We start from the raw sequence: 129,764 nt of genomic DNA on the forward strand, positions 1-129,764 counted from the left end.
AACAATCTCCTATATCTATTCTCTATATATGACAAGAACGATAATAATTTCAATGCTGGACAGAAAACAGTGTCACAGTGTCTCCACCTGGATTCAATAGTCTGTTATGTGGAAGACAAATTGATACAAGTGTTTTCGCCCAATGATTTGGATACAGTTTCAGTTGAATAGATAAATCAGCTGTATAATGGTAGAGAATGAGTCTCTAATACTTGTATCAAAGTCCATATATATGAACGAAATCCCACTCTTTGTTTCTACTCCTTTTCTTGGTGTTATAATATATAGCACTAATAGTCCGTGCAAAATGCTTTGAAACACAGTGAGTATAGACGAATCGACCGCTATAGGCCAATGCTGCACCGTATGCGCCTGCTGAGTGATGCACTATATTTGTAAGGATTATCGCTGTACAGATAATTTCAGTCTTCACAGGCAATGTATTTGATCGGTGTTAATTGGATGTTATACCCACTGGGATAGTGGGCTTACCTTAGTTGAAGCCGTCGGATGGAGGTAAGGGCTTGAATGCGAGACCCTGCTTAGCTGGATCAGCCGGCGTCCCGGCTGCAGGGCTGCTCGCGTCCCACGTGTTCTCCGCGGGAAATTTGAACCGGATATGCAAAGTCCTTCTCTATCAGCGCTGGTGAATGACGTGTTGCGATGATTTCAACAATGGATCCAAGAGTTTCTTTTTCTTTATAGTGCACTTGGTAGAAGATGGGGTATTCGTCCAAAGGTGTGACGCTAGACGCGTTTCGGGGAAACACTGTCCCCTTCCTCAGTAGCATACTCCCATCTTGTAAAACCTCGTAATTTATACTAGTGTTGGTTGTCACCAAGGTCCGGACTGGACTCCGGAGTGTTTCATTCAGATATTATTTTAATGCATTGTTTTCATGTCTCAATCTAAGTCATTGTCATATTTGTACCTAACATTTTGGTCTACAGATATAGGGTATCATATCAGGTATTGATATTTCATTTCTTAGTTTTAAACATATAATAAAAATACACTTTAAAAGTATGTAAAAATATAAATAAATAATACCAAACATACTCAAGTCTGTTATTCCAAAGCTTTTTTAGAGGATTTATTCATCCTTCATTTAAATCTTCTTTTCGTTGAAAAAACACACTTCACTTCCAAAAAACGCACCTTATTACAAAAAACGCAGATGCGGTTTTGCTGCGTTTTTTACAAATTTGATGCGCCCTTTCTCTTCTTTCTCTTCCCAAGTGTCCAAAATTATTCAGAGGTGTTATATATATGCTATCTCCTATTGTGCGGTGTGTGTAGCAGTAGATACAATGGCAGTAGAAGAGATGATAATAGAAGAGATGATAAAGGGGTGGCACGTGTGGGGTAGAGAGAGAGTCGTGGTGCTGGGAAAAAACAGCCTGACAACGACTCTACATCGACACCCACACGGACCACCCATATTCTACATGAACCCGAAAATTTCTAACTCCGCATTTAGGCCTCTAGGTAAGAGACTACCAAATTCATAGATTTTTCTAGATTCCGCCCTTGATAGTCTCTCAATTTGGTTGCCTCCTCGCCAATGTTTCTCCACCCTTTCCAGTGCCATGAAAGACAGACCTTTAGGGTTTTGTTGATGTACGTCCTTGAAGTGCTTGGACAGCGAGTGTTTTTCATACCCTTTAGAGATATTATTAAGGTGTTCCGCTATCCTAACCTTCAAGGTACGTTTGGTCCGCCCAATGTATTGTCTCTGACATGGACACTGGATTAGGTAGATAACATTGGTGGAGTTACATGTGAGAAAGTGCTTGATGGTCATAGTATGTGAGTTTTGTGTGGAGGTGACTGTGGTTGTTTTCCTTGGGAATTTGGTCTTCCTACATCCCAAACAACTACCACATCTATAAAAGCCCTTCTGTTGGAGCCAGTTGGTTACTTGGCCTTTTTTCTTTTTTTCTTTTACTGAAGGAGCTATTTGGATTCCCAAATTAGGGGCTCTTGAATATATGATTTTGGGGATTGGTGGTAGGAGCGTCCCTATGGTTTTGTCCCTATGTAGATGATGCCAATGGGATTTTATGATGGATTCTATTTGTTTGGCCTGAGTGTTGTATGGTAAAATGATTCTAAACTCAGAATTATTTTCTTTTTTACATTTTTGTGTTGGTTCAAAGAAGGTTTTTCTATCCAACTCTTTTACTTTGACAAGGGCCTCATTAATAATTGTATCTGGGTAGTTCTTTTCCTTGAATTGTTTGCTCATACCTATGGCTTCCTCCTCAAACTTGTCCTCTTCCGTGCAGTTGCGCTTAAGGCGGCGGAACTGCCCGAATGGGACGTTGGTTAGCCACCTTGGTAGGTGGCAGCTTGAGAAAGGAATGTAGCCATTCTTGGCCGTGGGTTTATGGAAAGTATTACATACATATTTGTTGTTTTTTCGTATGATCTCGATATCCAAAAATTCCACTCTCCCACTCCCAATGTTGGAGGTGAACTTTAAGTTGTTTTCATTATCATTGATCTCCTCAACGAATCTGTTCAAATTTTCTTGTGTTCCACCCCAAATAAAGATGACATCGTCTATATATCGCCGCCACAGGACCAGGTCTGCCCCCAGGATCGGGTCGATGTTATTTACCTCCCACTGAGCCAAAAATAAATTGGCATAGCTGGGGGCAAACCTGGTCCCCATGGCGGTTCCCCTCCTCTGCAGATAAAATTGATCAGAGAAGAGGAAATAATTATGATGTAGGATGTGGTTAACACCCTCCAACATATATTCTATTTGGTTTTCTTCCCATGTCGTACCCTTGGATAATTGTTCCCTCAAGGCTGAGATACCCTGATTGTGATCAATGATGGTATAGAGGGACTGGACGTCCAGGGTACCCATTATCCAATGGTCCTGGGCGTCCAGGCCCTCCAAGAGACCTACAATCTCAGTGGTGTCACGTATATAAGATCTAATCTTTCTCACCTCAGGCTGGAGTAGGGTATCTATATACTGAGATAGATTCACTGTGAGGGATCCAATTCCCGAGATAATCGGGCGGCCCGGTGGGTCCACAATACTTTTGTGGACCTTTGGTAGGCAATAGAAAATTGGTAACCTACCCGGCATGTCTAAAATAAAATTATATTCTGATTGTGTTAGAATCCTCTGTTCTAAACCTTTTTTACAATATTCTGAAAGTACCCGTCTGAAATCCTCAGTCGGGTCCTTTTTCAGAGGGATATAGGTTGTTTGATCTGCCAACTGTCTCAAGCATTCCTTATTGTATTGCTCCTCTCCCCAAATCACAATTGCCCCTCCCTTATCGGCTGGGCGGACAACTATTTTTTCATTTTTCTGTAATTCCCTTATTGCTTTGATCTCCCCATTTGTGAGGTTGTTTTTGTGTACATTTCTTATTTTTAGTTTTTCCAAATCTGCCTCCACATTTTTCTGAAATGTGGCCATTTCTGGTCCAATCTCGGATCTCGGGAATTTTTTTGACCTATTCCTTAATTGTGTGTGGATATAGGGATCTTGTGTTTGATATTCCATCATAGGTGGATTTTTAATAAAGTATTTTTTTAAGCAAATTTTCCGAATGAATTTTTGAATGCCTATATACGTGTTAAATTTATCCAAGGAGAGTGATGGTGCAAATTTTAAACCTTTATTTAAAAGTGTGACCTGGGTGGTAGTGAGATTTATTCCACTTAAATTGATAATATTATTGTCAATAGTGTTTAATAGTGATCCCTGTGTTCCCCTCTTTCTCTTTGATCGCCGTGTCTTCCTCTTTTTTGATAATAATTTTCCCTGTGATGTGTTTCTCGTATGCTCTCCGGATTGTAATTGTCCGGGGAGTCCAGTGTCCATAATCCGTGTCTCCCTGAATCCGTTTTCGACTGTGTTTGATTTCTCTGTACCTCTTGAGCCCTGTGTCTCAGATTGTAAGGTGCTCTGTGTATATAAGGGGTTATCCTCCCTTGATCTGTTGGTTGAGATTGTTTTGGTTTTAACCGAGGGGAATGGTGGGGGGGGGGGGGGTTTGATCTAAAAAAGAATGATCAGCCAGGGTCTCAAACCTATTTTGTGTTGGTATATCATACCGTCTTGACTCTCTAATTTCATTGTGTTTAGGCTGATGATTCTCTCTTACTTGTTCTTCCCTATTGGGTCTCCTCTCATCAGATTTGGCAGTATATTTATGTTTTTTAGTTTTTTTGGATATAATTTCTTGTTCTATTTTGTCTAGGCTCTTATGTAATCTTTCCTGCCACATCTCATATATCTGATCTTTTGGGAATTTGTCTATCTTTGATTTCAATGTTGTTATTTTATCTGTCAAATTACCCAATCTTGGGTAATTTGACAGATAAAATAACAACATTGAAATCAAAGATAGACAAATTCCCAAAAGATCAGATATATGAGATGTGGCAGGAAAGATTACATAAGAGCCTAGACAAAATAGAACAAGAAATTATATCCAAAAAAACTAAAAAACATAAATATACTGCCAAATCTGATGAGAGGAGACCCAATAGGGAAGAACAAGTAAGAGAGAATCATCAGCCTAAACACAATGAAATTAGAGAGTCAAGACGGTATGATATACCAACACAAAATAGGTTTGAGACCCTGGCTGATCATTCTTTTTTAGATCAAACCCCCCCCCCCCACCATTCCCCTCGGTTAAAACCAAAACAATCTCAACCAACAGATCAAGGGAGGATAACCCCTTATATACACAGAGCACCTTACAATCTGAGACACAGGGCTCAAGAGGTACAGAGAAATCAAACACGGTCGAAAACGGATTCAGGGAGACACGGATTATGGACACTGGACTCCCCGGACAATTACAATCCGGAGAGCATACGAGAAACACATCACAGGGAAAATTATTATCAAAAAAGAGGAAGACACGGCGATCAAAGAGAAAGAGGGGAACACAGGGATCACTATTAAACACTATTGACAATAATATTATCAATTTAAGTGGAATAAATCTCACTACCACCCAGGTCACACTTTTAAATAAAGGTTTAAAATTTGCACCATCACTCTCCTTGGATAAATTTAACACGTATATAGGCATTCAAAAATTCATTCGGAAAATTTGCTTAAAAAAATACTTTATTAAAAATCCACCTATGATGGAATATCAAACACAAGATCCCTATATCCACACACAATTAAGGAATAGGTCAAAAAAATTCCCGAGATCCGAGATTGGACCAGAAATGGCCACATTTCAGAAAAATGTGGAGGCAGATTTGGAAAAACTAAAAATAAGAAATGTACACAAAAACAACCTCACAAATGGGGAGATCAAAGCAATAAGGGAATTACAGAAAAATGAAAAAATAGTTGTCCGCCCAGCCGATAAGGGAGGGGCAATTGTGATTTGGGGAGAGGAGCAATACAATAAGGAATGCTTGAGACAGTTGGCAGATCAAACAACCTATATCCCTCTGAAAAAGGACCCGACTGAGGATTTCAGACGGGTACTTTCAGAATATTGTAAAAAAGGTTTAGAACAGAGGATTCTAACACAATCAGAATATAATTTTATTTTAGACATGCCGGGTAGGTTACCAATTTTCTATTGCCTACCAAAGGTCCACAAAAGTATTGTGGACCCACCGGGCCGCCCGATTATCTCGGGAATTGGATCCCTCACAGTGAATCTATCTCAGTATATAGATACCCTACTCCAGCCTGAGGTGAGAAAGATTAGATCTTATATACGTGACACCACTGAGATTGTAGGGCTCTTGGAGGGCCTGGACGCCCAGGACCATTGGATAATGGGTACCCTGGACGTCCAGTCCCTCTATACCATCATTGATCACAATCAGGGTATCTCAGCCTTGAGGGAACAATTATCCAAGGGTACGACATGGGAAGAAAACCAAATAGAATATATGTTGGAGGGTGTTAACCACATCCTACATCATAATTATTTCCTCTTCTCTGATCAATTTTATCTGCAGAGGAGGGGAACCGCCATGGGGACCAGGTTGGCCCCCAGCTATGCCAATTTATTTTTGGCTCAGTGGGAGGTAAATAACATCGACCCGATCCTGGGGGCAGACCTGGTCCTGTGGCGGCGATATATAGACGATGTCATCTTTATTTGGGGTGGAACACAAGAAATTTGAACAGATTCGTTGAGGAGATCAATGATAATGAAAACAACTTAAAGTTCACCTCCAACATTGGGAGTGGGAGAGTGGAATTTTTGGATATCGAGATCATACGAAAAAACAACAAATATGTATGTAATACTTTCCATAAACCCACGGCCAAGAATGGCTACATTCCTTTCTCAAGCTGCCACCTACCAAGGTGGCTAACCAACGTCCCATTCGGGCAGTTCCGCCGCCTTAAGCGCAACTGCACGGAAGAGGACAAGTTTGAGGAGGAAGCCATAGGTATGAGCAAACAATTCAAGGAAAAGAACTACCCAGATACAATTATTAATGAGGCCCTTGTCAAAGTAAAAGAGTTGGATAGAAAAACCTTCTTTGAACCAACACAAAAATGTAAAAAAGAAAATAATTCTGAGTTTAGAATCATTTAACCATACAACACTCAGGCCAAACAAATAGAATCCATCATAAAATCCCATTGGCATCATCTACATAGGGACAAAACCATAGGGACGCTCCTACCACCAATCCCCAAAATCATATATTCAAGAGCCCCTAATTTGGGAATCCAAATAGCTCCTTCAGTAAAAGAAAAAAAGAAAAAAGGCCAAGTAACCAACTGGCTCCAACAGAAGGGCTTTTATAGATGTGGTAGTTGTTTGGGATGTAGGAAGACCAAATTCCCAAGGAAAACAACCACAGTCACCTCCACACAAAACTCACATACTATGACCATCAAGCACTTTCTCACATGTAACTCCACCAATGTTATCTACCTAATCCAGTGTCCATGTCAGAGACAATACATTGGGTGGACCAAACGTACCTTGAAGGTTAGGATAGCGGAACACCTTAATAATATCTCTAAAGGGTATGAAAAACACTCGCTGTCCAAGCACTTCAAGGACGTACATCAACAAAACCCTAAAGGTCTGTCTTTCATGGCACTGGAAAGGGTGGAGAAACATTGGCGAGGAGGCAACCAAATTGAGAGACTATCAAGGGCGGAATCTAGAAAAATCTATGAATTTGGTAGTCTCTTACCTAGAGGCCTAAATGCGGAGTTAGAAATTTTCGGGTTCATGTAGAATATGGGTGGTCCGTGTGGGTGTCGATGTAGAGTCGTTGTCAGGCTGTTTTTTCCCAGCACCACGACTCTCCCTCTACCCCACACGTGCCACCCCTTTATCATCTCTTCTATTATCATCTCTTCTACTGCCATTGTATCTACTGCTACACACACCGCACAATAGGAGATAGCATATATATAACACCTCTGAATAATTTTGGACACTTGGGAAGAGAAAAAAGAGAAAGGGCGCATCAAATTTGTAAAAAACGCAGCAAAACCGCATCTGCGTTTTTTTTGTAATAAGGTGCGTTTTTTGGAAGTGAAGTGTGTTTTTTCAACGAAAAGAAGATTTAAATGAAGGATGAATAAATCCTCTAAAAAAGCTTTGGAATAACAGACTTGAGTATGTTTGGTATTATTTATTTATATTTTTACATACTTTTAAAGTGTATTTTTATTATATGTTTAAAACTAAGAAATGAAATATCAATACCTGATATGATACCCTATATCTGTAGACCAAAATGTTAGGTACAAATATGACAATGACTCAGATTGAGACATGAAAACAATGCATTAAAATAATATCTAAAAATGCTACACCGACCCTGAATGAAACACTCCAGAGTCCAGTCCGGACCTTGGTGATAACCAACACTAGTATAAATTACGAGGTTTTACAAGATGGGAGTATGCTACTGAGGAAGGGGACAGTGTTTCCCCGAAACGCGTCTAGCGTCACACCTTTGGACGAATACCCCATCTTCTACCAAGTGCACTATAAAGAAAAAGAAACCCTTGGATCCATTGTTGAAATCATCGCAACACGTCATTCATCAGCGCTGATAGAGAAGGACTTTGCATATCCGGTTCAAATTTCCCGCGGAGAACACGTGGGACGCGAGCAGCCCTGCAGCCGGGACGCCGGCTGATCCAGCTAAGCAGGGTCTCGCATTCAAGCCCTTACCTCCATCCGACGGCTTCAACTAAGGTAAGCCCACTATCCCAGTGGGTATAACATTCAGCTAACACCGATCAAATACATTGCCTGTGAAGACTGACACTATCTATACAGCGATTTTTCTTACAAAAATAGCGCATCAGTCAGCAGGCGCATACGGTGCAGCATTGGCCTATAGCGGTCGATTCGTCTACACTCACTGTGTTTCAAAGCATTTTGCACGGACTATTAGTGCTATATATTATAATACCAAGAAAAGGAGTAGAAACAAAGAGTGGGATTTCGTTCATATATATGGACTTTGATACAAGTATTAGAGACTCATTCTCCACCATTATACAGCTGATTTATCTATTCAACTGAAACTGTATCCAAATCATTGGGCGAAAACACTTGTATCAATTTGTCTTCCACATAACAGACTATTGAATCCAGGTGGAGACACTGTGACACTGTTTTCTGTCCAGCATTGAAATTATTATCGTTCTTGTCATATATAGAGAATAGATATAGGAGATTGTTTTATTTTATGCATTTTATATTATTGTTTTTGTATTTTAACTTATATTAGTAATATTAATAAAACAAACACCCTATATTTCCATGTAAGAGTGACCAATCCTTCCTTTTTACATATTTACTTACCATTTTGAGGGGTGACTCATTTTTGGATTGGAGCACCTGTCCTGAGGGAAACAGAAGTGAGCGGATCCCTTTGTCTTTTGCCAAATATTGAGTTTTGTTTGGCTCTTAACCCTCGACGTCTTAAAGAAAAAAATGGATTAAAATGGAAAATCTGCCCAAAAACTGAAATTTAGAAATTTAATCTCCATTTTCCTCCAATTCTTGTGGAATGCCTAAAGGGTTAACAAAGTTTGTAAAATCAGTTTTGAGTAATTTGAGGGGTGTAGTTTCTAAAATGGGGTCATTTATCAGGGTTTCTACTATGTAAGCCCCACAAAGTGACTTCAGACAATTGTCTTTAAAATGTTCAGAATTGCTTGTAAAATTCTAAGCCTTCTAATGTCCTAAAAAAAAAAAATGACATATACAAAATGATGCCAACATAAAGTAGACATATGGGGAATGTTAAGTAATAAATATTTTATGAGGCATAACTTTCTGTTTTAAAATAAGAGAAATTAAAATTTTGAAAATAAAGGTGAAATATATTGACTCAAATGTATGACTCTCAAGAAGTACAATGTGTTACGAGAATCTTAGAATGGCTTGGATAAGTTTATTACTACATAAAATGACACATCAGATTACCAAAAAATGGCCTGGGCAAAAGGGTGAAAACTGGCCGGGGTAGAAGTGGTTAATCACACTTTAAATATTTATATTACTTACCCTGTTAACGCCTTAAGGACCCAGGATGAGAATGCTCATCCTAAATGGCAAGTACTTTGCGCCTTTGGTCCTTCTTCCCCCCTTGTGCGAAGCTGCGATCAGCAGCACGTATCCGGCTGTTACTGACAGCCGGATCCCTGCTGCATCCACCAGCATCGATGATAATGCTGATAGAGTAACCCCTCATATGCCGTGGTCAGCACTTTTTTTTATTTATGTTAGTTTAACACAATAAAAGCATTTTTGAAACAAAAAAAAATCATGTTTTAGTGTCTCCATAGTCTGAGAGACCCGATCATTATTTTTTCCCCTTATAACATGGTTATAAGGGAAAATAATAGCATTCTGAATACAGAATGCTAAGTAAAATAGCGCTGGAGAGGTTAAAAAAAAAAAAATTTGTTTTAACTCACCTTAGTCCACTTGCTCGCATAGCCGGCATCTCCTTCTGTCTTCATCTTAGCTCTATGTAGCAACAAGGACCTTTGGTGACATCACAGTCATCACATGATCCATCACATGATCTTTTACCATGGTGATGGATCCTGTGATGACCGGAGTGACGTCACCACAGGTCCTGTTGCTGCACAGAGCTAAGATGAAGACAGAAGGAGATGCCGGCTATGCGAGCAAGTGGACTAAGGTGAGTTAAATTATTATTTTTTAACCCCTCCAGCGCTATTTTACTTAGCATTCTGTATTCAGAATGCTATAATTTTCCCTTATAACCATGTTATAAGGGAAAATAATAATGATCGGGTCTCCATCCCGATCGTCTCCTAGCAACCGTGCGTGAAAATCGCACCACATCTGCACTTGCTTGCGGATGCTTGCGATTTTCACGCAACCCTATTCATTTCTATGGGGCCTGCATTACGGGAAAAAAGCAGAATATAGAGCATGCTGCGATTTTCACGCAACGCACAAGTGATGCGTGAAAATCACCGCTCATGTGAACATCCCCATAGAAATGAATGGGTCGGTATTCAGTGCGGGTGCAATGCGTTCAACTTACGCATCGCATCCGCACGGAATACTCTCCCGTGTGAAAGGGGCCTAATAAGTTAGGATCTTTCATATAGCTGATAAGATATCAGCTGTGTGTTGTAATGGACCAAAGTGAAAGTAGAGAGAGGAGGACGGACGGGTGGGGGATGTGGCTAATAAGTAGCAGCTGTCTGCTACATTACCACAGCCCCACAACAATCTGCCCTCCTCTCCTTACTTTCACTTTGGTCTATTACCACACACAGCTGATATCTTATCAGCTGTATGTAAGATCCTAACTTATTACAGCCAGACAGTGAAAGTAGGGAGACATATCGTACTTTTATTCCAGCCGCCTCTCGGCATGTTTGCCGTGCTGCTGCCGGAACTCCGCCCCACCCCCCTTATAGTCAAAGGAGCCGGAGCGGTAGTCCGGGGGCAAGCGTGCACTTGCGGCAGCACAGATCTGACAGACTGTTCACCTGCCGGAACAGCCTGCCGGAGTTCCTTGCCACTAGTGTGAAAGTACCCTTATTACAACCAGACTGGTCAGGAAGGCTGAGAGAGCGCTTTAGCTAACTGCACTGAACCTCTGATGTATTCCGTCCCAGCCGTGTTATGAGGACGGACTTTGCCTGTGCTACCAGCAGAGCCGCCATTTTATTTCTCCTGATCCTTGTCCCCTAGAGAAAACAAGATATTATAAATAATGAAAGCTATTTAGGAAAGTGTTTATAATGAAGTCATATTTATGTATTTTCAGTAATTGTATTTTCTTAATTTCCGGAGAACCCCCTTTAGGGATGGGTCACTACACATGGGCCAGTGCAGTGTGCTTGCCCCCCAGGATAAAATTTTCCAGCCAGCCCCTGCACTCATTTGATATTGATGAGCTATTCTAAGGATAGCTCATCAATAGAGATGAGTGAATTTCTTAAAATTTATATTCAGCTGATTCGCAGAATTTCACAAAAGTTAATTTTTTTGTAAGTAGTGGGTGCAATGACAAGGAGCTGCGATAGCGCCGCCCCTGTCAGTGTACCACTCAGATGCCGCGTTCATACATGATCGCGACATCTGAGTGCAAAATTAACAATAATAAAAAAAAAATTTTATCAAACTTACCGACTCCATTCGCTCACGACGGGCCGTCCACCACCATCTTGATTGAAGATCTTGGCCGAAATCCTGTGCGGCGCGAGCCGGCATGATGATGTAATCTCGCACTGCACGGGATTTCGGCCGAGATCTTCAAGCAAGTTGGAGACTGGCGGCCTGTCACGAGCAAATGGAGGAAGTAAGTTGGAATGTTTTTGTATTCTATACTATTTCAGGTTAAATCAATTCTCTGACACGAAGCACGAGGAAATTCGGCTTCTAGGCGAATCGAATTTACCCTGAAATTCAGATCGAATTTCACTTCTCTACTCATCAATATAAAAATCCCAGTGAACCCCTTTTAAAGGGGTTGTTCCACTGCAAATATTCAACAGTTTTCCAACCAGTACCTGGATCTGAATACATTAGCAATTGCATGTAAATAAAAATTTTGTATACCCACTTTTATGTTATGCATTAAAACATTTATTTGTATAGCGCCACCTGCTCTTTGTTCTTTCTCTTATTTCTTTGTCCTGTTCACTGAGATGGCCAGACATGCTCAGTTTCATCCTTCAACTGCCTCCTGAGCTGTGATAGGGAGAGCATGGACACGCCTCCTGAGCTGTGATAGGGAGAGCATGGACACACCCCCATAGCTACAGCAGAAGAGACATACCCCCTGAGCTACAGCAGAAGAGACATACCCCCTGAGCTACAGCAGAAAAGACACTCCGCTTGAGCTGTCAGCTTGAGATAAATCTAGTAGAGGAATGAATGGGGATATCTTTGGATCCATATAAGGTACAGGGCTGGTTCTAGCTTTGTTAGAACAAGATTAACATGTACTATATGATGCCTGACTTTCATTTTACGATAATCAAAGAATATAATAATGAGAAAATGAAAACGAATTTTAAAAATGATTGGCTGTTAGCAGACTAATTGCAGCGGAGAGCGTCACAGCCAGGGAGAAAAAAAAACTTGCCTTCTACTTTGCTGTAACACTCTCCACTGCGATTGGCCAGCTCATAGCCAGGAAAAAGGACACGCCCTTTTAGAAACATGGCCGTCTCTTTCTTCCTGTACTGATGGTATGGATTTACATACCAGGCAGGAAACCAGAACGGGGGGCACAGCGGGGGGACAGAGCAGTGCATAGGAAAAATAGTAAGCAATCTCACCTGCCATCAGTATGCCCTACACAGCCAGTCTCACAGAAGTAATAGGGGAGAACACCAAAAGACAACAAGAAGGAAGGGTAAAGACACTAGGCCTCACCGCTAGGGAAGGAAAAGGGTCACCACCTATAAAACCCTGCTTCTGGCCCTAACTCCTATCCGTATGGGCACCTCTCAATGGTAGAGATGCCCATACACCGGAACCTAGAAAACCCTGGTGACCCTCAGATGCCCTAAAGGTAATGACAGGGCAGAGATAACCCGTTCCTTCCCTGGTGAAGGAACTAGCGTCTCGCTGAGGCCTAGTAAACAACGAGAGGGGGGGGGAATACAAAACACAACAAGCGGGACACTTAACTTCTGAGGATAATGGATGAACAGGACTTCAGCACGACCCACACTCCAGCTCTTCCAAAACCAAATGAAGCTATCCAGAGCAAGGAGTGATGGGTAAAGTCAGACTTAATAGGGATGGGTAAAAGGTCACATGATCCACCCCTGAACAGGAGGTGTGGACATACCAGCAACACACAGACAAAGTGAAACCAAAAGAGGCTGTCAGATCACTAATGTGCAGATAATCTTTCAGACCTTCTAAGACCTGTCACAGGAGTGACAGCCAGCTATTTACTGTACATGATAATGTCAGAACCGGTGAAAGGTCATCTTTAAAGGGCTTCTGTCATCAGGAACATCCTTATCAAACTGCCTGACTTTAGGCCTCTTTCACACTTGCGTTGTCCGGATCCGGCGTGTACTCCACTTACCGGAATTACACGCCGGATCCGGAAAAACGCAAGTGTACTGAAAGCATTTGAAGACGGATCCGTCTTCAAAATGCTTTCAGTGTTACTATGGCACCCAGGACGCTATTAAAGTCCTGGTTGTCATAGTAGGAGCGGGGAGCGGGGGAGCGGTATACTTACAGTCCGCGCGGCTCCCGGGCGCTCCAGAGTGACGTCAGAGCGCCCCATGCGCATGGATCATGTGCCATGCGATCAAGTCATCTATGTGCGTGGGGCGCCCTGACGTCACTCTGGAGCGCCCCGGGAGCCGCACGGACGGTAAGTATGCTGCTCCACCGCTCCCCGCTACACTTTACCATGGCTGCCAGGACTTTAGCGTCTTGGCAGCCATGGTAACCATTCAGAAAAAGCTAAACGTCGGATCTGGCAATGCGCCAAAACAACGTTTAGCTTAAGGCCGGATCCGGATCAATGCCTTTCAATGGGCACTAATTCCGGATCCGGCCTTGCGGCAAGTCTTCAGGATTTTTGGCCGGAGCAAAAAGCGCAGCATGCTGCGGTATTTTCTCCGGCCAAAAAACGTTCCGTTCCGGAACTGAAGACATCCTGATGCATCCTGAACGGATTTCTCTCCATTCAGAATGCATTGGGATAATCCTGATCAGGATTCTTCCGGCATAGAGCCCCGACGACGGAACTCTATGCCGGAAGAAAAGAACGCAGGTGTGAAAGAGCCCTTAGACCTGTGCTAATGTCAGCTGAAGATAACAGTCTTTGGCCGAATCCACACGGCCGTGGAACCGCGGCCTGGATCCCTGCCGAGAGCAGGAGCGCACGGCGTCATTGGTTGCTATGACGCCGTGCGCTCCCTGCTGCCGCCGCAATACAGTAATACACTGGTATGATCTATACCAGTGTATTACTGTACTGTGGCGGCAGCAGGGAGCGCACGGCGTCATAGCAACCCATGACGCCTTGCGCTCCTGCTCTCGGCAGGGATCCAGGCCGCGGTTCCACGGCCGTGAAATACGGCCGTGTGCATTCGGCCTTAATTGCTTCTTTCTGTGTGCCTCCGTTTTTGTGACGGGGCCAGGCAGGATGATGTGAACACTGCCTGGTTCTGTCAATCAACATGATGAAGGCATGGCCAAGGGAGGGAGAACAGAGCCTCTAGAAGTAGGGGCAACAACCCATTGCTCCAAGAGTCTCATTTGCATAAAATAAAAGTTCATTTTTCACAAAACAGAGGCACATACAAAGTAGAGACAAAGACTGTTAGGCCTAGTTCACACAAAGTTTTTTTTGCGAGTGTACGGGCCGTTTTTTTGTTTTCCGTATACGGTCCGTATAGGGAACCATTCATTTCAATGGTTCCACATTAAAAACGGAATGTGTTCCATAAGCATTCCGTTTCCTTATTTCCGTTTTTCCTTTCCGTTGAAAGAAAGAACATGTCCTATTATTGCCCGCAAATCATGTTCTGTGGCTCCATTCAAGTTAATGGGTCCGCAAAAAAAACTGAACACATACAGAAATGCATCCGTATGTCTTCCATATCCGTTCCGTTTTTGCTGAACCATCTATTGAAAATGTTATGCCCAGCCCAATGTTTTCTATGTAATTACTGTATACTGTACATGGCATACGGAAACACAACGGAACTCAAAAACGGAACAAAGGACCCGTGAAAAACGGTCCGCAAAAAACTATAAAAGCCATATGTTCGTGTGAACTAGGCCTTAGCTTCAGCTGACATTTGAACATATTTAAAGTCAGCCGGTTTAATAAGGATATTTCTGATGACAGAAGCCCATTATTGAAAACCTGACCCAGAGTGCTCTGCACCTCAGACTGGGCCAAAGATTTACTTTAAAAAAGATAATGGCCCTTAATACACAGCCAAGGCAACAGAGGAGTGGCTTAGGGACAACTCTGTGAATGTTCCTAAATAGCCTAGCCAGATTCCTAACTTCAACCTAAGCATGAATATGGCTGTCCACTGACAGTTTCAAACCAACATGACGGAGCTTAAGAGGATCTCCAGAGAAGAATGCCAGAAAGTCTCCAAATCCAGGTGTGAAAACCATATGGCATCATACCCAAGAAGACTGGAGGTTTTAATCACTGCCAAAGGTGCTTCAACTAAGTACTGAGTAAAGGGTCTGAATACTTATGTCAATGCAAGATTTAAGTTTTTCCTTTTCAATAAATTAGCAAACATTTCAAACATTCTGTTTTCACTTTCTCATTATGAGGTACTGAGAGCAGAATGATAGGGGAAAACTTGTTTTTCCTTTTGATTTTAGCACAAGACCACAACATAACAAAATGTGGGAAAAGATGAAAGGGTATGAAGATTTACTGAACAAACTGTTACACATAAATATGTATCTTAAAAGTGATTAAAGTTACAAATTGTGTCTCTGTTTACTGTAACATAGAAACATAGAATGTGTCGGCAGATAAGAACCATTTGGCCCATCTAGTCTGCCCAATATACTGAATACTTTGGATAGCCCCTGGCCCTATCTTATATGAAGGACGGCCTTATGCCTATCCCATGCATGCTTAAACTCCTCCACTGTATTTGCAGCTACCACTTCTGCAGGAAGGCTATTCCATGCATCCACTACTCTCTCAGTAAAGTAATACTTCCTGATATTACTTTTAAACCTTTGCCCCTCTAATTTAAAACTGTGTCCTCTTGTGGTAGTTTTTCTTCTTTTAAATATTCTCTCCTCCTTTACCGAGTTGATTCCCTTTATGTATTTAAAAGTTTCTATCATATCCTCTCTGTCTCGTCTTTCTTCCAAGCTATACATGTTAAGGTCCTTTAATCTTTCCTGGTAAGTTTTATCCTGCAATCCATGTACCAGTTTAGTAGCTCTTCTCTGAACTCTCTCTAGAGTATCTATATCCTTCTGGAGATATGGCCTCCAGTACTGTAATATGTCATCTGTGCAGGTTTTCTAACATTAAGATTAAAATGCTGCAGATTTTCCTATTACACATCTTTATTACATTATAATGTTCTGTGACCTGAAATGAATGGTTTCAGTAACAGAATACCGTAGTTTAAGAGCTTTGTAAGGGCTCTTTCACACCTGCGTTCTTTTCTTCCGGCATAGAGTTCCGTCGTCGGGGCTCTATGCCGGAAGAATCCTGATCAGTTTTATCCTAATGCATTCTGAATGGAGAGAAATCCGTTCAGGATGCATCAGGATGTCTTCAGTTCAGGACCGGAACATTTTTGGGCCGGAGAAAATACTGCAGCATGCTGCGCTTTTTGCTCCGGACAAAAATCCTGAACACTTGCCGCAAGGTCGGATCCGGAATTAATGCCCATTGAAAGACATTGATCCGGATCCGGCCTTAAGCTAAACGTTGTTTCGGCGCATTGCCGGATCCGACGTTTAGCTTTTTTCTGAATGGCTACCATGGCTGCCGGGACGCTAAAGTCCTGGCAGCCATGGTAAAGTGTAGTGGGGAGTGGGGAAGCAGTATACTTACCATCCGTGCGGCTCCCGGGGCGCTCCAGAGTGACGTCAGGGCGCCCCAGGGCACGTCATCCATGCGCATGGGGCGCTCTGACGTCATTCTGGAGCGCCCCGGGAGCCGCACGGACTGTAAGTATACTGCTCCCCCGCTCCCCACTACTACTATGGCAACCAGGACTTTAATAGCGTCCTGGCTGCCATAGTAACACTGAACGCATTTTAACCACCTCCCGACCGCCTAACGCGCCGATGCGTCCGGGAGGTGGTTGATTTGTTCCTCCTGGACGCATCGGCGCGTCATCTCGCGATACCCGAGATTTCCTGCTCACAGGAACAGAAGGTAAGCGAGTGGATCTCCAGCCTGCCAGCGGCGATCGCTCGCTGGCAGGCTGGAGATGTGATTTTTTTTAACCCCTAAAGGTATATTAGACGCTGTTTTGATAACAGCGTCTAATATACCTACTACCTGGTCCTCTGGTGGTCCCTTTTGTTAGGATCGACCACCAGAGGACACAGGTAGGTCAGTAAAGTCGCACCAAACACTACACTACACCCCCCCGTCACTTATTAACCCCTTATAAACCCCTGATCACCCCATATAAACTCCCTGATCACCCCCCCTGTCATTGATCACCCCCCTGTCATTGATCACCCCCCTGTCAGGCTCCGTTCAGACGTCCGTATGATTTTTACGGATCCACAGATACATGGATCGGATCCGCAAAACACATACGGACGTCTGAATGGAGCCTTACAGGGGGGTGATCAATGACAGGCGGGTGATCACCCATATAGATTCCCTGATCACCCCCTGTCATTGATCACCCCCCTGCAAGGCTCCATTCAGACGTCCGTATGATTTTTACGGATCCATGGACACATGGATCGGATCCGCAAAACACATGCGGACGTCTGAATGGAGCCTTACAGGGGGGTGATCATCCCATATACACTCCCTGATCACCCCCTGTCATTGATCACCCCCCTGTAAGGCTCCATTCAGACGTCCGCATGTGTTTTGCGGATACGATCCATGTATCCATGGATCCGTAAAAATCATACGGACGTCTGAATGGAGCCTTACCAGGGGGGTGATCAATGACAGGGGGCGATCACCCATATACACTCCCTGATCACCCCCTGTCATTGATCACCCCCCTGTAAGGCTCCATTCAGACGTCCGCATGTGTTTTGCGGATCCGATCCATGTATCCATGGATCCGTAAAAATCATGCGGACGTCTGAATGGAGCCTTACAGGGGGTGATCAATGACAGGGGGTGATCACCCATATACACTCCCTGATCACCCCCTGTCATTGATCACCCCCCTGTAAGGCTCCATTCAGACGTCCGCATGTGTTTTGCGGATCCGATCCATGTATCCATGGATCCGTAAAAATCATACGGACGTCTGAATGGAGCCTTACCAGGGGGGTGATCAATGATGGAGGTGATCAGGGAGTCTATATGGGTGATCACCTCCCTGTCATTGATCACCCCCCTGTCATTGATCACCTCCCCTGTAAGGCTCCATTCAGACATTTTTTTGGCTCAAGTTAGCGGAAATATATATATTTTTTGTTTGTTTTTTCTTACAAAGTCTCATATTCCACTAACTTGTGTCAAAAAATAAAATCTCACATGAACTCACCATACCCCTCACGGAATCCAAATGCGTAAACATTTTTAGACATTTATATTCCAGACTTCTTCTCACGCTTTAGGGCCCCTAAAAAGCCAGGGCAGTATAAATACCCCACATGTGACCCCATTTTGGAAAGAAGACACCCCAAGGTATTCGCTGAGGGGCATATTGAGTCCATGAAAGATTGAAATTTTTGTCCTAAGTTAGCGGAAAGTGAGACTTTGTGAGAAAAAAACAAAAAAAAAATCAATTTCCGCTAACTTATGCAAAAAAATAAAAATTCTATGAACTCGCCAGGCCCCTCATTGAATACCTTGGGGTGTCTTCTTTCCAAAGGTCACATGTGGGGTATTTATACTGCCCTGGCTTTTTAGGGGCCCTAAAGCATGAGAAGAAGTCTGGGATCCAAATGTCTAAAAATGCCCTCCTAAAAGGAATTTGGGCACCTTTGCGCATCTAGGCTGCAAAAAAGTGTCACACATGTGGTATCGCCGTACTCAGGAGAAGTTGGGGAATGTGTTTTGGGGTGTCATTTTACATATACCCATACTGGGTGAGAGAAATATCTTGGTCAAATGCCAACTTTGTATAAAAAAATGGGAAAAGTTGTCTTTTGCCAAGATATTTCTCTCACCCAGCATGGGTATATGTAAAATGACTCCCCAAAACACATTCCCCAACTTCTCCCGAGTACGGAGATACCAGATGTGTGACACTTTTTGCAGCCAAGGTGGGCAAAGGGGCACACTATTCCAAAGTGCACCTTTCGGATTTCGCAGGCCATTTTTTACACATTTTGATTGCAAGGTACTTCTCACACATTTGGGCCCCTAAATTGCCAGGGCAGTATAACTACGCCACAAGTGACCCCATTTTGGAAAGAAGACACCCCAAGGTATTCCGTGAGGGGCACGGCGAGTTCCTAGAATTTTTTATTTTTTGTCACAAGTTAGCGGAAAATGATGATTTTTCTTTTTTTTCCTTTTTTCCTTACAAAGTCTCATATTCCACTAACTTGCGACAAAAAATAAAAAATTCTAGGAACTCGCCATGCCCCTCACGGAATACCTTGGGTGTCTTCTTTCCAAAATGGGGTCACTTGTGGCGTAGTTATACTGCCCTGGCAATTTAGGGGCCCAAATGTGTGAGAAGTACCTTGCAATCAAAATGTGTAAAAAATGGCCTGCGAAATCCGAAAGGTGCACTTTGGAATATGTGCCCCTTTGCCCACCTTGGCATCAAAAAAGTGTCACACATCTGGTATCGCCGTACTCAGGAGAAGTTGGGGAATGTGTTTTGGGGTGTCATTTTACATATACCCATGCTGGGTGAGATAAATATCTTGGTCAAATGCCAACTTTGTATAAAAAAATGGGAAAAGTTGTCTTTTGCCAAGATATTTCTCTCACCCAGCATGGGTATATGTAAAATGACACCCCAAAACACATTCCCCAACTTCTCCTGAGTACGGCGATACCAGATGTGTGACACTTTTTTGATGCCAAGGTGGGCAAAGGGGCACATATTCCAAAGTGCACCTTTCGGATTTCACCGGTCATTTTTTACACATTTTGATTGCAAAGTTCTTCTCACACATATGGGCCCCTAAATTGCCAGGGCAGTATAACTACGCCACAAGTGACCCCATTTTGGAAAGAAGACACCCCAAGGTATTCCGTGAGGGGCATGGCGAGTTCCTAGAATTTTTTATTTTTTGTCGCAAGTTAGTGGAATATGAGACTTTGTAAGAAAACAAAAAAAAAATCATCATCATTTTCCGCTAACTTGTGACAAAAAATAAAAAGTTCTATGAACTCACTATGCCCATCAGCGAATACCTTAGGGTGTCTACTTTCCGAAATGGGGTCATTTGTGGGGTTTTTCTACTGTTTGGGCATTGTAGAACCTCAGGAATCATGACAGGTGCTCAGAAAATCAGAGCTGTTTCAAAAAGCGGAAATTCACATTTTTGTACCATAGTTTGTAAACGCTATAACTTTTACCCAAACCATTTTTTTTTTTTGCCCAAACATTTTTTTTTATCAAAGACATGTAGAACAATAAATTTGGCAAAAATTTATATATGGATGTAGTTTTTTTTGCAAAATTTTACAGCTGAAAGTGAAAAATGTCTTTTTTTTGCAAAAAAAATCGTTACATTTTGATTAATAACAAAAAAAGTAAAAATGTCAGCAGCAATAAAATACCACCAAATGAAAGCTCCATTAGTGAGAAGAAAAGGAGGTAAAATTCATTTGGGTGGTAAGTTGCATGACCGAGCGATAAACGGTGAAAGGAGTGTAGTGCCGAAGTGTAAAAAGTGCTCTGGTCATGAAGGGGGTTTCAGCTAGCGGGGCTGAAGTGGTTAAAGACGGATGCGTCTTCAAATGCTTTCAGTTCACTTGCGTTTTTCCGGATCCGGCGTGTAATTCCAGCAAGTGGAGTACACGCCGGATCCGGACAACGCAAGTGTGAAGAGGCCTAAAAATTTCAAGTTTAAAAGATGCCATACTGGGAAAGTCAAGGACAGGTAACTGAGAGAAAATACAACAATCTAGCTGAAAAACGATTACAATAAAATCCCAAGGTGACAGGTAGCTCTAATCACAGATCACCTCACCAAAATGAGATCTACATAGGGTCACATGTTACTCACATCGAACTGTAGAGGACAGATCTGTCAGTAGTGCAGCTTGTATGTATTCAGTTAAAAGACATAGAGGTTCAAGACCCCTTATTGACACTTTTTATAGGCCCGCGCAACAAAATTTTGTCGCACAGGTGTTTCTACGCTGTCCTCACCAAATGGGGATGGTCAGTTTTGGACTGGGGTACCTAGGGCCCACCAGTAAATTAATTTGGGGGCCCACTGTACAGCTACATGCAGATACTACCTGCTAACAAAGCGACAGGCAGCAAGAAGACCCTCAAGATGAATGATCATGGGGGTCTCTGCAACAACTTCGAGAAGGCGAGTCCGTGGGGAAAGAAATAAGCATGGACTGCTGGTGATGTGCTGCTGGTGTCACTTGAATGGGTCCGCGATCCCTCCGTTCCGCAAAAAGATAGAGCATGTTCTATCTTTTTGCGGTGCGGAGGCACGGAACGGAACACCAGGAAGCACTCCGTAATGCTTCTGTAGTGTTCCGTGCTCCCATTCCGCATCTCCTGATTTGCGGACCCATTGAAGTGAATGGGTCCGCATCAGTGATGAGGAATGCACATGGAACAGTGCCCATGTATTGCGGATCCGCAAATGCGGTCCGCAATACGGCAACGGGCAGCAAACGTTCGTGTGAACGAGCCCTTAATCAAATGTATAGGAAACACTTCTTGGCTAATTTGGCCAATATATGGTAGTGCACTTTTTTAGCTGTTGAAAAGCGTTTTCAATACATGGTGTTGCCACAAAATTAATTTTTTTTTACAATGGGACTCAATGGCTTAGTATAGAACTGTATTGTTTCCTTTTCAAAGGATCGCAAAGAACATAAACCCAGAATGTGGTGTGAACCAAGAATTGGTAGTCTGTAATTTGGAAAACTGGATGCAGAAAAATGAATAGGGCAATATTCACAAACAGGGGCTTTGTGGCAGCAGTCTAATGTTGCACTGCTGTGAATGGGATCTGACATGGGGCGGGTGGTTTTTAGGGTATGCTACAGTTTCCCTTAAAGGCACCTTTACATGCGACTATTTACCGGCTGATTATCGGGTACAAATGCTCGTTCCCGAAAATCCGCCCATGAGAATGTGCAGCAGATCAACTGAAGGACGAGAAAACGCTTGTTCATCGGGTGAATACATGGTTTATGGAGGCACGTAATGTAATTTTCACTCTATAAGGCCTCATGCATACGAATGTATTTTCTTTCAGAGTCCGTTCCGTTTTTTTTGCGGACTGTATACGGAACCATTCATTTTAATGGGTCCGCAAAAAAAAAAAAAAGTTACTCCATGTGCATTCCGTTTCCGTATGTCCGTTCCGCAAAAAAATAGAACATTTCCAATTATTGGAGGATGAGAGTGTTCTATTAGAGGCCAGCTGTTACGTTCCGCAAAATACATACGGCCGTGTGCATGAGGCCTAAGATGCATTGGGCCATTAGATGCACCTAGGGTTTAGAGGAGGAAAAAAATATTTTTCATCAGACCTGAATTCTCTGTGATTCTAAGATCGACAATCTCCTCTACCTGGGACCACAAATAATGGCTTTTACCAGCTGTCACTCAACTTTCCCAGTCTTTCATCAGATCTCAGATTAGGCCCACAATGTTAGGCCTCTTGCACATGACCATATGGCTTTTTCAGTATTTTGCGGTCCGCACAAAATACGGATGACGTCCGTGTGCATTCCGTTTTTTGTGGAATGGAACAGCTGGCCCCTGATAGAACAGTACTGTCCTTGTTCGTTATGCGGACAATAATAGGACATGCTCTATCTTTGAACGGAACGGATAAACTGAAATACGGAAACGGAAGGCATACGGAGTACCTTCAGTTTTTTTGCAGATCCATTGAAATGAATGGTTCCGTATACGGTCTGTATATGGAACGCAAAAAAAAAAAACTGAACATAAATGGAAAAAAAATGTTTGTGTGCAAGAAGCCTTAGGCCTCTTGCACACGAACATATGGCTTTTTCAGTATTTTGCGGTCTGCAAAAAATACAGATGATGTCCGTGTGCATTCCATTTTTTGCAGAATGGAACAGCTGGCCCCAGATAGAACAGTACTATCCTTGTATGTTATGTGGACAATAATAGGACATGTTCTATCTTTGAATGGAATGGAAAAACGGAAATACGTAAACGGAAGGCATGCGGAGTACCTTCCTTTTTTTGTGGATCCATTGAAATGAATGGTTCCGTATACGGTCCGTATATGGATAGCAAAAAATAGAACGGAAATGGAAAAAAATAAATGTTCGTGTGCAAGAGGCACTGTGGAATCGCTGTAATTGTACTGAGCTGGCAAATAAACCTAACATGTTTTTAAGTTACCTCACAGGGAACGCAATAAAAATGAGACCTATAACACTGGCTAAATTGCTCCCCTTCCCCCCCCCCCAATTCCACCACATTTGGAATCCTCCAGCAGGCTCCAGCCTATCAACCAACAACGAACAGCATGGGGAAGCTGCCTCTGATGTTGTGGTCATAACTGATCACGGCATCTGAGGTGTTAAATGCCTACAATTAGTGTTATTGCCGACTGCAGACATTAGCCCCTTGTGTCTGCTGTGTTAAGCCTCATTTACACGTCAGTGTTTGACAGACGCGGGCTGTATGTGTTCACCATGGACAGCACACGTCTCCATTCATTTTAATGTGTGTATTCACACATCAGTGTTTTAGCACGGATGCATGCTCTATTTTGTCTGTGTTCATGGATCCATCACGTCCACTATAGTCTATTGGTCATGGCCATTTGTGTTGCATCCGTGTTTCACGGATCATTAAGAAGTGATTCTTTGAAATAATTTTTCAGCTGTTCAGTGTCAGTGAAACAGACAGCAAAAAACAGACACACAGACCCAACATGGATCCTTCACGGACAGCTTCACCGATGCATCACTGACCACCTGCTCACGGATTTGACCACGGACGTGTGAATGAGGCTTTACACAATCAAAACTTGGCAGCTATGGCGTCCGCTCTGTAGTAGATCTTTAACCCCTTAAAGACCGGGCCTATGTCCATTTGTACATTTTTCCTCTCCATGTTCCAATAACCATAACTTATTTTTTTTCCCATTCACATAGTTATATGAGGGCTTACTTTTTGCGGGACAAAATGCATTTTTTAATGCCACCGTTTAATTTACCATGTCTTGTATTAGAAAACGGGAAAAAAATTATTTGTGTGGCAAAAATCGAAAAGAAAACAGAATTCCAGCAAGGTTTTGACATCACAGCGTTCACAATGTACTAAAAATGACCTGATGTCCTTATTCTGTGGCTAAATACAAATGCGCCATTACCAAACTTGAATAGTTTTTCTTTTGATTTACAACTTAAAAAAAAATAAAAATTTGGAAAAATCAAAATGTTATTTGCATCACCATATTTCGGTCTACAGAGCTGTATGAGGGCTTGTTTTTTGCACAACAAACTGTAGTTTTTATTGGTACTGTTTTTGTAATATGTAAGACTTTTTGATCACCGTTTTTTTCCGTTACAGCATTCAACACACACCATTTTTAAAAAATATTTTTATAGTTCACACTTTTTCGGATTGTGGTGATATCCAATGTTTATTTTTTTATTGTTTATATATTTTTTATATGTAAAACTGGGAAAGGGGAGTGATTTAAACTTTAAATATATTGGGTTTTTTTTTAAACATTTTTTTAAAATAACTATTAGCCCCCTTAAGGGCCTAGTACAAGGGATCTTTTAATCCCCTCTCCTATTCACCCTAAGGCATCATACTCACGAATGTGTGACATCCAATTGTCCGCACCTCAAAAAAGTAGTGCATTCACTACTTTTTTTGTGGTGCGGAGGCACGAACAGAAAACATATGGAAGCACTCCGTAGTGCTTCCGATCTGTGTCTCTAATCCACACCCCAATACGGACGGGCAACGGCCGTGTGCATGAGCCCTAATAGAGATCTATGAGGATGAATAGGATTTTTACACTCTCCATTCTGAGCTATGCCTTGTGCATAGCTCAGCATGGAGAATGCCATGACAGGCCTGGATCGGAAGGAAGAGGGAGCCTTCACTCACAGGTGCCGCGATTAGCAATGATTGCGGCACCTGAGGGGTTAAATGACTGGGGCGGCGAGATCGTCGCTTCCTGTCAGTGGCGGGTGCCAGCTGTATGATATAGCCAGCACCCGCCATGTATGGAGCAGGCCAGCTCTATACACACGCAGATGCATAACGCCATATATATACGGTGCTACGGGTTAAGGGGTTGAAGTGCAGACATCCACCATACATGTACAGTGGAAAGGGTTAAAATGTGGCAGTCCGGCACAAAAACTACTTCTGACCCTGAATGGAGTTGTTTTTCACCAACAATTACGCCTGTTTTCAGGTGTAATATTTTATTTTTTAAACTTAAAAAGTCACTTGTCCGTTGTTAATTACTCTCTCTACCTAATTAACAAAAACGCCTGTAGCAACAAAAAAAAAAAACAACAAAAAAAACTTGTGTGTCCTTTGTTTCATATTTCATACAGACTTTCGATTAACATCTGGTGCTGGTGTTTTTGCTGAAAAAGACACGGCAAAAACTACAACAAAAGAGAAAAAAATGGTAAAAAAAAACACGTGTGAAAGGACCTCAGGGGCCCATGATGCTGCTGGAATTTTTGCACTGACAGCACTCACATACACAGAACGACCGCCTCACAAACCCAGGCAGAAACTGTTGCCATGGGTGACGGAGCACTTCTCGCCACGTGACCGGAAGCAGGTGGTTGCCGGGAATTGAACATGGCGACGCCCATGTTTCTTCAGATATAGTTCAGGCGAAGCTGTGAGAAGGTATTACTTTTACGTTTCGGCGCTGGGATTTGTTGTATTGTGCAGCCTGGATCGGGAAGCTGTACGTGTCAGATGGGCACACCATAGACAGGTGACACGGGTATTCTGAGTGCACACCGGCATTGAATACTTGTACACGTCTATTTTCTTGTTGGTCCTTCGCAGTGCCCCATGGCTGGTGTGCTTGTTATAGGACTATTATATGGTTGAGCTCATTGGATGTCTTCTTTCCTGTGGCATGGTGTCCCATTCAATCAGACAGTGCTGATCATGGGCACACTGAGAACTAAAAGTGGCCCCATGTTGCAGGTGGGTCCAAATTGACATAATGCGGAGCAACATAATTAGGCACCCAACAGCTGTAGACAGGGACAACAGAAGTAGGCATTAGTGCAGACCAATATACTGCCCCAGCTGAACCAGCTACCACAGTGCAGCACAAAATACTGCCACAGCACAGTATTCAGCTGTATTGCTGTCCTGAGGACGTCGATACAGCTGAATTCAGGAGTAGTGTTGAGCGAACTTGTGTTTTAAGTTCAGCGTCTAAAGTTTGGGTTCGGGTTATCAAAGAATCGCATTATGGATTTCGCTACCACGGACCATAACGGAATTTAGAATCCATAACGCGATTCTTCGATAACCCAAACTTTAGACGCCGAACTTAAAACACAAGTTCGCTCAACTCTATTCAGGAGGGCACCTGTGTAAGAGGGAATCATCACTATGAACCCGACTGGTTGCCATGAGGAGAGCTTGGGTGGCCCTCCTAGGCATCGGCCCACCGGGAAATTTCCCTGTAGTGTATATGGCCAATCCGCTCCGGGTGCTGATACATTTGGCTCTTTGAAGCTTGCCCATCAGACCTGCTGAGGATAAAAGGGAAGGCATTGTCTATAACAACCAACCAGAGCCCAGCTTTATTTTTGTAATCTACACTGGAGAAATGTAAAGTGCACTGTGATTGGCTGTTATTGGCAACAAGTTCCCTGAGAGTATAACTGATTGCACATCCACTAGCTACTTTCACACTAGCGTTTTTGCTGGATCCGTCATGGATCAGCAGAAACGCATCTGTTCTGATAATACAACCGTCTGCATCCGTTATGAACTGATCCGGTTTTATTATCGTTAACATAGCCAAGACGGATTCGTCATGGACACCATTGAAAGTCAATGGGGGACGGATCCGTTTTCTCTTATCAGCGAAAACGGATCCGTCCCCAAGTGACATTGTGAGTCGTGACGGACCATTCTTGCTCCGCACACTACATCGCAGGACAGAAAAACGCTGCTTGGAGCGTTATTCTGTCCGCGATGGGAATGCAACCAAACTGAACAGAATGCATTCTGATGCACACAGTTTGTTCAGTTTTGTCCTCGTTGACAATGAATAGGGACAAATCGGAAGCGTTTTCCTCCGCTATTGAGATCCTATGATGAATCTCAATAGTGGAAAGGGAAAGCGCAGATGTGAAAGTAGCCTAAATACACATTAGGGTATGGCCAGATGGCAAATGTCTGAAATACCTCCACCTGCGGCAGCGATAACTGCACGATTTTGCTGTAAAATTATGCATCCAGGCCTGCCTTGTCCTCATGTGGCCATCTGCATTTTCTGGTAGAACCTTAAGGAGGACCTTTCACCGCTCCTGACATGCCTGTTTTAATAGCTTCCTGCACTCCCCATGTAATAACAACAGTTCTGGAGCATCTATTCTGATGACTCTATGTTCTGCCATTCCTTTATTATTTCTACCAGAAGTTATGAATGAATTGCTGTTAGTCTGCAGTAAGGGTACAGAGGGGAGGTAACCAGTTGGGGGGGGGGGGGGTGTACCTGCACAGTCTGACTCTATCCAGTCAGTGCTGCCATTGTCAGACTGTGCAAGTACACACCCCCCAAATGGTAACACCCCTCTGTACCCGTACTGCAGACAGCTAGCCAGTCTTTAAAGATCATTTTATTGCAGTTATCTGCTTATCTATCTTTCATTCTAATCCTGAGTGTAATGATATCAGCTCTGTGTACAGATAACACAGGATCCACCACTAACAATAGGTGATTGTCAGAGCTTATCTCTTCTTCTGACCTCTGCACAGATCACAAAACATGTCTAGATAAGGCTCCATTCACACATCCACAATTCCATTCCGCATTTTGCGTAACGGAATTGAGGACCCACACATTTCTATGGGGCTGCACTTTGTGCGGCCCTGATTCAGAATTGTGGACCTGCACTTCCGGGACTGCAATTCCGATCCTGAAAAAAATAGAACATGTCCTATTCTTGTCTGCAATAGCGGACAAGAATAGGCATATTCTCTTAGTGCCGGCAAGATGCAGAACACACATTGCCGCTGTCCGTTTTTTGCGGATCTGCAAAACACACATGGATGTGTGAATGGAGCCTAACTCTCCCATAGAAGTCAATGAAGTCTCCTCCTGACCATATGTGTCTATGGCCCTTGGGGCCGCCGTAAAGCAATTTTTTTTAATGCTTTGTAAATGCTGTTAAGAACAGCTCAGACAAGATGGCCGCCCCCCAAAATCATGCTCAGGAAATAGAAGAAATAAATCTGCAATCAGAAAATAAAATCAGATTAACAAGCAGATTATAAAAAAGGAGATGTGTTACTATCTGGTTTTAACTGGCAGATAAAAAATTATTTTTTCATATGTTTCCTTTAAAGGGGTTTTCTGAGATTTCTTTTAACCGGTGACCCTCTGGATAGGTCATCAGGATTGGGGGTCTGACACCTGGGACCTAGGCCGATCAGCTGTTTGGGAAGGCACTGGCGCTTGCAGTAGTGTTTCGGCTCTCGTGGTATAGCAGCTCAGTCCCATTCACTTCATATGTGCCTAGGCCATGTGACCAATGAATGTGACGTCACATGGCCGAGGCTAAGCTGCAAGAAGGCTGTGGCGCTACTAGGAGCACCGCAGCCTTTTCAAATAGCTGATCAGTGGGGGTCCCAGGTGTCTGGCCCTCACCAGTCAGAAACTAATGAACAATCCATAGGACATGTCATCAATAAATAAAAAAATCTCAGAAAATCCATTTAAGGCCACAGCACGGATTTCGGTGTGTTTCTGCACCAAATCCGCATGTGTTACTTTGGAATTTGATGCAGATTTCACCCTTCCAATGAAAAAGGTGAAACTCCTACAAAAGAACCACACAAACAAGTGACATGCTGCAGATTTCAAAATCCGCATGACAGGTCAGTTTTTTCACATGGAAGAAAAAAAGCTAAGTGTAGATGAGATTTGTCTAATCTCATAGACTTTGCTGGTACTGTATTCCACTGTGAGACTCCACACAGAAAACCTGCACCAAAGGGGCATAAAAACACATAAATCCGCACTTTATTGTGATTTTATGCGTTTTTTGTTGCAGATTTTGTTTGATTTCTGTAGGCTTTCCTCTTTGTATGTCACTACTGGTTTTGGCTCACAATAACTGATCGAAATAACTGACCAAGTAACTGAAGTGTCAACTCAGCCTAGGGGCTCATGCACACCACCGTATGTATTTTGCGCTCCGCAAAAACCGGAATTAGACTTGCCAGTAATTCAGTTTCAATGAAATCACCATGACGGCCACACAGGAGATTGACCCATGACCTCTGTGGGGCAGGAAACAGAGAAGAGGTTAAAATGCCCCCTCCCACCACCACACCTCAGTGTTTCAAAGATATCAAGTGCCAGAACAAAAATTATTAGTATTTCCCAGTATTCCTTCATACCAGGAGAAATAAAGGTAAAACTTCATAAAAAAGGGAGAGGGAATATACGGGCCGTCATGGTGATTTCATGGAAACTGAATTACCGGTAAGTCTTAATTCCGGTTTTCCCATATCACCATGACGGCCACACAGGAGAGTTATACAATTACTTCTTATACGGGGGGCAACTGCCTGAAGAACCTTCTGACCAAAGTAGAGGCCAGAAGTTCCAGATAAATCCAAGCGGTAATGTCTCACAAATGTGTGAATGCTAGACCAGGAGGCCGCCCTGCATATATCGTCCAGGGAAGCCCCTGCTCTTTCAGCAAAAGTAGTGGAGACAGCTCTGGTAGAAAGATAGCCTAGGCTATTGAACTAAGTACTTTTGAATAACCCAGGGTCACTTTTAGGGTCTAAGTTTTTTTTGGATTGAATTCCGTATTTAGCAGAATGGAACAGCTGGCCCCTAATAGAACAGTCCTATCCTTGTCTGTAATAATAGGACATGTTCTATTTTTTTGCATAACAGATACAGAGTAACTTCCGCATTTTTTTTTTTTTTTTGGGGGACCCATTGAAATGAATGGTTCTGCATATGGTCCGCAAAAAAAACGGAACAGACACGGAAAGAAAATACGGTCGTGTGCATGAGCCCTAAGCCTGTAAGCTCTGCACACAAAAAAAACGACACTGAGCCGTTCACTGGAGACATTAACAAAAAGTATGTTCAGGTTTGAGATAGATGATTTGTACACCTCGGCTGTACGGCCTAAACATGATGTACATAGAACCTGACTGTTGGCCATCTTCTGTGCTCTGATAGCTTGATGTGTTTATTCCAGCAGGCTGGTTCCAACAATGCCACTTGTTGTGATGTGCGGATTCCCTTGCAGCGGAAAGAGTCGTAGAGCATTAGAGCTGAAGGAACACTTGGAGCAGAAGGGAAGAAAAGTTTACATTGTTGGAGACCGTGGTCTAGGAGTAGATAATAATTCTGTGTATGCAGGTGAGCAGGCTTCTTAAATACTAGAAGTTATGTTGTTCCAGGATGATTGGCATGTTAAAGGGTTTGTCCAGGTTCAGGGCCGAACCCAGATATAAACTATTCTTTAACTACATAAAGCCTCATGCACACAACAGTGTTTTTTCACTGTCAGTGATTTGGCTTCAGTGGTCCGTGTCTGATTTTTGCTTCAGTTGTTTCCTTGTGGCTTCCTTTTTTTTGTCTGACAGGGGAAATGAAAAGTGTAATTTTATTGCACCAAGGTCTTGTAGGAAAAAACGGAAACCGACACGGATGACATACCAGTTGTGCATCAGTTTTTTTTTTTTTACGGACCCATTGACTTGAATGGGTTCGTCCTCCATTTTCCACTGACAAGAATAGCACAGGTTTATTTTTTTGACTGACTGGAATCACGGACGCGGAGAAAAAACTGAGGACTATCAGTTTTTTTTCACAGCTCCATAGAAATGAATGGGACCTCCACTAAACTGTGAAAAATGACGGAATGGACGCGGATGCACACAATGGTCGTGTGCATGAGGCCTAAAAGTGGAGCATCGGAGCATTTACTTGCTCTGATGGTCCCCCTTGCCTTGCACTGTATCACGCAGCACAAGGTCTGTTTACTGTTGGTGACTTACCAGGCTTCTCTTCAATATGCTAGGTGGAGACTTATTTAAATAATTTTTCCTTTTTCCTAATTTTTCAATAATACATGGGGCTTTTTATGCCATTTTTAATATTATTATTTTTTTTTTATCTGAGAAAAGGTAAAAAAAAAAAGCCTTCTGACATGCACTAGAGAGTTAATCTGGGTTTTCTAAGACCCAGAGACTCGTGCAGTCCCAAGAGACTAATTGCTAGGACTGCAGATGGAAGCAGCATTGCCGCTGACTGGTCAGTATACAAGCACTTACTGAGAGCTGTATATACAGCATTGTGAAAGGCAGAGACTGTAAATAACGGTCTCTGCCTTCTCAATATGGATCCCAGCTGTCACTCCCAGTAAGAGCATTCAGAACCATCCTTGCAGAGTTAAATATGGAAGGCCCTCACTCTGGAGAAACAAGAAACACTCTGGGTTTTTTATTTTTATTTAGCATATATTACTAACTGACCAGCAGTATTCTAGCAGTGTACTTTGTTTCACCCTAAGGGCTCATGCACACGACCGTATGTATTTTGCGGTCCGCAAAAAATACGGATGGCGTCCATGTGCATTCCATATTTTGCGGAACAGAACAGCTGGCCCCTGATAGAACAGTACTATCCTTGTCCGTAATGTGGACAATAATAGGACATGTTCTATATTTCTGCAGAATGGAAATACGGAAATGGAATGCACACGGAGTAACTTCTGTATTTTTTTGCGGACCCATTGAAATGAATGGTTCCGTATACAGTCCGCAAAAAAACAAAACGAAATGGACACGGTAGGAATATACGTGCATGAGCCCTAACTCAGTTACATCCATACGTTTTGAACTTTTTCATCATGGGAACCTGGTCATGTGATCTCAAGTCTGACCAGCAGCCCAGAGCTTGCCCTAATGTGTAAACAGGGACTCAGTCTTTCTAATTACTTCCTGTGAACGCCCTGAAATCCCTCCTGGCAGCATTCAGGCCTCTTCCCCCCACACTCCTCTATATATCTCTGTATTCTGTAGAAGATATAATGTCTCCCCTATCTAAAGAATCAGGAGTGCAGATATATAATAGGTGAGTGTATACAGTGATTAGTTGCAGTTATATAGTATACTCCTAACTTACTCGTCCTGTCTATGCCATCTGTATGTGCTGACTATCCAGTGTAGTTCTATGATATGTAGCTTCACACTAGTCTCCCTGCCTTCTGCATGTAAGAGTTGACAGGGCGTTGTTCAGTTTTTTTTCCGAGCGAGTGCTAAGCGTTTTAATGTGTTTTGCACGCGAGTGATAACAAACTGAATGTTGGTACCCAGACCCGAACCCCACTGAAGTTCGGGTTTGGGTTCGGTGTTCTATAGATTTTATTATTTTCCATTATAACATGACCATTGAGGGTTAAAAAATAATTTAAAAAAATTATTCACCTCATCCACTTGATCGCGTAGCTGTTATCGTCTTCTTTCTTCTTCTTCTTGCAGAACCTGCAAAAGTATCTTCACTGACGTCATTGCGCTCACCTATAGAGTTTATGAGAGCAGCCATGTGGTGAGCGCAGTGACGTCATCGCAGGTCCTGCTGAATGAACATAGAAGAACCTTCTATCTTCATTCAGCAGGACCTGCGCTGAAGTTACCGCCCTCACCACGTCAAATGGACTTTAAAGGGGTCCCGGGGCTCATCCCTATTTATTCACATCATCTCCTTAGCAACCATCCGTGAAAATCTTGCTAGCGTATGCAATGCGATTTTCACGCAGCCCCATTTACTACTATAGAACATGCTGCGATTTTCACGCAACGCACAAGTGATGCGTGAGAAACATTGCTCATGTACACAACCCCATTGAAATGAATGGGTCAGGTTTCAGTGCGGGTGCAATGGGTTCACCTCACGCATTGCACCCGCTCAAACAACTCGCCCGTCTGAAAGGGGCCTAACCCTGGTTTCACACCTAAGCATTTCGCAAACGCGCGTTTTTATGCGCGATTTTGTCGCGCGTTTTTATGCGCAACGCACAAGTGATGATTGTGAGAAACATGCTCATGTAAACAAACCCCATTGAAAGAATGGGTCAGGATTCGGTGAGGCGTGCAATGCGTTCACCTCACGCACATTGCACCGATCAAAAAACTCACCGTTGAAGGGGCCCTAAGAGTGTTTTACATTGGGACAAGTTTCATGGTAAGACCTGCTTACTGTATGAGGCTCTGGATGTTTTGTGGTAGTGGTACTATAAAGTTTTTAAAGGGGTAATCTTATTAAACGTTATGTTTTAAGAGTCTAATCCTTGCTGTTTTCTTGTATGAAAGTGTGGGACATTCGTAAAGCTTATCTCTTTGGGGGACTTGGCATATCTAGGCATAACATATACAGTCTATTGATGTCGGTGAGAACTCCATAATGCTTTATTTTCCCCTGTGGAGGTGCTATATGAAAATGTAACAATTGGGCCTCTATCACACAAGAGACACAGATTGTGTCAGAATCTGTTCAGTGATGGTTTTGCACGTAAGTGCAGTCACTTTTTTCTGAAGAATAACCATCTACATCTCCTAGCAGCCATCAGTAAAAAATGCATTACATCCAGATGCCTTCAATTTTTTTTTCGGAAGCCCCATTAACTTCTATGGAGATACAGCTGCGTGAAAAACATATAGAACATGCAGCGATTATTATTTTTATTTTTTTTCCCCATGACGGCACCCATGCGACTAGGACCTCCAATCTAGGACAGGAAACCTGAAGAGATAAAATGGTTCACACCCCCACCACACCTCAGTTCAGGTTTCCTGTCCTCCGGATAGGAGGTACCTGAGGAGCTCTTGCTCCTTTCTTACTTGGTTCTCACCTCTGGGGAAGGTCTGAGTCTACAATATCGTAATGGGACCTATCCCTGGCGGCGTAAGTCTCTTTGGGAGCCATTGCCTAAGTCTGCCCTGCTTCCTGCCTCTTCCCAAGCCTCATTAGGGAGCCGCTGTGGCTGTGTTCAGGCAGCTCCCAGTCCATAGTGGTGCGGTGGCAGTCGTCCCGCTTCCAAAATGGCGGCGCGCGCTTCTGATGCGCTCTACACATGCGGTCATTCCTGGCGGCGCTGGCAGGAAGGGGGAGGGCACCTTCTTACATGGATTAGGCGTATTTGGGCCTAGAGTTAAAAATAGCCGAGGCGCGTTACAAGTTGGCAACAGGAGGTCTGCACACAGTGCTGCGCAGAATCTGGAGTTTTCCAGTTATCAGAGTCCATGTAAGACGCTACTATAGTGGTGATCCTGAAGCCAGCTAAAGACCCTTTGGAGTGTGGGTCATATAGAACAATCTCGCTTCTGAACTTAGATTATAAAATACTTACGAGGCTACTGGCTACCAGATTAAACAAGGTAATTGCCACTATAGTACATAAAGATCAGTCAGGATTTATACCGGGTAGATCGACATCTGATTACATTAGGAGAGCGCAGGCCATTGCGCAGATAGGTAGGGCTAGAGATAAGCACTGGGCCCTGGCATCGCTGGATACAGCCAAGGCTTTCGATTCAGTGGAGTGGACGTATTTAATAGAAGTGTCACAGAGCTTTGGCTTCGGCCCCAAGTTTATCAAATGGATAGCGATACTATATCTACTTCCTAAAGCAAACATATTAGTGAATGGGTCTCAGTCAGAGTCTTTTGAGCTTCACAGAGGCACTAGGCAAGGGTGCCCCCTGTCGCCGCTATTATTCGCTGTAGCGATAGAACATCTCGCCCTTAGAATTAGGCAGGATCAGGCCTTTATAGGTGTTGGCATAGGGCAGTTATAGGCAAACTGCGGCTCTCCAGCTGTTGCAGAACTACAACTCCCAACATGCAAAGACTGCCTACAGCTTTCAGCCTACAGCAGGGCATGGCGGGAGTTGTTTTTTTGCAACAGCTGGAGAGCCGCAGTTTGCCTATCACTGGCATAGGGGATAGAATAGATAAAGTGGGATTATATGCCCTTTGTCTTTGGTGAAAAAAAATTATGGAACCTTCAAAGTTATTTTAATCTGAAGAATTAAACAAATCCCTAGTCTACAAGAAATTTCGCATGGAGATGAATAAATTCTACTGTGAGTCTCCTCTTCCAGGATTGCTGGATGGCAAGCCTGGATCTGGAAGATGCTTATTATCATGTTTCAATCCATTCTTCCTCCCAAAAGTTTTTAAAAACAGCAGTCTGGGTTCAGGGGAAGTTGATGCATCTCCAATACAGGGCACTTCCCTTCGGGCTATCTCAGGCTCCAAGAGTCTTCACCAAAGTGGTAGTAGAATTAGCAGCTATTGTGTGTCAGGAATTACTCTGGTGCCCTATCTGGATGATTTCTTAATAGTCTCTCAGTCAAAAGAGGGGCTAGAAAAAGATACAGAGTTAGTCTGCTCCACTTTATAGAACTTGGATGGATAATAAATTGGAAAAAATCTAATTTGATTCCTTCTCAAGTTTGCGTTTTTTGGGGGAATTCAGTTAGACTCCTGTCTGCAAAGGAGTTTTTTTTACCATTCCAAGAAGAGAGTCGATCAGGGAACAAGTATGGTCAGTCTTCCTTTCTTATCAGTGTTCTTTCAGGGAGGCGATAGCGGTGCTCCGGCAGATGACATCAGCGATTCCAGCAGTACCTTATGCATAGATCTACTCCAGAGATCTTCAAGCGGACATCATAAGATCGTGGGATGGCTCCCCTTGTTCCTTGGATCAAAATTTCTACTTTTCTTCAAAGACAAGACTCTCCCTGTTGTGGTGGACTGTGCCAGAAAATCTATCAGTAGGAGCTCCATGGACATTTGCAGACCAGACTATAATTACCACAGATGCCAACCCTTGGGGTTGGGGAGCCCACTCCCAGCACCGGTACTGGCTAGAGAGGTGGGATTTGAGTGCGAGGAAAGCATCCTCCAACTTCAAAGAATTAAAAACAGTAGAGATGGCACTGAAGTTGGCTCTTCCGGAAATAAAAAAACAGGAAATTTAACAGCGGTGGCCTACATAAACCATCAAGGAGGAACGAGGGTCTCTTCCCATTTACATCTAAGCCAGGAGATATTTTATATAGCAGAAGAAAGCACCCGTTGAAATGGATGGGTCAGGATTGAGTCTGGATGAGGATTGAGTCTGGATGCTATGCATTCGTTAAACGCATCACATACGAATGTAAAACTCGCTCTTGTGAAAGAGGCCAGGTTCCTGTATAATGTACGAATAATTATTAGGAGTCACAGCAGTGTTGGGGATCAAGACTGTACTAGAAGGTTATAGTATGCCTTGTGCTTTTTAATATAAACCTTTTTAGAGCCCGTTATCTGCCGATAACATTGTGCTTTCATGGCGATTCTAGAACATTTCTTTGTTGTATTTGTGCTCTTGTTACTGGAGGTGGGATCCTGTGCTAGGTCCACTCCCTAATGGCAGATAGAGATATATTTTAGGAATAAAGCTGTCAAGTCTATTCAGGTTCACTGCTCTGCTCATTGGTTCATGGTGCTGGCTATGATGTCACCAGGGGCTCAGATCTGACAGATGACTCGGGGTCTTAAAAACATTGTGAACTAAGTATCCTGACCTATACAGCGGCGCCCAGGGATCTCACTGCACTTACTATTATCCCTGGGCGCCGCTTTGTTCTCCCGTTATGTCCTCCGGTATCTTCGCTCAGTAGGTTATCGAAGGCGGAGTCTGCCCTTGTTCTGCTGGGCGTCTCCTCCTCCTAGGCTGTAGCGCTGGCCAATCGCAGCGCACAGCTCACAGCCTGGGAGTTTTTTTTTCTCCCAGGCTGTGAGCTGTGCGCTGCGATTGGCCAGCACTACAGCCTAGGAGGAGGAGACGCCCAGCAGAACAAGGGCAGACTCCGCCTACTATAACCTACTGAGCGAAGATACCGGAGGACATAACGGGAGACCGGAGTGGCGCCCAGGGATAATAGTAAGTGCAGTGAGATCCCTGGGCACCGCTGTATATGTCAGGAAATCACCAAATAAGACCACCTCCTTGACTTCAAGCATAGAATAAGAACAGATTTAAATGTATAAGGGTACTTTCACACTAGTGTTTTTTCTTTTCCGGCATTGAGTTCCGTCCTAGGGGCTCAATACGGAAAAAACTGATCAGTTTTATCCTAATGCATTGTGAATGGAGAGCAATCTGTTCAGTATGCATCAGGATGTCTTCAGTTCAGTCACTGTACGGTTTTTGGACAGAGAAAATACTGCAGCATGCCAGTGTTCTGGAAAAACGGATCTGGCATGCACAGACCATTTTAAAAATGTGAAAAAGATAAATACCAGATGCGTTTTTCCGGATGACAACCGGTATCCGTTTGCATACAGATTGCTGCCAGGCAGTTCCGGCGACGCTAGTGTGAACCATTTCCCATAAACTGTATATTAATCTGCTATAAAATATAAAAATATAGTTATATACTAATCATTCTAAAGAGTATCGGGGGATGAGTTCAGTAAAGCAATGTGTCTTTGCTGCAAAGCTATCTTGAATAGTCAACACGGGGAGATCCAATGTAACAGGAAAGCAGTCCTTTTTATCAGACAGGCACTAACTACACTGTAGATCAAGTTATGCGAGTTATCACATGAAACTTGCAGGTTACAATATGTAGGCAGAACCTGTCAAGCCCTCAGAACCCGTCAGAGTAAAGGCCCCTTTATACTGAACAATTTAGCAGGCGATTGTCTGGAAAGAAGCATTACTTCCTGGCAAGTATTGGGGAGGAGCAACTACTAATATCCCATTGGTCATTGTTTGTCAACAGCAAAGCGTGTATAGATTTTGTTGACTGCACAATTATATTACCCAATGAACGAGCGTTTCGAACCATAAACGCTTGTTAGCGATTATCTTGCTAATGTACGCACAGTGTAAATGGGTCTTTTAAGTATCATTACTATCAGATATCTCAAGGCACTTAGCATATAATACCCAAATCAAATTAATAACATTTCAACTGCACAAATCTCTGAAGATATTTTAGGTATATTTACAACTCTAATGAAAAGGGAATCATATTAGATCTTTACATTTCAATCCCTCCACCCAAAGAGTCTATACAAAACCATCTGTATATCATGGCCTGTATATCAATGTAACACTGTGTGAATCATAATACATATATATATATATATATACACACACAGTAGAAAGCAGGCAGCACTAAACGTCTTGCCATACGGGTGAATAAAGTTCCACATTTTTTTTCACAAGTCTGCAGTGCTGCCCTCTTTCTATTCCGTACATATTGGGTGATTCCGGTGCTGCCATTTTTTCTAAAATATGTGTGTGTGTGTGTGTGTGTGTGTGTGGCAGCACCAGTACAAAAGAGATAGAACGGGTGCTATGTCCAGGGTTATCACTGCCTACCCAAAGTATGTAGATGAAAACGGACAGCACATCCAATAGAAAAATACAAAAAAATTATTCAGCCACAGTGAGGCGACGTTTAGGCTCAAAACACAGAGCCTTTCTCAAGCATCAAACATAAGTGTGAACATAGCATATAAATAGATATACATGATTAGGGGTGGATCAATCAATTAATATAATCAATATAATAAAATGATGTGTAAACATGATTACAGATAGATAAAATAAGTGTACATAATGTGAATAGTGTTACAACACTGGATATAAAATATACCGTATTTATCGGCGTATAACACGCACTTTTTCCCCCTGAAAATAGGGGGCAAATGATGTATGCGTGTTATACGCCGATTAGGAGGCCAGAGAGGCAGGACTGAGCCGGCCGGCACAGCGGAGGGAGGAGGAAGGAGGAAGGAGGAGGGAGTCCCTCCCTCCCCACTGTGCGCGGCTGCCGCTGAACACCAATGAGGACAGAGTAGGAAGGGAGGGACTGTGGCCACTGCGCCACCAATGAATGGCACATGTTCCTTCTCAGGGCGGCCACGGCTTTAAGCTACGGCCCCACAATCAAAATTAGTGGGAAGGAGAAAGGACGCAGCCGCTGGTGAGTTTTCGGCAAAATTTCAACTTCGCTCCGAAATTCTGAGGGAAAACCTGCCATGTGAACTGCTCCGATCGGTTACCATGGCAGCCAGGAGTCACGCTACTGAAGTCCTGGCTGCCATGGTATGTTAGTGAGCAGAGAGCAGCGCATTATACTCACTTGCGCTGTGGCCGCCGGTCGCTCTTTCTTCTGTCTGTGCGGCGGATTGCTAATGCTTACAGCATTAGCAATGCGCCGCACAGACCTATGAGAAGGAGCGACCGGCGGCCACAGCGCACGTGAGTATAATGCGCTGCTCTCTGCTCACTAACATACCATGGCAGCCAGGACTTCAGTAGCGTGACTCTTGGCTGCCATGGTAACCGATCGGAGCCCCAGCATTACACTGCTGGGGCTCCGATCAGAACTGCAAACTGCCACCAATGATGGGAGGGGGACCCTGTGGCCACTGCCACCAATGATTAATACTGGGGGGGGGGGTTTGCGTTACCAGAGGGGGCAGAGCAGAGGCTTTATTTGAAAAATAAAAATTTCCTGAAATTTCCCTCTTAAAATGAAGGTGCGTGTTATACGCCTGTGCGTGTTATACGCCGATAAATACGGTAATCACAAGATCTATACAGTAATGCAGCATAGATGACATATGAATATTGATAATGCCAATTGCCATCAACTGTTATGAATCATCATAATTACATCAATTTAAAAACAGGAGGAGCAAGCGATGGGAACACATGACATACCACACGTGGACAGCGTATTACCCTATGTCCGCCATAGCCAACATTGGCGTCTACCTTTAGACAGTGCGCAGGCGTTGGGATGCGTCTCAGCAGAATGACCTCACGCTGCGTATAAGACAGGCTTGCCGCCCAAGTCGAACGCAGCGCGACCATACACCATCAGTACTCCAATGCGCATGCCCACATGAGGGCTAAAGCGCCATATTGGAAGCTGGTAAAGTGACCCAAAGATGTAAACTATATATCGTACATGGCTTGTGTGAGGCAAATAGAGGGGAATTGCACACCTCTGTCAAGGGGGTACAATCTCCTCATATGGGCGTGCAAGATGTGTGTGATCGGCATTGCAATGTTGATCACCTATACAAATGCCGCCTCAAATATACCTCCCACCACTGCCATATCAGGGATTCTCCTAACCATCATGGGGTCAACAACTATATTTTGATTATCATATTTTAATTAATGCACTATTATATCTGGCGAGACACAGCCTGATCCAAATCGCTGTATACATAAAGCAAGAATCGGCTGTTATAAAGCGGGCATTGGGGTACGAAGTCTTCCAGTGCGGCAAATCAGTGTCGCATCCACTTTACACCCCTTCTTTTATACTGTCAAATCATCTGCAATAGATGAAAAAAAAATCCTTTTTACACACGCGCGCGTACACGTGAAACTAGAAAAAAATTCGAATATTGTGCAAAAGTTCATTTATTTAAGTAATGCAACTTAAAGGGTGAAACTAATATGAGAGAGACTCATTACATGCATAGTGAGATATTTCAAACCTTTATTTGTTATAATTTGGATGATTATGGTTTACAGTTTATGAAAATCCCAAATTCACAATCTCAGAAAATTAGAATATTACATAAAATCAATAAAAAAAGGATTTTAAATAGAAAAATGTAGGACCTCTGAAAAGTATAATCATGCATATGTACTCAGTACTTGGTTTTGGCCCATTTTGTATCAATTACTGCCTCAATGCGGCGTGGCATGGATGCTATCAGCCTATGGCACTGCTGAGGTGTTATGGAAGACCAGGATGATTCAATAGCACCCTTCAGCTCTTCTGCATTGTTCGGTCTCATGTCTCTCATCTTTCTCTTGGCAATGCCCCATAGATTCTCTATGGGGTTCAGGTCAGGCGAGTCTGCTGGCCAATCAAGCACAGTAATCCCATGGTCATTGAACCAGGTTTTGGTACTTCTGGCAGTGTGGGCAGGTGCCAGGTCCTGCTGGAAAATGAAGTCACCATCTCAATAAAGCTAGTCTGCGGAAGGAAGCATGAAGTGCTCCAAAATCTCCTGGTAGACAGCTGCATAGACTCTGGACTTAATGAAGCACAGTGGACCAACATCAGCAGATGACATGGCTCCCCAAATCAACACAGACTGTGGAAACTTCACACTGGACTTCAAGCATCTTGCATTTCTCCTCCAGACTCTGGGTCTGTGGTTTCCAAATGAGATGCAAAAGTTGCTCTCATCAGAAAAGAGGACTTTAGACCACTGAGCAACAGACCAGTTCTTTTTTCTTTAGCCCAGGTAAGACGCTTCTGACGTTTGTTGTTCAGGAGAGGCTTGACAAGAGGAATACTACATTTGAAGCCAATGTCCAGGATCCGTCTGTATGTGGTGGCTCTTGATGCACTAACTCCAGCCTCAGTCCACTCCTTGTGAAAGTCCCCAACACTTTTGAATGGCCTTTTCCTGACAATCCTCTCCAGGCTGCGGTCATCCCTGCTGCTTGTGCACCTTTTTCTTACACACTTGTTCCTTCCACATAACTTTCTATTAATGTGCTTTGATACAGCACTTTGGGAACATCCAACTTCTTTTGCAATTACCTTTTTGAGGCTTTCCCTCCTTATGGAGGGTGTCAATGATGGTTTTCTGTACAACTGTCAGGTCAGCAGTCTTTCCCATGATTGTGATTCCTACTGAACCAGACTGAGAGACAATGTAAAGGCACAGGAACCCTTTGCAGGTGTTATGGATTCATTAGCTGACTAGAGTGTGACACTTTGAGCCTAGAATATTGAACCTTTTCACAATATTCTAATTTTCTGAGATTGTGAATTTGGGGTTTCCATAAGCTGTAAGCCATAATCATCCAAATTATAACAAATAAAGGCTTAAAATATCTCGCTTTGCATGTAATGGGTCTATCTCATATATTAGTTTCACCTTTTAAGTTGCATTACTGAAATAAATTAACTTTGTACAATATTCTAATTTTTCGAGTTGTGTGTGTGTGTGTGTGTGTGTATATAATCAGTTATAAAGGCTGTAGTAACTATAAATACACACAAGCTATTCTTCCCCAGTCTGTTACTGTAACAATGTGTGAATTGTAATTATTGTAATTGTAATTATTGTTCCTGAACACTTCTGTAACCATAATGAAAAATCACCTTGGAGATCCATTAAAACAGATTAAAGTAGTATTCCACATTCTTGCAGGAAACCTGAACAATCATTTGTCATGGGTAATGGGGAGGGGATAACGCCAAATAACACACAGAAGGAATAGACTCAAAACTAAGGCAGAGGGATGGTGACCTCCTAGGAATCCCTAGATCTCTCCCCGACTCCTGCCAGTATGAGTAGACCCTAAAGATGTAAATACTCATACACCGGAACCTTAGCCCTGGAAGGCCCTAGAAGTGGTGGCAGGGAATGAGACTACTGGTTCCTCCCCAGATGAAGGAACCAGCATCTCCCTGAGGCCTAGAAAACAACAAACACAAACGAACAACAAAATGCACTTAGCTTCAAGAGGAATGGAGGACCAGGAGATCCAAAGGAACAACACACCAGCTCAACCAACTCCAGCAGGAAATATCAACCGCATGGTCAGCAGTGTGAGTTAGGACTAAATAGAGCATCAGTAATGAATACAAGCTGCACCTGCCAAGAGGTGTGTTCATTACCGAACAACAACACTGCAAGGAGAGAACAGAGAGACTCGGATACCCTCAAGTGCCGCCAGTCTCTCCGATCTTCTCACCTCTGTCATGGGAGGGACAGTGACATCATTATACTATTATACTCGGAGCCAGGGGTTGCACTAAATTATTTCTGGAAGAGTAAAAATATTCCTCTTACCGCAGTAATACAAATAAATAATACGTAGGCCTTCACAATGTTAAGGGCTTGTTTACATCTGCTTGGAGGCTCCAGTCTGTCAAATAGACAGAACAAAAAAGCCTTGCATACAGGACTTTTTTGTTGGTAAAAAGACCGGAAACTGAACAGACTCCATCGTAGTCAATAGAGTCTGCTCAACTCTGTTCTTGTCAGTTATGTGTCCGATTCCACACTTTCGTTATCTTTGTTATCGTTATCTCATCTAACGGAGCAGAAAAACAGAAATAAGTAGCGGTGGTGAGTATTTATGCAGATGAACCATTAGTAGTCTGAATAACAGCTTTATCACTTGCATTTGAGGACAGGTCAGTCAGCTCCCCTGACAGAAAGGAGTAGGCGCAACAGCCTTCTAATTACAGGTGGCATACAAATACACAGAGATCCATGGGAGCTACAGGCATCTTTGGGTGCACTGAAACTCCATTAGCACTGGGACCCGCTACTTGTCCACACCAGTGGATTCTAGGAGTATGACATGCCATACAAACATATGACCTGTAACATGGGTGATAACCAGCACTATGGAGAGTGACTAGCTCCAGACTGTGCTTTCACTTCCAATATAAATATTGCAGACAGGCCTGGGAAGCACAGCAGGGTGCAGGCCTTCCTGCCACTGGCTGCCCCTCACAAATCCCACTGCGCTCTACATTTATAGGGCCACTTCAGAACAGCAGTGCCAGGGGCATGCCCCCTCCTCCTTCTCAGAGTATATACACACTGGAGGCTGCAGTGCCATGGCTCGTTATTTGCCCATATACCACACAAAGGATGAAAACACATACTGTAGAGATAATACCCAGTGACGACCCCCCCCCCACCCACCCACCTACTACTGCGCCCCTCACCACATGAGAATGGGAGCTAACTTACTGAGCTCATCCTGAGTTGCCATGTTCACTGGTAGTGGGGCAGGAGGGTGGGCACTGCTCTAGTTCCTGTGCATGGTGCTGAAGAATGTGGGCAGCACCTGCTTCTAGAGCTTCCCCGTGCAGAGGATGTGTGCATGTAGTTAGCTGGCATGCTGCTGTTTCACAGCGGTGCACTGAATGGTCCGGCAGTCCGCCAATACCGACCAGTAACATCAATGTGCTGCCTGTGCCGTTCACAGTGCACTCTGCGCTCATAAATGGCAGGGAAAAGTCTGACACGTATTGATTCATGTCAGACTTTTTTCAGGGAGTAAAATGGTTGCAACAACAGTACAAAACTAATAATACGTAGATCCTAAACATGTAGAATTATCTTTTTCCTCACACTGTTGCTCTCTATGTTCTCCTACTTGGTGCAGCAAGAGTTGGTGTGCAGTGATGGCCAGTTCGCTGTGTTCGCCCGTGAACACATGCGAGCTGCCATCTGAACTGACAAGTACGGCGATGCACAGGTAAGTCCTTACCTGTGCCTGTGCGTGAGACGGTCTGAAATGAAATGCGGTCACCAGGAGCAGGCAGTTCCGAGAACAGCCACCGGGGGCCCTCATCGGGCTGTTCTCGGAACTGCCTGCACCCGGAGACCGCATTTCATTTCAGACCGGCTCGCGCACAGGTAAGGACTTGCCTGTGCATCGCCGGACTTGTCAGTTAAGATGGCAGCTCGCATGTGTTCGCGGGCGAACTGGCCATCACTGTTGGTGTGTCCTTCGTAGCATGCTGATGTATGTTCCATTCTGTTCTCCTACCCTAGTATGCCCCCCTTTTTTTTTTCTCTCTCTGTGGTCACTAAAGGGCCTTAGGCTAGGTGCCATGACCTATTCTAAGCGCTGCACAGGCTCGACTCTCAGTGGCCTTGATTGGCAGAATGGTTAATCCAGGCCGTTTACCCCTTAGATGCCTCAGTCAATAGCGACAGGTAGCATCTAAGTGATTTACAGAGAGGGAGCCCCCATTGGCACCCCTTGAATGAGATTGCGGGGTTGCTGATAGATAGATAGATAGATAGATATATATTATATTTTTTTTTTTTTTTACTCATCACTGCCTAGGGCCAAGTGAAGGTCCCAGGCCTACTTGCATTGTATCCCTATCAGGCTGCACCTCTCTGATGCAGCCTGCTTGTAACTGTCACTATAGCACTAACAGTATAATACACAGTACTGCATAAGCAGTACAGTGTATTATAGAAGCAATCAAAAGATCACCTGTTAAGGTCCCCTTGAGGGACTACCAAACGGTTTAAAAAAGGTTAAAGTTTTATTAAGTAAAAATTTTTTTTTAAATGCACCTTTTCCTTAGAAAAAAAGCTTTTCAATAGGAAAAAATAGCAAAAAGAAAATCCCCACCACATATTTGGTATCGCTATATGCGTATAGACCTGCTTTATACGATTATCATGTAATTTATCTTGTATGGTGAACACCCAAAAAAAAAACCCACCAGAATTGCTGTTTTTTGCTTACTCTCCGCCAAAGAAATGAATAAAAAGTTTTCAAAAAGCATGTACCTCAGAATGATACCAATGAAAATGACAAGTTGTCCCGCAAAATCATGTCCTCACTCTGCTTCCTAGAGGAAAAATAAAAAAAGTTAAAATGGGTCTTCAGATGCAGCATTTTATTGTGAAAGAGTAGTAAAATGAAAAAAAAATAAAAAATGTTGAAAAATGAATGCCACAAAGCATATAATGCAAAAACTCACTGGTGTAATTACACACCATTAAGTCTCTGCAATCAAATAAAAGTATAATAAGTAAAAAAAAAAGTTCACCACTGTGTTTGTTTTGTTTTTTCTCTTTTGGCGTCGCAGACCACCGTGTGAAGCGGGCTTATTCACATTCAACCCAGTCAATTCAAAGAAGGAGTCGCGCTGCCTCACTTTGGCTATATTTCACGAGTCTTGATCAGGATAGGATACGGCAAAAAAATAATATAATTGCTTGGTCACTAAGCCCCCAAACAGGCTGGTCACTAAAGGGTTAATAACTGGTGTGTTCTGATGTCCGACAGACAAACGGTCTATTGATATTCATTATAGATGCATACACACCTACTGTACGCCCTCCAGTTTTTGTATGCTTTGTGTTCACAGCTTTTTGGGCTGTTTATTTTAGCTGTTAGATGAGTAACAAATTTTGAAGTGTAGAAAATGAATGAAAGCAGCATTAAAACAAGAGACTAGTGCTTCAGTCAGTTTTTTGGATACAGTATACCCTGCGCAGTGAGCCCTTGCTGACTGTATAGGTGGCAGAGCAGACATTGGGTGGCCATAGTTGCTAAGAGACCGGGCGAGCGTGAAATGTTGTTAATGCAGGTGAAAAGCTTGGCATGAAAACTGTCCGTCTGTACAAATACTAATTGCTGCTTCCAGCTCTTATTCATTGTGTAAGTGGCATGAAAATGTACTTTCTATAATAAATAGGAAAGCTTCTGTGGGACTTGCAGTCTCACACGTTCAGATATTACATCTATTAGGCTGTGTTCACACCTATGTTGTGGTTTCCGTTCCAAACAGTGTCCAGTCCATCACACAACGGACAGCATCGGCACCTTATAATGGTGTCCATTGTGGTTCCGTAGTGGTGGCTATTGTTTTGACTGCATGCTGCGCTATATGCCCATGAAATACGGTGGGATCTGTAGCTGAGGCTTTTGATGGAGATGTGCATGTAGCCACAGACAAATGACCGTGCACTGATAAAAAAAAATGATATGCGCACGACAGTGGAAAAAAAACGTTGGTTAAAAACGGACACTGTCAGTTTTTCATGGCCATTTTGCATCAGTTTTTCATGTTCGTTAAAAACGGACATGAAAAATGGATGAATTTGATTGGTAGTTATTTCTAGACCCACCCTTCTGAGAACACCCACAGGATGGTAGGCCCCCATCTTAAATAATGTCCCATGGCATAGTGTAGGAATTTTTTATTAAATTTTTTTGCTGCCCCCAGCTTTAATAATGTCCCCAATGTAGGCCCCCTGTTAAAATAATGTCCCCCATAGTGTGTGTGTGGATGAGGTGAATTTTTTTTTTTTTTAACCCCTAAATGTCCATATAGATAAAGTGTACCCGTTTGTAACGGCCGTTAGATGGGTGCGCTCCTGTCAATCTGCCGTGGAAACGGCCAAAAATAGGACATGTCCTTTTTTTGGATGGACGCTATTCACTGGCCCTTAATAGAACAGCCATATGAATAGCCCCATAGAATTTTATTGGTGCTAAAACTGGCCCTGTGATTCACGTCACACGGCCATTAATCACTGTCATGTGCATGAGGCCTAAGTGTACGGACACAAATTCCCAATTGAAGATTGTTTATATTTACATAGCCTGATAAATGTGCTGAAATATGAAATGATAAAATTATGCAATCTTTCTATTACAGACTCCCGAAAAGAGAAGGAAGTACGTGGAGCTTTAAGGGCCGAAGTTGAAAGGTTATAAAATCTCTAATTTGTGCATTATGTTAGTGAATGTAACCATTTATTGGTCTCCTTTATTATGGTTTTGAAAGCTGACACACTGTCAAAACCTCTACACACGGCACCCTATTGCCGAGCAGCTGATCGGCAGGGGTGTGGGGTGCCTGATCAGCTAGTGATAGCCTATCCTGCAGATAGGTGGACAGCCCCTTCAATGTTGAGGTAAACCCAGTCATTTTTGTATGTTTTTTTAACCTTGCACAGTACAAAGAAATACACAAGCGTTAAGTTTACCTGGTAGGAAATGTTGTTTTCGTCTTGGCTGCTTCTTAATGCTGCAAATCATTCAATATAGTTTTTAATGTCTTAAGTGTCCCTTAATGAGAGGACAAAGTACTACTGATCAAATCTAATTTGTAGGTGGTTTTGTGTCCGGGGATTGGGGTGGATTAGATTGTGCAGAATTTTAAACTCCTGTACTGAAATAAATATTCTACTTTTCTGCTGTTTTAGGAAATTAAATAAAGATGATGTTGTCATTCTGGATTCCCTCAACTATATTAAAGGTGACTGTTTATCTTCTTCCAATGGCTTCTGCTTAAGAAGCAATAAGAAAATGAATTAAACCGTGTGTGGTATCACTGACCCTTTAACCCACTATCCATGTGAACCTCGTCTGACCCTTCAACCCTTTAGTCTCATCATGTCAAGTAACGATCTGTTCATCAAGAATGATGAAAACTGTATGTGTGAGATGTCTAATGCATAAGCCAATTATCTGGAGGTTCTGGCAAAGAGAGAACTAAAATAAATGATTATTGTATGTGCAGGCGAACTATAGCTACTGCTGGTGACGCAATTGCTTGCATTGTGAGGAACCTCATGAGAACAGACCTCCAGTATAAGGAGAGATTGTTGTCCTCTAGAGATTCTCTATTAATACGGATGTATCCACACTTGCACACATTAGTTGTGTAATACATAGCAACAACAAAAAGTCAAAGGGGTCATCAAATAATGGTACCTGCATAATAATCTAGTTGAAAAGTCCCTAGAACTGCTTCTGTGATAAACTGCCTCCACACTCTCCAGTGATTGCTGTATAATATAACATTTCCTTTCTGCAGGAATCAGGTTGAATTATATGTATATTATCGATTAAAAGGGTTCCCCTTCCCCCACAAATAATGCATAGAACGCTGGCCCCGAGCCCTCTATGCAGCTGTCTTTGCCAATAGCATGATGTTGAATATAGTGGAGACGTGCATGCTTGACTGCAGCTCCATTTATAGGGCGTTTCTGGGAGTAAAATATTGATGACCGATCTTCAGGATAGGTCTTCGGTATATGATGAATGGGGGGGGTCTGAATCCCGAAAACCCCAACCGAACAGCTTTTTGAAGAGGCCGCTCTATCAAGCACTGCGGCCACTTCTCGGGCCACTGACATTGCAATCATCAGTCTCGTGGCCTATGTGCAACTCAGTCCCATTCAAGCAAATGGACCTAGGCTGCAGTACCAGGCACAGTCACTATACAATGTACAGAGCTGGCCTTGGTATACTGTGAGAAGGCCTTAGCCTTCACCGGAGCATCACAGCCTTCTAAAAACAGCTGAACGGCGGGAGTTTGGGAGTCAGACCCCTACCGATCAGATGATGATTTTGTCCTCATGAAAAAGCCCTTTAAACTTAGGACTAGGGTTGCACTGGGTATCGAATTATCACTACCCAATTGATACTTTTGTACCGGTATCGATTCGATTTGGGATTTGCCTTTTACTGATACTAGGCTGTGCAACTGTACACCCTAGTATCACAGAACATGGCACGCGCTGCTCTCAGAGTGCGCCATGTTCCCTCAACAGCACAGTCGAGAAGGAAGCAGACTCTCCCTCCCCTCTGTGCTGCTGCTGCTGCCGCCGCCGCTGACTCCAATGAGAGGAAAGAGGAGGGGAGGGGCTGTGGCCATTGCGCCACCAATGAAAATAACTAATGTTTAATACAGATACAGGAGCCGGGTGCCGGTGGCAGAATCAGCACCTCTGACAGGGAGCTGCCATCAGCAGCAGTTAACCCCTCAGGTGCCTCCTGTATCTGTATTAAACGTTAAATATCTTCATTGGTGGCGCAGTGCGCCCCTCAACTACACCAGTATTATAATCATTGGTGGCAGTTACCACAGGGCCCCCTCCCCCCCTCTTCATTGGTGGTACAGTAGTGGCAGTTGTGATCAGAGTCCCAGCAGTGTAATCCTGGGGCTCCTATCAGTTACCATGGCGGCCAGGACGCTACTGAAGCCCTGGCTGCAATGGTAATCTCCCTGCTGCCGTGTGCACAAAGCACAGGGCAGGGGGAGAGTGTAAAGTCCCATTCACCCTAATAGATGTATATCAGAGTGAATAGGACAAGGGATGAAAAAATCCCAGGCTCTAGCCCCTAAGGAGCAAAATAGTTATTAAATAAAAGAAAAAAAAAACACCTAAATATTCAGTTTAAATTACCCTCTTTCCCAATTTTACATATACAATCTAAAACATATTAGTTATCGCCACATCCGAAAAAGTCCAAACTATTAAAATATTTTAAAAAATCTCCTATGCGATGAACGCCACAACAAATAAAATAAAAACCGCGTGATTTACCTTGTCCCCCCAAAAAGTAGGATCGAACTGTTGGATTATGGGCCGGACGTTCCATAAAATACAGAATGCACGCAGCTTTTTTGGTGTTTTTATATTTTTTCGTGTGGTATCGAGTATCGCAATACTTTTTTATGGTATCGAAATCGAATCAATTTTGGTATCGTGACAACCCTAGTTAGGACCCAGTTTTTAGTGATTGCAGCCCCTTTTTCCTGCTGTCTACAGGGTTTCCACTGACATCGGCAGCACGGTGGCTCAGCGGCTAGCACTGGTGCCTTTCAGCGCTGGGGTCCTAGGTTCCAATCCGACCTGACATTATCTGCATGGCGTTTGTATGTTCTCCCCTGGTTTGTACGAGTTTCCTCCCACACTCCAAAGAGATAATGCTAGGGAACTTAGATTGTGGCCCCCATTGGGGACAGTGTGATGCTAATGTCTGTAAAGATCTGCAGAATATGTCAGCACTATATAAGTGTATAAAATAGTAATAATAATATTACCTACTGACATGTCTCTAGCCCTTTATGACACGTTTTGGAGTTTAAGCAGCATATGCTATCAGTAAATGGAGCCAAGCTGAAGATAATATGACAGACAGCAGATGGTAGCTACATATTCAAGAGCTGTGAGAGTAGATAATGAGTCCAGCTTATTAAATAGCCAATTACAATAAAACATTCTGTCTGAAGTATGTAGCAGTGACCTTTGTTCTATAATGATAATGTAATGACCTACTAATGACATGAGACCATACTTTCTACCATGTCTACCCCATCCTGGTGTTGTACAAGAACATCTGCGATGTGTGTCATGGCCCGTGAAGTGTTCACTTCTTTAATATACTAAATTGCCAACGCGCACATCCCACTACATATTCATAAGACATCTCTATAGAATGGACCCTTCTTTATATTGCCCCATGACAAACACTTATCCCTAAACAAAGGATAGGGGATATCTGTCTGATTGGCGGTGATTCAAAGGGACTGCCGAGATTGACCTAGTACTCCGGCAAACCTCTCCGCTTCTGGTGCCATGTGAGTGTGCAATGGGTTAAGTGGGACATTAAGGTTAACTGCAGATTAAGTGTGAGATCTGTGACATTACGTAAAATGGCTATTGGGGCACAACAACACCGCATCTACAGGCATGTCAGGATAGATCATATATAGACCATTGGCTTCCCTGCAGCCTGAAGCCAGAAGCTAAATAATGCATGATCATTCTTGGAGGGAGATTTGTAAGATTTCTGTATAACAATTATATAGTTGTGCTAGCTCTTCGTAAGCGTAATCTTGATATTGCTATCCTTGCTCAAAATGAAGAAAACAGATGTGCTGCTCCGCTGGTTAAACTCATGCATATAATAGAAAATAAAGCATTTCTTCCCATAAGTATTCCCAGCGCTTTCTTATGGTCCTCATCTTTCAGTAAAGATGAGAAGTGCAGAAATGCAGAATAATCATTGCTTTATACATGGTACGCCAATGTAAAAGACAGTGGTGAAGGCAATTGGTATTTCCCCAGTCGTCTCCATGACACCAAGTCCTGAGAGATTGACTTCCTTCTGATTGGACAGGAAAAACACAGAGAGGTTAAAAACCCCACCCCCTCCCTACATCTCCAGTGTTTTTCCTGTCCCATCAGGATAGGAAGCAGGAGAGGTACATGGAGCTCTAGCGGGCTCACCTGGATTTTTTCCTTCAGCTCTCCCTCCTCCCCCCCGGTTAGGCCTGGGCTCGGGCGCATCGCGGTATGCCCCCCTGCAAAGATCCCCTCTGCGGTGGCCCAGGGGGGCTTAATGCAGAGGGGAAAAGAAGATACGGCGGATCGGCACTGAGATGTGTCCCTTCCGGCCGGCAGACAGGTGATGTCAGACGCCGGGAGCGGAGCTAAGCGTCCTGACGTCAGCACCGCAGGTCCTGGAAGGGAAAAGGGCACTAAAATCCCACAGGACCTGCAGAATGGCGCCCTGCACAGCGCAGCGTCTTCCTGAGAGTGCGCCCCTGGAAGCGGTCGGGAGTCGAGATGAGTACCCCCCTCACGCCGGGCTCTGGAACCGAGCCTGCATCAAATCTAGGGACTGTGAGTAGCCTGCTCTCAGGCACATGTTTATGTATTGCTGGTTTGGTCTGCTCATCCTTTCCTCCCTTACCTTTTCATGGAGAAAAGGATTCGGGAACTACCACAAAAAAAAACTAGGAAATGTGGTATCTGCTGTAAACGACTGTCTAATACAGGATCTAAACCCCTTTGTTAAGAATGTACATCCAGTATCGTCAAATCCGAATCTTCCAACTTGCTTGAAGATATTAGGAAAGTAGTTAAAGAGGAGGTTCAGCTGGCCTTAACGTCTAAGGAACCAACACCCCCAAAAATTACTCCTCCTCAGGACACCCGCAGTAATCGGTCACTTATCTCGGACTCAGATTCTGAGGGACTGGCAGTTTCGGACTCTGAGTCGGTACAAAAACACGTTGCATCCTCAGACGAAGATGGTGAATACTAACGATTTCTGTTCAATTCAGAAGACATCGACGAGCTTATCAGGGCCATTAGGGCTACCATTCAGATGGAAATGCCAAAGACGCCTAGGTCAACCCAACAAGAAATTTTTTGGGGACTAGGAGAAAGGAAAAAGGCGGTTTTCCCAGTACCAGATAGTGTACAGAAATTGATACGTTCTGAGTGGGAGAAACCAGACAAAGGATCCTTTATTCCAAGGGGAATTAAAAGGCGCTACCCGTTTAGTCCTGAGGACTGCACTGACTGGGAAACTATGCCTAAAGTGGACGCACCAGTAGCTAAGGTGGCGAAACATATGGCTCTACCATTTGAGGACTCGGCACAACTGAAAGATCCTCTAGATAGAAAAGCGGAGAGTCTCTTAAGAAAGACCTGGGAGACAACAGCGGCCCTTCTCAAACCAGGTGTAGCGTCAACTTGCGTAGCCAGAACACTAAACTTATGGCTAGAACAATTAGAGATACATCTAGTCAATAAGACACCAAGTGACCAAATATTGGAGAGCTCGTCCCTGTTAAAGATGGCAACCTCTTTTCTAGCAGACGCAGCAGCAGAATCAGTTCTATCCAATACAGCGAGACGGGCGTTATGGCTTAAAGCGTGGTCGGGAGACATCACTTCTAAAAATAAATTAATCGCGCTCCCTTTCCACGGTCAATATGTCTTTGGAGAAGACCTGGATAAAATCCTTGAGAATGCTACTAATAAAAAAGGGGTTTCCCAGAGGAAAGATACAAACAAAAAAGGCAGCCCTTTCATGACCGACACTATCAGCCTGAAAATAAGATGAAGGAAAGACTGGTAGGTGGAGCTATGTGAAGGGAGGCAGGGGAAGAAATTTCCTCTTCAACCCGAATCGAGCAGAATCCTCCACCACCAATACCAAACAATGGCGCCATACCAGTGGGGGGAAGGCTCAGCTCCTTTCAAAAATCTTGGGAGCACATAACAAACAGTGCATGGATATTAGATATTATAGAAGAGGGTTACAAAATAGAACTACTCTCTCCCCCTCCACAAAAATTTGTTGTCACTACCCTTCCCGCATGTCAAGTTGGTACCTTAAAAAACAACATCAAAGACTTGTTAAGCTTGGCTGCAATAGAACCCATCCCAGAAGACCAGATAGGACTGGGATTCTATTCCCGTCTCTTTATTATTAAAAAAAAAAAAAAAAAAAACGGGAAATCCAGAGCGATAATAAACTTCAAATACCTTAACAAATACGTTAGATACCAAAAATTCAAAATGGAAACTCTAAAGTCAGCAGTGAAGATTATAAAAAAGGATGCAGTGATGGCCACAATAGACTTAAGGGATGCCTACCATCATGTACCAATACACAGGTCATCAAGAAAGTTCCTAAGGTTCGCGATAGAATTAAAGGGACACATTCAACACTTTCAGTTCAAGTGTCTCCCCTTTGGAATCTCTTCAGCTCCAAGAATTTTTACAAAGGTAATAGCGGAAGCCATAGCAATTCTGAGAGAAAAGGCAATCTGTGTGATCCCTTATCTGGACGACCTGTTAGTAGTTGCAGACAACCTAGCTATCCTAGAAATCCATCTCAGGTTAGTTTTGGACCATCTACAGAGCCTAGGTTGGATAATCAACTGGGAAAAATCTGATTTAATCCCGGAAAGACAGAAGATATTTTTGGGCATAACTCTAAACACCGTCTCCCAAAGATCCTTTCTTCCACCTCAGAAAATAAAGAAACTTCAAACAACATTGAGAAATTTCAAGAAAGAGAAATTCTGTTCCATCCGGCAGGCCATGAAAGTGTTAGGAAGTCTTTCAGCATGCATCCCAGCAGTGGCCTGGGCACAGTTTCATCTAAGGCCACTTCAAAAATTCATTTTAGCCAAGTGGAACAGATCGCAAACGACTCTAGAAAGATGAATATACTTAGATCCAAAAGTGAAGAAGTCACTGAATTGGTGGCTCAACTAAACCAACCTAAAGAATGGGATATTTTGGGCACAAGAACTACCCATAGTAATCACAACGGACGCGAGCCTCCAGGGTTGGGGAGCATTAGTCCAGGGAAACTCCTACCAGGGAAGATGGAAGAATTATGTAAAATATCAATCCTCAAATTTCAAAGAATTGAGGGCAATTTGGGAGGCATTAAAACACACGAGTCGGTTGTCAGCGGGACTGTCACGTCCTGGTATATTCGGACAATGCAACAGCAGTGGCCTTCATCCAACACCAGGGAGGCACAAGACATCATCTACTACAGGGCCTAGCAAACAAAATTTTCTCCTGGGCAGAGGAGAACATACAGTCACTTTCAGCAGTGCACCTGAAAGGATCTCTAAATATACAGGCCGACTACCTGAGTCGCCACACGTTAGACCCTGGAGAATGGATGTTATCCCCGGAAACCTTCCATCTAATCACAAAGAAATGGGGCAGACCGACAGTGGACCTGTTTGCGTCCAGAAAGAATCATCAGTTAAGTCAGTTCTTCTCCTTCAACCCCAGGAATCATCCTCTGGCAGTAGACGCCTTCAATCAAAATTGGACAACAAATTTAGTCTACGCATTCCCTCCGTTTCCACTAATCCCCAGAGTGCTCCAGAAATTTCTGAAGGAGAATTGTACGCTAATTCTGATAACTTCCTTTTGTCCCAAGAGAAGTTGGTTTTCGCTGTTAAAGGGAACCTGTCACCGGGATTTTGTGTATAGAGCTGAGGACATGGGTTGCTAGATGGCCGCTAACACATCTGCAATACCCAGTCCCCATAGCTCTGTGTGCTTTTATTGTGTTAAAAAAAACGATTTGATACATATGCAAATTAACCTGAGATGAGTCCTGTGCCTGACTCATCTCACATACAGGACTCATCTCAGGTTCATTTGCATATGTATCAAATCGTTTTTTTTGACACAATAAAAGCACACAGAGCCATGGGGACTGGGTATTGCAGATGTGTTAGTGGCCATCTAGCAGCCCATGTCCTCAGCTCTATACACAAAATCCCGGTGACAGGTTCCCTTTAAAAGCCCTCAGCATAGAAGCCCCTCTCCTTCTACATCTGAGGCCAGACCTTCTAAGTCAGGGACCTTATACTCACACAGAGCTAAAAATGCTAAAGTTAACAGCCTGGATTCTGAAGAATCCAATTTATTAAAACTCGGGTTATCCAAGAAAGTAGTGAACACTTTACTCCTGAGCAGGAAACAAAGCACGAATGACAAGTACTTGAAAATATGGGAAAAATTTGCTGAATGGTCAGGAAAGTCCTTCGACCGGTTCAGGGCCAATATCCCATTAATCCTGGAATTCCTTCAGGAAGGCCTAGATTTAGGACTATCCCCTAATACCCTTAGGGTCCAGGTATCCGCTCTAGGAGCCTTATATAATACCAGGCTAACAGAACATCCCTGGATAACTAGATTCCTTAAGGCAGCGGATAGGATCAGACCTACGATTTAAAAACATGGTAGCTCCTTGGAATCTCAATTCGGTATTGGCGGGCCTGACTTCTGATCCGTTTGAACCTATGGACACAATCCACATCAAATGGCTTACTATCAAAACTATTTTCCTGGTGGCAATAACATCTGCCAGAAGAGTCTGTGGGCTACAGGCCTGGTCTATCCAAGAGCCGTTTTTTTCAGTGTTCCAGGAAAAACTAGTACTCAAATTAGATCCTACGTTTCTCCCAAAGGAGGTTTTGATGTTCCACAGGTCACTGGACATTGTTCTTCCTTCATTTTGTAACAATCCTAAAAATGAACAAGAGATCTCCTACCACACATTAGATGTTCGGAGAGCAGTCTTAAAATACCTGGAAGCAACCAGACAATGGAGAGTAGACAAAAATCTTTTTGTCCAGTTTTCAGGTCCCAATAAGGGGAAAAAGCGGGAAAAAGTTCCATCTCTATCTCTAGATTGATAAGATTGGCTATCTCCGAAGCATATAAGCATATAAAGTCCAAGGAAAGGATGCCCCTGCTTCTCTAAAAGCACATTCAACAACAGGCATGGCAGCCTCCTGGGCGGAAAAAGCTTCAGCCTCTTTACAACAAATTTGCAGAGCAGCAACCTGGAAAAGAATTCATACCTGTACCAAACACTACAGATTAGATATATTTGCTAATAAGGACCTAAGGTTTGGACGTAAAGTCCTTTCTGCAGTTCCCCCCCCCAATAGTATCTTTGATATTTTCTCAGGACTTGGTGTCTTGGAGACGACTGGGGAAAAGAGTATTACACTCACCGGTAATCCGGTTTCCTGGAAGTCTCCATGACACCACATACATCCCACCCCTTTTTTTTTTTTCTGCTATTATCTGTTATCTATTATCCTTTCATCCTGGGGTTCTTCGTTAAAATACACTGGCGATGTAGGGAGGGGGTGGGCTTTTTAACCTCTGTGTTTTTCCTGTCTAATCAGAAGGAAGTCAATCTCTCAGGACTTGGTGTCATGGAAACTTCCAGGAAACCGTATTACCGGTGAGTGTAATACTCTTTTCCAGCCCTGTGACCCATTGAGATCAGAGCTCGTTGAACGCCGTTTGCTGGCAAAGGCAAATAAGCAGTGTCCCATTAATCACAACTTGAAGTTTAATTTCCAATGCATCTATTATTTATTCCTGTAAGACACTGAAGGGATTATAGTGTCTGGTATTGGATTGACACAGTCAGGGAATGCATCACTAGTACACGTAATGAGACTGAATGACCCATATGTAACATGGAAGTACCTGAGGACCGCGTAAACTCTGAGGGGCAGATTTATTAAGACTGTCTAAGGGCCAGTTCACTCCGAGCTTTTTGGCGCTGATTTTGGAGCTTTTCTGCCTCCATTCACTTCAATGGGAAACAGCGTTTTTTTTTTTTTTTTTAACTTGCATGTCCTATCTTGGGGCAAAATCAGCGCTGAATCTCCCATTGAAATGAATGGTAAGAGTTAAAAAATAGCCCCATGAAAGTCCATGCATTTTCTCATCCGTATCCTTGGGGGACACAGACTTGACCATGGGTATAGCTGTTGCCGCTAGGAGGCAGACACTAAGCACACAAAGTGTAAGCTCCTCCCCTTCAGCTATACCCTTCCTACAGGGACTAAGCTAAATCAGTTTTAGCTTAGCGTCTGTAGGAGGCAGACCTCTTCTGATTTCTGTTTTTTCGTTTTTTCTTTTTTTTTTTTTTTTTTTTCCCTAGTGGGAGTTTCAGGCAGTCCTTTAAACTGCCTGTACTCCTACCCAGGAGACGGGAGACCAGGTGGTCCCTCAAGCCCCCTGCTCCTTCCTGTTCTACAGAAGCAAAGGATTTCCGGTAAAAACCTCTGTATCCCGCCACTGTTCAGATCACCACCGCAAGTCCCCTCTGTTCCGGTGTAGCGTCCCTCCCCAAGGGGCCGCACACCGAAGGTGGTGATCCGGCTGGAGCAGCCAGAAGACGCCGGTCAGGTGAGTGTGTGTGTGTGTGTGTGTGTGTAAAAAGTATGTGAACCCTTTGGAATGATATGGATTTCTGCACAAATTGGTCATAAAATGTGATCTGATCTTCATCTAAGTCACAACAATAGACAATCACAGTCTGCTTAAACTAATAACAAACAAAGAATTAAATGTAAACATTTACAGTGCAGGTGGAAAAAGTATGTGAACCCTTGGATTTAATAACTGGTTGAACCTCCTTTGGCAGCAATAACTTCCACCAAACGTTTCCTGTAGTTGCAGATCAGACGTGCACAATGGTCAGGAGTAATTCCTGACCATTCCTCTTTACAGAACTGTTTCAGTTCAGCAATATTCTTGGGGTGTCTGGTATGAATAGCTTTCTTGAGGTCCCCACGAGGCTGGGTTGCTCCTGGAGGTCTCTGCTGGAGCGTTAGGGAGGCTATGCAGGGTGACGAAACAGTCGCCCTGTGGTATGTGTAGTGTACCTGGCGTGTACTGGCACTGTTTTGGGGGCACCTGTTTTCCTGTGCCAGCATGCAGGGCTCCGTGGCGCATTAGCTACTCCAGCTCTACAGCCGAGCACCGCAGCTCATCCTCCTCCCGCTTCTTTTGTTTAAAGCATCTCGGTCTGCTCGGTGCTGGGGCCATTGTTAATTGAGGCCCTGGCTTCTCTGTGGGCCAGAGATGATGGTCGGGCGCTGAGAGCCGGCAGCTAAGCAGAGGGAGAGTGGGCTCCGCCCACTTCCACGATTTAAAGCACCTGGCGGGATGCGGACGAGCTGGCCTTGCTGCTTGGAGGGACACAGGCTGGGTAAGTGCTGTTTGTCCCTTCTTACAGGATCTAACCTGCCCCTCTTCCTCATTTAGGCGACAGGGTTGCCATTATGTCTGTGCCCAGGTCCCAAATCAGGCGGTCAATTTGGTGCATCATTTTGCTTGTGCGTTGTGTTGCGCAACATTTCCTTCCCCTCGCTTATACTCCCTCTGTTTTGCGTGTACTGCGCCGCCATCAAGTGGCTAGGCCCCGGACCCGATGGTAGAACCGGAATGGGCGCGTTCCCTGTCTAGGGTGGTACAGGATGTCTCCAATACCAACAAGGCCATTGTGGAAATATTGGGGAGTTTGTCAGCAAGGCAGTTATCTGACCGGTCCGACTCTGGGGATCATGGGGCATATGCCCATTGCGGTCGTCTCACAAAACTGGCGAGAACATCCTCCCCCAAAATGGTGTCTTTGTTTCCCGTTTCCTCTGCCTCTCCTCCTCCTGCTAGAGAGTCTCACTCCTATGTCTCCTCAGTGGAAGAGGCATGTTCTGAGAAGGAAAGGGGGTCAGATGAGGATGTTGTCTCACCGGAGGGTCAGTCGTCCAAACTGTCCTCCATGGTGGGCAATCTTATTACAGAGGCTATGAAAACGTTGCAGGTTGAGGATCCTGCACCATCGTCTCATTCTCATTTGCATATGAATCTAAGTTAATTTTTCCAGCTTCTTATGTATTGAAAAAAATGCATAAGACCATCAAGTTCAACCAAGGGGTAGGTGAGGACGCGAATTCCAGAAGGAATTGAGACTCAGATTTCTACATGTTTTCATAAACATTAATGTTTACTTTTAAGAATTCATCTAAACCCTTTTTAAAACTGTCCACTGTTCCTGCTGTGACCATGTCCTGAGGAAGTCTATTCCACAGCTTCACCGTTCTTACAGTAAAGAAGCTTTGACGCTTCCGGAGACTGAACTTTTTCCTCTTCAATCAGAGGCCCCCTTGTCTTTTGAGCACATCTTACATGGAACAGTTTTTCACCGTATTTTTTGTATGACCTATTTATATGTTTGTATAGGTTAATAATGTCCCCCATTAGATGTCTCTTCTCAAGACTAAATAAATTCAATTCTTTTAATCTTTCTTCAAAACGAAGACCCTCCATGCCCCTTATCATTTTAGTCGCTCTCCTCTGTACTTTTTTCAGCTGTAGTGCGTCCTTTCTATGGACTGGTGCCCAGAACTGAACTTCATATTCCAGATGAGGCCGCACCAACGCTTTGTAAAGTGGTAATATCACATCCCTGCCCCGCGAGTCCATGCCTCGTTTAATGCATGACAGTATCCTGGTGGCCTTGTATGCTGTAATTTAATCTACCATCTGCAAGGACACCCAAATCCTTCTCTATAATTGACTCTCCCAATGTTACTACCAAGAGGCATAACTTTATATTTTTGTCCACATTGAACCTCATTTGCGAAGTTGATGCCCAAGTCAGCTTGTAGTATATGGACATCTTCCATAGACTGTACAGTTCTACATAACTTAGTATCATCTGCAAAAATAGAAATTGTGCTATTAATCTCGTCCTCGATCATTAATAAATAAATTAAATTATAAAGGGTCCCGTTTTTTTCAGTAGTCACCTCTGGCCTCTCCCTCAGCCGCAGATTCCTTTTTTCAGGCGATTCACATGCTGCTGCGGCAAGGTGTGATTGTTCCGGTTCCTGCGCAAGACCGTTTTTTTTTTTTTTGTTTTTTTTACTCCAATCTCTTTGTGATTCTCAAAAAAGAGGGGACGGTCGTCCCGTTCTGGACCTCAAGGCGCTCAACCGTTTCCTGTGTGTTGTGGCAGCTTCCGGATGGAGTCCGTGAGGTTGGCTCAATGCGTCCATCAGAGAGTTCTCCATTTTGCAGTAGGTCCATTTCACTTCCAATTTGTAGCCCTCCCATTTGGCCTGGCCACGGCTCCCAGGGTATTTACGAAAGTTCTGCGGCAGTCATGGCCCTGCTCCGTGCCAGGGGGATCGTAGCGATCGACATCCTGGTGAAGGGTCTGTCATTCCGGGTGACGGCGGACAGCTTGAGCATAGTTCTGGACATCCTGGAGCGCTTTGGATCCTGAACAGGCAAAAGTCTTGTCATTATCCGTCGCAGCGGTTGACTTATCTGGGCATGGTGCTTGACACATTTCAGGCCAAGGTGTTCTTGCCTCCGGAGAAGCTATCCGTTCTCAGTCTTCAGAGTCTCCCTTTCTTGCAGCCAGCTCCGGTTCCTGTTTGTCGCTGCATGTGGGCTCTGGGTCACATGGTCTCCGCCTTCTAAGCGGTTCCCTATGCTCAATTTCATACTAGAGCGCTTCAGCTAGCCATTCTGTCCAGCCGGGACTGTAAAAATATCTCTGTTCAAGGAGTATGGTCATTGGCGATTCGGCTCTCTCTGCGGCATTTGGCCGACAGTCTCAGGGGTCGTCCGGCGGAGACGACGTGATTCCTCCAGCTGGGCGAAGGAACATGTTACGGCACTATCGGCAGTTTACATCCCTGGCGTCGACAACTGGATCGCAGACTTCCTCAGTCGGGAGCGGCTCGATCCCTGCGAGTGGGCTCTTCACCCGCAGGTCTTTTAAGCCATCTGCGAGCGGTGGGGGAGACTGGATGTGGATCTCATGGCCTCCCACTTTAACAACAAGGTCGAGGACTTTGTCATGGCCATGGTATGAGATGCACTGGTGATTCCGTGGAGTCGGTTCACATTTCCTTACGTGTTTCCGCCTCTTCCGCTCATTCCGCGTCTCCTCCGGAAGATCAGGTCCGATGTACTGCCAGTCATTCTCGTGGCCCCAGATTGGCCGCTCCGGGTGTGGCACGCGTATCTAGTCGCTCTTCTCGCTGACTAACCCTGGCATCTTCCTCTTCGGGAGGACCTTCTGTCGCAGGGGCCCGATCTTCCACCTGAATTTAGGGTCGCTACATTTAACGGCATAGCTGTTGAAGCCGCCGTACTGAGAGCTTGGGGTTTTTTGGATGTGGTGGTCCAGACAATGATTTCAGGCCAGGAAGCTGTCGTCATCCAAAATCACAGGACCTAAAAGTCCTACTTTAGTTGGTTCGATCGGCATCAGCTGCCTTCTGTTCGGTTCTCTTTGCTGTGACTCTGGGCTTTCCTGCAGTCTGGCATGGACTTTGGGGCTGGCTCTCAGCTCCCTCAAAGGGCACGTGTCAGCTCTCTCCATTGTTTTTCAGCGGAATGTGGCTTTGGCGGTTCGGACTCTTCTGCAGGGGTTGGCACATGCTGCTCCCCCTTTCCGTCCTCCGTTGGATCCTTGGGATCTTAATCTAGTCCTCAATGCTCTTCAGTCCTCACCGTTTGAGCCCTTGCAGCAGGTGTCGCTTCGCTTCCTGTCTTACAAGGTGGCGTTTTTAGTGGCAATCACGTCTATCCGTAGGGTGTCTGAACTCGCGGCTTTTTCATGTCGGTCGCCTTTCCTGATCCTTCATCAGGATAAGGTGGTCCTTCACCCTGTGCAGTCCTTCCTGCCAAAGGTGGTGTCGGCATTCTATCTAAATGAGGAGATTATTCTCCCTTCATTTTGTCTGGGCCCGTCTCATCCTCGGGAGCAGTCGCTCCGTACCCTGGATTTAGTAGGGGCCATTCGAATATATCTGTCCCAGACGGCATCTTTCCGGCGACGGGTTCCCTGAGAAAACTAGATTTTTGTACTTACTGTAAAATCTGTTTCTCTTACGTTCATTGGGGAGGGGGGAGGGGGGGCAGCTCCCATCAATTCTTTTGTTTAGGGGCCTTTTTGGGCCTGTGTGGTTCTGGGTTTGTACATAGTGTGATTTTTTTTTTTGTTGTTGTTGTTGTTGTTGTTGTTGTTGTTTCTCCTACTGCTTTTGCACTAACTGATTTAGCTTAGTCCCTGTAGGAAGGGTATAGCTGAAGGGAAGGAGCTTTTACTATGTGCTTAGTGTCCGCCTCCTAGCGGCAACAGCTATACCCATGGTCAAGCCTGTGTCCCCAATAAACGAAAGAGAAACAGATTTTACGGTAAGTGCAAAAATCAAGTTTTTGGGTGGAGATCAGACCTTGAGCTGAAAATTCAGCTTTCTATTGAAGTGAACACCCATTGGTAAAAAAATCAAAATAAAAAATTATTAAAAACTGCCCCCAAAAGTTTTCACTTACTTTTTTAAGCATGTTATTCATAATCGGTCGCATAAACTGGCACCAAAAGAAAAACGGTCTTTCTTGCCCATAGCAACCAGTCACAGCGCAGCTTTCTATTTCAAGATCAGAACGTGAAATGAAAGCTGCCCCCCCCCCCCCCCGATTGGTTGCTCTGGGCAACAAAGACAGCCCTATTGTAGCTTCACAGTTTTATGTAGACATACATAAGTTTTAAAAGCATAGGTACGGTAAAAAAAAAAATCTATTTTTAAAATTAAGCCAGAACCAGTTTTTGTAAGCAATCTGATACAGTCACCGGGGGAACCTGCATCCTCCCTCTTATTTCACCCAGGGGACATCCAGAACTAGGTGCTGCACATTCAACTGTTGATGCAACCGCAGTATTAGAGGATGCATCAACGGTGTAGTCATCGCCAGCACTAGGCCAAAAGAGGCCCATGGCTTAAATCGCACACAGCGGCATGGAGCGGGAGTGAGGAGAGTATTATAACTGTGGGGGCAGTATAACTATTGGGGCACTATAGGGGTCATTTGAACTACTGAAGCACTACAGGGGGGCATTAGAACTAGTAGGGCACTACAGGAGAGAAATATAACTACTGGGGCACTATAGGGTGACCTTTTAAAGACTGGTGGCACTATACTGGGCATTATAACTACAGAGGGAACTACAGGGGTGATTATAACTACTGGATAACTTTAGAGGGCATTAACTACTGGGGGTACTGTAGGCAGCATTATAACTACTGGAGGCAGCATTATACTACTGGGGGTACTGGCAGCATTATAACTACTGGGGGTACTGTAGGCAGCATTATAACTACTGGGGGTACTGTAGGCAGCATTATAACTACTGGGGGGTACTGTAGGCAGCATTATAACTACTGGGGGTACTGTAGGCAGCATTATAACTACTGGGGGTACTGTAGGCAGCATTATAACTACTGGGGGTACTGTAGGCAGCATTATAACTACTGGGGGTACTGTAGGCAGCATTATAACTACTGGGGGTACTGTAGGCAGCATTATAACTACTGGGGGTACTGTAGGCAGCATTATAACTACTGGGGGTACTGTAGGCGGCATTATAACTAGTAGAGACACTATAGGTAAGTATGATCACCACTGCAGGTCTGGTCTGGCGGAAGCATCTGTAAAAAACATCATAAAGGTGAACAACCCTTTTAAAGGGAATGTATAACTGGTAAATAACAAAATATTTTAATCAGGTTTTTGGTCATGATCCTATTTGCAGATATTTTTGGTGATTTTTTTTTTTCATTTATTTTTCTATTTTGTATGTGACTATTACTATAAATAATCTTCATTTTACCATTTTTACACTAGTTAATGGGGCACAGAAGGACAGTAGCACAGTACACCCAGATAAGGCTCCTAATGTTTCTCCCCTGGTGTCTGGAGGAAAGGAAGGGGGGGGATTGTCTCTCCTTCATTTCAACTAGCATACCTCAAACACTCGGTTGTACAGTAGGAGACAAAACAGGATGAAGGGAGGAGAAGAACACAGAGTGGGTGTTCATGTTATTGGTAATGTAAACCAGTGTATGTTCATGATGATATACTGATTTACTAATATATGCTTTTTTTGAAGTTGTTGTCTTTTCTATTTCTCTGAAGTGTCGTCCTGTTGTTCAGCCAGCTTTCTGTTTATCAGGACAACACAATAAGGCGGCTGCAGATTTGGGGGGGGGCATGTGACGAGACACAACATTCAGTCTTCTCCACTGTGCCTACACTCGTTTCTTGTGCCTAGTGTGTTGGCTGAATGAAGCGTAGCATACAATTATTTATCATACTTTGGTTTGCATTAACAATAAAATGGACACCCCCTTTAAGGAGCAATATTTGTATTTGTTATTGTAAAATGGCAAACCAATTTACAACTGACTTCTCTTCTTTCTTTTCCAGGTTATAGGTATGAGCTGTTTTGTCTTATTAAACATGTGCAGACGCCACACTGCCTGGTATGACATACTACTAATGTTTCCTTCTATGTGAAAGGAATGTTATGATCCATTGAAAGTTTAGATTTTGTTATATTGAACAGAGTTTGTATCTGATTTGTATCATAGATTATAATGCAATATAAATGACGCCGTAATAGGAAATGCATGGTACAAATCCCTCCTTAAAGGGGGATGTGCCATGATTGGTGTAAAGAAATAATGATGAAAATAAATCCTATGGTACATGATCACTTTCCAATAAAGCTAGAACCAGCACCAGAACTATTCCAATCACTTAGATTCCAAAGTTGATTTGCATAAAACTTTTTTCTAATACTGTACGGAACAGGAGCTATGTACAGTATTAGAATGTATTGGCTCCGATGAGCCAAAGTCATTACTTCGCATAATAACTTCAGTAATTGATTTATACTGTAAAAAAAACATTTCCTGAACTCTGGTTCGGTTCCAAGTGGTACTTTTTACAGTATAAATCAATTTCTGAAGTTATTATACGAAGTCTCGTGAGACTTCGCAAAGTAATAACTTCGGCTCATCGGAGCCAATACATTCTAATACTGTACAGAGCTCCTGTTCCGTACAGTATTAGAACAAAGTTTTATGCAAATCAACTTTGGATGTTTCATCCGAAGTCGATTCGCTCATCCCTACTTAGGATCTGAGCTTTGAGTCTACAAGCTATTCTCTTAGGAGCTGGACATCTACCACATGTGATTTGGGCTGTCTAGACATGCGCCAGATTGCTCTCTATAGTTCAGGCTGGATGATGGATGTGGGACAGGGATAGACACCAGGCCAAGGTCGTCTCTCGGCCTTTTGGCTAAGATCAAGTGCGATAAATTTACTGCCTGAAAAAGGAACCCTTAAAAAATACTTTAACTTATTAAAACTAATGTGTGGCTAACCACCCACATATTTCAATCAGGCTCACGTGTGAGAGGGAGGTTATTGTCTCTTTAATCATATATGATCAAATCTCCTTCCTTCCTCCACCAATAATTGGTATTCAGTATGGAGATATATGCAGATACGTACTATCACTTTTATATTATGTAATAGATATTATGTATCACCATGTAGCATATTACTCTCCATCTATTCACACATAGATTGTATCTCTCTTAGGCTACATGCACATTGACCATATGTGCTTCGCGGTCCGCAAATTGCAGATCTGCCAAAAAAAAACAACGGATGCCATCCATTTTTTTTTTTTTTTTGCGGGGGTATGGAATGAACATACTGATGCGGACAACATTTTGCGGACCCATTGAAATGAATGGGTCCGTATCCTAGCTGCAAAAGAAAAACTGATAGTACATATCTGCATATCACTTTTATATTATGTAATATATACTATGTATCACCATGTAGCATATTACTCGCAATCTATTCACACCATAGATTGTATTTTTCTTAGTCTGCTGCAAAGGTAGGGAGGGAGTACTGGGATAATTCATTACATAGTGAGTATTAAGGCATTGTTCTAGCCACCAGCACTCCCCACTAGTACTCCCAGGTTCCCTACAAATTCAGTCTTGTTTAATTTGCCTATAAACCCTTCTCCCTATATTGCGTCTGCTTAACGCGTTTCTATGCTTATTAAAGCTGCATTTCATCAGGGCTGGTGGGAGAGAGAATTAGTGTTTTGTGAGAAAATGGACATCTTCAATTATCCTATAGATAAGATTTATCGGCGATGTCTTCATTCTGTGGAAATACACGAATGGGGCATTCAAAGAATTTGTCTCACAACTAAACAAAAATGAATTGGGTTTGTTATTAACGAGTGAAATCGGTGAAACCCATCTTACTTGGCTCTCTCTATCAGTATTGGGAATTCCGTAAAAATAACAACCGATATGTTCTGTTTAACCCATGGCAACCAACACGTTACTTAGATGGGAAAGTGCACATCCTGATAGGCTGAAAAATCAAATACCTAAAGGACAGTACTTAAGGGCCCGTCGCAACTGCTTGGAATGGTCAGATTCCAAGCGAGCAGCAAATGATTTGCAGAGGAGGTTCTCTCAGAGAGGATACCTGGAGTCATGCCTCAAAAGAGCCCATCAACATGCGGCTATGAGCAATAGGGAGGAGCTTCTGCATCCCAAGAAACGAACTGTGGAAGACAATAATATCCGGATCATAGGAACATGATCTGGCGCATAAGGAGGTTCGGAATATTCTGAAGGACCACTGGGGAAGCCTTAAATCGGATCCCGTAGTGGTACGCCTGGTGGGGGATCATCCCCATATCACATATAGAAGGGGAAGTAATTTAAAGGATAAAACCTTGTTGACAAATAGACCACCTGGAGCGTTCAAATGTGGTAACTGTGTCGCCTGTAAGGCGATTGAGAAGGGTAACACAGTGACGAGTACAACCACTGGATGGAAATACAACATCAGGTCCTTCATTAATTTTAGAATGACAGGGGTGGTCTATGTGGCTACATGTGTGTGTACAAAGCAGTATGTAGGAAAACTACCACTCCCACCATGCCCTGCTGTAGGCTAATAGCTGTAGGCAGTCTGGGCATGCTTGGAGTTGTAGTTTTGCAACAGCTGGAGAGCCTCAGCATAGGACAGGGATGGCCAACCTATCTGGTAGAAGATTATTAATACCATGATTAGAATCAGGGTTCATATGATCTGATAAACCAGTGTTGATATAATATTCTATTCCCAAACAAACATGTGATGGACTATATAAATTGCATATATTTTGATATGTGTATTTAAAGGGGTTGTCCGTGTTCAGAGCTGAACCCGGACATACCCTTATTTTCACACAGGCAGCCCCCATGAGGCTAGCATCGGAGCATCTCATGCTCCGATGCGCTCCCTTGCCCTGCGCTAAATCGCGCAGGGCACGGGCTCTTTTGTTTTCAATAACACACGGCCGGGCGGAAACTTCCACCCTGCAGTGTTTTTGGTGACGTCACCGGCTCTGAAGGGTGGGCTTTAGTGCTGCCCTAGCCGTTTTACTTTTAGCGCCAGTGATGTCACCGTGGTTCCTGGCAGCGCCATGGAGAGCCCCGGTACGTCACCGGGTCTCCAAAAAATGCCTTTGCCCTGCGTGATTTAGTGCATGGCAAAGGAGAGCATCGGAGCATGAACTGCTCCAATGCTCATGTCAGGGGGGCTGCCGGGGGGAAAATGGAGGGATGTCTGGGTTCAGCTCTGAACCTGGACAACTCCTTTAAGACCTATAAAGAGCTGAAGCAATTGCAGTTATTGATAAGTGACATCACATATATGTTAAAGTGTTGCTTATATTAAGGCTTTCAAAATTCATGGCTTCTCAATTTTATATATATATATATATATATCTATCTATCCATATATCCCGATGGGAGATCACTTAGTTAGCGTGCAGAGTCTTATTTTTCATTGTGAACGCTGTTAACACGCCAAGTGTATGGGCGTGCAGCTTTCACCTTACCGTTTCTAGTGCTGCTATGCGCCAAGTGTATGGGCGTGCAGCTCCTGCTATATTCTGCTCCTGATGACATGCCGCTTTAATAAGCATAGAAACACGTTGAGCAGACGCAATATAGGGAGAAGGGTTTATAGGCAAATTAAACGAGACTGAATTTGTGGGGAACCTGGGAGTACTAGTGGGGAGTGCTGGTGGCTAGAACAATGCCTTAATAATACTCACTATGTATTGAATTATCCCAGTACTCCCTCCCTTACTTTTGCAGCAGACTAAGGCTACATGCACACAAACTTTGTTTGCTTCCATGTTTGTTCCGTTTTGCGGATAGCATACGGACCCATTCATTTCAATGGGTACGCAAAATGTTGTCCGCATCAGTATGTCCGTTCGGTAGCCCCGCGAAAATATAGAACATGTCCTATTCTTGTCCGTTTTAGGCATTGTTATGGTGGATCCGCAAAAAAAACGGATGGCAATTTGCGGGCCGCGAAGCACATATGGTCATGTGCATGTAGCCTAAGAAAGATGCAATCTATGGTGTGAATAGATGGAGAGTAATATGCTACATGGGGATACATAGAATCTATTACATAATATAAAAGTGATAGTATGTATCTGCATATATCTCCATACTGAATAACAATTATTGGTGGAGGAAGGAAGGAGATTTGATCATATATGATTAAAGAGACAATAACCTCCCTGTCACACGTGAGCCTGATTGAAATATGTGGGTGGTTAGCCACACATTAGTTTTAATTTAATGAAAGTATTTTTTAAGCGTTCCTTTTTCAGGCAATACATTTATTTTGTTTGATAATTAATGCTAACGCAAACCAGTGTATCATATATAGGTAATCCCCAGTAAGATCAAGCGTGGTATCTGGCCATGTCCAGTCTGAAAATTGCGGAACGCTCATGGCCGGTTTCCGTGTTTTGCGGACGTGTGAATGGACCCTTAGGCTCTTCGCCAGCACCTAGGGTGGCAGCTCAGGTGGAAACCAGAGCAAGCCGGCCGCTGCTTCGGCTGAAGATGGCCACTAATCCCTAGTCCTTGCAGGAAGCCTTCTGGCCTGGTGGGTTGGGGAATGATTTATGGGGGGCCCTTCTCTTATGGGATGTGTTGCAATAGACCACATCCTAGTGCACTTTTTGTGTGGCACAGCTGCATTATTTTTAATTTTTTTGCACAGAGTGAAGAAAGTCATGTTCTCAGGCTTTCATAAAAAAAAAAAAAAAAAAACATTTTGTTGGGAGATATGTATACTGGAGCTTTTTGGCCGACAACTATTGAATGTGTATGGCCAGCTTAACTCTGTTGGTTGACTAAGGCTGCTTTCACACTAGCGTTAATGTTTTCCAGTATCCGTCATAGGGTCTCAATACCTGAAAAAACCTGCTTCCGTTTTGTCCCCATTCATTGTCAATAGGGACAAAACGTAACTGAATGGAATGCTCCAAAAATGCGGTTTTCTTTCCGGTATGAGAATGGAACGCAGCATGTTGCGGTTTTATTTTCGTCCTGATATGCGGAGCAAGACGGATCAGTCATGACCTACAATGCAAGTGAATTGGCACAGATCAGTTTTCTCCGACACAATAGAAAACGGATCCGTCCCCCATTGACTTTCACTGGAGTTCATGACGGATCCGTCTTTGCTATGTTAAAGATAATACAGCCGGATCTGTTCATAATGGATGCAGATTGTTGTATTGTCAGTAACGGAAGCGTTTTTGCTGGACCCTGCCGGATCCAGCAAGAACGCTAGTGTGAAAGTAGCCTTACTTTGAAATAGAATTTTACGCCAAAATTTGTATATTTTAGAGATACTTTCCTCAAAATAATAAAAGCGTTTTTTTCTCCTTTATCATCCAGATTATTTTTTTTTTTTACATGTACCAAAAAATTGAAAACGCACCCACGTAGAAATGTCATATTGCTGCAAAACCTGGCATGCAGTTATGTGTTAGGCAGATATGTAAATATTTACAGGTGTGGTCTGATTTGACACTAGGTCTTGACAAGTGCTTAACCCTATAAAAAGTCTCTCAGAGGCTACTTTTGGGTAGTGTACCTCTTGATGAGAGATTCTTGACTGTTAGACATGCCTCTGTGATACACTCAGACATTTTTCCAACTGACAGATTAATTCGCCCCTCTCACACATACCAGAATTTCAATTCACAACCCAGGCATACCCACCAGACAAAATAACTGAGATAGGCGTCCACAGCTGCAGAACGGCTCTGGAAGAAAGCCCATTCTAAAGAAGACTTCAGCTCATACAAACAAGCTGTTCTCAATTTCAAGTCTGCATTCACCTCTTCTAAGCAGGACTACTTCACTACTCCCATATTATCTCTTTCCTGCAACTCCAAACAACTATTCAATACCTTTTAATTCTCTACTCCTTCCTCCAGTGCCCCCTCCCACACCCCTCAGCTCATCTGAAGACTTTGCTTCATATTAAAAGATAAAATTGATAAAATCGACAAAATCTGTGAAAGCTTCAAACCCCCCACGCATTCCCCCCTACACAGCTGCCCCCAGTGTGCTTCCTACATAACCCAGTTTACCACTGTCCCAAAATAAAACCTTTCCACCTTAAAGGCTATGTACACCTTTCAGAGTAAATATTTGTTTATTTAAGGCTACTTTCACTCTTGCGTTCGGAGCAGATCCGTCTGGTATCTGCACAGACGGATCCGCACCTATAATGCAAACGCTTAGATCCGTTCAGAACGGATCCGTTTGCATTCATGGTAATGCAAACGGATCAGTTTTGACTTTACATTGAAAGTCAATGGGGGACGGATCCGTTTGAAAATTGAGCCATACTGTGTCAAATTCAAACGGATCCGTCCCCATTGACTTCCATTGTAAGTCTGGACGGATCCGTTTGCCTCCGCACGGCCAGGCGGACACCCGAACGCTGCAAGCAGCGTTCAGGTGTCCGCCCGCTGAGCGGAGCCCAAACGCTGCCAGACTGATGCATTCTGAGCGGGTCCGCATCCACTCAGAATGCATTAGGGCTGGACGGATCCGTTCGGGGCCGCTTGTGAGAGCCTTCAAACTGAACTCACAAGCGGAGCCCCGAACGCAAGTGTGAAAGTAGCCTTACTCATTTTGGCTAAAAATCTGATTTTCAATTGGCCTTTATTAAAAATATTGTCACAAATGGTTAACTGTTTTTCTGATTGTGTGACTGGTACTTTCTCACCTTATCTCACTACTCCTATTCGCATAAAAACTCCTAGAACTGTGTTGGCTAACCTCCAGCACTCCAGCTGTAGTACAGCTACAACTCCCAAGCTGCACACTTGCTTGGCTGTTCGCATAACTCTATAGAAATGAATAGAGCATGCTGGGAGTCATAGTTTCACCACAGCTGGGGTGCCGGAGGTTAGCCATCACTGTCCTAGAAGAACATGTCCATCTTGAAATGTCCTCCCACCTCTCATCCCACTACCATTTTGATTAACTACAGACCACGACAGACACTATCATTCCACTAAAACTGCCCTAACCAAAATCGCAAATGATCTGCTAACTTCCAAAGTACAGTTTTCCCCAATAAACTTATCCTTTCGCACTAATATTGTAATCTTTCACATATATCATGATTACGTTCACACATGGCACGTTTCATTCCATTCCAAAAACTCTTTCTTGGTGCGTTTTTTTTTGTCAGTGTAATTTAAATTTGTATGAATTGTTAATGGAGACAAATTACCGTATTTTTCGCTTTATAAGGCTCCATTAACACATCCGCAATTCTGTTCCGCATTTTGCGGAACAGAATTGCGGACCCATTCATTTCTATGGGGCTGCACGATGTGCTGCCCGGATCCGGAAATGCGCGTCCCCAATTCCGTTCCCGAAAAAAATAGAACATGTCCTATTCTTGTCCGCAATTGCGGACAAGATTAGGCATTTTTTTTATTAAAGTGCCGGCGATGTGCTGTCCTCAAAATGCGCAACGCACATTGCCAGTGTCTGTGTTTTGTGGATCCGCAAAACACATACGGATGTGTGAATGGACGCATCCGATGATAAGACGCACCCCAGATTTTAGAGTAGGAAAATAAGAAAAAAATATTTTTCATCAGAGCTCATATCAGGCCTCAGATTAGCCCATCAGACCCCCAACAGGCCTCAGATTAGCCCATCAGACCCCCCATAAAACCTCATATTAGCCCATCAGTACCCCCCAGACCTCAAAATAGCCCATCAGTACCCCCAGACCTCAGATCAGACTAAAATAAAAATCATCTTACCTGTCCTGCGCCGCGGCTCCTCTTCGGCTGTCGCGCTCCCATCATCCCAGCCTGCGCTGCACTGTCACATGACTGCGTGCAGAGTTAGGTCATCTAACTGCGCGCGCAACGTTCTGACTCTGTACGGGGTTAGGACAGTGCAGCGCAGGCCGGGAAGATGGGAGTGCGACAGCTGAAGAGGAGTTACCTGCGCTTGCGGCGCTTCGCTCCCCGCTCCTAATACATACTAGTGAGCGCTTCCACTAGTATTCGTTTTATAAGACGCATGGACATTTCCCCCCCAGTGCGTCTTAGAAAGCGAAAAATGCGGTAGTCTGTTTTGGTTTAAAGGGTAACTGTCATATTTTTTATTTGCTAGTTTATTAGAGCTAGGCGTGTATACCTGAGTTAGTCTGTCAATGATTGTCAAAAGTAATTTGTAATTACCTTATAATAACAGCTTTCATTAATGTACCCTGTCCCTTTTCACTGTTGCTGTGGCTTGACAGTCTCCGGACAGATAGACAGAGAGGGGCGGTCCTTCACACTGCATGCCTGCATTAGGCTTCAGAGTGAGGAGGCGTGTCTCTCAGTAATCCAATCTGATTGGCTGGCAGGGAGCTGCTGGCTACAGCAAGTGTGTATGGAAAGTGAGGGAAAGCAGTTTTGGCCTCAGAAAACTGGCAGAGCAGCCATCTTGAGAAGGTCCTCATATTGTAAATGTTTAAACAGCCATAACTAAGGTGGTATGTGAAGAAACTAAAGAATGCTCTATGCATAATGCTGCTGTAGCAGTAACATATGCTAAAATAGATTTTTTTTTTTGATGAAAACATTAGTTACCCTTTAATGCTATGACCTATGTCACTTATTGGTTCTAAAACCGTAGCCTAAATAAACTATAGTGTTAAAAAGTAGCTATAAAGCTGTAAGATGAGAATGAGGGAGTAAAACTGTACAATGCCATGTTAATCTTGTCGTTTGTTTTACCGTGTGAAAATAATGGGTATTCCTTTTATCACCTGTGACTTCTATATTCCAGTGTCCTGCGATGTCACCTTGTCTTTGTAGAGATTCTAGTTCTAATTAGCAATGCCTTTTACTCTCCTTGTGTGTTGTAACCTAATGGTGCTGTCCCATAGTGCATTTATCATGCAGTTACTACATCGACAAACATGCTTTCACAATGCTGATTAAAATGTTATCCACTTACAATTAATTGGATCATGTACATTATTTCTGCTATTATATAACTGCTTTGTGAATGCCTTTTTGTTGGTGCATTCAGCCACATACAGGTCTCAGTTGCATCACAGGTATGCTGTGCGGCAGTTGTGGATCCTAATCCTAGTGCATCATAAAAGGTGATAATTAGCGTTGAGCGAATCAGGTTTGGATTACTCTATCCGATCCTGATTAGTTTAAAAACTTTGTGTACAGTATCTCCTCCATAGCACGCTAAAATGTACGTGCTCCGCTGAGGCCTTGAAAATCTTGCTGCAAGGAATGTTAGACCTGCTTCGTCTCGCTTCTATGACTTTACACTTCGGAAATGGGCATAAATTACTGTTTCAAAATCCAAAGCTAAACTCTCCTTCGTTAGTGAGATTTTGAATCAGTAATTTATATGCGCATAATAGAAGTGTAACGTCACAGACGCAAGGCAAGTCTTGCGTTATTTGCAGCAAGATATTTAAGGCCACCGCGGAACCCATACATTTTTGCATGCCACGGAGGAGATATTGTAAACAAAGTTGGGATAGAAGCAATCCGAACCCTAGTTGCTCAAGCCTAGTGATTATGTAATACCCTGTGAGACCAATACTCTTTGTGTTATTGCAGATTCATTGTCTGACATCTCCAGACACAAGCTCCATCTGGAACCAGGACAGACAACAGGATGACCAATATACACAAGCAGTGTAAGTAATCGCAGTGGAAGAAACTCTGCCACAATGTTGTAGTCAAAGTCTACCTGTCAGTTCAGATTACTTTTCAGTATATGCTGCTATGTGCATGAACATGAAAAGTAGCACTATTTTTGGCCATTACTGTATATGGCGTTTCTTGCTAGTTTTCCCCTCTGTGTAAGCTTTAACAGAAACTAGCTGCTATAATGTCTCCCATACACCACTCATGTAGAAGACAGGAGATCCTGCCCCCCCCCCCCTTCTCTGTAGGACACTCTTGTATTGTTTCGTAAAATGGATTTTAGCAGTGAATTGACAATGAATGAAAGTGCAGGAGAAAGGGAATAATTGGCTCATAAGTGGAGAAAGCAGTTACTTATCTTAAATACGATATGTTACAAAATTTCTTATATTTTCTTGTACCGTTGATTTACCGCTAAGTAGTTTGGTGAAATTACATTTATCATTATTGTACAGTTAAAGAGGACCTTTCACTTGTCTAAACTATGTGAACGGCGTATGCTGCCATATAGAGCGGCGTCCGGGGATCTCACTGCACTTACTATTATCCCCGGGCGCCGCTCCGTTATCCCGTTATAGGCTCCTGTACCTTTGCTCCTTAAGTTATAGCAGGCGGGTCTTCCCTTGTCCTGTGGGCGTCTCCTTCTCCTAGGCTGCAGCGCTGGCCAATCGCAGCGAAAAAAACCTCCCAGGCTGTGAGCTGTGCGCTGCGATTGGCCAGCGCTGCAGCCTAGGAAAAGGAGACGCCCACAGGACAAGGGAAGACCCACCTACTATAACTTAAGGAGCAAAGGTACCGGTGCCTATAACGGGAGAACGGAGCGGAGCCCGGGGATAATAGTAAGTGCAGTGAGATCCCCGGGCGCCGCTCTATATGGCAGCATACTCAGTTCACATAGTTTATACAAGTGAAAGGTCCTCTTTAAAGACTGCCTGTTTACTAGTATTTTTTTTACTGCAAATAGTGAAATAAGCTCATAGGTGTCTCCTTTCCATTCTCTAGGTTGGAGTGCTTTCTCCGTTTGTTTTTCATAATTTTGGCCTTGAAGGCAAACAGAGAATAATTCATTAGAAGCGGGTTTAAAATGCGTAGTACCATAAGCCTCTCTCTGGGGGGTTGTACAGATTTCTGAATTGGTTAGTTCAAAGCTGCCATCAATGGCTGCTGGAATTCGAGTACATCTTTTATTTCAACATGAAGTCTTTGAATTGCAGATGAGGAAGAAGGATTTTCTGATGTTTAGGGATTAGTTTGAGGCATCCAGAATATCAAGTCATTTTTAATTTAAAGCAGCTTTAAAAACAATTATATCAATTTTCCTTCTTGTTAATATTTAATACAATTATGGTAACTACATTATTACTCAGAGAATAAAGAGGCTGAAAAAAACTGTAATAAAGTAAGAGGTTTATATTGTTCCTCTGCTTGTTTATTATAGTTTTTTTTTGTTTTTGTTTTTTTTGTTTGCATATAGATTTCAAGTTGGCATGAAGACCATTATTTTAAATATTTCACTTTGTGCCCAAAATACATTTCTAAATGCCTAAACAGACGTTACGTCAAAAGAGCCAAAGCAGTGTTAACAAGGGATTGATTAGTATTTGTGACTCTTCTAGATAGACATGGAATGTAATTAACTTCAACCTATGGGACTGTTCTTCCAATAAATGCAAAGTCCCAAATAATGGCAGGAAAACTCATTAAATGTATTATATCCTAGAATTGTACAAGAATTGATTTTATTTTTGTGCTCTTTAAGGCTTTGTATCAGGCAGCAGCTCAATTTCATTCAAAGCATTTTTATTTTGCAAGCATGTGCTTGGTATACTCATGCATACGTATAGTCTTCTATAATAGTCAATCCCTTCACAGTTTCATTTTGAACCTGCTATTACAAAATGCAGTATGCAGGTATAGAGCAGAAGAAGCAGAGCAGATTGATATATGGCTTTAAGGGAAACTATTGTACACGGGGGAGTTATTATCAGAGATTGATAGTATTCACTGTGTAAGACTACTTTCACACTTGCATTGTTAATTCCGGTAATGAGATCCGGCAGAGGATCTCTATACCGGAATTAAAAGGATCCATTTTGATTTTGCACATCAGGATGTATCCGCTACGTTACAATGCGGTTGTGTGAAATCAAAACAGGAAATAAACAGATCTGTCGCTAAATACATTAAACGTCAATGGGTGACAGATCAAATTTTTTTTAGGCTCAAAAAATAAAATAAAAAAATGAATCCGTCACCATTGACTATTGTTTTCAGTGATCGGCCCCCCCCCCCCCCCCCCCCCCACCCCGTTTTTATGACCAGACACAAAACTGCAGCTTGCAGTGGTTTTGTGTCCAGTCACAAAACAGAATGCTGATGTAACGGAGGACATCTTGATGCCTCCTGAACAGATCTCTTTCCATTCCGAATGCAACAACAATGCAAGTGTGAAAGTAGCCTAAGTGTGTATACAGAGAGAGCTGTCAGTCACTGATAGCTGTACACAGGTGAGATGTTATCAGTAATTGATAGCATTCTCTGTGCAAGTGTGTATACAAAGATAGCTGTCTGTCACTGATAGTTTTACATGGGGAAGGTGTTATCAGTGATGGCATTCTTTGTGTAAGCGTGTATACAGAGATGGCTGTCAGTCACTGATAACATCTCCCCTGTGTACAACTGAACTCGGAGCAGAGATTTTAATGTATAAACCGTATATCAATCTGCTTGTGTTTTCCTGCTCTATATCTTGCTGCAGATTATTCTGCATTTCATGGTGACAGGTTCTCTTTAAAGCCTCAGCAGGATAATGTGTTTATGTGAATTTTTCTGCTTAGAGTTTGGAAACTTGTAATTTGGGGCCCAGGATTGTTAGTCACGTAATCGAAGGCTCTGAATAATGTCTGTCACATCAAACATGGCTTCACTTCTTAAACTTTGGGGGTCATTTATCAAAACTGGTTTAATGGTAAGCAAACAATCAGATTCCACATTTCATTTTTCAGAGGTCTTTTGGAAAATGAAAGGTGGAATCTAATTGGTTGCTGTGGGCAACTAAACCCATTTCCCATTACTCCAATTTTGATATGTTCTCCCTTATGTCTTCTTTTATAGATTTGATGCTTTGGTGCAGAGGTTTGAGGCTCCAGATTCTCGAAATCGTTGGGACAGTCCTCTTTTTACTGTACAGAAGGATGATGTGCTACCACTGGAACAGATCAGTAATGCAATTTTCCACAGAAAAGCACCTCCACCCAACCAGTCTACACAAACGGTTTGTAATTCACAATTGCTTATTTTATTTTACTTTATCATTCCTCTACTCAACAATACTCAATCTGTTGCATGAGTAATAAAAATGTGTTGCACCTGCTGAAATATTTTGTACACCTTTGCACTAGTTCTGTTAATTTGCTCCGTAAATGCTAAATTTGTAACTTTCTAAATAGTCTTAAACCTTTGATCCTGTAGAGTAGGGGTATTTGAGTACTTTTTGTAAAGATGATGGACCGAGCCATCCCCTCAACAGTGATGCCACCTTAAGTGGCCCTCCACACATAATATAATGTCCTCTTAAGTGTCTCCTTAACCCCTTAGTGACCACTAATACGCCTTTTTACTGACGTAAACATAGGGGGTTTTAGCTAAACAGCTGGCTTTAATCAATCATTACATGTTGTTGTGCTTTTTCATAAATGTAAACATTTATATTTACTTATTTTAGTTATAATGGGTATTCATTGCCTTTAAGAGCAATGTTGATTTATATTCGCTGTTTTGTATGAAGTTTCATGTAGGCCAAAGTAAGTCCATGAGAAGATTACTGTACTGTTCAAAAACTAGTGTTATTGTAACAACATATTATACATTTAGAAAGTTAGAAGATACACCGCACCTGCAGATTCTGAGGCTTCATTGTTTTTCCTATCTGAACATGAATTCCACAGTGTGAGAATGGTCTAGATGTTCCTCAAAGTATATATTCATGTATCAAAGTTTGTCCCTCAGCCCTGAGACAAGGCCCCAGATGTCAGAGGTGTGAAGTGTTGAAAATATTAGGCATGTATGAGTTAACCCTTAATGGTATGATGCTTATTGCTTATACAACAGTGCCATCTGGATATAAGCGGTTAATACTACATCAGTAGCAAAATTGCATTCTGGGTAGTATTATGACGTCATGCTCCTTATCAATGCACACACCCCTCCAACAATGATTGGAAAGTTCCAAACTCGGAGGGCGTGTTCATCTGATAAGTTTTGGGTTAAGAAACCAGTTACCAGAAAAAAAAAAAGGAGGGAGAAAAAGAAAAAAAAAAGAGAAACAAACATTTGGATTATAGATCTCTGGAAAATCATTTGGATTATCGGGAAAAACTCTTGAGAGCTGGCTGCCCCAAGACTCTGCACATCACTTGACCCTTGGGTAATGTATATTTTGTTTTATGTAGTATTGATCTAAATTAATTGGCTTGATACTTAGCCAGATACCCACTCACTTGCGGACGTGTAACGTTAGTTGCTACATCAGTATTTTCTCCGATTTCAGTTACGATGCACATAACTGAAAAAAGGGGACAATATTGGAGAAACTCTTTGTTGGGAATCTTTATATTCCCTAGTTTGATATCAAGCCAATAATTTATAAGTTTTGGTGCAATACTACCATTATCTGAAAGATTGGTCATCATTTTTGGGCGGAGCAAGGGCTCGTATCTGTCATCTTCTTGATTGAGTTTTCCGCATAATCCATTGATTGTATATCTCTCACAGATTTAAAGCTGTATTGCATATTATTCTTGTGTTGGTTGAGTAGTGTTTTGGTGGTATCATATAGTGGTGAATTCTGGGTACTGCATATCATTTGTATATTATTGAAATTTATGTTGATTCATTTTCGTTTGTATTTTAACCTATTGTATAATAAACCATTTATATTTTTGCATAGACTCTTGTACCCTGTTTTACTGATTGTACAAAATAATCAGGTTCTCGATTGAACTCTTTATATTTATATAAAGCATTTGCTTTATATACCCGACAATGTACCCAAAATGGTGCCTTAAAAACTAGAAAAAAAATAAGACCTCATAAAAGTACATTGATGAAAAAACAGCTGCTTCAAGGCTGAGATAATCTACTGTCTCTGCTCTACCCCACCCTCCTTTCATGCACACAAACGTATTTTCTTTCAAGGTCTGCTCAGTTTTTTTTTTTTTTGCAGACCGTATGCGGTACCATTCACTTCAATGGATCAGCAAAAAAAAAAAAAAAAGAACGAAAGTTACTCCATGTGCATTCCGTTTTTGTATGTCCATTCTGGCAAAAAATAGAACATGCCCTATTATTGTCCGCTTTACGGACAATGATAGGCCTGTTCCATTCCGAAAAATACAGAATGCACACGGACGTCATCCGTATTATTTGCGTATTTTTTTAATTTTATTTTTTGCGAACCACAAAATACACACGGTCGTGTGCATTAGCCCTTAGAGAGAGCAATAAGGGATGGGGAGGACATGAGTTTATACACAGTAAAGTAGGCCATACACATTAGATAATTGTCGAATACATACACCATAGAATCCGACCGAAAAGTCTGAAAGTAGAAGCAGGCTGTCATCTGCAATTCAGGCCATCTGAAAATTCATGAAGTAATGAAAGTAGGCAGTTATTTCTTTAACCTCCTAATACACTCATTGATAAAAAAGAAACTCATCAAGATAGAAATGTCAGATTACTGTAAAAACTCAGTAAGTAGTTCAGACAGATATGTAAATGATTACATGTGTGGTTTGATTAGACACTGGATCTTCACACGAGTGCTTGCCCGCCGCTTTAGAAAAAAAGGCTGTCAGAGGATACTTTTTTTTAGTGTACCTTTTGTTGAGAGACTTGCTCTTACAATGCACAGTTGACAGATTTTAAGAGTGGTGCATCATTGGACTGAGAGAGGCAGGATGCTTTAAGGTGTTGGAAGCAGTGGTAACATGAGGGAGCCCACAAGTGGAGAACAGGCTTCAGTTGGCCCAGACAGACTATTAGTAGAGAGGATCTGCTGATAAGCACAAGGAGCTCCCAGTTTAGTTGTCCACCATCCAGACACAGGTGGCACTTTCATTACACACCCCTATCTCTACCTGGATCGTTTCCAAGTGCTTAGCAGGAGGAAATTTGGTGTCATGGTGCCCATTGCATGTCCTGCCATTGACAGCCAGCCATAGTTGCCTTTGCACTGGTGTTGTGAAGAAGATACCTGGGCTGCTACAGTCTGGAACCGTATAGTCTTTAGCGATGAATCCAGGTTTTGGGATCGGACGATGAATGGTTTCGAGTATGGAGGCTTTCTGGTGAGAGCTTAAATCTTTCCTTTGCTGTGGAGCGACACACTGCCCCATCTGCTGATGTGGTGATCTGGGCAGCCATCGCATATGACAGTCTGTCACCACTAGATGAGGGACACCAACAGCTCATTAATATGTGCAAGACCTCCTGCAGCCTCATGTGTTGTCTCTCATGGCAGGGCTTCCATTTGGCATTTTTCAGCAGGATAATGCTCGCTCACACACAGCAAGGGTTTCCCTGCAATGTCTCCTCCAAATTGCAGCACCAGATTTATAACCAACCGTGCATTTATGGGACCAGCTGGGAAAGAAAACTTCAGCAACCTACGAGTGTGCAGGATATACAGGACCAGCAGCAACATCTGTGAGTTAAGGTGCCACAGGACACCATACATAACCTGTATGCCTCCATGCCCAACCATATCTAATCTTGTATCTAGACTGTAGGCGGCCCAACAGGGGACTACAGCCTTCTTTCAGTTGTACAGTTTTCCCCAATAAACTTATCATTTTGCTCTAATATTGTAATCACTTACATATATCATCATTACGGTCAGATAAATTGTCAGAAACGAGAACCAATCAATGCTATAACAAGTCAATCAGCGTTTAAATGGATTTTCCAGGTTTCTCATATTGATCTATCCTCAGTGTAGGTCATCAATTTCTGATCTGAGCCCGACACCACTTGATCAGCTCTTCTTTGCAGTCTTTAGCGCTGGAACTAGCACTGTGCATGGAACAGAAAGCACAGCTTTGAACAGTAAACAGCTTATCTATGGGGATGCGGGGTGTCGGACCCTCACCGATCATAGGTTATTATTAATATATCCTGAGGATTGGTCATCCGTATCAGGGACATTTAAGGGTCTGTTAGACTGGGTGATTATTGGAGACAAAGGTTTGTATGAAAGATTGTTCACTTCTTGCACTTGTTTGTACGGCCGTGCAATGTGTAGTGCTGCCGAGAAACGTTCATTTTTATAAAAGATGCGATCAGTGATGAATGAATAAATCATAATTTGTCGTTTGATGTGTTTATCAAGAATGAATATTCACATGAACAATCGTTCAGGCTATAATCACCCCGTGTAAAAGGCCCTTAAATTTACGTGCACAGGAAGAGATAAAACATGTGGCATTGTCTGTTAAGCTGGAGGAGACGCACAGGCCTGCTTCATGATTTCCCAATGTATCACGCATTGTTTTCAGGATATGAATTATCTGGATATGTTTCCTGTTAGGGTGTATAATTAATTACCGTAATGCCATTTGTAAAGAAAATACCTTTTAAATCATCTGTTGACTTTTTCCAGCTTTATTGTTTGCACATGATTTGTTATTGTGATCATTTTATTTAATTTTTTTCCAAACAGCAACCTTTGTCCTCTACGAATTTTCTGCATGAGTTAGACAAGGTGACACAGGACGTTGTGACGGTGAGTGTAATCTACTACTGAAGGTGACTGTACCTGACTCTTTCTTCTCTGGTGTCTAAAAAATAATAATAATAAAAAATAAAAAAAATAACAGCAAAATAACCTCCCCTAAAACATAACCCCATAAAAAAACAAAATTAAAATACGTTTAGAACCTAAAGTGGATATCAAATACACCTCCCCACTTGGTCTGTGTAGACAGGGGATCTAGCCCTATTCTGTCCTTGCCTAAAGCGGAATAGCTGCCATGAAAACGGTGATCCCACTGTCTTCAGATCTGTCCCTAAAAGCTCTAACCTAACTAGGGGGCTAATTGATGGGGGCCACTATCCTAAGACTGAGTGGAAACCCAGTATACCCCAGTCATATAGACAGCAACACACTAGGCACAATCAGCCGATAAAAATCATATCGGATCACATATTCACAGAAAAACCTGACTCGTTTCCCCAGTAAATCTTCAAATCCGGGGTTCATCAGGGGCTATTGGACATCCTTATGTAAGATCAAACACTTCCATATATCTCACAGGTGCAATGATGATGTACCAGAAAAAGATGCCCTAGGGATAACCAAATATAAATGATAACCACCAGATCCTATAGACTCTAGTGATAACCACCAAACAGACTAGGACATCCATTTTATGCATGAGTCCATTAATCACATTTGAGCCCATCGATACATCTCTAGTATCTAGATAAAATACTATGCTACTATTATATACTATTATTACTATTAAGATACTAGTAGGGTTGAGCGAACCTGAACTGTAAAGTTCGGGTTCGTACCGAACTTTAGGATTTTTGGACCCGACCTGAACCCGAGCTTTTCAGTAAAAGTTCGCGTTCGGCGCGTTAATGGCGCTTTTTGAAAGGCTGCAGAGCAACCAATCAACAAGTGTTTAACTCGTGTGCCCTTAGAAGCCATCACAGCCATCCATACTAATAGCATAGCTGTGATTGGCCATTGCAGAATGTTACCCAGCCTCTATATAAGCTGGACTTCACTGCTCTGATTAGAGTAGGGATAGGATGCTGCTGCTGTGAGGGAGAGAATAGGAAAGAATCTGTTATCAAAAGTGCTTGTAACTCGGCGATCTACAGCGATTTAGTTTTGTGGGTGCAGTGCACAATTTTTTACGCTGCCCTGAGCCCAGTGACTCAGAAAAAGAACTTTTTTCCGTCTGTTAGGTGGGCATCATTTTGTGCAAGTTCAGTGCACCAGCACAGCATATGTGCATTTGTAACAGTCAAATACAAGGCTTAAATACTGCAGTTATTTTCAGGGTTTAAAAAAAACACCCATTTTTTGCAAGACCCTACATCTGGGGCCTTTGCTGCATTTCTGACAGTTAATACAAGCGTTAGATACTGCTATTATATTCTGGTTTAAAAAAAAAAAGGCGCATTTTGAGCAAGATAATAAATTAGCGTAATTTGCTGCATTTCTGGCAGTCCAATACAAGCGTTAGATACTGCAGTTATATTCTGGGTTTAAAAAAACACACATTTTTTGCAAGACCCTACATCTGGGGCCTTTGTTGCATTTGTCACAGTGAAATACAAACTTTAAATACTGCAGTTATATACTGGGTTTAAAAAAACACCCATTGTCACTGTCAAATACAACCAGTCAATACTGCAGTTACATTGTTGGTTGACAAATTAACATTTTTTGTGACCGTGAAGTAATTGTATAAAATTCGCCTGGCACACTGTTTTGTGACCTCCAAGAATTTTTTTCCCTCTTTATGACACCATCACTGCCTTACTGTCAGTGAACTTAATTGTTGACTATTGGCAGTTACAGTGTCGCCTGACATAAACCATCTGTTAGTTTGGTGGGTGAATGCAAATAATGAGGAGAGCGTCAAATCAGGGACGTGGCCCTGGTCGTGGTGCTACTGGTGGAGCTCCTTTCCTTTTGCAGGGAGAGGATGTGGTTGATCTGTGTCAGCTACATGCACAGGTGAAACACCTTCCTCAGGTGCGAGTAGGTGACAGAACCTTCAGTGTATTTGGTAGGGCCGAATGCGGCTCTACGAATGGTGAGGCCAGAGCAAGTACAGGCGATAGTAGATTGGGTGGCTGACAGTGCCTCCAGTTCCTTCACATTGTCTCCCACCCAGTCCCCTGCTGAAAGATCAGAGTTGGCACCTGCTGCCGATGTCCATCAGTCTTTCACCTCACTCCCTTGCAAATCGTCCAAGAAGTCTGAGCCCCAGGTCATGCAGCAGTCGCTTCTGCTTTTTGATGACTCTGCTAGCAGGGTTTCCCAGGGCCATCCACATAGCCCTGCCCCAGAAGTAGAAGAGATTGAGTGCACCGATGCCCAACCACTTATGTTTCAGGATGAGTACATGGGAGGACCACCTCAGCACGTCTCGGATGATGACAAAACACAGGTGCCAACTGCTGTGGCTTTCTGCAGTGTGCAGACCGACTAGGAGGCCAGGGGGGAAGACTGGGTGAAAGATGATGTGGGAGACTGAGGTCCTCGACCCCACATGGAATCAAGGTCATGCGAGTGACCTGTCTAGTTCGGAGGAGGCGGCAGTGGTCGCACAGAGCCACCAGCACAGTAGAAGACGGAGCAGGGTGCAAAAGCGGAGCGGCCGTCCCCTAGACAGTATGCCTGCTACTGTCCACCGCACCAAGGGACCAAGCACACCAAAGCCAGCTCCAAGCAGTTCCCTGGCGTGGCAGTTCTTAAGACAATGTTCTGACAACAAGACACAAGTGGTTTGCACGCTGTGCAATCAGAGCATAGAGCGAGGCATAAATATTCTCAACCTAAGCACAACCTGCATGACCAGGCATCTAAGTACAAAGCACGAGCTGCAGTGAAGTAGACACCGCAAAAACCAAGAAAGGTCTCTGGCTCCTCCTGCTTCCTCTTCTGCTGCAGTCTCGGCCTCTTCATCCCCCTCTGGAGTGACAGTTGCCCCTGCCACCCCGCAAACAGAGGATCTGCCAGCAACGCTACGACCTGGGTCACCAAGCATCTCCACAATGTCCCATTGTAGCATTCAGCTGTCTATCTCCCAAACACTGGAGCGAAAGGGGAAGTACCCCCCCACCCACCCGCGATCCTTGGCCCTGAATGCCAGCATTTCAAAATTACTGGCCTTTGAAATGCTGTCATTCTGTCTGGTGGAGACAGAGAGTTTTAAAAGCCTTATGGCAGTGGCTGTCCCATAGTACGTCGTGCCCAGCCACCACTACTTTTCCCGGCGAGCCATCCCTTCCCTGCACAACCAAGTGGGGACAAAATCAGGTGTGCACTGTGCAACGCCATCTGTGGCAAGGTCCACCTAACTACGGATACGTTGACCAGTAAGCATGGTCGGGGACATTATATCTCCCTAACAGCACACTGGGTAAATGCAGTGGCGTCTGGGCCTGAGGCGGATAGCAGTTTGGCGCATGTACTTCCACCACCGAGGATTGCAGGGCGCTTCTCTTTGCCTCCTGTTGCTTCCTCCTCCTACTCCGGTTCCTCATCCTCTACCGCCTCCTCATCCAGTCAGCGTAAAACCTTCACCACCAACTTCAGCACAGCCAGGGGTAAACGACAGCAGGCAGTTCTAAAACTTATCCACACACCGCGCAGGAGCTGTGGATGGCCCTAGAACAACAGACCGATGAGTGGTTGGTGTCAGTGAGCCTCAAGCCTGACCTGGTGGTGTGCGATAATAGGCGAAATCTCGTAGTGGCTCTGGGTCTAGATGGTTTGACGCACATCCCTTGCCTGGCGCATGTGCTGAATTTGGTGGTGCAGAGGTTCCTTAAAAATTGCACCGATATGTCAGAGCTGCTGCAGAAAGTGCGGGCCGTCTGTGCGCGCTTTCGGCGTTCTCGCCCTGCGGCTGCTCACCTGTCAGCGTTGCGGCAACTTTGGCCTTCCCGCTCACCGCCTCATATGTGACGTGCCCACAAGGTGGAACTCCACCTTGCACATGCTGGCCAGACTGCGAGCAGCAGCAGGTGATAGTGGAGTTTCAGCTGCAGCACACACAGGGGAGTCGCTCTGTGGAACAGCACCACATCACCACCAATGAGTGGGCCTCCATGTGAGACCTGTGTTCCTTGTTGCGCTGTTTCGAGTACTCCACCAACACTGCCAGTGCCGATGACTCCGTTCTCAGAGTTACTATCCCACTTCTATGCCTCCTTGAAAAAATGCTCTGGGCGATGATGGGAGAGGATGTGGCACAGGAGGAGGAAGAGGGATCATTTCTAAGGGTTTCAGGCCAGTCATTCACAAGTGGCTCAGAGGGTGGGTTCTTGCACCCACAAATGCAAGGTACACAATTGTGCAGCAAGGGCACAGTTCTGCAGGATGACTAGGTGGAGGATGAGGAGGAGGAGATGGAGGAGGAGATGGAGGAGGAGGAACAGTGTTCACAGCAGGGTGGCACCCAAACCAGCTCATGGCCATCACTGGTGCGTGGCTGGGGGAATACAGAGGACACAGACGATATACCTCCCACAGAGGACAGCCTGTAGTTGCCTCTGGGCAGCCTGGCACACATGAGCGATTACATGCTGCAGTGTCCCCGCAACGACCGCTGAGTTGGCCACATTCTAACTTGTGCTGGTTACTGGGTGGCAACGCTGCTGGATCCCTGTTACAAGGACAACGTACTGTCCTTAGTTCCGTCACTGTAGCGTGATCGTAAGATGCGAGAGTACAATCGCACGCTGGTAGACGCGCTGTTGGTGGCAATCCCACCTGACAGCGGGGGCACAGTGGAAGCACAAGGCAAAGGCAGAGGAGGAGGAAGAGGTGGCCAACGCAGCTGGCAACAGCCCATGCACATTCTGCCCGATATTTATCATTTACAGTCTATAGGAGACTGCAATGGCACCAGACATCATGGTTATTAGTGAGAATGCACATGGATTTTCACTATAGATTTCTCCTGAATTTCACACCTAACAGTACTGGACTAGACCAGATATTGTGGACTATTGTAGCCCCTTCATTCCTGTGACCAGTGCCTGGTCTGTGATTGGTTATTCCAGCCATCAACTACTATGGCTGGAAATCCCCTTTAAGGCTTAACATGCCGTTGATATTTGGAATAATTGTAACTGTTCTTCCTGAGCCTTCTGCAACAGCCGGCATCAACATCATCTCTGATTTCAGATGTTTATCCACTCAGTACCATACAGGACGTACCTTCATGTGGTACAATTTGCTGATATAGTATTTATTTTTAATTTATTATTTTTTCAGATTAAAAAGATATTAATTATGTGTTTTCACAGGCCATTCTAAGTGCCCAGAAGACCAGTGTTCCAGGAGATATCATTACAGTGCCAGGAGCCACCGAAAAAATATCCTTTTTGCAAATGCTAGGGTGGAAGAAAAACACCCCTAAGATATGAAATGTGAACTATCTCCATCTTGAAGCAATACCATTACTACGATGTTATAGTGGTTTCCTACTCAGAATTGTTCCCAGTTATAACTGGTGTACCCCGCCATTACTTCAGTATTCAGTTCTAAATCTTTAAAAACATTTCTAATTAGAAATCCAAAGTCAGGTTTGGGTCCTAGGTACCAGCCTGTACCAAACACGACTACAGATTCTGAATTTGAAATGTTTTAAAAGATGTAGAACTGAATACTGAATTCATTCACCACAGGTCTCCAGTACAGCGTTAAAAGAAAGTGTTAGAACGAATTAACTTCGGACCTATGATCCGAAGCTTGACTCGCTCAACACTAAACAGAGGTATGGATTCGCAAGACGGGGATGTGGGGAAATAATATTACCACTTTACAAAGCTTTGATGCTGCCTCATCTGGAATGTGCACAAGTTCTGGGCACCAATTCAAGGAAAGAGTGCCCTGGAGCTAGAGAAATTACAAAGAAGAGAAACTAAACTGGTATGGGGCTTGGAAGGTCTTAGGGTCCTTTTACATAGACCACAGATGAGCATTTGTGACAACGCTCATTCATGATGATTGGCATGTGTAAAAAGTGCCAGTGATCACCTGATAAACAAGCAAACAAATGTTGATCCGGTTATCATGTATTTCTGCTGACATAAAAAAAAAAACATTGTTTCTGTGCAGAAGATCATCTTTATTGGACAAGTGATCACTGTATCAACGCTTGTCCCCATATAGCATAGGTGATTGCTGCATGTAAATACAACCCTCATCTCCGCTAACAATCAGGCAATTATCGGGTACATTTAGTTTTGTCCATGTAAAGGGGCCTTTAGTTATGATGAAAAAAGATTTAAAAAACTACCGTAAATCTATTTAGTCTTGAGAAGAGATGTTTAGAGGGACATGATTAACCTTTACAAATATATAATACGAAAAAATACGGTGAAAGCTATTCCATGTAATATCCCCACAAAAGACGAGGGGGCTGTGGCTCTGTCTGCAGAAGGAAAAGATTAAAAAAATCAAATGCTGACTGCAGTGTTTTTTGATCTGGCATATTTGAGATGGGTTTTACCATCTCAGACATTGGGGCATATCGCTAAGATATGCCTCCAATGGCTGATAGGTGCGGGTCCCAGAAATGGTACTTAGAATGGAGCCCGCAAAGACCCGGAGGTCGCACAGCGCATGTGCAGCTGCCCTCCATTAGTTCCTATGGGAGCGTCACTCCGAGCATGCCGCTGAGCTGTTATCAGAAGTCCCATTGGAATTAATGGGAAACGCATCGCGCAAGTGCAGCCACTGCTCTGTTCACTCCTATAGGGCTGACAGAAATCGCCTATTTTCGGCACTCCGATAGGACTGAATGGAGGGCGGCCGCGCATGCACGGTGCACCGTGGAAACTATGTTCACCCAATAAAACCAAAGGTCACCTATGCAAATAACTCGGTACCAGCTCCCGAGTAAAACAAGCAAATAAACAAAGAACGGAGCTCATAGTACCGTATATAAAAGTATAATTTTTATTAGAACATGATTAAAATCTAATATATATAATATGCCGTTAAAAAGTGGAGAGTAACAGAGAAAGCTCCATCCTGGCCCTGCACACATATCAATTGAGAGATGTAATAATGCATGATAACAAACGTATACAGATATAATATGATTATCAACTATTAAGAAAATAGTACATATAAGGAAAATATATGAGAGTCTAAAAAAAAATGGCTGTACAGCTAAAGGGTAAGGGATTGCATGCAAGTGCTGTCATGTCCGAACAGGAAGCAATCCATAATAATAACCAGGTATCAAAAGAACACCTATGTCCAAATGCCGTTTAAACCCAAAAAGACGTGGACTCGCCTAAAAAGATAGTGTGCTATATAGACCAGGATGGCGCTACCCCGACTCCATTCTAAGTATAGGTGCAGGTCCAAGAGGTGGGACCCAAATGTATCAGACATTGGGAGCGTATCCTAGTGACTGATGTCTGAGATAGTACAACCCCTTTAAAGGCAATGTGTCACCAAAAATTTTATCTGCCAGCTATTTTTTCTACAGATTAAAAAAAAATTAATGTTTTCTATTTCCTAAACATGATTATGGGAGCTGACATCTTGCCTGAGTTGTGACAAAGCATTAAAAAGAATTGCTTTACGGCAGCCCCATATTCCATAGACACATTGGTCAGGAGGGGACCTCATTGACTTCTATGGGAGAGTTTTCTAGGCATGCTCTGTGACCTGTGCAGAGGTTATTGTACAAGGAAGGAACAGATAAGATTTGACAGTCGCCTATTTTGAATGGTGTATCAAGGCTTATCTGTATGTATCTCCTTATCATTACAGGCAGGTTTAGAATAAGGGCTCTTTCACATCTGCGTTCTTTTCTTCCGGCATAGAGTTCCGTAGTCGGGGCTCTATGCCGGAAGAATACTGATCAGGATTATCCTAATGCATTCTGAATGGACAGTCCGTCCTTCAGGATGCATCAGGATGTCTTCCGTTCCGGTACGGAACGTTTTTTGGCCGCAGCAAATAGCGCAGCATGCTGCGCTTTTTGCTCCGGCCAAAAATCCGGAACACTTGCCGCAAGGCCGGATCCGGAATGAATGCCCATTGAAAGGCATTGATCCGGATCCGGCCTTAAGCTAAACGTCGTTTCGGCGCATTGCCGGACGCGACGTTTAGCTTTTTCTCAATGGTTACCATGGCTGCCGGGACGCTAAAGTCCTGGCAGCCATGGTAAAGTGTAGTGGGGAGCGGGGAGCAGCATACTTACCGTCCGTGCGGCTCCCGGGGCGCTCCAGAGTGACGTCAGGGCGCCCCAAGCGCATGGATGACGTGATCGCATGGATCACATGATCCATGCGCATGGGGCGCTCTGACGTCATTCTGGAGCGCCCCGGGAGCCGCACGGACGGTAAGTATACTGCTCCCCCGCTCCCCACTACTACTATGGCGACCAGGACTTTAATAGCGTCCTGGGTGCCATAGTAACACTGAAAGCATTTTGAAGACGGATCCGTCTTCAAATGCTTTCAGTACACTTGTGTTTTTCCAGATCCGGCGTGTAATTCTGGCAAGTGGAGTACACGCCGGATCCGGACAACGCAAGTGTGAAAGAGGCCTTATATATAACTGCAGTAAAGTGATCCGTAGAAACCAATAAGTGGCACCTATTATTAGACTTGGTGACCACTGCACAAATGCAGGAATTCTTTTTTTGTTTGAATATACTATAGATATGGAAAATTGAAAATAACATAATAAAAAATACTTTAAGAAAATGTTAAACATTAAAAAATGAATTAAACAATAGGTAACTTTTTGATGACACATTCCCTTTAACTAGTCCATACCCCATTTGTGGCTATGGGGCATTGGATAGAGCTCCAGATAGTTAAATTGTCGTTAGCCTTAGAATAAAGCAAGATAAACACTTATGTAAATGTATAGATTTTTTGATCCCCACTCTGTATCTGGATGGAAATCCATCTTTATTAGAGCAGGTTGATTCATGCCTTTTTATACTGTTTTTTTTTTTTTTTTTTAACCTTCCTCTGCATCAATATGGGGGAACGAATTTCTAAATGTACTCATACCCTCTGTCTTAATTAATGTCCTCTCTAATCCATTGGTTTTGATTGACATAGGTCTATGCAGTTGACCTGTATTTCTGCCATGAACTCTCCACCTATTACTAATGTAATGTTTTATTGTTAGGCTACTTTCACACTAGCGTTTTGGCTTTCAGTTTGTGAGATCCGTTCAGGGCTCTTAAAAGCGGACCAAAATGGATCAGTTCAGCCCCAATGCATTCTGAATGGATAAGGATCCGCTCAGAATGCATCAGTTTGCCTCCATTCAGTAACCTTACGCTCTGGAGGCGGACATCAAAATGCTGCTTGCAGCGTTTTTCTGTCCGCGATGTCCTGGCACACAGAGTAAGTCAGTGGGAACGGATCTGTTTTCTCTGACAAAAAAATGGATCCGTCCACCATTGACTTTTAATGGTGTTCAAGACGCATCTGTCATGGCTATAGAAGACATAATACAACCGGATCCGTTCATGACAGATGCAAGCGGTTGTATTATTGTAACGGAAGGGGTTTAGCAGATCTATGACATATCCGCAAAAAACGCTAATGTGAAAGTAGTTTAAGCTGTAAAATATGAGGCATTTAGTCACTTTGGAATATAACCCTATGTACGGACATCTAGTGTCCAAAGTGAAAACTGCGTTTAATCCGGAACATCAAAAGAAAAAACTTCAGAAGAAAAGGATAGGTCATCAGTATCTTATCAGAGGGGGTCCGACACCTGGAACCCCTGCCGATCATCTCTTTGTGAAGGCAGTGGTGCTCACAGTAGTGCCGCTGCCTTTTCCTAGGCTTTCTGACATCACGTTCATCGGTTCCTATCACGTTCTCACGGTCCTCACTAGAAATGGCTATTCTCGTCCACAATGAATACCAGAATTGGACATGTTCTGTAACTGGCAAAATTGGCATATGGATGTAGACAGCACACAGATGACATGTGCGTGCTGTTTGTGTTTTTGCAGACCCATAGAAATGAATGGGACCATGTGCATTGTGCAAACCAAAGTGCAGATCAAACACAGATGCATATGATAGGTGGAACTTACAGCTGGACTCTTTAGGGGTCAATTACTATCCAGAAATATGTCTATATTACGCGTATTTCTGGCGCAGATTTTGGTGCAAAGGTTATTTGCTCCGCAATCTGCAACTTTTTACCGCCCATGCCAGGTGCTGGACAGGCCGAAATTATGTAGAGGCCAGCGCCACTGCGGACCCACTACCAGCTATACAGATTATTAAGACCCCCTTAGTGTAGAAAATTGGGCTTAGGAAAAGGGGAGTGGTTTAAATTTGCTAAGTTTTCATGCAAAGTATAAGTCTAGAGCAGGGATGTACTACCTTTTCTGAGGGCCACGTTGTCAAATTGAACCATTGCTAAGGGCCACAGTAAACTTAAAAGGGTATTACTGTCTGACACATTTCTGACATGTCAAAAGTATATTATAAATGCGTGATAGGTGAAAGTTTCACTTCCAGGATTCCCACCCATCAGAAGGATAGAGTTCCCCTTCTCCAATAAGCGCTCTAGAGAGAAGGGCGTCATATGTGTGCTGGTGACTTAATCCATTGTAGGTTAGGGGTGCTCGTTGACTATACTGAAAGCCACCCCATTCGTAGACTGCCTCCTCTGCACTTCAGACTAGGCTTTTTATGTCCAGGTGGTAGGGGGCTTCACATAATGGCATTGCAAATGCATGTGGCCTTAGGGCACAGGTTACGTGCCACTGTAATAAATGTGGCACATCCTCTGCCTACCTGAACTAGTTTTAAGCTCATTTTAATAAATCTGCAATTAACAAGTCATTGGCTTACTGAAAAGCCAGATTTGACTAAATCTGGCTTTCTCTTATCCTTGTAGTTTTTTACATGACGGACCTCTGAGGTTTTAATATTTGCAGTGTCTTCCTTAATGTTCCCACATGCAGCTGCCACGTATGCTAAACATGTCAGAATTGCGGAGGCTTCGTCAGCAGTTCATCAGTTACACCAAACTTCATCCCAATGAGAACATCTCACAGCTTGCAAATATGTTTGTACAGTACCTGAACCAAAGTGTCCGCTGAAGAGATGCCCGCCAGGAGCTGCTCATATGCCAAAATCTGCCATTTACAGCTGTTAAAGGACATCTGTCAGCAGATTTCTACCTATAAAACTGGCTGACCTGTTGCATGTGTACTTGGCAACTGTAGGCATCTGTGTTGGCCCACGTTGCTCCTAGAGGCTCATTTGCATGTATTAAAACTTCATTTTTCTCAGCAATGTGGGCGCATAAGAGCATGGGATCAACACAAATGCCTTTAGCTGCCCAGCGCACATGCAACAGGTCAGTCAGTTTCATAGGTACAAATCTGCTGACATATGTCCTATTAAGTGCTTCTGTGGATTTTAAAAACTGATTCATTTAAAAATGGCTTTTTATTTTTTATGCTTTTAGCAATAAAAATGTAATCTCTTATTTATGTGGACAAACTGTAGTGGTTGAATTCTTCATCTTGTAAACATATATTGGTACATATAGCAGCACATTATAGGTGTTTGAACTTTTTTGTAGGAAAAGTGTCATTTATGCATACTGTGATTTTAGACACACTTTGGAACTGTCTGATTTAAGTTCTGTTCAGACGGTGTTCAAGTTCTTTTTTTGGCACCTTTAGGGCTCCATTCACCTGCGTGTCCTTTTGGCCTCTGTCCATATGTTGTTCATCAACATACCTTGTTTACTACTGTAAAAAAAAAAATCTATACAGCGGGCTACCACAAAAAAACCTCAACTTTAAAAGAAAAAAAAACATTGTGACCAATTAACAATTTATTCTACTAAAGTATATGGCTATTCAGTGGCCTTTGTTGGAGTCTTCTGTTATATACCTCCAATGGAAGGCTGAAATGCTGTGTCTGTGTGCACAAATGTCTTAATGGGATTTTTCTCTGTATGCCCTGCTATCATAATTGGCTGCGCCAAAGGCTGTTTTGTCCCTTGACTTTTTCAAATCATAGCTGTGACAAACTCCCCACGTTTGGGTTGCCTTCCAGTAAAGTATTTCCAGCATTTTGCTTGGGCTCGTGTATGGAATTGTTTGGCGATAATATAGATTTATTGCTCTGTGGATTATTTGGCTGTGCTATTTCAAGGGAAGAAGGGAATACTAGACGGTGACACGGATGATACCGTCACAACTGGTGGCAAGCAGCGTGATTTTCCCTTCTTTTTCCCGGCACAGAGGATTCAAGGAAGGCACTAGTGTATGGTGCATGGAGGGCAACGCTGGCACTCGTGCAGCGACCCTGGCTTTGAAGGAGCTCAAGGGACAGAGCTAGCTACCGGGCAGCGTTGCTATCCACAGCAACATGGAAGAGGAGTTTCGCTGGAGGTTGCAGCAGTACTTGGCTCAACAGGATGGGCCTGTATCAGAGGAGGGCATAATGGACTTGAGAGATGCCACTCGAAAGGGGCTGTGGTATGACGCCTTAGAGGAGGTACAGCGGCGGCGGAGAGAGAGCCTTCCCCGTGAGGAACAGAGGTTCCAGGTACTCGTGGCTCTGCGGTCACCCTTCCTAGGAAAGCAACCCTTGGCTGAGTGGGTGACGGAACTGTGGACCCTGATTTGGAGGGAGTTGTGGCTGGACAAAGCGTACCGGGAACTAAAGTGGTATGCCACCCAGCGCCACCCATGGATGACTAACCACTATCTGCTGGAGGGAGAGGATTATAATGGTCCGGGCTTACTGTGGGAAGCCTTTGATGAGGGCGATGACTTTGGATGCCCCACAGAATGTCTGTCTGTTCTGGGACATCCATGACATCAGGGAAACCGAGCTGGACCTTCCCTGAGCGGACGACCTTGGACCAGACCTGATTAATCTAGTCACCATGGAGTGGGAGCTGGAGCAGAGATACCGTCAACTGTTCAACCTAGCTCAACCACCATCCCTCAGCCCAGAGGATTGCCTGGAAATTATACCTTCTTTTGCCCAACCAACCTCAGAGGTGAGCAACTTCATAGGCTTGCCCTGGGAGGACCCACAGATGGCAGTTGGAGATGGCACCTAGGTCTCTCTACCGGCCCTACAGGGATGCTGGGCTGCCTGCCCAGATCTCCAGCGGCAGTGCAAATCACAGGGAGAGGAGACAACCAGTCTCTCTCCACAGCTGCAACCTGAGTTCCATGGGGAGGAGATGCTGGGTCCATCTGCCCTACAGCAACCAGAGTCCTGGGGCGGAGAGGCAACCGGCCTCACCTTCCAACAGCAGCCGGAGATACCGGGAAAATGGGAACACAAACCCCACTACACGGGCGCAGATGAGACCGCAGGCTCTGTGCCAGTCCTACAGGGATGCTGGACGGTCGGTCCAGATGCCCAGCCATCTCCGCAGGGATACCAGGAGGAGGAGGTAAGCGAGCCCTCCCCTTCCCGGCTACTTCCCAATTGAGTTCTGGGGGCAGGGGATGAGCCTGTGATACCCACTGATCCCTCCAACCAAGTTCTGGGGGCAGGGGATGAGCCTGCGATACCCACTGATCCCTTCCCAGCAGAAGAGCTGGCATCCGGGCAGAGCGCCGCTAGCCTCTGCTCCACCGACCCCCTTGTTACAGGGCTGGCTTGCACCCCCCTCACCCCAGCAGAAGAGCTGGCATCAGGGCAGAGCACCGCTAGCCTCTGCTCCACCGACCACCTTGCTACAGCACTGGCTTGCACCCCCCTCGTTGCAGCAGAAGTGCTGGCATCAGTGCAGAACGCCACTGGCCGCTGTTCCCCAAGTAGCCCCAGCGGTTTGCCTATCTGCACCAGGGAGACTGAGGATGCGGAACTGTTTCACCACAACATGCGACCTACAGACCAGTACTGTCCCTGGTGGGTGAGCTACCCTGTAACTATTTACAGTGGGTGGGCAACTCTGCTAATGTTTCTTTGTGGGTGGGTTTCCCGACTAATCTAGGTACTGTAAGTAATAAGCAGATGGCTCACTCTGAATTGTCACAGTTGGTGCACAGGTTCAAAAAGACACACCCCTAATTCTGTGCTGCATAAATATGTGTTGAATGGAACCGGCACTCAAACAATCGGAACACACGTGGGATTGTTTTAAACTTATAAAACTTTATTAAATAATATATTTTTTGTGCACTTCTAAAAAATATATAAAAACATAAAAATAATATACTGCTGCACACATTCAATTGCAAGGCTTTCAGTAAGAAGAAGTCGTTACTAATGCTGCCCTATAGGTTCGCTATACCATATGTCGCTGCATCCGTATCCCGCTTGTTTGATGGGACTAGTGAATCGCAGCCGTCTATGGTCGAGCGACCTATTTGTAGGGCTATCTATATGGCTCCTTACAAATTGACAGTTTACAAGCAGATGGTTATATAGATAGTCCCTGCGACAGATATGTAGTATAGCTTTCAAGCAACAGCTCGCATTGTGTGATGTACCAGTCCTCTAGCGCAGTTTTCTTAAGGCTCCGGGTGTATCACCCAAGCAAAGTCAGCAGTTCGGTAGAGTTTTTAAAGTCCCACCTATGTAAGCACAGAGATATAGCGTCGCTCCACGTATATTTCTATCAGTTGTATGTATTACTCACTGCGTTCCGTATGGGTTCACTATGTGCGTCCCGTAGTCGGTTGTTAGCGTGGCGTCCCACGCTTCCACCTTTCTCCGGTATGTTTCTATTACTTCCGGCTCTGCTGAAGTCTCGCTTTAGTCTCGCGAGAATCTTGTGTCGGGTAATTCTTTCGTGAATCCCAATACGGTGTTCCGTGTATGTGAGTTCGCTGGAGTTCTTTCTGTCTTTATTTGAGATTATCAGTTGTCAATCCTTCTGTACATGGCCATGCACTGTCTCACAGGTAACACCCAGACGCGTTTCGAGATACTATCTCTTCATCAGTGGGTCGCCTGTGAGTTGTGGTTTCTTGGTTCTTATACTCTCCTCTTAATTGCTTGATTGATCACACTTGTTATCGCTGTGAAGTCTAGTTCACAATTGGTTTGTCTTTTTCTCTGTAATTCTGTCATTTCCTCAGTTGTTCACCATCATTAAAGCTTTTATGCATCAGCTACTTTTCGAATGGTATCAATATTATACAATATAAAATAAAACATATAGTATCATATAAAATGTGATATAAAAATTGTAACATAAAAAAGAAAATACAAGAATGCAATATAGAAAAATATTTTTGCACATAGGTATATTTCTATTAGCAAGAGATTGTCTGTCTGTCCTTGCTTTCCCATTACTATTTTCAATATATTGTTGTTTCTTTTTTGTTCATCCTACAGTATTAGAATCTCATTCTATTCATTCAAGGCAGATTTCTCATGTATGTCTTTGTTTACAGCTGTATGGAGTGATTCTACATTTTTATGGGGAGGCAGGTTTCTCATAGTGCTTATCTTCTATCTACAGCATTCATTCATAACTATATGGTGTAATCCTGCATTTTCATGGAGGGACCTTTATAGAGGGACATCTTAAACAGAGGGTTTTTATCTTTGAAAATATCTGAAGTGTCTCCTCGAGACTCCATCTATATGTCAGTAGATCTGTCCTCTCTATCTCACTTTCTAGATATGACTGTATAGGTTCCCCTGTTTGTCACCATATGTTCAGATCTGATGTATCTGTATTTTATATAAAACCAAAAATTTCTAGGTCTGAATTTAGTCCTGCAGGGAGAAGACTCCCAAAATCGTATATTCTCCTGGACTCTGCCCGTGACATTCTCATAATGTGATTCCCCCCCCTCCAGTGTATGTCTACCTTCTCCAGGGCCACGAATGAGAAGCCCCTGGGGTCACTATTGTGTGCCATTTTAAAATGGTTCGATAGGGAATGGTTTTCATATCCCTTCCTGATGTTGTTTAGATGTTCTGTGATTCTGACCCTCAGGGGTCTCTTCGTTCTGCCAATATATTGTTTCTGGCAGGGGCACTGGAAAAGGTAGACAACACTGGAGGAATCACACGTTAAGAAACCCCTAATGTCCATGGTGAATTGGTTCTGAGTAGATTGAACCCTAGTGGTCTTTCTCGGGAATGTTGAATTTTTACACCCTGAGCATCTCCCGCATCTGTAAAAACCATCATCCATTTTCAGCCAATTTTGTAATGTGGGTTTGATTTTTTTATTTTGATTTTTTATTGAAGGTGCAATTTTTATACCCAAATTGGGAGCTTTAGTAAAGGTGATTAAAGGGGAGGTGTGCAGTGAAGGTCCAATGATTTTGTCTCTTAGTAGAAAGTGCCAGTGTTGGTTTATAATGTGACGTATCTGTTTAGCTTGTGTATTGTACGGTAAAATTAATCTTAACTCACATTCCTCGTTTATGTTTTTCTGGGTATTAGGCTGAAAAAAGGTTTTTCTCTCTGCTCTTTTTATTTTTTCTAGGGCATCTATCAGGATTTTTTCGGGGTAATTTTTACTCTCAAATTGCCGTTTCATTTTTAGGGCCTCTGTTTCAAAGTCTGTTTCATCGGTGCAGTTTCGCTTGATGCGGCGAAACTGTCCCGAAGGGATATTTAACAGCCACTGGGGTAAGTGGCAGCTTGTAAATGGTATAAAGCTATTTTTAGCCGTTGGTTTATAATAGGTTTGACATATATATCTATTGTTGCGTTGGGTGATCTGTATGTCCAGGAATTCTATAGATTCGTCTTTTATTTTGGACAAAAAAGTCAAATTTTGGTCATTTTGGTTCAGGGCCTCTAAAAATTGATGTAACTCATCTGTATCTTTTTTCCAGATGAATAGGACGTCGTCGATATAGCGACGCCATAGGGCCAGGCTCGACCCCAGTTTCGGGTTAATGTTTTCACATTCCCACTGTGCTAAGAATAGATTTGCATAACTGGGGGCGAACCTGGTCCCCATGGCTGTCCCACGTAGCTGTAAGTAGTGCTCACCCTCAAAATAAAAGTGATTGTGATGGAGTATAAATTGGATTCCCTCCATCAGATATTCTATTTGTCTAGTACATATGGTGCCATCTACTTCCAATTGTGATTTTACAGCTGCTATACCTTGATCGTGTCTTATGCTTGTGTAGAGGGACTGGACATCTAGGGTACCGATGATCCAGTCTGACTCTACATCTAAGTCCTCAAGCGTTTTAATAATATCTGTTGTATCTCGGATATATGATTTGGTTTTTCTAACTACTGGCTGTAATATTGTATCAATATACTGGGAAAGGTTAGAGGTCAATGAACCTATCCCAGATATTATAGGCCGCCCTGGTGGATTCTCCTGACATTTGTGGATTTTGGGCAGACAGTAGAAGATGGGAAGTCTTCCCTGTGTGCCCAAAATGAAATTGCGTTCTTGATCTGATAGAATGCTGTCTTTTAGACCTCTATCACAATAATTAATGAGGCTCTTTTTAAATTCCTGCCCTGGGTCTCCTTTTAACTTTTTGTATGTGACTGTATCACTCAGTTGTCTAAGGCATTCATCTGTGTATTGTGTGGTATTCATAACCACTATGCCCCCCCCCTTATCTGCGGGGCGTATTGTGATATTTTCTTGTTTTTGTAATTCTTTAATAGCACGGATCTCTCCCTCTGTTAAATTATTTCTTTGGTTTCGTCTATCTTTGATTTTTCTCAAATCGTTCTCAACTGACCTTTGAAACGTTGCCATCTCATGGCCAATCTCATTTTTGGGAAATTTCTTAGATTTATTTCTTAGATTTGTATGTTGTATCTCTCCCTCATTTATTTTCACTTGGGGCTCTACTGTTATCGGATTTTTTAAGTAATGTTTCCTCAAACATAATCTTCTCATGAATTTTGTAGTCCTATAAATGTGTCGAATTTATTAAGTTTAGCCGTCGGTGCAAATTTTAACCCTTTGTCTAGAAGGTTTAACTGTGTGTTAGAAAGTGTTGCAGAGCTTATATTAATGATGGAATCTAATGCACTTATTAATTTCTCCTTCTGTCTCTCCCCTTTCTTTCTTTGTCCTCTCCTTGTCTTTCTACATCTGGTTTCGTGTATTGGTGGTGTTGTCCTCTGTGTGGACGTTTGTGTGATTGTTGGTAATAAGTTGGAGACCAATTCCGTTGTCTCAAATTGTAGGAGTGGACTGGGGGAGTTTGTCGTGCATGTTTCCTTGGTGGTGTCTGTTGGTGTTGATTTAATCTCGGTGATAGTGGTGATCGGTATCTTATCCGTGGTTTGTGATGTGGTGGAGTCCTGTCTAAAAAAATATTTTCCTGCAAAATTTCATATCTATTATGTGTTGGTACATTATATCCTCCTTGATTATAATTACTAGTCTCTCCTATCTCTAATCCCCTCTCCTGTGGGCGTGTGTTTCTTTCTATATGGGATTTTGTCGTTTGTATCTGTGATAGGTCGGGTCCAATTTTGGAATGGTTTTTATATTTTTTTGTTTTTTTATTCATTATTTCTAATTCTGTCCTGTCTAGACCTTTACATAATTTTTCTTCCCATTCTATAAACTCACTATCTTTAGGGAATTTCTCAAGTATTTGTATTTGTCTATCTCTATTTTTAGATTTTCCAATATTTCCATTCTTCTTTTAATTATAAGATGTATCAAGGCGATGGATTGTGAAAATAATAGTCTCCCATTCTTTATTAAATGAGTCGCAACTCAAGTCTTGGGCTGGTGTTTTACTGAGCAATAGGCCTTTAGGGATTTTCCCTTGTTCTATGAATTGTCTCAAAGATCGCACCTCCCAGTGTTGTCTCAGCTGTTTCTGTAGTAGGTGTTCTAATTCTTTAAATGTTTCTAACATTGAGGGTTTGTTAGGATGTCCTATATTGCTCATATTTCCTTCAAAATTGTAGGCTTCGGCTGTTTGCCGTTTCAATTCTACGTGGTTCCAAATGTCCATGACTAAATCAGAGGAGCTCTAACTGCTTAGGTGGGGTGTTCACAAATAGTTCACAATAAGTAATAAGCAGATGGCTCACTCTGAATTGTCACAGTTGGTGCACAGGTTCAAAAAGACACACCCCTAATTCTGTGCTGCATAAATATGTGTTGAATGGAACCGACACTCAAACAATCGGAACACACGTGGGATTGTTTTAAACTTATAAAACTTTTATTAAATAATATATTTTTTGTGCACTTCTAAAAAAATATATAAAAACATAAAAATAATATACTGCTGCACACATTCAATTCAAACAATCCCACGTGTGTTCCGATTGTTTGAGTGCCGGTTCCATTCAACACATATTTATGCAGCACAGAATTAGGGGTGTGTCTTTTTGAACCTGTGCACCAACTGTGACAATTCAGAGTGAGCCATCTGCTTATTACTTATTGTGAACTATTTGTGAACACCCCACCTAAGCAGTTAGAGCTCCTCTGATTTAGTCATGGACATTTGGAACCACGTAGAATTGAAACGGCAAACAGCCGAAGCCTACAATTTTGAAGGAAATATGAGCAATATAGGACATCCTAACAAACCCTCAATGTTAGAAACATTTAAAGAATTAGAACACCTACTACAGAAACAGCTGAGACAACACTGGGAGGTGCGATCTTTGAGACAATTCATAGAACAAGGGAAAATCCCTAAAGGCCTATTGCTCAGTAAAACACCAGCCCAAGACTTGAGTTGCGACTCATTTAATAAAGAATGGGAGACTCTATTATTTTCACAATCCATCGCCTTGATACATCTTATAATTAAAAGAAGAATGGAAATATTGGAAAATCTAAAAATAGAGATAGACAAAATACAAACAAATACTTGAGAAATTCCCTAAAGATAGTGAGTTTATAGAATGGGAAGAAAAATTATGTAAAGGTCTAGACAGGACAGAATTAGAAATAATGAATAAAAAAACAAAAAAATATAAAAACCATTCCAAAATTGGACCCGACCTATCGCAGATACAAACGACAACATCCCATATAGAAAGAAACACACGCCCACAGGAGAGGGGATTAGAGATAGGAGAGACTAGTAATTACAATCAAGGAGGATATAATGTACCAACACATAATAGATATGAAATTCTGCAGGAAAAATATTTTTTAGACAGGACTCCACCACATACAAACCACGGATAAGATACCGATCACCACTATCACCGAGATTAAATCAACACCAACAGACACCACCAAGGAAACATGCACAACAAACTCCCCCAGCCCACTCCTACAATTTGAGACAACGGAATTGGTCTCCAATTCATTACCAACAATCACACAAACGTCCACACAGAGGACAACACCACCAACACACGAAACCAGATGTAGAAAGACAAGAAGAGGACAAAGAAAGAAAGGGGAGAGACAGAAGGAGAAATTAATAAGTGCATTAGATTCCATCATTAATATAAGCTCCACAACACTTTCTAACACAGTTAAAACTTCTAGATAAAGGGTTGAAATTCGCACCGACGTCTAAACTTAATAAATTTGACACATTTATAGGACTGCAGAAATTCATGAGAAGATTATGTTTGAGGAAACATTACTTAAAAAATCCGATAATAGTAGAGCCCCAAGTGAAAATAAATGAGGGAGAGATACAACATACAAATCTAAGAAATAAATCTAAGAAATTTCCAAAAAATGAGATTGACCATGAGATGGCAACGTTTCAAAGATCGGTCGAGAACGATTTGAGAAAAATCAAAGATAGACAAAGTCAAAGAAATAATTTAACAGAGGGAGAGATTCGTGCTATTAAAGAATTACAAAAACAAGAAAATATTACAATACGCCCCGCAGATAAGGGGGGGGGGGGGCATAGTGGTTATGAATACCACACAATATATAGATGAATGCCTTAGACAATTGAGTGATACAGTCACATATAAAAAATTAAAAGGAGATCCAGGGCAGGAATTTAAAAAGAGCCTTACTAATTATTGTGATAGAGGTCTAAAAGACAGCATTCTATCAGATCAAGAACGCAATTTTATTTTGGGCACACAGGGAAGACTTCCCATCTTCTACTGTCTGCCCAAAATCCACAAATGCCAGGAAAATCCACCAGGGCGGCCTATAATATCTGGGATAGGTTCATTGACCTCTAACCTTTCCCAGTATATTGATACAATATTACAGCCAGTAGTTAGAAAAACCAAATCGTATATCCGAGATACCACAGATATTATTAAAACGCTTGAGGACTTAGATGTAGAGTCAGACTGGATCATCGGTACCCTAGATAGTCCAGTCCCTCTACACAAGCATAAGACACGATCAAGGTATAGCAGCTGTAAAATCACAATTGGAAGTAGATGGCACCATATGTACTAGACAAATAGAATATCTGATGGAGGGAATCCAATTTATACTTCCATCACAATCACTTTTATTTTGAGGGTGAGCACTACTTACAGCTACTGTGGGACAGCCATGGGGACCAGGTTCGCCCCCAGTTATGCAAATCTATTCTTAGCACAGTGGGAATGTGAAAACATTAACCCGAAACTGGGGTCGAGCCTGGCCCTATGGCGTCGCTATATCGACGACGTCCTATTCATCTGGAAAAAAGATACAGATGAAGCTTACATCAATTTTTAGAGGCCCTGAACCAAAATGACCAAAATTTGACTTTTTTGTCCAAAATAAAAGAAGAATCCATAGAATTCCTGGACATACAGATCACCCAACGTAACAACAGATATATATGCCAAACCTATTATAAGCCAACGGCTAAAAATAGCTTTATACCATTCACAAGCTGCCACTTACCCCAGTGGCTGTTAAATATCCCTTCGGGACAGTTCCGCCGCATTAAGCGAAACTGTACCGACGAAATAGACTTTGAGACAGAGGCCCTAAAAATGAAACGGCAATTCGAGAGTAAGAATTACCCCGAAAAAGTCCTGATAGATGCCCTGGAAAAAATAAAAAGAGCAGAGAGAAAAACCTTTTTTCATTCCAATACCCAGAAAAACATAAATGAGGAATGTGAGTTAAGATTAATTTTACCGTATAATACACAAGCCAAACAGATACGTCATATTATAAACCAACACTGGCACTTTTTACTAAGAGACAAAATCATTGGACCTTCACTGCACACCTCCCCCTTAATCACCTTCACTAAAGCCCCCAATTTGGGTATAAAGATTGCACCTTCAATAAAAAATCAAACCCACATTACAAAATTGGCTGAAAATGGATGATGGTTTCTACAGATGCGGGAGATGCTCAGGGTGTAAAAATTCAACATTCCCGAGAAAGACCACTAGGGTTCAATCTACTCAGAATCAATTCACAATGGACATTAGGGGTTGCTTAACGTGTGATTCCTCCAGTGTTGTCTACCTTTTCCAGTGCCCCTGCCAGAAACAATATATTGGCAGAACGAAGAGACCCCTGAGGGTCAGAATCACAGAACATCTAAACAACATCAGGAAGGGATATGAAAACCATTCCCTATCGAACCATTTCAAAATGGTACACAATAGTGACCCCAGGGGCTTCTCATTCGTGGCCCTGGAGAAGGTAGACATACACTGGAGGGGGGGGAAATCACATTATGAGAATGTCACGGGCAGAGTCCAGGAGAATATACGATTTTGGGAGTCTTCTCCCTGCAGGACTAAATTCAGACCTAGAAATTTTTGGTTTTATATAAAATACAGATCCATCAGACCTGAACGTATGGTGACAAACAGGGGAACCATACAGTCATACCTAGAAATGAGATAGAGAGGACGGTCTATGACATGTAGGTGGAATCTCGAGGAGACACTTCAGATATTTTCAAAGATAAAAACCCTCTGTTTAAGATGTCCCTCTATAAAGGTCCCTCCATGAAAATGCAGGATTACACCATATAGTTACGAATGAATGTGTAGATAGAAGATAGACAGCACTATGAGAAACCTGCCTCCCCATAAAAATGTAGAATCACTCCATACAGCTGTAAACAAAGACATACATGAGAAATCTGCCTTGAATGAAATAGAATGAGATTCTAATACTGTAGGATGAACGAATTACATGCTAAATATATAGCCCATTTAAGTAAAAATTACCTCTATTAGGAGAGAAAAAAAAAAAAAACTGGGAGAGTTGAGGATTCAAATAGAGAAAAAAAAAAAGAAACAATAATATATCGAAAATAGTAATGGGAAAGTAAGGACAGACAGATAACCCCTGGCTAATAGAAATGTACCTATGTGAAAAAGACTTTTTCAAAAAAAATCTTTCTATATTGCATTCTTGTATTTCCCTTTTTATGTCACATTTTATGTCACATTTTATATGACATTTTTTATACTATGTTTTATTCTATATTGTATAATATTGATACTATTCGATAATTCGAAAAGTAGCTGATGCATAAAAGCTTTAATGATGGTGAATAACTGAGGAAATGACAGAATCACAGAGAAAAAGATAAACCAATTGTGAACTGGATCTCATAGCGACAACAAGTGTGATCAATCAAACAATTAAGAGGAGAGTATAAGAACTAAGACGCCATAACTCACAGGCGACCCACTGATGAAGAGATAGTATCTCGAAACGCGTCTGGGTGTTACCTGTGAGACGGTGCATGGCCATGTACAGAAGGATTGACTACTGATAATCTCAAACAAAGACAGAAAGAACTCCAGTTAACTCACATATACGGAACACCGTATTGGGATTCACGAATTAACTACCCGACACAAGATTCCCGCGAGACTAAAGGCGAGATTTCTGCAGAGCCGGAAGTAATACAAACATACCGGAGAAAGGTGGAAGCGTGGGACGCCACGCTAACAACCGACTACGGGACGCATACAGTGAACCCATACGGAACGCAGTGAGTAATTCATACAATCGATAGAAATATACGTGGAGCTACGCTATATATCTGTGCTAATACAGGTGGGACTTTAAAAACTTTACCGAACTACCGACCTTGCTTGGGTGATACACTCGGAGCCTTGAGAAAACTTCGCTAGAGGACTGGTACATCACACAATGCGAGTTGTTGCTTGAAAGCTATACTACATATCTGTCGCAGGGACTATCTATATAACCATCTGCTTGAAACTGTCAATTTGTAAGGAGCCATATAGATAGCCCTACAAATAGGTCGCTCGACCATAGACGGCTGCGATTCATTAGTCCCATCAAACAAGCTGGATACGGATGCAGCGACATATGGTATAGCGAACCTATAGGGCAGCATAGTAACGACTCTTCTTTACTGAAAGCCTTGAATTGAATGTGTGCAGCAGTATATTATTTTTATGTTTTTATATGTTTTTATATATTTTTTTAGAAGTGCACAAAAAATATATTATTTAATAAAAGTTTTATAAGTTTAAAACAATCCCACGTGTGTTCCGATTGTTTGAGTGCCGGTTCCATTCAACACATAATCTAGGTACTGACCGACAGGAGGTCAGATACCTGTTTAGTCTTAACCCCAAAGGGAAGATATGTGACAAACTCCCCTCGTTTGGGTTGCCTTCCAGTAAAGTATTTCCAGCATTTAGCTTGGGCTCATGAATGGACTTATTTGGCGATACTAGCGATTAATGCTCTGTGGATTATTTGGCTGTGCTATTTCAAGGGAAGAAGGGAATACTAGACGGTGACACGGATGATACCGTCAAAATAGCTCACCCCGGATTTGGCATTTTATCAGGCGTTTTCCCATAAACCTCTCTATAAGAAGAGAAAAGTCTGAAAAATGCTAGAAAAACATTGGAGGTCATCAGTTTTTGCCAGAAAAAAATAATAATCTCAAGACCCCTCTTTGCGACTTTTCAAACATCTGTGCAATAAAATATTGAGAGTAAGGAAGTTGTGGTGGGAGTCGGGCCAGGGTTTGGTCATCGGCCCCGGCAAATTCATTATTATTTATGCGTAGAAACAGGTGTAAAAGTGGAGTGAGAACTACTCCAGTCACAAGCTCGAGTACATTTCACTCCAGTTGCACAGACTTTCGGAGGAGGGCTTAATTTATCACTAGGCCTACGCCTGGTCATAAATTAGGCGTATTCTCTGGCATCGCAGTTGCTATTAAGGACTGGCGTAAAAAGCCGGTCTTTAATAAATTACCCCCATTATATGACTAAAAAACACCACCTCCAATAAGCACTTGTTAAAAAAAAAAAAAAATGCACACATTTCAAAAAGAGAAAACATAAGCCCTGATTTTATCAACAGTGGACATTTATATGTCATGTCTGCGTAAAGGTGACATTCCATGCACCATATTTAACAGCACTTGTTAGATTTAGCACAGGCAAACTATCACATTCTTACAGTGGGGTGGAGACAATTTTTTGGGGTCTTTTCCTATGATAAACAAGGCCAAAAACCAACGTGCCCCATAAGACACCCACAAAATATATACCGAGTAATTTATTAATGGTGCTACGCCAGTTTCTGGTGTTGGGAAAACAAAGGCCAGAATAAAACACTGGTCTTTGTAAATGACCCCCATAGACTTCTGAAACTGACTTGGCAGGAGCAAAAAAAATAATAGTCTATTGATAAATGTCTAACAATGAAAACAGAAAAGTCAGAATTTACTCCAAATAAAGACAAAACTAGTTTGATAAATCAGGGCCGTAGTGTTGCAGAACCTAAGGCTAATTTCACACAGGCGGTTTAGTCTGGCAAACACATTAACTCTAGTGGCCGCATTACCCAAACCCTGCTTCTCTGACCGGAACTCACAGAGGGGCAATGCATTAGTCCCCAAGTGACATAATAAAGTTGCAAACACTATTTTTGCAGCTCTCTAAACACTACTTGCGGTAACTTTTATCACAAGTGGCGTTTTTACAATGCCCTTGCTACTTTCTGAAAATGGGGTGTCGTGAGACAGGAGCAGGGCCAGTTTTCTGAAATGACTGCTTGAATCACTGCTTCTTCCTGCGGTGACAATTCTCCATATCATCTAGGTGGGACAGCAGACAGGAGATTTGTTGTGTATGGGCCGCCAAAACCGCATGATGGTCCTCTAAATGACCCTGAATAGCCTCTTGAATCTTCTCAGAGGCCTCCACTCAGTTACCCTCTTCATCCAATAGAAAACTTGTGGGGTGACATAAAAAATGCTGTTTGAGGCAAAACCAAGAAATAGAGAAGAACTGTGGAATGTAGCCCAATCATCCAGGGCTGGAATACCTGTTCACAAGTGCCAGAAGTTGGTTGACTCCATGCAACACAGATGTACAGCAGCTGCATGAAACTATCAGACGGATAGACACAGAGCCGGCGCAGATACATCAGGACGGGTGAGTGGCTGTGTAGCGGGTGGGACGCCCCCCCACCGACTCCAGCCGAAAACACTAAAGTCTCTTGTGAGTAGAGACGTTTGATACCAATGCTATTTTACCCATCAATTGTGACTCCTATCGGGTATATACAAGGTACAATTGACTTATGCTCAAGATCTATACACTAACCTTAACTGTTTTGCTAAAGTATGCAATCAACTATAACATCAATCGCACACATTTAACCCCTCAGATGCTAGGGTCAAAGGTGACCATGGCATCTGGGAGCTCAAAAACCCAGGGGTGCAACAGCTCCCCCTAGCGGGGATTGGGGGAGCCAGTTAGTGTGTACGTCAGCCTCGGTCCTCCAGAATGATCCAAGGCTGCTGCAGATAGGTTCCTATGGCGACGTTAGAAATAATGGTATATCTTAAGCATATCCTGAGGATAGGTCATTAATAGAAAAAGCCCGGACAACCCCTTTAAAGAAGGTCTGGAAAGCATCTACTCAATCCTTTAAACAGAATGTAGCCACTACATCTACTGCTTGATCTTTGAAGTTGTGGTTACAGGAGTTAGAATCACTTCAAGAGATCAGTTATTGGCAGTTTTTCCTACTATTTAAGCAGTGAATGTTATCTCGGATGCATCTGCAGACTTATTAAGATTAAATGCTTGGTCAGCAGCCCTGTCTAGTTCTCAAAAAGGGTTTTATGGTTAAGGGTTGGTCTGCAGATACAAGGTCAAAGCCTAAGCTTTGCTCTATTTTCCCGTCAGGGAGATTTCCTTTTTGGATCTGTTTTTAGATGACCTTCTGGAAAAAGCATCAGATGAAAAGGGGTTTCCAGTTTTCAGCTTTACTAGAAAGAAATAAACAGGAAAGAGCTCAATAGAGGTTTTAGGAAGGAATGTAATTGTAAGGAGAGTAGAAACAGAAAGAACAAGGGTTTCCTCTTTAGTTCACAGTCCAACTCCAAATCAGGCCAGTGATGATGCCAAGGTTTTAATGGGTGGATGACTTTCTGTTATCCCAGGCTTGGGAGAAGATTTCAGCAAGTTTTGGGATAATAGGAATCGTGAGAGAGGGGTTTAATTTAGAACTTTGAAGTCTCTCAAGCACCCAGAATCTTCACAAAGTTGATCGCAGAGGTTATGGCTCATATAAGAGAGAAGACATTTTAGTAATTTCCTACTTGGACAATTTTCTGGTAGTCACAGCATCAGAAATTATTTTGTCCCAGCTGGCAGAGACAATTTCAGTTTTACAGAAACTTGGGTGGCAGATAAACTGGGAAAAATCCTCCCTGGTTCCTTCTTGGCAGCGTGTTTTTTCTGGGGTTCATTTTGGACTCAACAAATCAAACTTGTATCATTTCCCAAAACAAGATATTCCAGATAGTGCGGGTAGTGGAATGTCTCATTGTGGCGAAAAAAATAGATAATCAGACAAGGGATGTCGGTACTAGGCAGAATGACCTCAACATTTCCTGCAGTCAACTGGGCTCTTTTTCATTCCAGGAAACTACAATGGAAGATTTTAGAAAGCTGGGAGATGTCTTCCTCTAACCTGAATTCACTCCTCTACCTAAACCCACAAGTATTTGCATCCCTGACCTTCTGGTTAGACCTAGTAAAGGTCGGAGAAGTTTGTAGCCTCCCAGAGAGTCAGCATTCGGCAAGGTCCAAAACTTTTATTGAATGGAAATTTTATGTCCTTAGCTTCAGAAATATTTTCCATGATTATCCCTCTAATACCATCTATCCATCTATCAAAGTAGCACACGTGAAGGATTCATAAAACAAAATTGCAGATTTTCTAAACTAGGCAGAATGGTGTCTGAATCAGGAGGAAAAAACAGGAAATGCAAGAAGTTATTTTTCTTAAAACACAAGAATCACCGCCCAGGGATAGATGCTCTTTCTCTTCTATAGCCAGATTCCCTGTTATACACCTCCCCTCCTCGGAGTCTTTTTCCCAGGATATTGCAGAAATTGGGACAAAAACAAGTAAGAGTCGTTCTGATAGCCCTCTTCTGACCAAGGAGAACATGGTTTACCTGGCTAAGGAAGATGTCCCTGTCAGACCCTTAGATCCTTCCCACAAGGGTCGATCTTCTTTTACAGGGCCCATTATTTTACCAAGAGTTATTTGCCTTCATCTGACTGCTTGGAACTTGAGAGAAGGATTTTGAAGGACAGGGGTTTCTCAGAACAGGTTATTTCTACCCTCTCTCTAGCAGAAAGTTGTTACCTTTAGTATTTACTGTATCTTAGTATTTGGAGGGCCTTCCTTAAGTATTTTTTTGTTTTTTTGTCTTTTGTTCAATCATTTTATTGAGAATGAACACATAAAAGAGAAAACATCACGTACAAATACAATGTAGAATGCACATCAAAATATCCTCAGCATGGCTACCACACATGACTGTTAAGACCAGCTTATAGTAATGACCCGACAGAAAGCCCGTGCAAACATAACAAGACTAGACAAACAGGGGGGAAGACAAACATAAATAAGACACACAGGACACGTATGGGGAGGGACAGACAAAAAAAAATGGTATCCTCACATGCAACCACACACATTCAACTTTAAGTAGCTGGAGAAACACTAGCCTGCTCCAACCAATCCTGAAACGCCTGAGAACCCTTAAAAAGAAGCCACGGCATCCATATTATCAAGTATTTCTGATCAGCCTCTTCATCTTCCGCAATTAGTTCTTCCATCCTACGCATATTTTCAAACGCCTCTAGCCATTCCTCAACCTTTGGGACATCCTGAGACTTCCAGTGCCTCGGCACCACCAAACGAGCCGCCTGTACAAAAAATCTCAGGAGACCCCGTTTAACTAACTGAATGGAACCAGGTATCATTGACAGCAGAGCCTCTTCCAGAGTCCATCTGGACGTAGCCCCTGTTACTTGATTATACAACTCATTTATTGCAGACCAAAAGGGAACTATTTCCGAGCACTGCCACCAGATATGGGACATTGTACCAACCGCCCCCCCCACACCTGCAGCACATATTTGACCATTCCGAATAAAAGGAATGCAAGACAGCAGGAGTCCTATACCATCTTGCAAGGATCTTAAAAAAAAAAAATCTTGCACCCCGCAGAAAATGGTGGACTTATGAGACAGCGTGAATGCCTTACCCCAATGAACCGCAGAAAATTCTTTGCCTAATTCCTTCTCCCACGCCAGAACATAAGGCAAAGAAGGAGGGCCACTACTCTCCTGGAGCAGCCCGTATACCAGAGACGCCAAATGTAGGCGGGGAGGATTGCATGCACACCGCCTCAAAGGGTGTTAAATCCCTAGATAGAGAAGTAATCGGGCCCAAGGATAAAAGGAAATTCCTCATCCCATTATACGTCATCCACGCCCCCCCCCTCTCGCTTCGTCCCGGGAAAGAGTCTAACAGACTTATTGAGGTCTTCGTGACCAATTGATGCACTCTAACATTATCCGCCCTTTGTAAACCCCAAATCTCCCCCCTCCATTCCCAATGGGAAACTGGGGTTATCAAAAATGGGCGTCATAGGACCCAAGAAGGACGTACACCCCGATGAAACAGCGCACCTATCCCACACTTGAAGGACACCCATCGTGAGATACGGGAGCTTATTACTGCGTGAAGATTTAGGTACCCACAGAAGATTCTGAGGTAATGCCCCCACCTCCATCCTCTCAAAACCCACCCACCTCTTAGTAGTCCCACTATGGAACCAATCCAACATATACGCGAGGATTGCCGCTCTATGGTAGGAAGTAATATCAGGGACTCCCGCCCCACCCCTGTCCTTAGACCTCATGAGAAACTTAATCCCCAGTCTAGGCGAAGCCCCTGCCCATATTTAATCAAGAAACATAGAGCGCATGGATTTGAAGAACACATGCGGCAGTGCAATGGGAATAGACCTAAGAAGATACAAAATCCTAGGTAACACATTCATTTTAAACGCGTGTATCCTTCCAAACCACGACAAGGGAAAATTTTTCCATGCGGAAAGATCCTTCCTAATCTCCGATAATAATGTGGCAAAATTCAACTGATATAGGTCCTCTAAGCGGGCTGGGACACACACCCCTAGATATACAGGTCCTTCTCAAATAATTAGCATATTGTGATAAAGTTCATTATTTTCTGTAATGTACTGATAAACATTACACTTTCATATATTTTAGATTCATTACACACCAATTGAAGTAGTTCAAGCCTTTTATTGTTTTAATATTGATGATTTTGGCATACAGCTCATGAAAACCCAAATTTCCTATCTCAAAAAATTAGCATATTTAATCTGACCAATAAAAGAAAAGTGTTTTTAATACAAAAAAAGTCAACCTTCAAATAATTATGTTCAGTTATGCACTCAATACTTGGTCGGGAATCCTGTTGCAGAAATGACTGCTTCAATGCCGCGTGGTATGGAGGCAATCAGCCTGTGGCACTGCTGAGGTGTTATAGAGGCCCAGGATGCTTCGATAGCGGCCTTAAGCTCATCCAGAGTGTTGGGTCTTGCGTCTCTCAACTTTCTCTTCCCAATATCCCACAGATTCTCTATGGGGTTCAGGTCAGGAGAGTTGGCAGGCCAATAGAGCACAGTGATACCATGGTCAGTAAACCATTTACCAGTGGTTTTGGCACTGTGAGCAGGTGCCAGGTCGTGCTGAAAAATGAAATCTTCATCTCCATAAAGCTTTTCAGCAGATGGAAGCATGAAGTGCTCCAAAATCTCCTGATAGCTAGCTGCATTGACCCTGCCCTTGATAAAACACAGTGGACCAACACCAGCAGCTGACATGGCACCCCAGACCATCACTGACTGTGGGTACTTGACACTGGACTTCAGGCATTTTGGCATTTCCCTCTCCCCAGTCTTCCTCCTGGCACCTTGATTTCCGAATGACATGCAAAATTTGCTTTCATCCGAAAAAAGTACTTTGGACCACTGAGCAACAGTCCAGTGCTGCTTCTCTGTAGCCCAGGTCAGGCGCTTCTGTCACTGTTTCTGGTTCAAAAGTGGCTTGACCTGGGGAATGCGGCACCTATAGCCCATTTCCTGCACACGCCTGTGGATGTTTCTACTCCAGACTCAGTCCACTGCTTCCGCAGGTCCCCCAAGGTCTGGAATCGGTCCTTCTCCACAATCTTCCTCAGGGTCCGGTCACCTCTTCTCGTTGTGCAGCGTTTTCTGCCACACTTTTTCCTTCCCACAGACTTCCCACTGAGGTGCCTTGATACAGAACTCTGGGAACAGCCTATTCGTTCAGAAATTTCTTCCTGTGTCTTACCCTCTTGCTTGAGGGTGTCAATGATGGCCTTCTGGACAGCAGTCAGGTCGGCAGTCTTACCCATGATTGCGGTTTTGAGTAATGAACCAGGCTGGGAGTTTTTAAAAGCCTCAGGAATCTTTTGCAGGTGTTTAGAGTTAATTAGTTGATTCAGATAATTAGGTTAATAGCTCGTTTAGAGAACCTTTTCATGATTATGCTAATTGGGGAATTTGGGGTTTTCATGAGCTGTATGCCAAAATCATCAATAATAAAAAAACAATAAAAGGCTTGAACTACTTCAGTTGGTGTGTAATGAATCTAAAATATATGAAAGTCTAATGTTTATCAGTACATTACAGAAAATAATGAACTTTATCACAATATGCTAATTTTTTTAGAAGGACCTGTATGTAATCCGTCTTCCATTGGAATGGAAAAGCCTGTTTCAAGGATTGCACAGTGGAGCGTGGGACAGTGACATTCAAGATCTCGGATTTATGGAAGTTCACTTTGAAGTTACTTAAATCCCCAATAAAGAAAACTCTTTCGTAATATTCGGTAAGCTAACCATTGGGTCTGAGCAGTATATCAATAGATCATCAGCTTAAACAGCTATTTTAGACTCTGAGGCTCCAAAATGCAAACCTCGTATGGACGGATTAGTCCTAAACGCCCTTGCCAGAAACTCCATGACCAGAATATACAGCAGAGGGGACAATGGACACCCCTGACGAGTCCCATTGTGGATCTCAAAAGGGGAAGATAGTGCGCCATTCACTCTCACCTGGGCTCTTGGCTTATTGTAAAGGGCCATTATTCGATGCAACATGTTAGGACCCAGACCAAATGCCTGTAAGGTCTCTCTCAAGAAATCCCAATTGACACGGTCAAAAGCCTTTTCCGCATCAACTGAGAGTAGGCATAGAGGCAGTTTAGTGGCCGCAGCTCTCGCAATATGAGCTAGGGATCTAATAGTGTTATCCCTTGATTCCCTACCAGGCACAAATCCCACCTGATCCGCATAAACCAGGGAAGGAATATGGACCTTCAGTCTGTTCGCTAAAATTTTAGCATATATCTTAACATCTATGTTAATTAAAGAAATTGGCCTGTAGTTACTACATACCAAAGGGTCCTTCCCTGGCTTAGGAAGAACACAGATGTGTGCCGTCAAGGCCTGTGCTGGTAACATAGCGCCACAGACAATAGAATTACACGTATCCTTCAAAGGCCCTGTCACCTCATCCAGAATTTTTTTTGTAAAAACGTGGTGTTAACCCGTCTGGGCCAGGACACTTACCCACTACTAGCTGTTTCACGACCCCCTTAATCTCCTGTTCGGACACTTCCTCCTCTAAGGCATCCCTGACCTCAATCGATAATTTAGGCCCCTTCAGCCCTACCAGATACTGTCTAATCTTCTGAACTTTAAGTTCAGGTGCCAAATCCGCATATTTACCTTTCCAATTATACAGCTTCTCATAATAGGCCTGAAACTCCCTCAATATGTCCCCGGTAGCATGCACCTTCCCTCCTGCTCTGCAATTGATGGACGGAATATAGCCAGGAGTCTACCGCTTTTGTCCCCCATACCGTAAAACAAACGCTTGAGTTTGTCCCGGGCCACTAAACATTTCTGGTCAATGAGTTTCCACAAGGTGCTCCTGACCTCACATTAGCTCCTGATATACCCTCAGATCAAGGCTGCTTTTATGGCGTCCCTCTAACTCAGTCAATTTCTGTAATAACTCGACGATCCGCGCTGAGCGCTTCTTCTTCAACCTGGAAGCGTTCGAGATCAGGCGACCCCAATCACACACTTAAGGGCCTCCCACATAATTGTCGACCTAGAGGGGTCTTCCACGTGAACTTCCATAAATTCCGCTATAGCCCCTTTTAATGTCGGCCACACACACACTATCTTTTAACACATTGTCATTTAACTTCCAAGAGCCCTTTAAATATAATCTAAACGGTGGTATGAGTTGTGGGCAATGGAAAAGAATGCGAAGTCCTTCACCGTAGGATGGATAATCCGCCACACATCCACTAAACAAAGCGAATGTAGGTGCCTCTGGAAGCTACGGGCCACCCCAGGGGAGACGGAAGATCCACCTGAAGACGTGTCCAATTTAACGTCCAGAGGGAGATTAATGTCCCCTCCCAGGATAATCGACACACCTTCCGCAAAGTCCTCCAACACCGCAAAAGCCAGATCCGCAAACCCCTTCTGACCTGTGTTGGGACAATAAATATTAGCCAAAACCAACAGTCTAGCACCAATGTTTACTTTCAAAAATAGGTAACGGCCTTGACTATCCTGATGAGAGTCCATTATGGTGCATGGGACATCTTTGTGAATAGCTATAGCGACCCCTCTGGACTTAGAATCAGCATAAGTACTATGGGCCCAAATAGGGAAGTATCTATTCCTACAGGTGGGGACATTACTTGTTTTGGAATGGGTCTCTTGTAAGAAGGCTATTCCCACTCTCTGTTTCTCGGAGGTTATAAAATACCTGGTTCCTCTTTACCGGTTCATTCGGGCCATTCACATTATAAGAGCATACCTTAATGGATGACATAATGCTGTGTAATATTAATCAAGAAAGAATACAGATACCCAGAATTATAGGATAGAAACACTACCCCACGTAAGACAGGACACATCAGGGAAGACACACAACGGACACATAAAACAAATAAGTCCTTGTAATACAAGGCAGCAATATTACATGTAAGTAACACTAGGCGGCGGACCATAACTACTGTCCACTACCCACAGAACTTGGGGAGAAGAGGAAGCCCTGATTGACAGAGAAGGCCCCTCCCCACCATCCCCACATGAAATATGCAAAATGAACTCTAGAATGTGCTATTCAGTTAGCAAACATATAAAATACATCCTGTCACAGACGTACACTAATTAACCCTTTGGGCCTTACGACCCACTTACCGGGTACAAAATAGGGACACAGCTTACCCCCATAAAAACAGAACATTTGTCCCCCACGAGACCATTAACAATACGTAGCTGATCATAAGAGAACATAACCTGACAGCCTACCGGCTGTAACTACATTTAAATGAGGCATCCACTGGTGCACCCTTCGGCGACAGTGTAAACGGCCCTTGCAACACTTATATGACCCCTAAGCTAGTGAGTCCGCATTCAAGGTGACTTCCTCTGTTTGGAGCTCTTGGAGAGACTTCAGACCATCTCTCCCTCTGGGGCATTGGTGCAGGCCCCGGGACTGCTGGCCACTCCGGCAGTGCAACTTGTGGGAGCGAGAAGGTCTCTAAGAACTTGGGAAGGTCTTCAGGATCTCTGAACACCGCCCATCTGCCATCCTTCCTGGTGTGAAGCTGGAACGGATATCCCCATCTATATCAAATCTCCTTATCCTTTAATAAGGTCAGTAAGGGCCTCACCGCCCTCCGGAGTTGGAGTACACCTGGAGAGGGCCGGCAGAATCTGAACTGCAGACCCCCATAATTCAAGACAGTTCGCCTGTCTGGCCGCTCTCAAAATATCTTTTTATCTTGAAGAAGTGCACCCTGCACACTATATCTCTCGGCCTGGATGCATCATTTGATTTAGGGCCCAAGGCTCTGTGCAGGCGATCTAATTCCACCGGAAACGGTACAGAGTCCCCCAGCAGAGACCCAAAGAAGGTTTGAATCGTCGCTTCCGGCTCAGACATGGGGACCGACTCTGCCACCCCCCGGATCCGTAGGTTATTCCTATGATGGCGGTTCTCGAGGTCATCCACATGGGACAGCAGGTGAGTGATCTGCTGGGAATGGGCCGGCAGTACCTTATGCTGGTCCTCCAACTGGTCGTGGAAGGCCTCCTGCATCTTCTCCGAGGCCTCCACCCTGGTGCCCAGATGTTTAATTTCCCCCTTAAGGGTCTCCATCTCAGAACGGTAAGTCCGCTCCAGCCTCTGCACCGACTGCGCCAGGTCCGCCTTAGTTGGCAGCGCTTTGTAAATACGAACGGAGATCCCAGTCCCCATCTGCAGCACTTGATGCCGGACTCCTGGGCTCCTTTTCCGACAAAGCCGCTGGGAGACTTCTCCCGGTCGCCATCTTGGGAGTCTCTGCCAGCCCTGTAACGGACGACTGCAAGCCGAAGAACTTCTGGATACCGAAACTGCTGTGCGGGCTTTTGCGGCCCTTTAGTTGTTTTGCGACCCATCCAGAACTTCCAAATGGCAGGTGAATTCGTTAGAATAGCCAGTAATGTGGAGAAGGTGGGAGAGCTACACTTCCATGCGTCCTACTCTGCCATGAGCAAGCCACGCCCCTCCCTTCCTTAAGTTTTTAAAGGGTCCCATTGATCCTCTTACAGTGCCTTGAAAAAGTATCCATACCCTTTGAACTTTTAGAAAAAAAAATCACATTACACCCACAAACTTAAATTTATTTTATTAAATTTTAATGTAATAGACCAACACAAAGTAGCAAGTATGTGTGAAGAAAAAACTGACAACCCAAACAAGGAGAGCACTAATTGGAGAAGCAGCCAAGAGGCCCATTGTCACTCTGGAGGAGATGCAGAGATCCACAAGACAACTATTAGTCATTTACTCCACAAATTTGGCCTTTATGGAAGAGTAGCAAGAAGAAAGGACAGGGAAGCTAGTCAGAGTTGATGGGAAGATGGATGAAGCTAAATACAGGGCAGTCCTGGAGGAAACCCTGTTAGAGGCTTAAAAAGACTTGAGACTGGTGCAGAGGTTTACCTTCCAGCAGGATAATGACCCTAAAAATATAGCCACAGCTAAGATGGAATGGTTTAGAGAAAAGCATATCCATGTGTTAGAATGGCCCAAAGTCCAGACCTAAACTTAAAAACTGCTGTTCACTGATGCTCTCCATCCAATCTGATTGAACTTGAGCTATTTTGCAAAGCCTCTAGATGTGCAAAGACTTGCAGCTGTAATTGCTGCGAAAGATGGTCCTACAAAGTATTGACTCATGGCGGTTTAATAAAAATGCACGCCACACTTTCCAGATTTTTTGTGATAAATTTTTTTGAAAACCATGTATAATTTTCTTTTCACTTCACACACATTTGCTACTTTGTGTCTGTCTATCACAAAAAATCCCAATGAAATACGTTTAGTTGCTTATGAAGACAAACATAAGGGCTCCGTGTCCGTATTGGCTGCAGTATACAGGAACTGGCCATGTGCACTCCATGTAGCGTATGCGGACTCGTTGACTTGAATGGGTCCGCCAGATACAACTTAAGATAGGACTTCACCTATCTTTTGCATACAAAGTGCTTCTGTGGGATATGAAATCCATGCTTCTGCACCGCAAAAGATGTCCTAGACATGTCCTATCGTTTGTGGTATCTTGCAGATCGGTGACCCATTCAAGTCAATGGGTTTGCATCCGCACCAGAAGTGCACAACAGCACGAGCACTGAGCCATTACGCTCGTGTGCATTAGTTTGTGGGTGTACCATGAAAAAATGTGGAAAAGTTCAAGGGGTATGAATACTTTTTCAAGGCACTGTAGTACTCTGCCTATGATTAAGACTCTAGATTTTCTTCATTTTATTTGCTTAAATAAGAACCTTACACCCAAGTACAAGTCTCTCCTCTTGGTGCCTTCTTTGATTTTCCTATTTCTATCCATTCCTCGATTAGACATCTCTTTAGAGTAGCGGGTAGACTAGAACCTCCTAGGGTGATAGATCCTCCCCTTTGGGACCTCACCTTGGTTATGTCAAGTTTAGTTGAGCCTACCTTTGAGCCTTTGGAAGATTTGCCTCTTAAGATTCTGGTCTTCAAAATAGCCTTCCTGGTTGCCATGGCCTCGGCAAGAAGGGTGAGGGAGATTAGTGCCTTTTCTGCCTCTCCTCATTCTTGGAGGATAGTTATTATCATACCTGACCCAGATTTTCTTTTTAAAATGGTGTCCCATTTTCATCATTTACAGGAGTTTTTTACCTTCCATATGTCAGAATCCTAAAAATAAGGAAGATAAACTACATTATATAGATGTCAAAAGATGCCTTTCTAGATATTTAGAAGTGACTCGTGAGTGGAGAAAGGCTTCTTGTTTTTTTGTTCCGTTTTGGGGCAGGCATAAAGGCGATAAAGTATCTCTAGGACTCTTGCAAGGTGGATAGTGAGGGCCATCTGTTTGGCCTATACTGCAGTGGATAGATCTCCTCTTTAAGGTGGGGCCCATTCTACTAGATCTGTGTCTACTTCCTGGGTTGAGAGAGCTGATGCTACAATATAGCAGACTTTTAGAGCAAGCCACCTGGAGCTCCCCCAATACCTTTTTTTTTTTCAAGCATTATAGACTCGACTTGGGTTCCAATGACCTCTTGTGCTTTGGTAGAAAAGCACTTTAGGCAGTGGTCTGAATATGCTATTCTAATCTTTCTCTCAGGGTGCTGTCATGGGCGTAAAGTAAATATTTGATTACACTTACTAGTAATAAGTTCTCCATGAGCCCATGACATTACCTTGGGTTTATTCTCACCCTAAGTATTTTCCTTGGGAAAAAAAAAAATATATATAACTTTTGAACCACAGAAGATATTTCAAATGTGATTGTGACAATCGATTTCTGAGAAAATTCTGGTCTTCTTCCATATGCTATATGACCCTCCTCCCATTGGAAAAATTTGCCCTTGATCCAGTATGGCGGCTTTCAAGATGACAGTCATGCTCCAGATATAGCCTAAAAGATAGGCTCGTCCCTCACCCATTACTTGCTGGGTATTCAGAAATTTAATTTTCCCTTTTTGTTTCTGAAATAAAAGGATGCCTTACGACTTTTGACTCACCCTGTGTATAAAAATATATATATAAAAATGATATATGTATATATAGATAGTAGTAGAATAGTATTCTTGCTATTAAATGATGTTGCAGGGGGAGTTACTCCTTTTAAAGCTTTAGGGCTCATGCACACGACCGTATTTATTTTGCGGTCCGCAAAAAACAGAGCTGCTCAAAATACGGATGACACCCGTGTGCATTCCGTATTTTGCAGAACGGAACAGCTTCATAGAACAGTACTATCCTTGTCTGTAATGTGGACAATAATAGGACATTTTCAATTTTTTTGCGGAACGCACATACGGAAACGGAATGCACACGGAGTAACTTATGTTTTTTTTTTGCCGACCCATTGAAGTAAATGGTTCTGCATACGGTCCGCAAAAGAACGGAACAGACACGGAAAGAAAATACGTTTGTGTGCATGAGCCCTTATTCACGTCAGTGATTGTGAGCCAAAACCAGGTGTAGGTGTTGTGGAAATTTTATTAGGATGTGTATTTGATATATTGTGTATTGTCATCATGTCTCTCAGTGTCGGGGGTAAACCATTGGAGTGGATATCTTCCCGTGTATGTCCTGTAAAGAAATGTGCGTTGGTTGTCTCTAGTGAGCCTGATCAGCCGCTGGAGATAATGACGCTGTACTGTAAATAAACATGCATGTGGATCATAGTAACTTTATCTGGCATTGATCACTGAGCAAGGCTGGATAAAGTTCGCTCCAGTGGTAATGTTAGATTATAGTATACATGTGTTTGTTAGCTGGCTATGTTATTCTAAATGATGGTGTCTTGTCTTCCTATGTCATCACTTCCTGTATGTCATCACTTCCTGTATCCTTGTCTTGGGCCAGCCCCTTTTACACCTTTTGTTAGTCAATAAAGGACGGAGACTGGGCAAGGAGGAGAGGAGTTGCTCAGAATTTCAATCAAGATGGTAGCACTTGGGTCGTTCTCTAGCTGCAGCTGAGGGAAGATGGAGTTACCTTTTTCCTTACACAAACTTTGATGCACGCTAATTACAACCATTCATTTTTCTACAACAGATGGCGAGCTCAGGAAGGAAATAATTTTTTTCCCCTGTTATTAGCAGAACTTAAAGGAGACACAATTTAATTTTCAAAAAGCAAAAAGGCCGGCATAAGGTAATATTCTTTTCCCTTACTCTCATTTTTTAGAAAGTTTTGCTCTTTGTGAACTGAAATCTGTGTACTCCAATCTGCTGGTATCAGAAAAAATAAAAATCTATTTAAACAACCTATGTGGTTGTTGTCTGCTGCATCAAGGGGTGTAAGGATAAGGTAAGCGTTTTTCCGTTGTGTTGATTGTACAGAGATTGTATGATGAGCAGTACAGGGAATTGTGTTTTTTTTTTTGTAACTTCTTAACTTTTCTGGTGCAATGGAAAGTATTTTTAAAGAAGTAACAAAGTTGAAGGACACTGCAGCCATTCTTCAGGCTATGCAGGGATCTACTGATCCATGGCTGCAGGCCCAGAATTGTGTAGCAAACCTGATCAGTACCAAAAAATGGCGCAAAAGGAAAGGCAAGTATGCTCTGATTTTTGCTGCTGGGTGGATAGCGGATAAATATCAGGAGTCTTGTAGGCTGAAGCTGAGTTTGGAAGGAGAAGTGGAAGATTTAAAAGTGTAAATTGTTAAATTGAGATCTCTTGTCCAGCAGGCAGCTGAAGCTAGCGCTAATTATGAATGTACTGTGAGGTGTAATACTGAGCTGTGCAAGGAGAATGAAAGTTTATCTGAAAGCCTGATGAAACAACCCTTGGAGAGTAATGTGTCTGCGATTAGAGAAGTCTGGAGAAGTCTGAGGACTGTGGGTCACATAGTGGAACCGACTCTGGGATGGAGATGGACAACGTGTCTGACCCTGGAGTTGGACGTATTAACACAAGGCCAGAAGATTCCTCAGATGAGTCTGTGGTAAGTGGACTCAATACAGATAGTAGTGTGAGATCTAGTCATGCTGGGATGGTTAATGTTGTGCGCCAAGTCAAATCGCCTTGTGCAGGGAGGCGAGCTATTCTTTGTTTCGCGTGCAGGGAATACAGCCACATTGCACAATATTGTGACGTTGCCAATGGCAACAGACACAGATTTGTTAAGTACCACAGAACCACACCTAGAAGTGAAGTGGTTTATTCAGCAAGGGGGGGTAATGGTCCCAGACATGCTTCTTTGCAAAGGCAGAGAACCCAGGGACAGCTAAGGTCATTTATCAGTGAAGTGGATTTTAAATCACAATATGAACAGTTAAAATGTGAAAGAAACCGGTTTTGGGACCTTGTGATGTTAAATCCTGCTTCTCTGGTCAAATGAATCTGAAGCTGTTTGGGGCTGGGCAAATTAACATTTTAATTACTGGGTGGGTAGAATTTCTCTTGTACGGTTTCAGGGGAACCCTCCAGGACATTGATTTGTTAATTCAGTCCTATACAATTGTATGTGTTCCTAAGGTTTTAGTTTTTGTATGCATTTGGGGTTTTAAGGTAAAATTACTTTTTACTGAAGCTCAATGTATATAATCAAGTGTTTTTTCCTTTTTTTATTTTTCAGTTATTTTTGTTTGGGTATTTCTTTGATTAATTTACATTTACATTTTTCTTCTTTTACTAATTCTTTATTTTTTTTTTAATTTTTTTTAGGTTTTTATTTGTTTCTTTCAGTTTTCCTTACTAATTCGTTTTTATTTTTTAGGTTTTAGTCTATTCATATTTTGGTGCTTTTCTCTTTTTCTTTCTTTTTCTCTCTCTCCCTCTCTTTCCTCTGTAGATTTGGTTAGGAGTACTGGGGGTCTCATGATATTGTGTGGGAACTACTGTCTGAATTCAAGGGTTGCTGCTGAGTGAGAGGTTTTTGATCAGTCACTGCAAAAAGGGCTTTGTGTGCTGTTCAGCTTGACTATATAGAATCATATCGGCAAAGGAAAGTGAGTTGATGAGCATTTTTTTAAGGAGACAAGGTGATATATATCACTTGGGCATACCAATAGCTGTGTGAGTAACCCCATTCCCCACAGGAGTACTGTGTGTTTGTTTCCTGTGCACCCCTCGTCCCCACAGAAGGTACTGTGTGTTCTCTGTGTACCCCTCATCCCCACAGAAGGTAGTGTGTTCTCTGTGTACCCCTCATCCCCACAGAAGGTACTGTGTGTTCTCCGTGCACCCCTTTTTCCACTCCAGGTCAATTGGAAGCCCTATCCTGTGGTCAGGTCACTATTCAGAGCCAAAACCGAGGCTGGTATATCTTATTAGGAGACTCAGAGGGCCGCCGTGTCGGCGAGAGCCCTTTTCCTCACACTGATTACTCCTTTTCCTGAGGTCTAACTAGGGTAAACGTGTGTCAGTGTGTCGGTGCCAGAAACCCTAGGGCAACTCAGAGGCGAACGAAGGGGATTAACAGCCGTCCGGCGTAGGTCGCGGGACAATTCCTTGCGTAGGTCGCGGGAAACTGTATGCTCGAGCATGGGTTTAGGTAAATTTAGGGATCAGAAGGGTACCACTTCTGACTATAAGACAGCCAAGCAGTACATGAAATCCATCTATGGAGGAGGAGTTGTTAAGCCCCTCAAAGATTGGCGCCAAGGGACTGTAGGTTGAGAGTGGACCATCCCCAAAGAAGGGACCTTTGAGGTCTGGATTGGGAAAAAGTTTGTCCGTAAACTCCCCACTAGACTCCAAAGCCATGGTTCCCTCCAGAAAGAAGAACTGTGGCTGCACGAATCCATCGATCTCCAGCAACAGGGCATTCAAAAGTACCAGACAGTGCAAACTAACACTGTCATGTACTCCCATCCCGCTAAGACTGCAGAGTCCAAGAGAAGCGCTTTTCTCTTTCTCTTCTCTCTCTCATCCCTCCGTCATCTCTCCATCTAACCTTGAGACGATGCACCATGTTTAATCCAGCTTCTCTTCGTTCTGGTTTTAAGGACGATGAGAAGGGGGGAAAGTGGTGCAGAAAACAACGATCTTCAAACTTTCTAACCTCTCAAATGTCAATCAATCACAACTGCCTTTTCTTTGCTGGTACTTGGGTCAGATTTTTGCAAAGAAGGTAAAAATCACGGCCGATCCATGGCCTGAATGTTCCGCTGTAACCCTTTTATTCCATCAGCCCCACGGGTTATCACCCGATGTCCACCACCGGGTTCGGGAGTTACTCCCGGACCCAGACTCAATAAACAGTGTTCATTCTAGTCAACCAGGTGATTGGGTCTTGCTAAAGAAACATCCAAGGATGGGACTAGAGCAAAGATATCTTGCGGCATTCCAGGTGCTGCTGATGACGCCAACCTCTCTGAAGTTCGAGGGACGAGACAACTGGATCCACACTGTTCACTGCAAGAAGCTGCTCAACTAAGTCAAAGAATGCAGAGTATCACTTTTGTTTATTTGTTACAAGGAGGCATTTGTTGATAGATGATATTAATATTAGCTCTGGCTCCTGCTCCTCGCTTGTTAATCCTGTATGGGTGTCCGGGCAGCTAGGCGACCCGTAGATGTGGGATCCTCCAGTTGTGAGGAAGGTATATGGTTATGCCAGGCTAGCAGACACCATTGACAAGGGTCAGGCCCATACTGACAGGAGCTGGGAAGGGGCGGAGCTATGACTACTGAGAGTCAGAATCCTTTTTAAAGCTTTGGGAGGTCTTGGGGCTCACTGGTTTTCCATTGGATCCGGGCGAAAGGAAATAGGACCTGTACTTATGTTTTTTTGTTTCAATTCCTTCTATACGCCGGAGTGGGATGTTCCTGATGTCTAATCGACTGATATACCGAAGCCCGAACAGACAAGAAGCCCTGAAGACCAAACCATGGGCCAGATGCAGAGGATCCCAAACCAGCCGGCCACCAACACGAAACACCACCTCCTGAGTCAGCTCTCGAAGAAAAGAAGCTACGTGTCAAGATTGACGTTCTGTTTTCCATCATCTGTTTTGTTTTATGGATTCAGGACTTTTCGTAGACAAGACAGTTTTTTTTCAAAGAAGAAGATTGAGATTCATCAAGGGACACTGGGGAGCATATGACAAAGAGGAGGGACTGTTGTGGAAATTTTATTAGGATCTGTATTTAATATATTGTGTATTGTCATCATGTCTCTCAGTGTCAGGGTGAACCATTGGAGTGGATATCTTCCCGTGTATGTCCTGTAAAGAAACGTGCGTTTGTTGTCTCTAGTGCGCCTGATCAGCCGCTGGAGATAATGACGCTGTACTGTAAATAAACATGCATGTGGATCATAGTAACTTTATCTGGCATTGATCACTGAGCAAGGCTGGATAAAGTTCGCTCCAGTGGTAATGGTAGATTATAGTATACATGTGTTTGTTAGCTGGCTATGTTATTCTAAATGATGGTGTCTTGTCTTCCTATGTCATCACTTCCTGTATGTCATCACTTCCTGCATCCTTGTCTTGGGCCAGCCCCTTTTACACCTTTTGTTAGTCAATAAAGGACGGAGATTGGGCAAGGAGGGGAGGAGTTGCTCAGAATTTCAATCAAGATGGTAGCACTTGGGTCGTTCTCTAGCTGCAGCTGAGGGAAGATGAAGTTACCTTTTTCCTTACACAAACTTTGATGCACGCTAATTACAACTATTAATTTTTCTACAATATAGGTCAAAAACATCTGCATATCGTTCCATTATACCTTATCTCTGTGTAGGCTGCACTCCTGTTTTCTGCTAAAAATCACTGATGTATAAATAAGGTAAGGGCTCATGCACATGAATGTATTTTATGTCCGTTCCATTTTTTTTGCGGACCGTATGCGGAGCCATTCATTTCAATGGGTCTGCAAAAAAAATAAAAAATGGAAGTTACTCTGTGTGCATTCTGTTTCCGTATGTCCATTCCGCAAAAGAATAGAACATGTCCGATTATTGTCTGCATTACGGACAAGGATAGTACTGTTCTATTAGGGGCCAGCTGTTGTGCAAAATATGAAATACACATCTGTATTTTTTGTGGATCTGCTTTTTGCATGAGCCCTAGGGGCTCTTTTACATGACCATGTGCAGTCCGGAAATCGCACTCAGTGTCTGAGCGTGATTCTCCGTTCTGGACCCTGTTGTTTTCTCAGGAGAGCACAGCATTAGGGCTCTTTCACACGGGCATGTCCCTTGCGGGAATCACGCTTCATGTGTGGGAGGGATTGTGCGGTCTGGACTACAGAAGCGCACAGCATTATCATGATTGATAATGCTACGTGCCTCTCCCTGACCTTTCTGTATCGGAGTCATACTAACAGCTTTTTTTCAAACATGATAATGCCGTGCGCTTCTGTAGTCTAGAACCACAATCCCTTCCCGCAAGGGACACGCTTGTGTAAAAGAGCCCTTATCCTGATTTATAATGATGTGTGTCTCTGCTTGACCTTACTTCTGCAGAATCACACTGACATAAAGCTGTCACTATGATTCAGTAGCAATAAGGTCAAGCAGAGGCACACAGCATTATAAATAATGATAATTATGCGGTCCGCCAAAAATACGGATGGCGTCCGTGTGCATTCCTTATTTTGCGGAACGGAACAGCTGGCTCCAAATAGAACAGTCCTATCCTTGTCCGTAATGCAAACAATAATAGGACATGTTCTATTTTTTTGCAGAACGGAAATACGGAAACAGAATGCACACGGAGTAAGGGCTCGTTCACTGGACTGTGCAGTTTTTTGCGTTCTGCAAATTGCAGATCCGCAAAAAACGGATGCCGCCGTGTGCCTTCCGCAATTTGTGGAACAGAACAGGAGGCCCATTATAGAAATGCCTATTCTTGTCCGCAAAACGGACAAGAATAGGACAGGGCTCATAAGTTTTGCGGGGCCACGGAACGGAGCAACCGATGCATCTTTTGCGAACCCATTGAAATGAATGGTTCCATATACGGACTGTATGCGGAACGCAGAAAACGGACCATATACGGAACGCTAAATACGTTTGTGTGAACGAGCCCTAACTTCCGTATTTTTTTTTGCAGACCCATTAAAATGAATGGTTCCGCATACGGTCCGCAGAAAATACGGAACGGACGCGGAAAGAAAATACGTTTGTGTGCATGAGCCCTAAGTGAAAGGGGTGGTAGAGCTGTAATTACACCTGCTCGCCGCATGCGTAAATGGAAACGGGCATAGATCTCATCGGCTGGTACTATATTACACTCCAGAATTTCCTGGAAACTGCGTAATTCTCAACTACTCACATGGTACTGTAGTATGCTGTGGATTTTCCTGGAAACAGGCGTAAATGTTGGTGAAAAACTTGGATGCCCGGACCGAAATGCCACAGAAGCAGGGCTATCTGCTACGTGCCTCCACACCATATCATCCAGATTGTGGGTCCGCATCTGTGATACGGTGCCCGTATATTGCAGACCCACTATTTGTGGGCCGCAATACGGGCACCAGCCGTGTGCATGAGCCCTTAGCCCTCTTTCACACGGGTGTCGTGTGTGAGGGCCGGACAAGATGCGGGTGCGTTGTGGGAAAATTTGCAATTTTTCAGCGAGAGTGCAAAGTGTTTTAATGCGTTTTGCATGCGTATGAGAAAAATCGGCATGTTTGGTACCCAGACTTGAACCCGGACTTCTTCACAGAAGTTCGGGTTTGGGTTAGGTGTTCTGTAGATTTTATTATTTTCCCTTATAACATGGTTATAAGGGAAAATAATAGAATTCTTAATACAGAATGCTAAGTAAATTTGGGATGGAGGGGTTAAAAAATAAAATAATTAAACTCTCCTCATCTACTTGTTCGCGCAGCCCGGCTTGTCTTCTTTCTTCTTCTTTGAGGTCCTGGGAGGAAAAGACGTCACTGCGCTCATCACATGGTCCGTCACATGGTCCTTTTCCTCCCAGGTAATCAAAGAAGAAGAAGAAAGAAGAGTCGGGCTGTGCAAACAAGTGGATGAGGTGAGTTTAATTATTTTTTATATTTTTTAACCCCTCCATCCCTAATTTACTTAGCATTCTGTATTAAGAATGCTATTATTTTCCCTTATAACCATGTCATGTTATAAGGGAAAATAATAAAGATCGGGTCCCCATCTCGATCGTCTCCTAGCAACCATGCGTGAAAATCGCACCGCATCCTCACTTGCTTGCGGATGCTTGCAATTTTCACGCAGCCCCACTCACTTCTATGGGGCCTGCGTGCGTGAAAAACGTACAATATAGAGCTTTCATGCGATTTTCATGCAACGCACAAGTGATGCGTGAAAATCACTGCTGATGTGCACAGCCGCATTGGAGTGAATGGGTCCGGATTTAGTGCGTGTGAAATGCGTTTACCTCGCGCATTGCACCCGCGCAGAATTCTCGCCCGTGTGAAAGGGGCCTTAACAAAAAATATTTTTTAAAAAGTTCAAATAATTTGTCCTCATGCAGTCATGTCAGTAAAAAATAAAATAAAATTGGCGCTAAAAAGTAATGGTCCAAAAACTAAAACATTTTGTCATGAAGGCCCAAACAGGCTTGGTCTTTAACCCCTTCATGCATTTTCACGTACATGTACGTGAGGGAATGTGGCTTCTTACCAGATCCTAACGTGCATGTACGTGATGTGATCGGGCGGGTGCAGGAGCTGCACCCGCCCAATCCGCAGCATGGGCCAGGCTGTTACTGATAGCCGCGTCCCTGCTGCATCTGCCGTTCTCGCTGTATGAGGTGAGGCCGGCGGATTAACC

General features: G+C 43.2%; 1 protein-coding gene across 5 annotated transcripts; it reads left to right on the forward strand.

The window, feature by feature from the left end:
* Positions 1-26,078: 26,078 nt before the first annotated feature.
* KTI12 (KTI12 chromatin associated homolog) lies at positions 26,079-94,231 on the forward strand. Of its 5 annotated transcripts, none has more exons than XM_044283389.1 (10): positions 26,079-26,177; positions 30,749-30,912; positions 47,766-47,817; positions 48,316-48,368; positions 65,281-65,336; positions 74,884-74,963; positions 78,088-78,247; positions 82,694-82,756; positions 88,033-88,101; positions 93,696-94,231. In XM_044283389.1, exons 2-10 carry the CDS (start codon positions 30,765-30,767, stop codon positions 93,837-93,839), a joined length of 825 nt encoding a protein of 274 aa, XP_044139324.1. In that variant the 5' UTR covers positions 26,079-26,177; positions 30,749-30,764; the 3' UTR covers positions 93,840-94,231. The 5 variants fall into 5 exon arrangements, with proteins under 5 accessions (XP_044139324.1, XP_044139325.1, XP_044139327.1 ...); XM_044283390.1 differs by having other exon boundaries at positions 26,100-26,177; positions 30,752-30,912; XM_044283392.1 differs by having other exon boundaries at positions 26,171-26,268; positions 30,752-30,912.
* The last annotated feature ends 35,533 nt before the right edge of the window (positions 94,232-129,764 follow it).

The sequence above is a fragment of the Bufo gargarizans genome, chromosome 2 (genome assembly GCF_014858855.1).
Source record: "Bufo gargarizans isolate SCDJY-AF-19 chromosome 2, ASM1485885v1, whole genome shotgun sequence".
Taxonomy (NCBI): Eukaryota; Metazoa; Chordata; class Amphibia; order Anura; family Bufonidae; genus Bufo; species Bufo gargarizans.

Excerpts from the sequence above, each read along its gene's own strand:
- KTI12 (XM_044283389.1), top strand. The coding sequence starts at position 30,765 with ATGCCACTTGTTGTGATGTGCGGATTCCCTTGCAGCGGAAAGAGTCGT. Across the intron at positions 65,337-74,883 it reads TGCAGACGCCACACTGCCTG|ATTCATTGTCTGACATCTCC; the intron begins GTATGACATACT and ends GTGTTATTGCAG. Across the intron at positions 74,964-78,087 it reads GACCAATATACACAAGCAGT|ATTTGATGCTTTGGTGCAGA; the intron begins GTAAGTAATCGC and ends CTTCTTTTATAG.